At 38.5% G+C, this 121896-nt stretch overlaps 1 protein-coding gene across 5 annotated transcripts; it reads left to right on the top strand.

Moving 5' to 3' along the window:
• Window positions 1-240: 240 nt before the first annotated feature.
• Window positions 241-59436, top strand: DICER1 (dicer 1, ribonuclease III). 5 transcript variants are annotated; one of them, XM_030452252.1, is made up of 29 exons: window positions 241-278; window positions 16780-16845; window positions 17756-17856; window positions 24096-24285; window positions 25128-25290; window positions 25710-25840; window positions 25945-26079; window positions 26876-27036; window positions 28375-28543; window positions 28646-29118; window positions 32722-32854; window positions 33432-33674; window positions 33771-33925; window positions 34783-34915; window positions 35378-35453; window positions 36629-36768; window positions 39200-39379; window positions 40167-40380; window positions 40779-40932; window positions 41587-41769; window positions 42070-42175; window positions 42274-42449; window positions 42720-43503; window positions 45019-45174; window positions 48365-49244; window positions 51173-51441; window positions 53966-54128; window positions 54226-54301; window positions 54599-55438. In XM_030452252.1, exons 4-29 carry the CDS (start codon window positions 24142-24144, stop codon window positions 54759-54761), a joined length of 5760 nt encoding a protein of 1919 aa, XP_030308112.1. In that variant the 5' UTR covers window positions 241-278; window positions 16780-16845; window positions 17756-17856; window positions 24096-24141; the 3' UTR covers window positions 54762-55438. The 5 variants fall into 5 exon arrangements, with proteins under 5 accessions (XP_030308112.1, XP_030308114.1, XP_030308110.1 ...); XM_030452250.1 differs by lacking the exon at window positions 241-278 and adding an exon at window positions 478-563 and having other exon boundaries at window positions 54599-59436; XM_030452251.1 differs by lacking the exon at window positions 241-278 and adding an exon at window positions 478-563 and having other exon boundaries at window positions 24093-24285; window positions 54599-55140.
• Window positions 59437-121896: the final 62460 nt, after the last annotated feature.

Here is a 121896-nt window from a genome sequence, read left to right as displayed (position 1 = left end):
ACTGCCCAAGTTTCTCCTCAGGCTCCCCCCAAGATGGCGGCCGCAGGGCAGTGGGGAAGGAATGTGGGAGCGCGGGGGGAGCCTCGGAGCCCCCCGGCGGGGGGAGGGAATGGAAGGGAGGGGAGGGCGCACACACGTGAGCCCCTGGACCACCCGGTGGCTGCCCGGCGGTCGCTGTATCCCGGGATCTCATTGGCTGCCCGGGGAACCTTTCACCTTTTACCCGCCTTTCGCCGCCAATCGCCCGGCTCCTTTCATAGCGTGGGGATGTGGAGCCCGTAAGCTGCGCAGGGCGGAATTCTCGGAGCGGGCTTGCGTTGCGGGCGTTGGGCGTCCCCCGTTGGTATGGGTGGGAGGGGTGGGGGAGGTGCTCCGTTTGCGTAGGGTCGGAGGCGCAGGGGGAAGGGAGGAGGAGGCTGTCCCGGGCCCAGGTGAATGGAGGAACCTGACAATTTCGGGGAGTGAGGCGGCGGCGGCGGGGAAATGGCGGCGGCGGCGGTAGCGGCACAATGAGACGCGGCCTGTAGTGGAGGGAAGCGCCGGGCTGGGTCCCGTCCGAGCAGGTAGGAGATGGCGGCCCGGGCGCGCCTGCTCCCCGCCCCGGGAGCTGCATGGCGGCCGAACGCGGGTGTCGGAGCCCGCCGCCACCGGCGGCCTCAGCTCTGTAGCCCCAGCGCTGCCGCCGAGCGGCGTGGGATGGCGGCGGTAGCTCCCTCCCCGCCCTCTCGCCCGTGGGGCCTGGTTAGGTCTGCCCCGCCTCCGTACCAGCAGCCGTCCCTGTCTCCGAGAGCCCCCGCCGCTCCTGAGTCCGCCAGCACCGACCTCGGGGCCCTGGGATCGGCCTCGGCAACTTCCCGCGGGCCCCGACGTTGGCAGGGCCCGGGCCCCGCGCCTGTGGCGGCGGAAGGGCCCGCACGGCCGGGGCCGCGCTCTGGCCCCTCTCGGCTTTGTCTGCGCTGGCTCCGCGCCCCACGGGCCGCCGCCTCGGAGCTAGCGCTGAGCTGGGCGCTGGCGGCCTGAGCTCTGCCCCCGGGCAGGGGGGGGTCTCTGGAGCCCTTTCGCCGCGTTGCAGTGGGCTTGAGAAGATGGTACAGGGTAGTGGAAGAGTTTCCACTGTGAAGCGCTGGTGTTCAAAGCGGTGGAAGAAACTCTTGGCTCTTGGCTTTGCTTCCTTTCCGTCTTCTCACAGTTTAAATGAAAGCAGCACATGGAGTGCAAAAACGTAGTGGCAGCGTGGTTCAGGCAGACCTTGCGTTATGTGGCCTTCAGTTGAAAAGGAGAAGGTTAAAAAGACAAATATTTTTGTGTTGGAGTTTCTTGCTGTGTTAGGTAACGTAAAAAAACACCGAGTGAATAGAAAATGGGTTGTGATACTGACATCTCTGATAAACAGGGATATTTTCTGTGTATTATCATTAACCAGAAATTATTATTTCAATAAGGGGAATTTCTTGCTGGTTCCGTTAACTTAAACTACTGATATTCAGGTGGATGTTTGGCACTTTGGATCATAAGTGTATTTTAGATGTTAAAATTTTTAACTTCAAGTTACATCGTGGGCTTAAGTGGTGAAAGTGTGTAGGCTGGGAGGTGGTTACTGCTTTTAGAGAAACAAGACAAAACTGGAAAATCAAAACAGAATTAACTTGGCAAAAAGTTTACACAAAGTTGTATTAAGTTTTATGCGTTTATTCTCTGTAAGCCATTGTGGATGCTGTGTTGAAGTGCAAACTGCAGGTGTATGTTTTGTGGTGGCATTTGCTTTAGCAAGTTGATATAGGCACAAACTGAAATCGTTTTCTATTGTGCCATAATTACTCTCCTGAATCTCTCTCTTAAGAGAGTATTTCACTTGTCTGTGTCTACAAGATAAGCTGAAGTCTTTTTAAAGGCTTTAGAGAATGCTGTTAGAAGCTTTCAGATGGAAAGTGCTTTTACATGTATGATCATTAGATTGCTACCATTATTCATTAATCCATAGGATTAAAATATATATATACATGTGTATTAGAAGTGCAGAATGCTGAAATAGTTGTTGATGCATTGTAGTGATAAGGTACTGTTGAAGTGGCAGCCCGGTACTCAGTGGTCAAAAGGTGAAAAATGCTAGAATTAATTAGTTGAGAAGAATGTGATGTCAATATGCCATTATATAACTTCGTTCTGGTGCCCAATACAAAGGCAGTTAGGGTGTTTTCCCTTTATTGCTCTTCTGCTTCTGAAAGGTTGTATTGGGATAAGAGAAAGGTAGTGTGAAAATTGACTTGGGCTTTTCACCCAGGGAAAGAGATACCAGTGGAGGAATAAGAGACATGAAGAGAGTAGATAAGGAGATGGGGCTTGTTGTTTGTTTGTCTTGGTTTTGAAAGATGCCTGTATTCCACAGATTCAGAACAAATGAATGTATAACACAAATACTTGGTGCAGTAGCATATTTAGGATACCAAAAGTTTACAAGGAAGTAGAAACCATTCATTAGTAGGGAATATCAAAGACTATCAAACACAGGAGTATCCTTTAAGATTCAGCACACATCCAGTGACAGGTATTCCTGCTTGCCCTGCTCTTATACTCCTTTGTACGTGTCCTCCATTGGTTACTAATAAGGGGGGAGCCAACAAGATAGAAGCTTATTTTGTCAGACATATTCTGTTAGCTTTTTTATAGAAGTTAGTTTCTTTTTCAAAAAATACCTGGATCTTTTGTAGTTTAAGAGAAGAAGAAAAGGAAAACTTGCAGTTTGAAAACAACTGTTGTCATGGGTTTTGTGTCCTCCAGATGATTCTTACTTCCCAGGTCAAAAATTTGTGAAGTACTTTCAGAAAAATTAGTGGATTGCACAAAGCTGCTTTAGCACAGCTGATTAGAGTCTGAGTATCACTACTTCACCCATGTTCACTTTCAGGCTGGACTGACTAAATGTGTATTAATATGTAAGTGAATGGAGATAACTGGCAAAAACAAATACAAAAACTTAGTATCCCCCTTAGAAGAGAAAGGAGCCATTTAGTAAAATAGATACAGTAAACCTAGAGTTTAAATACTCCGATTTCTCTTTGTGTAAGCTGCAGAATATAAGTGAAAGCAAGAGTTCAGGAAGATTTTTGAAAAGGATTTTATGCTTTAGAGATGATAAGCATTACAGTTAGTGCTAGAACTGCAGACAGCAGTTTTATTTTTGGGCATAATCTAGTCTATTAGGCAGCAGGTAGAGCATAAAAACATTCTTTGATATGGATTGTTCTATTATTCTGTGCTTCTCTGTGAGGAAATGCATTTTTTTTCCTCTCATGTAGGCGGTACAAACCAAGGAGTATGTTGAGCTTGATAGATTATTGGCAGAACAGTGAGGTGGTTTCTGTACACTGCTTCTCTTCTATCCTAATTCCTAGCTCTGTAGCCACTGACCATCTGTATCCCATCACCTTCGTGTCTTCTAAAGTGATTTCTTCAGCCTGATAGCACAGAAGTTTTTTTGGTTTTTTTCAAATTATTTTTTTCAAGGAAGTGGCTTCCTTTAAATGAAGTGAAAATATAATTATAATACTGTATAGGAGTCTGTGAATAATTGTGTGCAATATGCTTGTAGGATACTACCCTGAAGGCTAAAAACCATTGGAAAGAGAAGAAAGCATGATCTTTCTTGATTATCCATACACCTTTCCACCTTTTTTCATCCTTTAGCCTTTCCCCACTTCCATATGTCTCATGATATTCCAGAAGAGACTTTTTTTTTTCTCTAGCTAAGGTTACTGCAGTCTTTGGGGATGGATAGATGTAGGAATGTTAGTAAAATAACTGGTCTAGAAGACATACTTTACAGGGCAGATCAGTGCCAGATTATGTATGCCAGGATATTAGATTAGGTGGACTTGTGGTTTCAGTAGTACTTGCATGTCTTTACTAGTGGTGTCAGACCTTTTCAAGTTTAATTGTTGAGCATTGTATTTCCAATTCCCTTGTTATTCCTGCTCTGTGTTGGGCACTACATTTGTTAGGTTTCCCGCCATGTGTCTTTCCTTCAGATTCCTGCAGCTTTTGCTGTCATAAGGCATGCAACTGATATTAGTATGAAGGAATTCATCTGCATTGTTGCATTGATAGGGGTGTTGGAATGTTCTTCTCTGGTTGGAGGAAAAAGAGCAATCCTCTCCATCTTCTCCTTGCATAAATATTCCTGAATTCAGGAGACTTCAGCACCTTTTGTCATGGCTTTTACTGAAGTGCAGCACTTGTGAATCTGTTGTGCTTAGGAATCTTTGATCCTTGTTTTGATTGGCACAGGTGTTACTTTTTGGTCCTTTTCTTACCAAGGAAAAAGAACAAAAAATGTTCTCTTTTGATCCTTGCCAATACATGATAGTATTGTAGGAAAAGTTATTTTGCTGTGCTTTTTTTAATTTTTATGTCTGTGACTTGCTATTTATACCATGTAATCTGGCATTATCAGTTTCTGCCCATGTTTTACATCTTCTGTTGCTCTTGGTAAAGCATCACTTCCTTTGGGGTTCCTATAAACAGTAAGTGTGAATTTGTAACCCGGGTGCAGCAGAGGGGATGCTGACTTGAGAGACTGATTGCTGGGAACTGAGGTGGTCGGGTTGGGACTATTATAGCACACATTGTGATTGGTTTTTTTGTTTGTTTGTTTTGTTTCAAATGGTTCATCAAATGCTTGTGTTGTTTTGTTGTTGGGTTTTATTGGGTTACAAAAAAACCCCCCAACAAAAAACAAAAAAACCCCACCTCCACCCCAAATCCTTTACTGTTATTAAAACCTTGTTTGCAGTGCATTTTTCTTTTGGCATATGTTTCCTGATAAATTGTCAAGGTGTGTAGCAGCCTTTCCCTCAGCAGAAATACTAGTATGTAGCTGGGCACTAGTAAAAAAATAGGTGTTCTAGAAAATTTAAGAGTTTAGGATTAAAAAAAAAATCCTTTATTTCTGAAAACTCGTTTGGAGTTTAAAACCTGCCCACCTACTGGAAGCACAGATTTCCTTTCCATATAGGAAGAGGCAACTACAGCCTGCTTTTTAAAGTTGTGTGACTCCAGTGAGATGATCTGGCTCTGCAGGCATGTCTGGGCTGGCTAACTTTGCAATTCATGTTTCTCTTTTGTTTGCAAAGTCTGCTTTGTTTCAGATCTAGATCAGGTTTCTTAAAGCTTTTTGCAACTGCTACTGGCTCTGTATGATGACTTTGGCAACATATTTTTCCAAGAGGACATGAACGAGACTTTCCTACCCAAAACTGAAGCTGCTTTGTAGTTGATAGTAAAAAGTTCTAAAGTTCTAGAGGTGTTCTCTGACCTTTTCTACAAGCAGAAGACCTAACCTGTCTCACAGTTTTGCCAAGTTAATACAAGTGTCTCTCTCTTCATGCCCCTTGAGTTTAGCTTTCCAGTGCTTGAATCAAAGACAGCTTTTAGATATTTATATTCTGGCTTTGTAGATTAAGACATTCAGATACATTCAAGTTGATATATTAATTGTGGCTCTATAAATTAGTAATGATTGTGTTTGATCATCTTTAATGAGAGTGTTAGTGCCTGGGATCAATCTTAAAGTAAGGCTTTTGGTCCAGAACTTAAGCTTTATATTTCTAGGCAGACAAACCTGTCTGTCTTACTGTCTTAATGGTCAATGGCTATTAGGTTTTCCTTTTTGGAAGAGGAAATAAAATGAAAGTAAGTGCTTACAATACAACTAAACACTTTGGCCTTTTATTTTTTCAATAACCCACAGCCTTTTGCCATCTTTCCACTACAGTTTCCATTGTCAGTTTGCTTATTAGGAAGTGATAAGAGAGATGTGGGGAAAAAAAAAAAGTAAACACTCTTCCCCACTCCCTCCCCAGTTACTGAAGATCATTTTAGTTGCTTTTGCTGTGTAACGTAGTGCTTTCTCAATGGTCTGTAAGATTTTATGAACAAAATGATTACTGAAGGTGGATCATGGGCAGAAGGAAGTACACTTTCTAAAAACAAAACCCCATATATTTTATCATTTCTGCTGTATGTAGTGAATGGAATCGGAATGAATGGCAGAGACTGTAACAGGAAAGTGACAGAAATAGACATCAACAGAAAATGTTACTAAGCCATGGGGATATCCTCCTGTCTTTCTCACTAATTCTACAATTATTGTAACATATGTATTTCCTCTTAGCATATGCAGATTACAAAAATCTCAGACTGTTTTATAGTTTTTAACTACCCTTAAAAGCGTAAAAAAAATTTTTTTTTTCCTTTTTTCATTGTTTTCAAAGAACTCTGTCATCGATAGTCTCCTGAGTTGACTTACTTTGACTCGAAATAAACATAACTTTTTCTTGCCCTATCAGTCACATCTTGTGACTGTCTGGATACTTTCAAAGATGATGAATAAAAAATGAAGAAATATATACCTAGATGTTCAAGTCCAAAGGTTTATATTTTGAATAGGCCAGTTGATTTGCTTACTGTGTAATCTGAAACTGATTTAGTAAAGTCTTCCTCTGAAGAAATGTGACTATACCACATACTGAGGGATTTATGTCCTGGGATTTTAGAGTTTGAGCTGTGGCAGGTGACAAAGCTCTGGAGGAGGAAGTGTATCCTTTATGAAGGTAATGGGAAATGTAGGCCTGCATTTTTGTCTTGAATTAGTTGAAAAAGGACCAGGAAAATGATAAAAACATTTATTACGAGTTCCCTAGGTCTTTGAAAGACATACAGTCCACTTCCTGGAGATGAGTAATTTTCCTTATGGTAATATTTGCACAGGCAGTACTGTGTAGTGTAGAAGTTGAAGTGAAACCTTACTTGATTAATACTGGATTGTTTGAAAAATGCTCTTAACACAATGTTACCAAAGCTGAATAAAATGTGAGTTTTCGGGTACAAAACTGATTTGCTAAAACTGTCTCCTGACCAGTTACTACCTTTGTGGTTGGGGTCCCCAAGGAATTAATGGATGATTTTAGGCTATACATAATGGTGGAGCAAATGGTTTCTGGCAAGGTTTTTAATAGCATGCCAATAATGCTGCTGATGTATGCATTGACTGCTGGCTAACACTTGTTAAGATCTTCTGTCAGTTCATCCTGTTCTTGCTGTTAGCCACCACTAGGTTTTCTTCCATGGCATTCACTTAGTTTTGAAATAGACATCAGCAAGTTTTGTTTCTGGAGTTGTTCGATTTGTTGTCACTTGTGTATCACAGTTCAGTGATAGTTGTCAATAGAGAAGAGAAGCTGGTGTTTGATTTTGAGTGACAGTGGAAAAGCTGTTGAACACAATTTGCTTTTTTTCTGTAATGTAGGCAGTTTAGTGGCTGTCAAAATGAATGACGACTGTCTCCTCATGTCAGCTCTAATACTCATTTGATCCCCTTCAACTACTTAATTCGGCTTGCTGAACCAGCAGGTAACTTGCCTAAGACAAGGAATAAAACCCTCACTTGGTTGGTGTGCTGAACTGTTTTTCTTCCTAAGAATCACACAAGTGTCAAAGCTGTTTAGAGCAGGGAAGGAGCACCAGGAGCAGGGCTGCTTCATCTAGTGTTATGTTACCAAGATCAGCAGTCTTGTGAAAACTAATTAATTTCCACTTGATTGTCTTCCTTACCTTATGAATATTGATTTCTTAAGTATTGATTATAATGTTTCATATTTTTTCAACCTTCCACTCATAATGTCATTATATATTCCAGGATATCAATATATTCAAATACAAATAAAAAGCTGATAATGTAACAATTAATGTTTTCTTCTGTCCAGTTTCCCATTCTTCTGAAAGTGGTGAGGTTGGGTTTTTTTGGTAATTGTGTATTCAAGTTCTTAAGCATACTCAGATCAGCTTTAAAAGCTTTTGAAAGCAAATTGCCTAGGCTACAGTTAGGGAAAAGTGAATAATTGTCCCAGTTTAAAAAAACAAACAAATACCATCACCACCACTGTGAAGCCCCTCAAAATGAACCAAAATAAACCTACACAGAAACAAAACTGAAAACAGAAACAAGAAAACAGCTGCCTACTCTGTTTATCATCAACATGGCAGAGATTTGTAATCCTTAATTTGAAATCAAAGCTTTGGAACCCCACTCTTTCCACAACAAAAGTCTTTAAATAACTGTGTGGGAAGTTCAAAAGTAACAAGTTGAACTAGTGGAGAGCAGCGGTTCACAATCAGGAAAAGTTTCTGACTTTCTTTTTTCCTCAACTTAAAGTTCTGTTTCTTTTCAGCCCATGAGTTTGCTTCCAGAGAACAACTGGGAGTGGGGTTAGGCTATAAAAATTTTCCAGACTGTGGTGTTTTTTTCTAAGAGATTGAACTCGATTTTATGGTGAAAATTGTCTGCAGTTTTTGTGATTATTATAGTATTTAAATACATTAAGTCCTTAAGCAAGAACATTGAAAATGTAAATAATATGTCTTTCAATTTTAGGAGGTCACTGAAAGAGTAGGCTAAAACTTTGTATCCTGATGGATTTATGGCATAAACAACATTAATGTGTTTCAGTTTATAGGCATACTTCTAAGAGTGCTTGTTGTTTGTATATATAGTTTTCATAATAAATAGTAGCCAATATTTAACACAGGAGGTTTTGCAGTTGATATTAAACTACCTAGAGGGTTAATTAAAAAGGCAAAAGCAGAAAAGTTTAATATAAAATATTCTTTAAAATTTTGCATTTAGGGGATATATGGTCATGGAGGTACTGCTCAAAACAGTAACTCTCCTCCTGTTAGGCATGGATTTTAGATGGCATTTCTGGAAAGAAAACATCTGTGTCTTCAGCTGTTGGTATTTGTTGTTGATACAAGCATTTTTGAAGTTGTATAGTAAAATAAATTAGGGAGACTAAGAAATAATTTTATTCTGTGTTAGTTCTTTATTCTGCTATGACTTATCTTTGGCTGTGGTAGCAAATGGTTGTGCCCACGTAAAGGGAGGGTTGAAGGCAGCATGTACGTTTAAGAGTAAGAGTTCCTATACTCTTGTAGGTATAGGAGTGCCATATGAAATGCAGATTAAGATGTAATCTGTTTATTGGATAGCATTTTGTTTTGCTGCTTGAAAAGAAAAGTGATTAAATGTGAAGTGACTTTGTATTTTGTCTACACTGTGGAGATACCATATTTTTTCTGTAATTATTTTAGAAAAGTTTGACTGTACAACCAGACACGGGTTTTTATGAGCATATTTGAGAGAGCTAAAATGAAATACCAATCTGGCGAAATTATGGTATGTTAAACCTCTTTAAATGCTCTATGCTTGCTCCTGCTGGAAGAGGAATAAAGTCACTCTTCTCAGTGACAGATTGCCCCTAAGTGCTTAATGCACTTTTACTTTTTGAATGAATTACATTGCTGTAGTTGATTGGCCCCAGTTTCTCTAAGCTCTTTTCCATACAGCAAAGACAAGCCTTTAAAAATAGTATACCTTAATTCCATTTCAACATGGTTTTTATATTGGAAGTCTTTAAGACTAAATTTACAGACTGGAATTTTTTTTTTGTTTGGTTTGATTTCTCCCCGCCTCCCCCTCCCTCCACTAGTAAGTTTTAGTATGTGTTTGAAAGATGCTGAAGTAGTTTGAGTTGTGCTTGGACTATGAAAATGGCCATTTTTAATGAATTATATGTAGTTGTGAAGAACAGGAAAGTGCTGGAATTGTATCCTGTCTTCAGTAACTGTCTATCTGTTCAGTCTTTAAAAGGGGGAAAGCTAACTATGCATTTTTCCAAATAATAGTACTTTTGATTTCTGTTTGCAAGAAAGGTGGTGTAATTAATCTGCTAATTTAAAGAGAAGTTAGAGATTTCCTCTTATTCTGGATTGAGGAAGCAATGCTGAAGAAGAAGGAGGGAATCTTTCAAATCTCTAATGAAAGTTAGGCTTGTAATCTGCTTAAATCATTCTGGAAGTCATACCAGTCAATTATCTGCCTCTTTAGTGCATCTGCTTATGCCTGCTCAAGTAAAGTCAGCTCATTAACTGCAGCAGATAAAAGCAAATGTTTAGTTAATTAAATGGAGAGCCAGTTTTACTTAAGTATTTATTTTGCATAATATAAAGCTTTATTATAATAACTTCAAGATATGTTTGCACTGAATTTTAAATTCTTTCCAAATAGAATGTAGTATGCATAATTGGCAAGGGGAAAAATTGTTCCACATAATGGCATATACCACTTAATAAGATAAGTGAGATAATTGTTTGGATGTTAATAATGTGCAAATCTGTACTTTCTTTTCTCAAATTCAAAAGGGTCGAGATGTATATTCTACTGCTTATCTGATTCTTCAGTCATCTCACAGTCTTTTCTTGTCAGTCATCCGGATATCTGCAGTGAATATATCTGCTAGGCTGTCACTTTTTTTTTTTTTTTTTTTTTTTTTTTTTTTTGAGGTCCTAATATATGCAAAGTAGTTTAGGATGCCAGCAGAAAGGGGAGATAGTCCAGGCTGTGCTGATGTGGCTGTCAGGTAGAACTCACATAATTTGGCTGCATTTTTTCTGAAAATTCAAAACGTACAATGAGTAAAAATTTTGGTCGTGGCTGCTTAATGCTGGCTACTTACTGCTGCTGCTATCAAGCAACCTGTAAAATGTCTGCTAATCTACTGTGTGGTATTGTGCCATTTATTCAGATGCAGTCTGGAACTGAAGAAACCAAAGGAATATATAGGAATTTATTAATCCTGAACTGTGCTCAGCAGAAGACTTAATTGGCAGGTGCAGGACTATATTAATTTAACCGTAATGTGTTGAGAACACAAACTAGTGTGAAAAACCCTCAGCTGCACCATTTAGAGGTTTTAAACTCCTCTAGAGCCTTCTCAGCCCTGAGTGGGTTTAGATAATAAGGGAAAAGTAGAACTGTTTAGCCATATTCAATTATTTTGCCTTCTATATCTCTCTCTATAATCATTAAATGTGATACAGTAGTCAGTAAACCACACAACTGCTTTTATGTCTAGGACCATCCATTCATTTGTGTCGCTGGGAATGCTTTTGCAAAACAGTAAGAATATCCATTGCTATATACGTAATTCACAGAGTTAATGTGGAAAATGGACTAATGCTGCTGCACATGACTGCAAACAAAGGTTCTTAACTGTAATGTAGACTTGCCATTAGGCAGAGATACCTGTTCCTATACATTCAGAGAAATCTCTCAAGGGAAGTTATTTTATCTCCAGTTAATCTCTTTAATCCTGCATTCATTTTGCTGCTGAGGAAGATTTACATGTGGTTGATTCAGGATCGGGTCTGTTTTCTGATTGTTGTGGCTGTGCACTGAAAGTGTTACTAGTTGTATCAGTATTGGAACTAAGGGACCCTTTAAGAACTGATTACTTCACAATTCTAACATGCTGGGATGCTTATCTGTTTTACCTGATGCTACCTTTCATAGTTATTTGAACGTGAAAAGTTTGCAAAGGGAAAAAAAACCCAACTTTAAAATTCAAAGTTTTTCAGCTTGTGCTTAGACACCTATGATCCCACATATTGAGGAAAGGAAGCTTGTGGTATATACAACTTGAATATTTTCATTTTTCAAAGACAATCATGACTCAGTATTTCTTTTTAAGCCTAAGACTTCCATTTAAGGCTTCTGTTCAAAATAAAGGTGTGTTTCCTCAATAAAAACTTAAAAGTTGCACAGCAAAAGATGAAGTCTTCAAATACTTGCAAGCAATTGCAGTTATTCTTGCCTGTAGCTCAGGACTGAGGATAGAGAAAAGCAGCATATGTCATCTTATTGGTTTTTGCTCCTTTACCTCAGATAAGGACTTAAGTTCTTCCATCACTACCTCTTCTTCAAGTAAATTCTTTAATATATCTAAATCACTTTCGGAATCGCATCCCTTGTATTTGAATGTCAACAGTGCTACAAATAAGCTGTGATACCATAACACGACCTCAAGCTTCTGTCTTCAGAGTGTTAAAATGTAATGTTTATGATTCGTGCCAGTTGTAAGCCTTGGTCAGTATGTAAAGCTATTTGCTTTATAGGATTCAAAAGCGAAGACAGATGCATTAATGTTAATTGGTATGACCTGCTAATGTCTGATGTTTGTAATATAAAGGAATGATTGTGTTCTCTTGTAAATGCACATATTTGCATGGGGTGAAATAACAGGATGTTTTTTATATTCAACCTGTTATATATGATCTAAGTAGCTGCCTCTGTGCTGTGGTCTAACACTTCATTAGGATATAAAGGGGTGTGCTTTAAAGATTGCATCTCTTTTTAGTTTGACTCAAATAGGAAGCATTAATTACAACTGCTGAATTAAAGATAATTTTTATAGCTAGAAAATTCAAAATACCTGGATTCTATGTAAAATGGTGTGCAGAGTTTTAGCATTGATCCATTAGTGCTGCAGAGTGTGCTTTGAGATTATCATCACATGGATAATGAGCACTGGTCTGGTGGGTTCTCAACTCTTAAATCATGGCTCAAGATAAAAGGCTTTTCTGGCTGCTTGACACAGTAAGTTGGTTAGCTGGATATGTAAGTTAAGATACTAACAGTTTCCCTTTCTAATGACCTTTTCCATTTTGGAATTAATTGGGATTGTTTTACTTTACAGTCAGGCACACCTTTTCTTGCAGTGGTATCATGGGAAATGCTGGTCTCACATCTTGTGTGAGAGCCCTTGCAGCACTGTATTCCACAGAGCATTTTCATCTATGCTTTTAAACATTCTCACATATTCTGGGAAGAAATTGATGGCTTATGAAAATGTCTTGCTGCCTTATTTTTTTTTCCTCAACAAAATGAAAAAATCAATGAATTGTCATTCCTTCTGGTTTTAGTTTTGTCTATGGTTTTGTGGGGTTTTTGTTTTGGTTTTGGGTTTTTTGTTGGTTTTTCTTATTTCTCTGGAGATTGGATTCTGTGGCATCTGAGCAGCTTTGAATGTGTTCTGAACTGGGGTGCAAAAACATTCTCTTTATGCTTCTCTTTATGCTACATATATTTATGAACTTAATACTGACTTCATACCAGCTTCACATGAAAATTCCAGTTATGTTGCCTGCAAGTTCTTTGCAGGGAAAAGAACATCTGTAGCCATGCAGTGTAACTGGTGAGAAGCCTTTGTTTTTTAGGAAGACGGATTAAAAACTATGAACCTCAAAATGTGGTTGAATCAAATAATGTTCTAACCAGTACATAATACTTCTGCATTTTAAGTTCGCATTAGAATGAGTTAGCTTGCTCTGTAAATAATAAATAGTGGGGGTTCGGTGGGATTTTTTTTTTATTTTTTTTTAAGGTGTGTTGTTTGTTTGTTTTTTTTAAGCTAACTCCTTATAACTCCTTATACAGTAATTTTGAGTGACACATGAATTGATATTATGATGAGCTATAGGAGATTAGAGTTCTCATTTTAGACTTGGTGGAAATTCTGGAGGGTGACTTAAAACCCCCATATCCACAGGTGTTGCATCATACAATTAATGGCTTCAGAGAAAGGGTTTTGTAATGTAAGACTCAGTAATTTTGGATGTTCTGGCACAGACATAACAACTGTCAGAAGCCAGTGTTTTGGAGAGCTTGAGTTTTGGACACATGGAGGGAAATATATGAAGAAATATATATGTTGATGCAAAAATTTGGATCAGAATCCCCTCCTGGGGTCATATTATGGGGGCAGCTGCTGCTTTTACTTATAAGTAAGAATAATCGGTGCTTTGGAACTGCACTTGCCTCATGGCTTGCCCCGGGATTGGATAAGAGAGAAATTCCTGCCCTAATGTCTGCTTAATTGCCTTCCTGTTGAAAGACATAGGTGTCTGAAAGACATGAACCTTTAAATAAACTAAATAATCACAAGTGAGTAAGTTGGTAATCAGGTAAAGGATCAAATGGTAAATAAATTGACAGATAAAGTCAGCTATCCCTTCTTGTGATATTGATATAATAATAGTATAGTTACCTACATAAATTAGTATGTATAAATTTAGCTGTGATTTTTGTGTATTAGTTTCCAAGCAGCAGCCTGTAAACAATTAAATTAAATAATACCTGGAATAATTGAATTATAATTGCTGTTAAATCCTCTAACTATGTTTCAGAGTGTTCTTATAGGTCAGGTATTTTTTTATCCAAAGAACTTTGTCCCGAGTGGAATTTTTTCCTGACTTCCATGGAGAAGACTTAGTTCCTTCAGCGCTAGAAGTATTTTGTTTGTGCTAATCTGAGGCTGTAATTTGTACTTTGGTTTCTGTCCACCGTGTTTATCATTCGTACCAAAGAAAAGTGTTTGAAATGCAAGGTTGCTGGAATAACACATGGAAGAGATGGATGAGTTCGGTTTTATAGTCACCCCTTCCCCCAGTTAGCATCTGCGAGCAGCTGTAAACACAGCGACAGGATGCCCGACCAGACAGACCTTTTCCTCCCAGTCATAAAGGCAGTTTTTACCTTACCCCCTCTGATGCTGCAGGACATCTGTTCTGGAATTCATTTGTGTTTGCATGAAGATAATTCACTTCATTATAGCTCTGTTGTGAGCTTAAGAGTCCAGTTGTATAGATCTTGCAAGATAAGAACTTAATTTTCAGGTTGTTAGTGGTTTGAATAATTGGCTTAGTTAACCGCTAGCATCATTATTGGGGTGCAGGGAGTACTTGTGTAATTTCCAAGTGGATAAGATGTTGAAGAGCAGGAATGCAGATGGCCTTTTTTTTCAAATTCAGCCTGTTGCATCTAGTGTGCCAGTAGAGCTTCTAAAATTTCAGACCTTTTTCTCACAGTCTTGTTTAATATCAACAATTAGGTATCACATTAACACGGTTATTTTCAAATATAAATTACCAAACTAGGGAATAAAAACAAACCTATTGCTACATTCTTTTGGATACTTTTGGATACATTTGGATACTTGTTATTCATTTTGACAGATGCTATAATATATAACATATATAGTTATATAGTAGCAAATAACTGAGATACTTGAAGATGTTGGCTGATACTTGCAGAGGTGACTAATGGTGGCTTGTGGGTTGTTTGAACACAGGAGATTTACAGAAGTGACTTTGTCACTTCCCGGATGCTTCTCTTACAGATTTTATAGGAAATGATATTTTTTACTTCATGTTGCTGCTTTATTCTTTGTATATTTGATGTGTTTGTGGTGTGTCTTGTTAGGCACTCCAAAAGGCTATCTATCTTACCCTCACATTCTGTGTTTAGATAAAATATGTGAATATTGAGCTTTTAGTAGAAATCGTTTTAGAAAAAAAAAATACATGAGGTCATTATTGTTCCATAGGTAGAAGACATTCTAGAAATACAATTGTAATGTAATGTCAGTGTCATTAATTTATTTTTTTTTGTCCCTTTAGCATTCTTTTAACAAGATCCTCAGTCACTAGAATAAAATGAGAGAGAGGAAGAGAGAAAAATTCATTATTTTTAAAAATATGGTGAAAGTCTTGTCAGACTGCACTCCAGTGTTAGAGCTGTGAAACGCTGGAGTGGTTTGGTGTGTGGTAGCCCCTCTGTGTCCATTCTTTGGCTGATAGCATTGGCAAGCTGCAGATGCCTTTGGCCTGCAGAGGGGAAGGATTGGCTGTCTACTGCAACAGGCTTTTGTCTAAGTGGGTGAACCAACACCATTTAGATGCTAATGTGATATAAGCTCTCTGTTTTGTAATAGAACTTGACTGCATCTCAGGAATGTGGCCTGTCTGGTTTTATGTTGACTTCAGCATTAAAAGGGCCTACTGTAATTCACATCTGCCAACGTCTGCCAATCGATTAAAGCTGCAATCTTCTGTTTAGTGGCTTTGATGTGCCAAAGGAAATTGTTAGGGTTGGTGGAGAACTGCAGACTTTTTTTTGGTTCTCCCAGATCTTACATGCTGATCTGTATGCTTTTTGTTTGCCATCCATGATTGGGGGAATAAAGCAAATTTGCTGTGTTAAACTATGTATGACGCTATCTTCTCTGGCTGAGTTGAAATTTCTTTTTTTCTGTTCATGCTTGTTACATGATGGGTTAACTAAATGCTTTCTGCTTTTCTTGCAAATGTGGCGTAAATTTCTTTATATTTACCAGATGTGTGATGGTTTTCTGTTGTTAGGCTATTTTCTGCTTTAGTGGAATATGTGTTCTGGTTCATGTTTTAGAAGCAGTGAATAAATTAATAATGTAGGCATAATCAGGGACTTGTTATAATAAATTTAAGTTCTAGTCACTGTGTCTTAGAATCAATTTGCTGTATTTTGTGCAGAAAAAAAGGCTGTGTGTGTGGTGCAAACACGAATTTAGAAAATAGCCCTGGGAATAAAACTTGTTTGGGTCTGTTTTGTATGTGAACACAGTACTCATCAGATTCTTCTGTGCTGCACTCCATACATAATCTTGTTGTAAAATAATACAATAACTTGAATTTGTTTTCTCAGTACACATATTTTCTCTAATTATTTTTTAAATATGCTGAATGATAAGTTTCTTCAAGATTTCATTGCTGTATTAGGCAGAATGTGTGGAGGGAGCACAGCAGAGGAAAACTGTAAATCTAGTTGAACTCAGCTAGCAGTTACTTTAGTAGATAAAATACGTAAATATCTAGTGAGCACTCAGGCTGGTAGTTTAGATGCTGTATGTATGCTTAGCCACAAGAAGGATATATGATAATTAGATTTTGAAGGACCCTGTGCTCTTGCTACAGACCTAAATATTAAAATGCAAGAAAGCAGACTACCACATGGCACAATTGATTTTTATGGCAGTTCATGTTAAAATGCTCTCTTTTTATATTGCCTTTTAGGTTACCTAGGGTGAAACAAAATTACAGGCTTGGAGACTCTGGAAAAGCTCAGCATCAGCATTTGAGGTAAAAATGAGCATACTGAAGTAATCTTGGGAGTGTCCTTGTTAATTTATGGAATTGATTGGAGAAGAAATTTTCATCAAGGTCCATTTTTGCATTTAAGTTTTCAGTATTGGTTTAAAAAAAATTACTTCAGAGTCTCTTAAGGTCTGGGAAAACTCACTTTAGGTGAATATATCATGGTTTTTTTTATTTTAGAGCTTTGAGAACACTGTAGCTCTACTTAGATATGGTATTTTTGTTTGAAGTTGTAGTTTTATAGGATGTCTGATATATCTATGAAATTCTTTGTGGCTTTCCTAATTTTACTTGTAAAGCTAAATGTATTTTCATGTAAATCACCATCTCAGTTGCAAAATATTTTTACCTGTATTGAAAAACATATGTTTTAGTTTACTAGGGAGGAATGGTTGTTTATTTTTCGTGAGTTTATTTTCATGAGTTTATTTTCATGAGTTAATTGCAGCCTCAAATGGAAATACTTTAAGGAACTTTGAATTCCTTTTTTTTTTTTTTTTACCATGTAACTCAAGTTGAATGAAGATAATATGTGCATTGAAAAAGCAGTAAAATCATACAGAACATAGTAAAGTTATGTCGGACATACTACTGTATTTCTCACATGATCCAGTTATTAATCATACAAACCTGTAAATAGTATTAGGGAAGCATGCTTTCCTTGTACAGTTAAATGACCAAAAATTACCTTGTAAATCACTCTTAAATTTTTATTTCTAATACCAAACTAAAAAAATTCATGTCAGAATGTTGATTTGCTGTCAGCAAGTTATAGTGTAGGGTTAACATATTTAAATGTTTTTAACGAACTGAATTGTCACAATTAACCTGCTATTGTAGTTCTCTTTTTAAGCCATTTTTATAGTTCATTGGTGGTGTTGTTATATTTTTTAAGAGCCGAAGCTTGCAAATTATGTGATTAATCTACAAGCTGATATCATGATGTCAAAATGCAGTTTGGAAAGCATAAACACAGAGACTGCGGAAATTAAAACGGTAAGACTGGACTTTGTAGTATGGGAGAAGCAGGTTTTTATGTACCACTTTACTGTGTTCTCCTATTTTGTATTCATACCTTCTTCAGGACCTTAAAGTAGCTTCCATGTGTGAGACTATAGAAATTACTGTGAATTTATTTGGAAAGAATCATGAAAGTAGCTTTATGTTGTCCCTAGATAGTTAGATACATTAATGACAGATTAAAAAAGGCATTTGTCATGAAACTCATGTTTTTATGTTTATTATGAAGCTGAAATTAGAAATGTATGAATTTTTTTATAAGGGTGTATGTGTTTAATTGTCTTGTGGATTTTGTATTGAAATATGGTTGTGTTGGTGAATTTTATTTTATTTTTTTAACTAGGAAGAGGGGATATATGATGGGCTAGAATTAAAATTTAATCTATATGTAGGTCCATATAGAAAGTAAATGGTGGAGAAAGTAAACGCCAGGTAAATTGTAAAGGCTTTAGTTTCAAGACTATGCTTCAGTTTGAATTATGAGTTCAGAAAAAAACCAGGAAAAGAAGCTATTTGACTAAAGCTATGTAGAAGAAAAAAATGACACATAGTATGGTGCCATAGGGAAGACAAACAGGTCCAGATTCACTGGTCCTCACCTTGCAGTGCACTTTCTGCTACACAGAACCTGCTGCACCTTCTGCATGCTTTCATTTGTCCTCCATGTCAAGGAGGTAAAAGAAGAGGAATCTCTATGGCATCTGTTCTACACTATTGACTAAGCAGCTACACAGTTAGGACTGTTCCACAGGCCCATAATTAAAAAAAATGAAGTAATTTGTCCCAGAATATGGTTAGACTTTTAAAGGAAAAGGTATTTTTTAAAGGAAAAACATTCCTTTTCTAAGCCTTTATTTGGATTGCCCCATGTACTGGTGTGACTACAGATATGGTAGAAAACTGACTTTTGTTTTCATGTTTTTTTCTTTACTGATAAATGCCTATTTGTTATACTGTTATATAGTGGTGTAATATTTTTGCTTTAGAGACTCTTAAAATGTACAACAGCAAAAGTTTTTGGTGTGAACTGTATCTTGCTGGCTCTGTTGACAGAACTAGACAAATTAAAAAAAGTGGTTTTTTGGCTTTTGCTTCAAATCCAGGGCTTAAGGATTGTGCATTTTTGTGAGTCTGTTAAGTGTCATATTGTACTCCATTTCTCTCTCTACATATGGATGTTTAGGAGTCTGCCAGGAATTCCAGCTGTTAACTGTACTGTATTGCTAGTAGAAGTGCTTCAGAAGCAGCTCATTCAAATGTAGAACCACACTGTAATCTCATTTGATAAGCTTTTTAATGAAATTCCCGAACATGAGAAAGCAGCCTTTGCTCCTTATTTTAGACCTGTGCTGAGTGATGTCATTTAGAAACTTTGAATTTTGAATTGGGAGTAGAAATCCAAGTGATTAATGTTCAGTGTCAGCTGCTAAATGAAGGGGGGAACAAAGCTTTTCCCAAGAAAATGAAATTTTTTTCACTTGGTTCTGACGAGTGGGCTTTTTTTCCACAAATGAAAATTTGAATGTTTGTTTTGTTTTTTAAGTTCTCTAACAGAACTGAAATTACAGGAGTAATACTCAAAAAAATTATTTAATGCTTTTGGAGTATTTTGGACTAGAGGCAGGTGCCAGTCTCTTTTCACTGGTCCCCATTAATAGGACAAGGAATAATCGGTGTAAGCTAGAAAATACAAAGTTTCACCTTAACATGAGGAGGAACTTCTTTACTGTGAGGATGATGGAGCACTGGCACAGGCTGCCCAGAGAGGTTGTGGAGTCTTCTGTTCAGGAGACTTTGAAAACCCACCTGAATGCATTCCTGTGTGGCCTGCCCTAGGTGATCCTCCAGAGGTCCCTTCCAACCCCTAACATTGTGATTATATTACAGGAAAAGTAAAATCATTTTTAGAAGTGTGGTTTTGGAGTCAGGTTTAGAAACCAGATGATGTAGGAATCGTTTGTGTTGACCTTAACTTGCACAAAACCAGTTCTTGCATGTGAATTCTCAAAATGTAAGTAAAAGCCACTTTTCTGCAGACTTCTGCAGTAGTTGGGAGAGAACATCCTCTCAATATTTTACATTTTGTAAGTTAAGATCTACCTTCACTTTCTACTCTGCATTTTGGTTTTTTGCAATACTTTACAGTTTTGCTTTTATTTGTTCTTTCATTACCTAAGAAAGAATATTCTTTAGAGCTTTTATCAAGTTAATGTTTCATGTAGGATTTGGACATAAGGAATGTGATATAGACTCCAGGTGTTAATGACAAAATATTCAAACAGCAAGAATCTATTAATATTTTTTTAATAGCTTGTGGGTTTTATTTACTTTGTGTTGTGGGTTTGGGTTTTTGGTTTGTTTTTTTTTTTTGTCCCACCTCTTCGTTGTTTTTTTTTTTTGCCCCCCCTCCTAATACTGAGCATATTTTTAGAGAATAAGATACATATTCCTAGACAAGATGAAAACCTACAGCATTAGAAATAATTTTACATTGTAAGGATTCTATTAGGTACAAATTTGCAAATCAATGTTGGTGATGGAAGCAGATGAAATACATTGCTTATGGCACTAGTAACATTTTGCTGTTAATACAAGATGTAGTTTTACTTTAACTTGATATAAATATAACGCTTACTATGCATGCAAGTGGTGGTAAAAACTTGAAACATCCCCAGACCTCTAGTATTTTCTCTGTTTACTTCAGACTGACATTCTGTAAATGTTTTAAACAGTCTTTGTAGTAGGGCTGGGTTTATGATGTTTTATTCTAGATGAGTGTCTTCCTGGGTTTGGCTTGTTTTCCTTAGTGTTTTCTTGAAGTTTTGTTCCTCACTAAGGGACTGATTCAACTTGGTATAAACCGTGGCTGAAAAGCATACACCACAGTTCCAGAATTACTGTAGACAGAAAAAAATGGCTATTAAGTGTTGCTGGCTCTTCATTCCCAACCTTGTATGCTTCTGAAAGAAAGTTCTTGAATGGTTAAACAAGCAGTTGGTATTAGCTCTGCACTTTGCTGGCTGTTGACATAAATGTGTATTTAAGTAAGGACATAAGGTTGTGTATTTTGCTTTTAAAACTATCAGGAGTGGTGGCCATAAAACTGGACCTTTCAGTATTTTAGTAGAACAGATAACTTAGGGCACTGTGCTGCTTTGTCCAGCTTCTTTAATATAGTCTAAAGCTACAGAAAATAGGACTGGATTCTTGTTTCTCTCTCCAAATCCAGCTTCATCAAGTTCTTAACTTCCTGTTTTAGGAATTTCCCTAAAAATGCAGTGGATAAAGATGGAATATCTTGGCAGTTATTTTTGTTGCTGACAGTGCCTGAACAGGACTAGTTTTTTGGGGTTTTTTCTTCCTTCTAGGTAGCATGTTAGCTAGCTTCAGTTGACTTCTGTCCACAAATTCTGAACACGTGTACTTGCATCTCAAATGTTTTTGATTTAAAATCTGTTCAAGTTGGTGTGTGGTTTCTAGATAGTTCTATACTACTTTTATTGCAGAACTTGATATTTTTCCTTGCTGTTGAAATTACACAATTACTTCATTATTCTGGCTTATTCCCTTAACAACAATGACATTGATCTTGTCAGATCTTACTTACTTCCAATATAAATAATAAAAATGAAGGCCAGGACTAGCAAACTGAGCACAGCAGGAGATAGCACTGATGATTTAGTGAGGCAATTGAGGTTTTTTTTACCTGACTTCGCATACAGCAGGAGGAAATTTAAGCCATTGCAAGTGTGTTCTGCCTCATGCAAACATAACTGTTACTGTGCTAATTAATCTTGAAGTTTATCATTCTCCTTTTTAAAATTTTTTTTTGGGGGGGGGGGTGTTTTTTTGGTCACATTGTGCAGTGTGTTTAACAGTGGCAGTGTTAATTGCAAGGAACCATTTTGCCTGTGCTTACTTTTCAAGTTACAAGTGCACTTTGCACTTCAAAGGGTGTTTTTGAGAATACATCCTTATCCACATGAAATGATTGTACTTTAGGGTTGGTCTTTCATGAAGCTACACAAGGTACACAGAAAACAAAATTGTAGTTTAGAGTATATAGAGTTGTCTCATAGCTCCTCTAGATGAAGCTGGAATCATATGTAAGTATAATCCCCTTGCTTCTTGCAGTGGGGTAACTAACCAAGTGTAACTGTCACAAAGTGTGTTGCAAATGATGTGTGCTTATTGATGAGTATTTGATGCTATGCTTGTTTTTTATTAGCAACCTTCTCAAATAAGGTTGATTTTCATTCTTCAATTCCTTCCTGGTTATGTAATGTAACTATTTCATATGGTCCCAAAGGTTTAGTTATGATCTGGAAACAAAAAAGATGGAATAGTAAACCAAGAGTAGGCACTATTGATCTAAAGTGATTTTGAAGTGGCTGAGTGGGTTTAGGTATAAGAATTACTATGGAACTGACTCCAGCTTTCATTATGCAAAAGGTTTTGGGGCTTTTTCATGGTCCCTTCTAGCCTTGAGCAATTATTATGATCTGTAACCAAGTCTCATTTTATACAAAGCAAACACTGTTTTCACATTAGTTGCTATATGTAAGTAGAGAAATATGCTAGAGACAAAATATTGTAGTCATGATAAAGACTTTCATACTCTTCAAAGGCTTTTTTTGTTCATGTCATCAACTAGCATGGTACTAATTGGGATATAAAAAGAGAAGCTAGTTATGTTAAAGGAAAGCTTTGTCTGTAAGCTTGGGGGAAGGGAGGTTAGGAGTGACACACCTTTCCTGATATCTTCTCCCATTTTCTGGTCTTACAACACCTAAGCTGTCAGTTCATGTAAAAGCAGTGCCCAGAGTTTCCAGATGCTTTCTACCAGTGGCTGGGGAGGTTGTGTATTGTGCTACTGTCCTTGCCACATGACTGATTTAAATTGATTAGTCACACACAGATTAACATCAGCACATTTGATGTGCAAATGCTCAGTAAATCAGGATGTCATGGATGATCATCTTTGCTACATATAACTATAGTGTGTATGCATCTTTCCTGCTAGTTATGTGCTCTGACCCAGACCTGGGGTGTCCCAGTGGAGGAAGAGCCATAAAGCCACTAATTCCAAAGAAGAATTGAACTAATCTAGCTTTGCCAGATACGAACACTCTATGAAGTTACCAGTTGTTGGAACATAACCTGTATGTTGTTGTATGTATTATTTGAAATGTATAAAAATAATTCAGCAATCTAGAGAAGCCTTTTAATATTATAACTGAAATGATCAACAATTCAGTATTGATTCTATGGTGTGTGTAGAAAGTCTTGTTTTCTATTTCAAGCTAAATAAAGCCATATTGTATCAATCCATTTTTATCAGTTTAAATAATGTGAAAGTCTTGGGCTGAAATGGGAGCTTAGGTTACAGGATTGAAAAAGTAAATGAGAAGATTTGCATAAGTATGAAGATTATGAGAAAGGAACTTAAAAAAACCCCAAGCAGTTAAAATGCCAAAGTATTCTTTAGTACATCCTGTGAATATGTTTGTTTGTTCCTTTCTGGGTTTTTTTGTGGGTTTTCTTCTTTGTTTTTGTTTGTCTTTGGTGGTTTGTCTTGTTTGTTTTATTTTGTTTTTTTTTAATGCTTGAATACCTACCTCTTGTCTTTTTGTAGTGTTTGCACACTGACAGCTCAAATTAAAATATCAGAGAAGATTCAAGCAGTATCACCACAGTTCTCTTAGTGAAGAAATACTGCTGTGATGGAGAGGGAAATAAATTGCTGAGCCAAAGACCAAGAAGTTAGGTTCATCTTCTTTCACTAAGAACTGGTCATAGGGACTTTCTGGTTGGAAATACAAAATTGAAATTATGATGCTAATTTATGCCTGTGCTCTAGAAAATCAAAATCAATCTTTTTCTTTTTTGAAGTTAAAACAGCTTTACTTTTTAAGATTGGTCATAAAGGTATTTTAAATGGGGTTCTGTCAGCACATGGGACTTTTTTTTTTTTTTTAAATGTAAGACCATAAATTCAAATGCCTGGAATGAACTTTGCCCTGTAAAGTTCCAGTTTCTTTGGTACTTTGAACACATCTTTAGTGGAAAAATGTCTATGAATTCACAATTTAAAACGGGATTTTCTGCTGAAAATGGTATGAGATTTAGCATATTCTGAAAGTAATTTCCTTTTCTTAGAATAAATTTTCTCTTGTGATTGTATCTAATACTGCTTCTTTTTCATCTCATAGTAGGCTGTGCTGGAACAAAAATGCAATGAAAGAAACACTGGATGAATGAATGAAAAGCCCTGCTTTGCAATCCCTCAGCATGGCAGGACTACAGCTCATGACCCCTGCTTCCTCCCCAATGGGTCCATTTTTTGGATTACCATGGCAACAAGAAGCAATTCATGATAACATTTACACGCCAAGGAAATATCAGGTACTAGAGATAACACCAATACAGTAATATAAGAAAAAATGCAATGAAATCTGTTAATAGCAGAGCTCCACCTGTTGGAAGTTAATTGTGTCTTTCTGTAGCTTGGCTTGCGTTACATTTTTTTATATCCTGTGCCTTCTCTAACAAGCAGAACAGCTTCTTAGCTGAGGATTCTGTTGCTGGCCTCTGCAAAATGCTTGTAGGAACAAATACAGTAAACGTGATGTTCTGTATCTCAATTGAATACATACGTGTCTCCTTCCCCCTCTGATCTTTTGTCTTCTACATGGTAAATCTTTATTTTTGGTCTGTATGAGTCAAAGCAGCTCAGTAATGTCAGAAATCCCATCAGGACACTCTGATTTTCACTTTGTTAGGGAAAGCTATTTCTGCATTCTAGAATTTCAGTTCTCTTTGTGCTGCAGAGGTGCCTGCAAGTTAGCATTTGGTTAGTGTTACTGAAAAGCTAAGATCCCTGTGAGCTAATATACTTTGTTATTTGGCTGAAGTGATGTGTTCAGTTAAAAGCTCAAGCTTCTTTCTTCACACAACATATCCTGCAACATAATCATCTGTTAAAAAGATAGAGAAGCTATATAAAATAGCAGCAAATTGTGATACTAAAGGATTTTAGATTTAGAAACTGGGCTATCTATAGTGTGCATTAATATTTTTTGAAAGATTGTGGCTATACATTTTTATGAAAGACAGGTGACTTCCACTGGAAAGATCTCTAGAGATGCTACTGAATTGTTTCTAGTTTGTGTTGGTTTTTTGTTGGTTTTTGTCCTCTTTTCACTTCATTGCCGCAAGTAAGGGTATTATTATTTTTTTAAACCTAGGTTGAACTGCTTGAAGCAGCTTTGGATCATAATACAATAGTCTGCTTAAACACTGGCTCAGGGAAGACTTTTATTGCAGTACTACTCACTAAAGAGCTGTCCTATCAGATCAGGGGAGATTTCAACAAAAATGGAAAAAGAACTGTGTTCTTGGTTAACTCAGGTAAGGGGGAAAGTGTATGGCATTTCTAAATATGCTGCTATTTCCATGGAATATTCCTTAATGTAAACTGTGAAAGCAAAGTTGCAAGAAACTTTTGCATAAAGTCTTCAACATCAAGGATGCTAAACTGACTAAAGAATGTGATGCCTTTTATCTTTTGCTTATAATCCATTTAATACAAACTGTTCATAATATCTTCGGTTTTCTGGCTTTAAATTGACATTGAATCTGAAGTGCAAAGTAGTTACCAGTCGTGCTTTCTTGCTGTGGTCTTACATGGAAGCAGTTGCCATGTACACCTGATTTAACATCAGTAAGTTTTGTTGTGAAACATGATGTTAGGTAAATATGACACCCCATCTTAACTTTATGGATGAGAAGACCTTTGTCATTGAGATTTTTTAAAATATTTTCTTCAGCAAATCAAGTTGCTCAACAAGTATCAGCTGTCAGGACACATTCTGATCTTAAAGTGGGAGAGTATTCAAGTTTAGAGACAACTGAATCATGGACAAAAGAGAAATGGAGTCAGGAATTCTCTAAGCATCAGGTGATGTATGAAGTATAAACTATAAATATAAGCAGCAACTACAGCAAGTTCAACTTGCTCAGAAGCTTGTACTTATGCTGACACTGTTTTTCCTTTCAATCTAGGTTCTAGTTATGACATGTCATGTTGCTTTGAGTGTTCTGAGAAATGAGTATTTATCTCTGTCAAATATTAATCTTCTGGTGTTTGATGAATGCCATCTTGCAATCCAGAATCACCCATACCGTGAAATTATGAAGGTGGGTTTCCATTTCCTGAACATTTTAATACTCTGTCTAGGAGAAATCAGATTTGAGGACTGAAGAAGGGGTAAATACTAAGGCAGCTTTTGCTTCCACAAAAAAATAGCAGTGGAACCACATTTTAGCATGTTGTGGGACTGTGAAATTACTGTAATGAATTTAGAATTAAGTTGTATTTTGAGATAAAATAGAGTAAATACACTATTTTTCTACAGTTGGGGATTAAAGAAAATTCTGGCATTAACAGAGAAGATGAATTTATGGAATTAAGGAAATTTTGTGAATTCACTGATAAAATGACTTTGGGAATGGGATGTACTAAATAGTTTTTACTATTATAAAATACTAAAGTTGTTTGTAGGGCTCGTTCAGAGTGGTATTTCATGTATACAGTAGGGGAAACCTGTGTAATAGATGTCTTTCCAAATCTTTCCAAGTTTAGCATGAGTGTATGTCTTTTTAGATGATACTTCAGTTTTTATGTGTAGAATTATTATAATGTGCGTGTTGTTACATGTAGCAAGGTTATTCTATTCAATACTCTTAATTTCTTTATATTTTTTCCACATTATTGTTACCTTTAGAAATTATTACTGTTAAATGCTACTTGACTTCTACAGGAAGTTTAACCTTCCAGTCAATAGAACTGAAAATACTCAATGTTTTATTTGCTTTCCAACACCTGTTATTGAAATCCTAGTTTCCAACTAGGTATCTAAATTTGCAGTCTGATAGCTTAGTGGTAGCTTTGCAGGATATCTGTCCTAAGCTATCTCATTATTTTACTTCATAGATCTGTGAGGATTATCCATCGTGTCCTCGAATCTTGGGATTAACAGCATCAATTTTAAATGGGAAATGTGATCCTGCTGACTTAGAAGAGAAGATCCAGAAACTGGAGAAAATTTTAAAGAGCAATGCTGAAACCGCAACTGATTTGGTGGTCTTAGACAGGTATGTTGTACAGCTATGGCTGTTAAATTGATGCCTGTGTTTCCATTTTGGATAGAGGAATAAGCTAGAAGAAATTCTTAAATTTTTAGGAGAGTTTGTATTTATATGATGACTTTTCTTTGCAGAAGGAATGTTAAATTGCTTTTTGACTAGCCAGTATTGAACTCTATCTTTCCTTGAAGCACAAAGGCTGCTCGGCCTTGATATTTGGAGATTTTCTGTATTTTTTTTTATTTTTTTTTTTTTTATTAAGGCAAAAGGAACAAGAACCAACAAAACAACTAAAGAAGCCCCCCCAAAACTAAACAAACAAAAAATTCCAAACAATCAAAAAAGCCCCATGCACCATCAATCTATATAATTTACATTCTGCAACATATCTGAACTTGTAAAATATACCCTTGTATATGGAGAATAACTGGTTCATATTCACTGTATACCATAATGTTGCTGTTTATTTACAAACATGTTGCAACCTTCAGAGTACAAGGTGTTCTTGATGCCAGAAAATTTGCTTTGTTCTTTTTTCAAATGGGTAGCCTGGATTTAAATAAGGTGGCTGAAAGAAGTGAGAGAGTAGTAAACACTAAATAGCAGAGCAAAGAGGGTGTTTTCCTCTGTGTTCTTACAGAATGTAGAATTCCATGAATGTTGTCTAAACTAAAGGTGGTGATAATGTGATAATTTGTTGTAGTGGAAAATGAGTGAAATGATCCATATGCACCATGTTTTCTTGCACCAGACTGTGTTGTCAGAACTGTTTGTTACTGTGTTGTATGAACTGAGTTTCAAAGTCAAAGATTGTTATTTCATGTTCTGGCACTGGTGTTTTATGAATCTGCTTAAATGTATTTTTCTTAACTTAGGTGAACCATTTGCTTTTAAGAATTTCTCCCACATAACCCATAACATTCAAAACCAGTAATTAAATTCTCTTGTGTATGTATATATATAGAGACCTAAATTTATGTAGTGTGGATCATGTTTGGTGCATCAGAAGACTACACTTTGGAAAACCAAAAGTGAATCATGGTCAAGTAAATTCAGTTTTCTTTGCCTTAAGTTTCCCAATATTTGTAATGAAGACACTGCTAGTGTCTTCACTGATTGAGTATTACAAAGAAAAGTATTTTAGAGTAAGTAGTGCAGTATAAGGTGGTGGAGGTTTTTACTATTAAAGTATTAAACTGTGTAACTGTTCATTACTCATGGTGAGGAAAGAAGTGTACTCAAATACAGTTCACATTACTGTTGTTAATTGCTGTATAACCTTAACAAGCTGAAGTAGCTCTTGACTTTCAGAAGCTGTGTTTAACTTTATCTTTGCCCTCAATTAAGATATACTTCTCAGCCATGTGAGATTGTTGTAGACTGTGGACCATATACTGACAAAAGTGGATTGTATGGAAGATTACTGAAGGAATTGGATGAAGCCCTTACTTTTCTAAATGACTGCAACATATCTGTACATTCAAAAGAAAGAGATTCTACGTTAATTTCAAAGCAGGTAAGGACACCAAGCTATGTGAAAAACAGACGAGATCCCAGTCTTAAATGAATGGTTCATTAATGTACTCTTTGGACTGATCTTTGAATTAATTTGTTATAGATACTGTCAGACTGTCGAGCTGTGTTGGTTGTTCTGGGACCGTGGTGTGCAGATAAGGTAGCTGGAATGATGGTGAGAGAGCTGCAGAAGTATATCAAACACGAGCAAGAGGAGCTGCACAGGAAATTTTTATTGTTTACAGACACTTTCCTAAGGAAAATCCATGCACTCTGTGAAGAGCACTTCTCGCCTGCCTCACTTGACCTGAAATTTGTAACCCCAAAAGTAATAAAGCTGCTTGAAATCTTGCGCAAATATAAACCATATGAACGGCAGCAGTTTGAGAGTGTTGAATGGTATAACAATAGGAACCAGGATAATTACGTATCTTGGAGTGATTCTGAAGATGATGATGAGGATGAAGAAATAGAGGAGAAAGAGAAGCCAGAGACTAATTTCCCATCTCCTTTCACTAATATTTTGTGTGGAATCATTTTTGTGGAAAGAAGATACACAGCAGTTGTTCTAAATAGGTAAAACTTTTTATTTAAAAAAAAATTCCTTAAAAAGAAATATTAATGGGTAGACTCAGCACTCAGATGTTAACACTATGAATGTGGAGGGGATTGTCTTGTGTTTTTTGAACTCCTACTTTAAAGCTGGTGTAAGAAATTATAATCTATGTAAAAAAAAAAAGAAATTCAGGCTGTGTGGTTTTGGTATGGGGTAGATGAGAAGAATGTGTATCTTCAAAAGTTGTACTTGTTTTGGCCTTGAGTTTGTAATTTGGTTTCTTGGGAAGGCAACATTTGAAATACTGTGCTTAGCCTCTAAAGAAGTTGTAGAATATTTTGTCTTAATCAGTCTTCAAATTTACATTTCCAGGGAATGCTGGAAACTTTTCTAACCCTACTGAGTGCAATACTTCTGGAAACTTTACCATTACCTTACTAAGTCTCATTGTTACCTGATCCAAGTCTCTGGAAAACCAAATGTGCCCTTGCACAAATACCTCTTAAGGTTTATCAGTACTGCTTCAACACTTTGTGTTTATAAACCACCTATTCAGTCAAACACTTAGCACTTTCTTACAGTCTCCACCAAGAAAAGTATGAACCCTAGAATATTTGCCAAGGTACACTCTAGTTCCTTATCAGTTCTTATTCCTGAATGTGAACAGTGTTAGTTATACATAATAATGCTATTTGCCACAAACCATGAATAATGCCTGATTTATTCACCTATCTTGATTTTGAGGTTTTGGTAGTGTTTTGAGGTTTATGGGTTTTGGTGTTGGTTTTTTTGTTTGTTTGTTTGTTTGTTTGGGTTTTGTTGTTGTTTTGGGGTTTTTGTTGTGTGTTTTGGTTTTTTTAGTGTTCTTGATAAATGCCCTGTGTAATTTAATTGCATTCTATATACCTCTGACATTTCTGTTACTTTTTCTGTGTGAGTCAATAGTTTGAATGTGTAGTATATTCTTTGATCAACAGATTTGCCTATATGATTTTTCTTCATCTTTTTTCTTTAGTTTTTTATTTTAAAACATGCACATAAATACTCAGTAGGAGATAGACTAATTCATTCAATGAATAAACGTGTACTGTTAACTCTATAATAACATTAACAGATTCTCATTTTTTTCCCCTGACCTGAAAGGAGCATTTTGTTATCCTACAGGGAGTAAACAGAATTATTTTTTTCCTTCTTTAAGCTATAAATTGATTTAAAATATGCTTTTTCCACTCTATTCTTGTAGACTGGTTTATGCACTGTAATACATCCTAAATGCTGTTGAACCTGACAGCACACAATGTCTAGATCAAATAGGTAATGAAATTCTGACATCTTTAACATTCAGGAAACTTTGGTACAGGTTATTCACAGCAAAATATACAATAAATGTAACTTTTAATCCACTTATCCACTTCTGAAAGCTAACTAGCAGACTCTCAGAATGTAACACACCTGGTTTCAAAATACAGGGATGATCTGCAGACTGGAGTTGTTGGAATTCAGACAGAAAGCCTTAAGTAGAGGACCTCTCTGTAGGCTCACTTCAGTTGAGTGGATTTAGTGCTGATTGTAGCTATACTTAAGCTGTAGACACAGGTGGAAGGACCATCTCCTAAATAAAGAAGTCATAGGTGTTTTAACTAGTCTATCAAACACTCAAGATTCCAGTAATCCAGCATGGACTCTAACATAGGACTAAGGTACAACAAGTATATTTTTCCTTTAGATACTTAAAATCCCATTTTGTGAAGTCCATGATGAATGATGGAAGGCAAAATTCATGGCATGTGTTGTACTGTGAGAAATGGGTGGGAATTTACTCTGAAGGATAAATTAGAGCTTATTCTTTGTCTTTAACAGCCACTGCACATATTGTAAATACTGCAAATTAAAAAAAAAAAACCAAACTCCAGAACTCAACTTATTCTTGGATTATTATTGCATGCAGATGATGAAGAGGCTTGCTTACTATTTTATTTGGTGTATACAGTTGAGCTTTGGTGCCTGTACGCTTGTTTTCAGAAGAGAAAGCATATTCTAAAGCTCAGTTTCCTTACGTTTTCATTGCAGTGCTTTTCAGCTCCTTTAGAGAGGTGTCTGAAAGCAGAAGTTTTTGTACCTATTTGAAAAACAACATACCTACCAATAGTAATGCCTTTTTAACTTCAAGGTTGAAGTCGTGAATGTTTCTCAAGAGCTTGCTAAAGATGTGCACCATGTTCATTCAAAGGTTTTTAATTGTGCATTTCTGTAGGAAGTGATACAGTAGTAAGAACATTTGAGATGCTTGGTAGGTACTGACATAGAGGCTATATGACTTGACAGAAATGCCATGTGGAAAAAAAATTATATAAAAAATAATTGGACGTTTTGTCCAGTTATTAACCCGTACTTTCTTACTATTCAGGAGCCTAGACTGCATACGGAGATGTGAATCCATTTAGCCTTGACCTAACAAATCATACACATTTTTACTCGAGATTTGACTTTTTCCATCTGCTTGGCAGTAGCTCACAGGGTAGGTGGTAGATGTGTAGATGTGGAGTGCCACAGCACCCATCTTCTAGCAGAACTGCTAGAGGTGTAATTGGAAAGGTTTTAATTACTGTTGGAGGTACACAGGCACAGGCTGGCCTTTAGGGGTGGTGAGCACCTGGTAATGGACATGGTGGAATTGCTATAAGCAAAGGGATACTGGCATGGCTATGATGCCAGAGATGTAATTTTTTGTATATGATCCCTTGATTTTTATTGGATCTGCTGCTTATAATACATTATGGTTGAAAAATCCCAAGTTCTGTTCATGCTGAAAACAGATCAACTAAGAAGGCTACAGAGTACTTGGTTTGGCTGCACAGTGTAATTATGCCTTTACTGATTCAGTGCATTATTTATATGAACAACCTTCTTCTTTGTCTGTAAAATCAGAACACACCAGAAACCAGCCTTTTCTGCTTCTGTAACTGAGGAAGGATGTAGGAGAATAAGCTGAGGCTGTAGATGGAGCTTACCTCCCTGTTCAGTGTTCCTTTTGAAGCAGTGGATTAAATCCTCCCATTGTAGATACATTTGGGTTAATTTCAAAAGTAGTAGTACTTCTCACAGGGTGTAGCCTAAACAGATCAACATTTTGTCATTGATACACCTGAACAGAGTATTTTAATGCCAAGGAGAATGGCAGTTTTATGTTTAAACCTAAAAATTAACACCTTGTATTGAAAAAAGATACCTCACTGAGAGAGCAGTTGTGTCTTCTAAAATCTGTTGTAATATATAGAAAACAAGATTAACTAAAGTGATTGTGAGTAGGGTGCCTTAACAACAGGGAACATTAGAGTAATGGATATGTTTAAAAATACCTGATTTTACCATGATAAGTCTGAAGTGCTTGTCATGCATGCACACTCATGCTGAGTATGTATGCATGCAGTCTGTGTTTTGTTATCCTTACAGAGATTTCTACTTGAACTACTGGTTTTAGAGATGACTACAGTCAATTTATATGTAAGAAGGGCTTAATTGTCATGCTTCCACTTTTGTCTTTTAATGTAGATCTTGCAAACAAAAGATTGTCTTCAGTTTCTGGGTTGTGTGACTTCTAAAAACATATGTAATATTTTTAGGTTGATAAAAGAAGCTGGCAAGCAAGATCCAGAACTGGCTTATATCAGTAGCAATTTTATAACTGGACATGGCATTGGCAAGAACCAGCCTCGTAACAAGCAGATGGAAGTAGAATTCAGAAAACAGGAAGAGGTACATCAATTAAAAATTCTGTTTTTTAATAAAAAGAATAAAATATATTTATAATATATAAACTTATTTAAATATATTTAAAAATATAATAAGTTATATAATAAAAATATAAAATTGTGTGTGTGTATTTATCTTTATAATAAAACAAACCAGTCTGGGGCATGGTGATTGAAAGTTCAAGGAAAGCCCATACCTGTGGTTAAACAAATATGCATACATATTGGATATACAGTGTTCTTAGTTTAAAAAAAAATATAAAAATCCTCAAAATGTTTGAAAATATTGCTTTTTTTTTTTCTTCCCCAGCTGAAAAATTGTGCATGAATAGGTCCTCCCTATTGCTAGTGGCTCTAGTAGCTTATTGGACTTGTAATTCTGCATACTAGATTTGATTCCTAGAAATCTGCCTGTTATAATAAATATTCTTGCTGTGTTTCTGGAAAGTTTTAGTCTTCTATCTGCATATTAAGACAAGTTTTTGGACTTCCTGATCCATTTTTTTTAATTGGCTTTTGACGAATCTTATGAACTCAGATCTGAGACTAATCTGTCAAATTTGTTGTCATTATTTTTGCAGGTTCTTAGGAAATTTCGAGCTCATGAGACCAACCTACTTATTGCTACTAGTATTGTAGAAGAGGGTGTTGACATCCCAAAATGCAACTTGGTGGTGCGTTTTGATTTGCCTACAGAATACCGTTCCTATGTGCAGTCAAAAGGAAGAGCCAGAGCACCAATTTCCAATTACATTATGTTAGCAGATACAGACAAAATCAAAAGCTTTGAAGAAGATCTTAAGACATACAAAGCAATTGAGAAGGTATGTGGGAAAAAGAGTGTGCCTAGTGTTGTTAAATGTGTCCAGTATTTTTTAAGAGAAAAGTATCTAATCATGTTCTGTTCTTGAAATGTTAAGATCCTCAGAAACAAATGCTCAAAATCTGTTGATGCCAATGAAAGTGAAACTGAATCCATTGTTGATGATGATGACATATTTCCACCCTATGTGTTGAGGCCAGAGGAGAACAGCCCAAGAGTTACTATCAACACTGCTATTGGACACATAAATAGGTAAGAGAGACATACTTATTTTTTAATTCCTTTCTTTGAATAAAAAGTTTCTTAGTCTATCCCACATGGAGGCATAGCCTGGAGCATTGCTCACATTACTTTTAAGATTCTTGACAGGATCTTCTCGCATAAAGAAATGGGTCACAGCAATTTGAAGGGATAGTTTTCTTTTTGGATCTTTATGCTACAGTTTCTAGTTTTGATAATAAATTTAGTGATCACAGAATCACAGAATGTCTTTGGTTGTAAGAGGCTTTCAACATCATCCAGTCCAACCTTTTGGCTAACACTCTAAGCTCACCACTATACCATTTCTCTTAAGGACCAGGTGCACCTGACATTTAAATATCTCCAGGGCTGGCGAATCCACCACTGCCCTTGTCAGACTACTCCAGTGTCTGACAACCCTTTCAGAGAAAAAATGTTTCCTAATATCCAGCCTAAACCTCCTCTGGTGTAGGTTGCATCCATTTCCTCTGGTCCCATCACACACCACCAAGGCTTTCACCCTCTGAGGTAGCTGAAGGGAGAAAATATCAAATAGTGTTTAATTCACAATTAAATCATAATTAATTAACATTATTAATTAATCACAAATGCAAAGTCTGGGGCCTGAGAGGGAGTAGTTTTGTACAGCCTTGGAACCATCTTGCTGGAGACCAGCTTTGTAGTGAAGGATCTTAATGTCTTCTCTCAGTAACAGGTTTAATGCAAGTCATCAGTGTACCCTTGAAGTGCTCATTATAAACTCAGATCATCTTCTGTGCTTACACCAGTAATGCATAATTTAATTGAAATGTGTTTAGGTTTCAATTTGTAGTTGCTAATGGTTTGTAAAATCTTCTTTGTTAACTTAGGTACTGTGCTAGATTACCAAGTGATCCATTTACACACCTAGCTCCCAAGTGTAAAACCCGAGAACTACCTGATCACACGTTTTACTCCACTCTCTACCTGCCAATCAACTCACCTCTTCGAGCTTCAATTGTTGTAGGTATTTGGGGAACAAAAGGCATGCAAATCAGTGAATATATTGGTATATATATCTGTGCTGTTACTAGAATTAATTTTATTGTTCCTGAAAATTACTTTTTCCTTTCCTGTTTTGTGTTCTGTAACTGTATTTATATGCCTGTTGTTTTTCTCTTGTAATGCTTTCCAGCAGTTACTGTTTATTCCAAAGACAAAAATATTTAGATATCTTCCCAGTGCCTTGTTTTTTCATGTTTCTGTCACTTGTAAGAAAACATCCTTTTTTGGTTTTGATTGGTAGTATATTGAGTTGTTCTAATTTTGTGATTTTGACATCTGTGGAAAGCCAACATAAGCCTAAATATGTTCTCAAAAATACCATAATTTAAAAAAATTAACTATAATGTTTATGTTAAACTAATTAAACATAATAAATCTTCTAACTGAAATACTTAAGAAATATTTAATATTTATTTATAGGGTCCTCCAATGAGTTGTGCAAGACTGGCTGAGAGAGTTGTGGCTCTTATTTGCTGTGAAAAGCTGCACAAAATTGGTAAGAACTGAAAAACACCTCATCTTTGGTAAAGAATTGAAAAATAATTGAATAATAATTGAATAATTGAAAAATTTAGCATGGTATGGATGTTAAGAATATGCATGCATTTCTGCTTTAGGCATCTTCTAATAGCTTCTGTTCTCTTGTTTTGCGACATGATGGTATACTTATGAATTTAGCTTATACCTTGTAAGCTAAAGTTAAGTTTTCCAGGGGAATCTTGTTGTTTGACATATTTTGTCTTAAGCAGCAAATGCAAATTTAACACAAGACAAGCAGATTCTGACATTGAATATACTTAATAAAGGAAAAAGGTCTTGTTCTCTAGAAGATTTTGTTTATTGTTCAGGGACTGCATCCTGCAGCCAAAAAAAAGAATGTGTTATTGTTGGTTTTGTTTTGGTTTGGTTTTTTTAAGCTCTAAATTTAATGTATTCTATACTGTAGTATGTCATCTTCCAAAAATAGGATATTAGAGGATTATTTCAGCTCTCTTGTCTCTAGTAAATATAATGGAGCATGGTGTTTATTGTGGAATGTTTTATAGAGTTACATGTTACATGAGCTTTGAAGTACAGAAGTATTTATATATCTCTTAAGCAAAAAAAAAAAAAAGTAGGTCTGGAGCTTGTATTTTTTTTTCCCAGTCCAAGTTAAACCTTTGGTGACTGGATAGATGTTTCCAAGAATAACACCATGATGACTCAACTTGGTGTTGATAGTGCATGTTCAACAGTAATTCCCATTTTAGGAAGACGGAAATACAACCTCTTCCTCTTTAATGGCATAACTCCTAGTGAGAGATTTTTAATGAATGTATTTCAGTCACTGGTTGTTCTTCATGGGCAAAAAGATTATTTTCCTTTGATATTTTAGTTATTGAATTCATTTTTTTTATTAAAATTTCAGTGTTTTTGCTATAAATTAGTACTTTTGCCAAAAATTCAACCTTTATAACACCCTTCCCAAAGTTACATTTTTGGAGCCTTGCAGTATTGAGTGTATTTTAAAAATCTTGAGTGAGGTGTTTTCATGATCAATCACAGCTGTTGTATTAGTATCTGAAGTAATCAAGATTTACTTTTACATATGCTTTAAATAGCATAATGTTCATTATGCTATTTCATTGTCAATATGAAATATTTCATAATATATTTTTTCATAATATTCAGGTGAACTGGATGATCATTTGATGCCAGTTGGTAAAGAAACGGTTAAATATGAGGAGGAGCTTGATTTACATGATGAAGAAGAAACTAGTGTACCAGGAAGGCCAGGCTCTACAAAAAGAAGACAGTGCTATCCTAAAGCTGTTAGTATCATTCGCTGCTGTCCACATCTCCATGCACATTTTATGTACTGATAAGACAAAATTGCCAACTCTTTTTAATTTGTAGTGCAAATATTTTGCAGTTTTAACTCTGGAAACTTGCACAATTACCTGAATGAGTTTGTGAGATCATGTGCTTTGGAAGGGTGCCTGTAGTTCAAAGAATGTACACTTACTGTAAAGTTTCTTGTCTATATTTGCCAAGTATGGAAATAACTAGGAGGAAAAATTGTCCTGTATTAGTAAGTTATAAAATCTTTTAAGTTCTATGGTAAAAATACTAGAGCAAAGGAAGAATTACTGGCTTTGTAGGCAAATAATTGAAGGAGATGCCCAGAGGGTCAAAGTTATGTGCCTGGTGCTAAACACTTTTTTTTTTAACCTTTTCTTTTTTCTTTTTTTCCTCTTTTTTTTTTTTGTATGCTTGTTTTAATTTGGTGACCTTATTGATTTAGCACAAAAATTCCTAACTTTTGATTTAAATCTAGAATAACAAATACAGTTTTATTAATTTTTTAACTTTTAACTAGCTCTAAATGTTATACTTAATACTCTGAAGAGGTGACATAATATACTTACTACTCCTCTACATTATTAAGTAACTTAGCCATTAATCTGCTACAGCAGATTTCAGTCACATCTGTTTGTAGAATTGAGCCTCTTATTTACAGGAGAATGTCAAATACTTGAAAAGTAAGAGAAAAAGGAAAAAAGAAGCTTTCTCAGAGTATTTTGCAACTACTCGGCACCAGTTGTTTTTCTCCTGCAGTTATTGCAGTTTCTGGTAGGGTCCTTTGACAAGAAGAGGTAACTCATTCAGAATTGATTCGAATAATGTAGTCATGATCATAAGTGTCAACCCAACACCACCATGCCAACTAAACCATGTCCTAAAGATCTAGATCCACACACTTTTTAAGACCTCCAGGGGAAGGGGACTGTGATTGCACAGTAACTTCTAAAATAATCTTAGTCTTCTTCAGAGAAAGCGATAGAGTTTGGTCATGGGTAGGAATGTCAGCATGTACGCTCATAGTAGTAGGCTTCATGTTGCGTTGTACACCCATGACAGCCTCAGTTATGGTTATAAGACTGAAGTAATTCCATTGCTGAAATCCTTCACATGCCCCCAATTTTATTAGTAGTTTAAATAATTTGTTAGTAGGAAAGCTTGGGAGAGGATACTGTGGTAGCACAGAGTATATTACAGGGAAAGTGACAAATGAGAAGACCTTTTTCTTGCAGAGCACTTTGAATCTTGCAGTTTCTTGGTGCCTCTTATTACAAGTGTCTTTCTCAATCCTTTTGCCTCATTAGTGATTGTTGGAATAGAGGTTACTTGTAAAGTGCATGATTGTTATCTCTCATTCAGAGGAGTTGATTTGTCAAGTGATGAATCATTCTTTCTCAGTTTTGTTTTTTTAATGCAGAATACGAGAACACTTTTCCTTGCTTTTGTCCCAACTTTCACATCTGGAAAAGAAGCTTTGGCAAATGTTGAAGGTCTACAAGATCCTCTTGGGCTTAATATAGTTATTAACCTCACAAGTAATTTTCCATTAGGCCAAGGCCATAGTTGCGCTACAGTACAACTTTAAATTCCAGGACTTTGTGTATTGAAGTTTAGGTTTAGATGAACAGAAGGATCACTTCAGTTCTATAAAGTAATGAACTCCTACCAAACATGAAGCATGGTTTTTAAAGTCTGTGACAGATACAAGCAGCAGAGTTAGGTGCATGTGGCTGTTGTGAGTATTGACATCTGCAAGCTTGAATTGTTGTTAAAAAGACTGTAGTGTAATGCCCAAGCAAACAAGCAGTGTGCTGAATTTTCTGCATTGGTCCCAAATGTATAAAAAAATATTTTTAATACTTTTTAATAGCTGTGCTGGTGAAAGAATCCATGTTAGTGAAGCTATAAGTTCAACCAAGCTTATTTGAAAATTGAATTACTGGGATGCGCAAACATGAAAAAAACAGCACATTTTTCTTTTTTTTTTTTAATTTTTTTTCTTTTTATACTGCTAAGGTCCAAATGCCTTGGAAGTAAAGTGTACTGTAGAGTTACTGGAAACTGGCATCAACACTTCATTTGTATTTATGTTGAAGTGGTGTCTGTGTTCTAGGCTTTAATTTCTAACAGAAGGTAGATACAGAGGAAATTTAGGGATGTAATACACATTTCCTCTTGGCAAATAATAAGATCTGGAGGCATCATGCTCCCTTGATGCAAGTGTTTGGCCAGCTTTCATGGCTGCCAGTCCAGGCTGCTGACCAAACATATTTGCTTAAGAGAAAAAATATTACTTAACTTCCAGAGTGATTCTTTTTTATTTGTTATTTTTAGAATAGTATTGAGATTAATTTTGTTGATTTTATCATGTTAATTTTTTTTCCCATTGTTGATTTTTAGATTCCAGAATGTTTGAGGAATAGTTATCCCAAACCTGATCAGCCCTGTTACCTGTATGTAATAGGGATGGTGTTGACAACTCCTCTGCCTGATGAGCTCAACTTCAGGAGACGAAAGCTGTATCCTCCTGAGGATACAACAAGGTGTTTTGGCATATTGACAGCCAAACCTATACCTCAGGTAATGAATCTACTGCCTTTCCTTATTGTACATTCCTACTGTGGAATTTTCTACTTGTTCCCCACCCCTAGACTAAAAACTTGGAAATTATAATTGTATCAAGTAACTTTGAGAAAATTGACAGTAGTACACATCCAGTCCAGTCACCATTTCATTTTCTTTTTTTAAGTCATGGAACAATATGTTCTATACTTGTCAAACTTTTGTTTTATGATTTTTTTTTTTGTTAGTACATAGCAATGGCAAATTCAAAATGTTCCTCTTTTTTCTGAGGTATGATAGGAGTAGTGTATTAGCTACAAGAGATGGTTTACCTCATCTATATGAAAGCTGTGGTAACAAGTCCTCTCAGCATTTCTAGTCTGCAGCACAAGAAAATGTAGGCTATGCTAATTGAAATTGGCTATGGAAAAAAATTGATAAAATGGGATTCCCCTGAGGAAGATATTTTTCAGCTTATTTTCTACTGCCTGCTGAAGAAAATATTTTAGGAGTATTGCTGAGTTTCTTCCTCCATAATGGAGAGTACTTCCATTTTTTCCTGGTATTATATAAAGAGCTTTAAAATGCAAGGGGCAACCATTAAAAAAAAAATTAAAAATCAGTCATTCTGAAGTCTTGAAATTTTCACATGTACTTGAAGGCCATCAAAGGTCAAAATTTTTATCCATTTTGCTATTAGTTCAGGCAAGCAATACCTCAGTATCTGAGCTAAACAACCAATACTCTGTAGAGGAATGCTATTCTGGATTTTCTCTCTTTATTTCCTCTGGTTTTTCTTACTTAGATTCCTCACTTTCCTGTGTATACTCGCTCTGGAGAGGTTACAATATCTATTGAGCTTAAGAAGTCTGGTTTTACTTTGTCTCTGCAAATGCTTGAGCTGATAACACGACTCCATCAGTACATTTTTTCACATATTCTTCGTCTTGAGAAACCTGCACTAGAGTTCAAACCCACAGAAGCTGATTCAGCCTATTGTGTTCTACCTCTTAATGTTGGTAAGAAACAGCTCTTGTTTTTTAAATACTAACTTTGAATTCCTTTAACAACATGTTTGTTAATCGTTATGTTAAATTTCACATTATCTGTAGAAATAGTACAATATGTGGCAGTATGAAATTTCTCAGTTAAATTTTTATTACTTCACAATTCCAAATTAGTTTTAACCTGGTGATGTAAGTTGATGTGTAGTAGGTTTCAGGTGACTCCATAAGGGTCTAAAATCTTTTTTCTGTCTCATTTTGAAATTTCTGGAAGTAACCAAATATGTGCATAGAAGAAAGAAAAAATAAAACAAAACAAGCCCAACACCCCACACTTATTTACAGCCTCCCAGAAAATTTCAGCCCAAAGACCTCTCCCCTGAATAACTGATTTATGCATTTTCCTTTTTAAGTTGATGACTCCAGCACTTTGGACATTGACTTTAAGTTTATGGAAGACATTGAGAAATCTGAGGCACGTACAGGCATTCCTAGTACACAATATACAAAAGAAATGCCTTTTATCTTCAAGTTAGAAGATTACCAGGATGCGGTTATCATTCCACGGTGAGTGCAGTTATGTGTTCTTCAGGTACATACCTATTGTATTAGTATAAACACTTGTAATAAGCAGATGTGCAACATCATGTGCAGATCTGCAACAGAAGTGCTTGAAAGAAATGCATGATATCAATCTGAAGGTATCTGGTGGTGTCTCAAATAATTTAACTATGTTTTTTTAGTCAGTTGTTAATCGTATGTAGTAAGATTTGGGTGTTTAGGCCTCCCAAGACTACCTTTTATTAAGAATAGTAGAATAAACCACAGAAGTCTGTAGTGTTCTTATAAAACATTGCAGTTCTATCAATAACTGATCTACTGAAACCAATTTTAATTTTGGAAGATTGAATGGTGAGAATCCTCTGGTTACTGCTTATTCACACCAAAGCTCTGCAAAAGGAAGGTATACTGTTGGTAGATGGAAAGATTACCAAGTGAAAAAGGCCATTTAAAAGAATCTTTCTACTGATTGACTTCAATATTTTAATTACCTAAGCAAATGATTTCTACAACTGAAAAAACCACCAACCAAAAACATCACATGAGCTATTTAACTGTTTATTGCCTGACCACATTAGAATGTGAAGAATTAACACAGGCTTTACTCTAAAGCTGCAACATATGCCAAAATATTTAAATTTTAAAATTTTCTTTTTTTAGGTATCGAAATTTCGATCAGCCTCATCGATTCTATGTAGCTGATGTATACACTGATCTTACGCCACTCAGTAAATTCCCTTCCCCTGAATACGAAACTTTTGCTGAGTATTATAAAACCAAGTATAATCTTGATCTGACCAATCTCAACCAGCCACTGCTGGATGTGGACCACACATCTTCAAGGTAATAAGTCATTTTTGCATCTGCTTCTAATTTGACAATAAAGTGTCTTTAAAAAAAAAATTCAGGATAAATCTGAGGACTTGTTTTCCACAATTTTTACTGATTTTTTTTTTCTTGAGGGTATTTAACTTACAACAACTGTAACCTGAGTCCATTTTTTTCCAGGGGTAGCTGTGATGTCACATCACAATGCATTAAGGCTGAATACTAAGAATAAGCTACTACTTTAATACAAGTTCATAATTAATGACCAGAACTTAATAGCCTAAACTTTCTAAAGTATTTTCGCATGACTTTTAGACTTAATCTTTTGACTCCTCGCCATTTGAATCAGAAGGGGAAAGCGCTTCCACTAAGCAGTGCTGAAAAGAGGAAAGCAAAGTGGGAAAGTTTGCAGAATAAGCAGGTAAAATAGAAGTATCTCATTCAAGTTGACTCTCTTTAGCTTTGATCTAATACTGCCTTTATAGGTAAAATTCTTTCCTTCCTCCCTCTTCTCCCCAGATACTGGTTCCAGAGCTCTGTGCTATCCATCCTATTCCAGCGTCATTGTGGAGAAAAGCAGTTTGCCTCCCCAGCATACTGTATCGCTTGCACTGCCTCTTGACAGCAGAGGAACTAAGAGCTCAAACAGCCACTGATGCTGGTGTAGGGGTTAAATCACTTCCTGCCGATTTCAGGCATGTATTTTTAAATTGTTTTTCCCAATATGATATCTGACTTTGTAAGAAATTAACCATTACTGCATGAATTTTGAAACTAATACCCTCTAACTCATATCAGTTTTCAAGGAAATACAGTTAAAAAAGACTGAATTGTGAACGGTAAAGTTAGATGCTGCAGTCACTGTTACTTTTTTCAGAAGAACATGGCTTGTTTTAAACATACATGTGCGTATAGTCATGTTTTAATAATTTTTTTGTTAACAAAGTCAGTATGTATCTTTACAGATATCCTAACTTGGACTTCGGATGGAAAAAGTCTATTGACAGCAAATCCTTCATCTCTATTCCTAACTCCTCTTTAGCAGAGAATGAAAATTACTGTAAGCACAGCACAATTGTAGTCCCTGAAAATGCTGCACATCAAGGTGCTAATAGAACCTCTTCTGCAGAAAACCATGACCAAATGTCTGTGAGTTACAGAACATTGCTCAATGAGTCACCCAGTAAACTACAAATTGATGTCTCGGCAGAACTTGCAGCAATTAATGGTGTTTCTTATAATAAAAATCTTGCCAATGGCAATTGTGATTTAGTTAACAGAGACTTTTGCCAAGGAAATCAGCTGAATTACTGCAGGCAGGAAATACCTGTGCAACCAACTACCTCATATCCCATTCAGAATTTATACAGCAGTGAGAACCAGCCCAAGCCCAGCAATGAATGTACTCTACTGAGTAATAAATACCTTGATGGAAATGCTAACAGATCTACCTCAGATGGATGCCCCAAAATGGCAGTGACCACCAGTACTTCAAAAGCTATTAATCTTTCAAAAGACAAAGCAGATACTGAAAATAACCCTTCCAGTGGGTACTCCTCAAAAACTCTTGGTCCTAATCCTGGTCTCATTCTGCAAGCTTTGACTCTTTCAAATGCTAGTGATGGATTTAATCTGGAGCGACTAGAAATGCTTGGTGATTCATTTTTAAAGCATGCCATCACTACATACTTATTTTGCACTTACCCTGATGCTCATGAGGGACGGCTGTCATATATGAGAAGCAAAAAAGTAAGTAGTAACAATCCAGTGATATTATGTAAAAGGCATGCTGGTTCAAGACATATATACATAAAATCTTAGTAAAAGATAGAATGGCAACAGTTTGGCTCAATTACACAATTTTTCTGATTATGCATTGAGTAGCATACATACTAGGAGTAAAAATACAGGACTACAGGATTAATGTTGCCATAACAACACTGAATGGGTTGATTGGAACTGTTTTCTACTGTTCATTTTGAAATCTAGACAAGCTGATTGCAGTCATGAGAAGGAATGGGACTGAATAAAACTAAAAGTTCTGGTTAGTGTTTGGTGAAGTGAACATTAGAGCTGTATTGAGTTGAAACTAACAGGAACACTTGAATGAAGGTGTGAGTTAGCAAGCAGCACAGAGCCTTAGGTTGTAGATTTATTTGACCTTTTCTTGTGGTGGGGTTTTTGGGGTTATTTGTTTGTATGTTTTTTGGGTTTTGTTTTTTGTTGTTTAATTTTTTGTTTGTTTTTGGTGGGGGTTTTGTTTGTTTTTTATTGTTTTTTGTTTGGGTGGTGGTTTTTTGTTTATTTTTTTCCAAAAAAACCCCACTACTTCCCTTGAAAAACTGTAGCCTTATCTCACAGGGACAGAAAAATGAAACAACAAAAAATCTTACGGAAATGTTACATCAAAACTTTTGAAAGTATTTTAAAGTAAATGTAAACAGTAGTGAGCAGTCCTAGGTTCTGTTTCTGCTGTGTTTAAATTCTGGAATAATTAATCATGGTAAAGTTTCTTTAGTTTTTCTCCACATAATGTGATGATATGAATTAAATGGTAAAGATTCGATTGTCTGCTTATAATAAAATGCATCACTGAGAATTAAATGATTGAGTATTTTAATTTTGGAAAATTAGGAGAGCTAAATAAGTTGCACAGATCAAATAAGGGAAGTGATTGCATATTCAATTTATAATTTGAAGACCTTAAAAAGAAATATGGAAAGTGTGTTTTAAAATGAGGAATGAAGATCAGAAGTGATAGTTGAAAAGGAATTATGTCTGTGTATATGTGTGCTTTTTTCCCTTTTAAAATACTTAAAAGAATTTTAGGGGCTGTGAAAATAACATCAGGATTATGACTTAGAAGAGTTTCATATTACAAATCCTTAGCTATATTAACATTAGTAATAAATTACACTCGTACAGGTTATATTTACTATTACTTTGAGTAGCAATAACTTTATTTTGCAAAGAGAATTTAATATTTCAAATGTCTGTAAATGAGATTGTCATGTCTAACATGCTTGGCCTTTAAAAAATTAAAAAAAAAATCTCTTCCTTGCTGTGAATTGGTTGTACAATGTTTAGCAAGCTGAACTCCCCTTGGAGAACTGGAGAAACTAAAGAGAGAACTAAAAAGAACTAGTACTAGAGAACTGAAGAAAAGGTACAATATCTGGCTTGATGATATTTTGCTCCTTGTGCATTTCAACCTATTTTATGTAAATGTAAGTCCAGAGATTTATCAGAATGTTTTTCTTGAAGGTCAGCAACTGTAACTTGTATCGCCTTGGAAAAAAGAAAGGACTGCCCAGTCGTATGGTGGTATCGATTTTTGATCCCCCTGTCAATTGGCTTCCTCCTGGTTACATAGTAAACCAGGACAAGAGCAACAGTGATAAGTGGGAGAAAGATGAAGTGGTAAGACTTTAACTGTCTTGAGGACAGTTGTTCATATGTCTCTATTCCCTCACCCCTTTCCTCCTCCCAACCCCTGGATACTTGCTATGTCTTCAGAGAAAAAAGTAAACCTGTGTTTTGTAAACTTTCTAAATCCTCACTATCACTTAAAGAGGATAGGAGCCTGATACTTAATAGGAGCCAAAGGAAGGAAATTTACTGATAGTCATCCAGTAATGAGTGTGTGTGTTAGTAGAAAAGCGGAGAAGAAAAACTTCTTTGCTTGTAGTTAGCATACACTCAGGAGTTCTTCTGAAATTTCTCTTTGAAATTTTAAACAGAATTATCGTTGCTGGTGTTGCTGAAATACATATTTTCAGATGATTGTCTGTTTTAATAGCTAATGAGTTCACCTTTTTAGAATATATCAAAAGGAGTTGCTGTCTTTCATAGCGCTGAGGCAGAATGAAGATTAGAACTGGCTTGAGAGAATGTTGTGTTTGTTGCTGTTTGTTAACTACACCTTGGGTGTGACTGAAAGCTACTTGTCATCCAAAATACAATGCTGTCTTAGACACCCTCACTGTCTGTCACTAAAACCTTAAATTATAAAGCTTAATGAGGAACAATTAAAATTATTTTTTTACTAAACTCACTGTATATAGGTAACATCATCTTCAATGTTTTGAGACTGGTTTGGAGGTTGAGGGAAGGGGGTGGAGAGATTCTTTTTTCATTTTCCTACTTCTGAAGACTAGAGATTATAGAACCACCAGAGGGCACATGAGAGGACTGTTAGGTAGATGTACTGTTCAAAGAAATGTTTATTGCAGAATAAAACAACCTTATTGGGGTTATGTATTATGCCAGACTTTTATTTCAACAAGCTTTACTGCTATACCTTTCTAAAAATAAGATAGCACATTAAACAGGAGCTAGTAGTTGGTTTTAAAAGGCTTTTAGTTCTCAAACTTTTCAGTGGTCTCTTCTTTGCTGATCACTGTTTATTTGTAAATAAAACATGCTATTTCTCACCAAAACGCAGATAGCGATACAACTGAGAAGTGACTTTTTTGTGCCAAGTAGATATTTTGCTTTCTTGGATGTAAATGTCCTTTACATCCATGGGCAGGTGGTCTGTGATGGGGGCTAAAAGGCTCGTATCATTATGGCAAATTATTGTTACCAACATTTTCCCTGGGGTGTTATATTTTTTGTGTTATCAAGCTTAATTAAGGGGAAGCATCTTCCTTTGTTCATTTGATCAAATAGCTGATTTGCAAAAAGTGTGAAAAAAAAAAAAACAAAACACTTTTGCATGTATGTATCCTCAGCTTGTAAGTGGCCACAACTTATTCAGAATCAGTCACGTGTGCTTTAAAAAACATCTTTCTTCTGGGGTTCACTGAATTATTTTTGAGATGCTGTCAAATGATGAAAAAAAAAAACAAAACAACAATTAGAATTGCTTCCTAACAGTTCTGTTTAATATCTATTTACCTATCTATCTCACTCTCATTATTTACTACTTTTTATACAAGAAACTATGCAACAACAGGATTAGGGTAGTTCATGTAGCTGTCCTTTTAACTAAAATTAATTGTATTTTAAGAAGCTCGAAATGGTTGTAAAAATGAAATTTATCATTTGTTAAATCTTTTCGCAATGGAATGGTTCATAGAAACAGGTTTCAATCAGAGTGTCAGATAAGACAGGTGGTGTGTAACAAGGAAAACATCGGCACTACTTCTAGTTGCAACTAGTTAAATTACTCATATTACTCATATCAGCATTATTGCTGATAACTATTTCAAACCAGAATTTTTTCAGTGGCTAAATTATGAATTTCTACAGCAACTTTTTTCTCTGCTCTCATTACTGAACCTGACTAAACCTGCTCCATCCTGATGAGGAATGTAATGATCTGGTTGGTCCCTAGGTAGTTTCAGGTGCTGCCCAGTGCACCTTACAGCCACCACCCCTCCGCACCTCCAGAGCTGTGCATTTGGCCCAAAAAGAGAGGTCCCTCAGTGGTACTTCACAGGTTTGCAAGATTAAGTGACAGACTTTCCATGTGACATACGTAGACTGAGGACAGATTGAGGCTGTTCCACGTGATTCAAAGTGGTGTTGGCTTTCAGGACCTGATCCAGAAAAGCACTTTGTGCTCTGTGCTCCTGTCATATTCAGTGACAGAATTCCCACTAACTTCAGTGATGCTCAGCTGAGCCTGTGAATAGTCCTTTTGATGTTAGGAAGATTACTTGTGCATTTAACTAATATGTTTAAGTGCTTTCCTGGATTTGGGCCATGGCAAAGTGTACAGGACTGTATAGCTTGGGCATGTCTGTGTTCAATTTATAATTTACATCCGTGTCAGTTTGCTTAATATGAGCAGAAAAAAGACGAGACACCATTAGTGTTACTGTTGTGTGTACTTATGTCAGTATTACACAACTGGTGACTGATTTTGTTCTATAACACAAGTCACCTATACTGGTTCATTAAACTTTATACTAGTTTGCCAGGAAGACTTAAATAATTTGCAGTTATGTTTGCAAGCATAGATAAGTGTATTTTGCTGCTTCAAGTGATGATAATTGAAGGACCAGGCTAGAGAAGTTCTTTCAGTTCTTTCACCTGAATGCGTTTTCTGTTTGTATGTCCCAGAAGTGAGATCATTGCAATTGTGACTAGTGTAAGCCCTGCAAGCCCCTTACTATTTGCTATAGAAGGATTATAGAAAGAATCTTCAAAATGACATTGATTAAATATTTGTAATAGCCTTACTTAGCAGCCAGAGAGAAGGATGCACCCAAAACTGTTTCTTGTACTTCTCTAAATTTGCTAATATAGAATTCTTTGGTTTATGGTGACATGCAAGTATGTAATTTTTAGTAGTTTTAAAATTGTGTGTGCATCACATTCAAGTTTAAACATGAGTTCCTACAAAATGCGTTGTTTGTTGTATGTAGAACGTATTCTGTTACAGTTTAGTAATACAGATTTGTATTCCAAGTCAATTATTCTACTCTTAGAATGCTAGTGATAATTGAGGGTGGATTATGCATCTGATCAGACAATGTAATTAGGAACATTAATTTAAAAACTAGTTTTCTTTTTAGCAGACACCACTCACTCTCTTAACAGTTCTGTAACAAAAGCTTCTTGTTTCCCTCTTCGGTACCATATGTTTTGTGTTCTTTCATAGACGAAGGAGAACTTGTTGGCTAATGGTAAACTTGATAATTATGATGTTGAAGAGGATGAAGACCTAATGTGGAGGTTACCCAAGGAAGAAACAGACTTTGAAGATGATTTTCTGGAGTATGATCAGGAACATATCAAATTCATTGATAACATGTTAATGGGATCAGGGGCTTTTGTGAAGAAAATTTCTCTCTCACACTTTTCAACCACTGATTCAAACTATGAGTGGAAAGCACCCAAAAAGTCATCCCTGGGTAATGTTCAGTTTTCATCAGATTTTGATGATTTTGACTATAGCTCTTGGGATGCCATGTGCTATCTGGATCCTAGCAAGGCTGTTGAAGAGGATGATTTTGTAGTGGGCTTCTGGAATCCATCTGAAGAAAACTGTGGTGTTGATGCAGGAAAACAGTCTATCTCATATGACTTGCATACAGAGCAGTGTATTGCTGACAAAAGCATTGCAGACTGTGTGGAAGCCCTGTTGGGCTGCTATCTGACCAGCTGTGGTGAAAGAGCTGCTCAGCTTTTCCTGTGTTCATTGGGGCTGAAGGTGCTCCCTGTAATTAAAAAGACTGATTGGGAAGGTACTTTGTGTGCTACCAGAGAGAATTGTAACAGGGAGCAGCAAGATCTTTCACCAAACTCTGTTTCTGCTTCTGTAGCTAATTCAGAGCCTTGTCAGTATAAAGACCTGGAGTATGGCTGTTTGAAGATTCCACCGAGGTGTATGTTTGATCACCCAGATGCTGAAAAAACCCTAAATCATCTTATTTCTGGTTTTGAAAACTTTGAGAAGAAAATAAACTACAGTTTTAAAAACAAGGCTTATCTTCTTCAGGCATTTACTCATGCCTCATACCATTATAATACCATTACTGGTAAGTTGACTAAAAGAAACAAGGTATTTTTTTTCTATATTGTAAATGTAAGAGAAGTAGTTTATGTTGTGTTCCCATATGTACACTTTTCCAAGACATCACCTGGTACTTTAAGAAGTCAGTAGCTTCTGAATACAGAATTTTACAAGGTAATACTTATTTAGAGGTGGATTCTTGTCAAAGCTGTATCGCTATGATTATTCATATTTTGACTTGATACAGAGAGCAGGTTTACTGAAACAGCATTTCTCATCTCTAATGTTGTATCACTGGTTGTAAATGACTGACGCAGATCCTTACTTAGCTAAAGTAAGTTATTGTAAAACTCTGGAAAATTGCAGTGTACTACTTGCAGTAGTGATCATGTTTTGCAAATGTATTTAGCAAATTTGTCCCATAATTTAGTCCCAAGAGTATTACCCTTTGACTGTACTTCTGGAGATTAAATGTGGACTTTATAATTTTTATTAACTGAATAAGGGTAGCAAAATATGGAGACTTCTGTTAGAAGTTGTGAATTGGAAGGCTTAAGTCTAGGCATTTTATTATGTAAATATTAAGTCAAAATTTGAAGTGATTGACTAATCCAGACTGTATATTAATTTCAGGTTAACTGCTTAATGCTTCTGTACATGATATCATAAAATATTTTACAGAAATAGAAATTTGTATTTCTGTAATGCTCTTGAATTAGTTTTGCTTATACTAATTAATTTAATATTTGTTCATTTTGAAACTTACTTTCCTATTATAAAATGCAATTGAAAACAATCCATGGTAAAATTCCAACCCTTTTTGAAGTAAATGGCAAATTCCTTTGCAGTCAGTAGTTTAAATTTTTACCCAGTGAATTGGTTTGTTATTCCAAGGAGTAAGAATGCTCTGCTCTAATTAAGTCATTCTGAAATGTTAGTACATTGAGAAACAGTTGTGAAAAAACATAGAAGACTCCTGGATTATCATTCTGGCTGATATACTGTAAATACTACATCTATATGTATTTACTTTTGCAACTATTCCACAATACATATAGAAGGTAGACGAATCCTTTCTATATCTGTACTGACACAGAAGCCTTGAGCTGTAGTGTCTAGATGAAATTATATTGTTGGTGGCAGAAAAATTCTATTCCATTTCTGTTTACCAAGTAAGACAATTGTGAATTGCTGCTACCTGTAACTTTTAAGGAGTGGTGAGCAGTTGAGACACAGCAGCATGTTAGATTCGGCTGTCCTGAAAGCAATTTAGGACCAGCCATTCACTCTCATATTACTTTTCTAGCAATTTTGTTTTCTTCCCTCTCTACCCACCTATTCCTATTGGCTTGTAGGAGGGTTTTTTGCTGTAGTTTATATTCTAAAAATAGATCTCCAAAGGTCTCCACTTAGATGCTCTGTTAATTTTCCAGACAGCAAAGGCTTGGCAAATTTAGCTTCCATTTTTAAAAGACCCATTCTGAATGGGAATCTGCTCAGTGCTTTTTTAGAAATCTAAATGTGTGGCAGATTTGATTAAAAATATTAGATTGTGTATTCCTGCTGCTTTAATACATCAATTTTATTTATTTATTTTGGAGGTATGATTGTTTTCAAATTAGTCTGCTTGGTGGAGTATCTTCATTTTACTTTTTTGATGTTTCTCAACACAGTATGAAGACATTGAGTAAAAGTGTTAATTGGTAATAAACAGTGTTCTGCTAGCCTGCCAAATTAACATTAGGTTCAAAAGTGGCTTTATTATACATATAATTTGTTTTCTCTGATACTTCTTTCCAACAACAGTCTCTAAACCTGAAGATAACCATTCTAAAAATCAGATTGTCTTCTCTGAGCATTGGTTAGTTTGTGAACTTGACAACCAAACCTCCTGTGGATAAAGGCCTATTAATTTCATTGTGTTGTACATTCTTCTATTCCCAACACTTTAAGATTGTTACCAGCGCTTAGAATTCCTGGGGGATGCAATTTTGGACTACCTCATAACCAAGCACCTTTATGAAGACCCACGGCAACACTCTCCAGGAGTTCTTACTGACCTACGATCTGCTCTAGTCAATAATACCATTTTTGCATCATTAGCTGTAAAGTATGACTACCACAAGTACTTCAAAGCTGTCTCTCCTGAACTGTTTCATGTTATTGATGACTTTGTGCAGTTTCAAATGGAAAAGAATGAAATGCAAGGAATGGATTCTGAGGTTAGTGGAAGTAGAAGAAATGTGTTCAGTATTTGATTTGAAGTATTTCACTATTTCTTAGCATGATGAGCATTTGTGTAATGTTTTATTTTTACACACACAGCAGCCATAGAAGCAGAGTCCCAGTAATAAAGCGTACAATACAGAAGTAAAATAAAATCTTCGGAAATTATAAAGTCATTAAGAGCATTCAGAAAATAATTAGGTTGAAATTAGTTTGTCTCTAGATTTGTCAAAGACTCTTGATATTAGTCACTGCTTTTGCAGTAGTGGGGGTGAAAAACTTAGCTTGCTTTCTTCACTGACAGATAAGCTCTACTCCTATATGGTGAGATTGTGATGCAGAGTTACTGAGTTGCATAATGCTGGCTGAGGGTAGGATATCCATGCAGCATGAGCAATGCTACCCTGGCACAATGCTGGAATTATTTAATGTAGTGCAGTGATAGAGGTTTCCTCTGTTTTTCATCTGATTGCTGCTAAAGCAGGTGTCATTGCACTGTACTCAAGGGTGTTTAACATACTCCTGAAGGCTTCATCTTTGCTAGCTAGGGAAGCATTTTATGCATCTTTCAAACAAGTGTCTTGAAAAATAGTTTAATTGAAGATTTGCAAACACAGATCATATCTTTTCTGTACAGGAAAGGTAATGATAATGAGCTGTTTGCTGGAGAATGAACTAAAATTAACTCATTTAGATAAGCTGTTGAGAAAATGTCTGAGAGTAAGGACCTTGTGAATGAAATGAGATTCTGAGAGACAGACTTTCTCATTATCCTTTCTTTAAAAGTCTTATTCAGTAAAATGAGACTTAAACCCTAATAGTCTGGCTTCTTAAAAAATTACCAATCTCTTGGAATAGTCCAGGAGTAAAAAAGCACATTATTTTTGTCTTTAGTAAATTCTTATTTCAGTTATACAATTTAAAAGCTTAGGAATCAAAATATTTCAGTTTATAGTCCTTGTACTGTTGCAGAGTGAAATCCTTATGTTTTATAAGGAAAACACCAAGAAATTTATCACTGAAATTTAGATAGTATAAATTATTTGACATCAGAGGATCAAACTCTGTTATCTGTCTTGTTCACAACATAAGTGAAAAGGCAAAAAACTTCTCTTAAAAGCTCCTCATAGTGTAATAACTTTTGCTTTGTTCATTTTTTGCTGGGAAGCAAAAAAATAGCTTAGAAACTTCCACTGAAGTTGCAACCAAATTGTGTGCTAGCTGTTTCAAATAAAATTCTTGTTTTACTCTCCCTGCGCCTGCTCCCTATCTTGGTCTGGCACTGAATTACTGGAACTCTTATTTCATCAGAGTTAATGCAAGAGTCTTTGTTTCTGCAGTTCATGCCAGCTAGACTGGTTTCCATGTGTGTCTCCACATCATCTGCTTTTCTTTTTTTCAAATCTCACTCCTGCAACATCTGTTGTCCTTTGCCTTATAGCTCTTAGTTTCACTCTCCTGTTATTTCAGTATAACTCAAAAGTGCTTCAGTTTGCACTTGGTATGAAATATGGTATTCAAAGCAGTTGAATTTGTTTTTTAACATCAAAATTCCTATTTGGAGTGTGTACACATCAGCTCTCACTTGTATGATTTTATTTTTTTTATTGAGTGGGACTAGTTTATGTAGTATTACAGTGACTCTTTAGAGCACTGAATTGGATTGTAAACCCAGGCAGGGGCCAAAAGGAGTGAGGTGAGTGGATGCTGGGGGAAGCTTATTTCTCTTTAAGCAGAGGAGACTCATGCTGAAAACATTTGTTTTCATGTTACTTTTTTTGGACTTAGGTGAATGTATACTATCTGTATTCGAAGTGCTTTTAGTAAAGAATAATATTAGCTCAATCTTTAAGACATGTACTGAATGTTTAATTTTCATAACAAGAATAGACTGTTGTCTGAAATTAGTAGTATAGATTTTATACCCTGCCTGCAACCTTTCAAAAATACCTGAGTGCCTGTTATTTCAGTCTGATTAGAAGTTTATTTTACTGGTGCTTGTTTCATGTTTGTCTTTTGGGGTGAGTGAAGTAAGGAAAGGTACATCTGACTTTCATCCAGGGACTGGATTTACAGATTTTAAAGTCTCCTTCTAGGAGATGTTTAATGTATAAAGTCTTCCTTTGTTATGAGTAGCTTTCTAGTATTAACTGATAGAGCCAAGTCTGTTTCATATTGGAAAAAAGACACCCATGGTAAAATACTACAAAATTATTACAGGAGGAATTCACAAAGCATGTAAGGTCTCTGTACACAATGGTGTTTGGGATTTTTTTTTTTCCCACATTTGAAAAATGATATCTCCAGCAACTTGATTTCATTGGGGAATAAAAAAAGAACAATTTCACTGTGGAAAGTTGTCAATGAAAAACTTAAAAGAAGCAGCTCAGGATGGGATGTAAGGGAGCTTAAATTTCTGAAGATATTTGTTTTATTTTAAAAGAAGCAATTGTTTCTCTCTTTTCTCTTCCCCTTCTCTCTCCCCTATGTCCCCTTTGGTTTTTTTTTAATTACAAACAGCTCAGAAGATCTGAAGAAGATGAAGAAAAAGAGGAAGACATTGAAGTACCAAAGGCCATGGGGGATATATTTGAGTCCCTTGCTGGTGCCATTTATATGGATAGTGGAATGTCTTTGGAAATGGTTTGGCAAGTGTACTATCCAATGATGAGGCCATTAATAGGTATTGTCAGCTTTCAGAAAAAAAATTCTTAATTAAATACCATCTGCTATGAAGAGAAAGAGAAGCTAATTCTTTTTGGTTTATTTTTTTCAAACAGAAAAATTTTCTGCTAATGTGCCCCGTTCCCCAGTGCGAGAGCTACTGGAGATGGAGCCAGAGACAGCCAAATTTAGGTAAGAATACAGTTCCTTTGGTACTTGTTGCCATAAAATGTTTCAAAATTGTGCTTCATAAACTACTGAGGATTTTTAAATGTCTCAAATTACTTTTTAAATTTCATTTGCACTAAGCACCTAGCATGATCATTATGTTCACTGATTTTTGTGTTTTTTCCTTGCATGACTTTCTGAGAAAAGTAATGATTTCTGTTTAACTGTACTGCCTTAGCTTCTGTAGAAAAGATATTGTAGGTATCTTATGTCACATTACCTTGCTTAAGTAGTGAGTAATTCTTGTGTATATTTTTGCAGCCCTGCAGAAAGAACTTACGATGGAAAGGTCAGAGTAACAGTGGAAGTTGTAGGAAAGGGAAAGTTTAAAGGCGTCGGCAGAAGCTACAGGATTGCCAAATCTGCAGCTGCAAGAAGAGCACTACGAAGCCTCAAAGCAAATCAACCTCAGGTCCCAAGCTGAGACTCCTCTTAAAAATAAATAAAACGGGGGGGAAAAAACCCACATACAAATAAAGCAAATTTTAAAAAATGCTGATGTTGAGAGGAACAAATTGGAAGACAGAATTTAAAGTTTGTTTGATAACAGAGTAGATAACAAAACATTTAACATGTATAAAATTTTGGAACTAATTGTAGTTATAGTTTTTTGCGCAAACACAATCTTGTCTTCTTTCCTCACTTCTGCTTTGTTTAATCACAAGAGTGCTTTAATGATGACATTTAGCAAGTGTTCAGAATAACTGTTGTCAGGTCTTTTTGGTTTACTTTTATTGGCAGTACAGCTTTGCTTAGTGTTAGAAGGCCAGGGAGCTTATGCCTAATGCAGTTGCTAGATTTATATATAGTAATCTTGAAATTCTTCAATCTGTGCACTAGTGCCAGTCATAAAGCAGTTGATAAACTGTACTGGATGATTTGGTATAAGAAAGAATTAAGTGTGCCAGTATTCTTCTTTTTGTGGTTTGTTTCTTTGGTTTTTTCTATTTTTTTTTTTCTCTCCATGTCATCTTTTTACATTGAGATGGCATTCCCAATCATTATTGCACTTATTTGTTAGGGACAGATTTTAATTGAAATGGCTGGCATACTGGTAGAATGAAAATTCAGTTTCCTTATGCCACACAGTCTTGCATAAAAAAAAAAAAGGTTCTTGCCTTAAAATTAAATAAACCCTCATTAATAATTTTTAATTTATGATCTCTTTTGGAACAAACTGTTTTACATTCCCTTCATTTTGTTATGCATTTTACAGTGATACAGCTCTATATTTACAGTACAACTCATTACTATAGTTGTGACTTATTACAGGATTATAATAGAAATTGTATTCATATATATGTGATTAGGTTATTTTTAACAATTCTGAGGAGTTGGTTAGTCTACAGTTTTTTTTATACCATAAAAAATGTGGTCTTTGGCTGAAATTCCAATTTTACACAAACCTGCAAGCTAGATAGCTCCAATACTGGAAACAGTAATGAATTGCACAGTGCAAACTGTCACTCTGACAAAATAACCTTAGACATATCACACCTAAAATATGCTGCAGATTTTATAGTCAATTGGTTACATATTTAACAAACAGAGCACCTTTACACTTAGATATTTCCACGTAAATTTCTTACTGTACTTTTCAGAGTTGCATGCATATTTCATCTACCAAAGCTGTGCTGTTGAATAACATGGAAGATGATGTTTGAGATATAACTGCCGTACTTTTGATACATCTGTGATTTAGGTCCTTAATTTAGAGAAACTAGCTCATTGGTGTTTTGGTCTACTAGGGTTGGGGGGAAAATCATACTTTTATTTTTTAGGCTTTGCCTATACTTCTTTAATTAGATTTTTGTAGGCACTCTTCACTTAAATACCTCAGTTCTTTTTTTCTTTTCTTTTCCTTCTTGTTTTTTTTGTTTGTTTTTTGGGTTTTTTGTTTGTGGGTTGGTTTGTTTTTTTTTTTTTTTTTTTTTTTTTGCATGCATTGTTTTTCTGTTTTGGTGCTATGTTTATATATTATGCTTGAAATTTTAATTTTTTGCACTGTAACTATAATACCTCTTAATTTACCTTTTAAAAAAGCTGTGGGTCTCGTATTCCCACCAATATCAGTAGAGGTTTGCTGCAATTATGCCCTGTTAATTATGCTTGAAGTTTGAGAAAGCAGAGCAAGGTGTTTTAACGTTTTCCAGCACAGTAGTTTGAACTTGATGCTGTGTCTTATGTATTAAATTACAAATAAATACTGTATTTCCTGCTTTTAAACCCCATTCCTTTCATCACAGATGCTCATTAAAACAAAATAAAAACTGTCAGCTCTTGCTTTCTTAACAAAAAATTAAATAAATGCCTTAGTGACAAGGGGTAGTCATTAAGCTTTTCTGAAATACAGTTTTTAAAAGTTCATGTATTTTCTATCTCAGTCATTTTTCATTCTGCACAAAGGACCATTCTTGTATTTGAAAGCAGCATTGTTATTATAGTCAGATGGAGACTTAAAATACTAACTTATTAAAAATTCTAGCATCTGCTTATTGCTTCAGTACTGGAAATGTAACAGGGAAGTGTAAGATATGAAAGTTTTGATGTGAATAAAACAAAATGTAAATGAGATGGAACAGTAAAACCATGCAGACTAAATTTTCAAAAGTAAATAGCTTTGAGTTTGCTGTTTAAAAAAGGAAAATATTCACCAATTTAAGTTACAGCATTTCCTTTGTGGTAGACATGAAAAAATTAGAAAAAATGCATGGTCACTAATATTAATGATTCTGTGTTTCTGCATTACGAAAAACTAAATTTTGTTGGTCTTTGCCTAAAATTTCTTACTGGTTGTTACAAGGTTATAGATTCTCAGGGGTTTCAGGTGATTCTTCACAGTAAAGTGCTATGGAGTGCTTCAGTGCAAAGAAAATTAACTGAACTTGCTCTGTGTTTCAGAATAATTTAATGATCACTTTGTTACTAGTTGAAGCCTATTAATTGGAAATCTGAAATGTGTAGTGGCTGACTATAAAGTAGTTTCTGCTGCTGAAGCATTTTTAAATGCGTTTTAAATACCGTAATGTTTTCCAGTGTGACCTCATTGAAATATTTTTTATCCTTTGAGATGAAAATTCGTATTAGTTTCCATGTTATACATCTGTGTGTTTTACCCTGCAGTTGATGCGATTTTGATATTGAACAATGTATGCTATTAAAGACCTAAATCTGATCATTTGAAGGTTGGGATAGAAATCACTTGACATGCTATAAGCACAAGTGGAAGTGGACTGTTGGAACCCATCTTCAAAAGCAACCACACAAGCTCATCATTAATAGTGTGGGGGTTAGTTGGCATGAACCTTGTTTTGTTTTGTTTTTTTAATCTAAGTCCTGTTATACTGTACTTTAAACAGTCCTCCTAACTATGCTGCGTTTTTATTTTTATGGCTTTTTTTGCGCTGTTCTGTTCATGTAGCACAAATAAGCATTGCACTTGGTACCATGCTTTACCTCATTTCAAGGAAAAAATGCTTAACAGAGAGGAAAAATGTGGTTTGGCCTTGCTGCTGTTCTGATTTACTGAATTTGAAAAAGATAATTATAATGCCTGCAATGTGTCATTTACTTGCACAACTTAAATAGGTCATTTGTAGTGTCTGTGGCATTTTTACTGTATGTGGAAAAATACAACAAAGATGTGTAAAAACTCTTGATTGTATTTTAAAGCTATTGTTTTTCTACTACATCATTTTACTGTTATGTGAAGTAGTTTGAATTAGAATGACCTCTGACACTCCAATCTCTGAACAAACCAACATATTATGCACATGATGTAGTTTTTGCAAGAAGACAGCCCCTAGTAATTTGGTCAACCTCAACTAAATCTCTGCTCACTCTAGAATATTGAGTGCTCAATAGTGGCTTCTGAAGTGTTTGTTCAGCTTGATGCTGCTAAAGTCCATACAGAAGAAAAGCCTACTATTTTTAAATCTTATTACAAGATAGTATGTTGTGACTGCAGAGTACAGAACTTGGGCAGGAAGCAGTTTCAGTGCTGGGAAGGAATTCAGTGGTGGCCCAGGGATGAGGTGCCAGATCCTCAGCAGGTGCAAATTGATGTGGTATTTTAATCAATTGAACTGCATTATTTTACATACCTGAAGATCTTGTGCTTATACGTATGTTGCAGAGTTTGGGTTTTCTTCCTAGCAAGCAAATAAAGACCATAAACTGAAAATGTGGTTTTTATGTTGCTGCATACGACATAACCATGCTCCATGCATTTTATCTGTATAGAAGGTGAAATGTTCACATCCCAGTCACAGCAGCACATGTAATCCAAAATTGACAATTAGCACCATGGTCTGCTGTGATTCTACACTTGCCTCTGTCTGACAGTATTCTGGGTTTCTGTGTTTTGGGTGGGGTTCCCTCCAAAAAACCCCCATCGCCTTGGAAATCTCTGTGTTTGTTACATCAGTGAAGGGAGAAGGAGTTTTATTTTTGGTACTTAATTACTGATATTAATCCTTTTCTAATTGCTCTAATTTTCAAAAAGTTAATTTCTTTACTTTCACATTAGGTTTAAAATTTAAAACGCTACAGTTCATGACCATGAAATGTAATCTAAATGTCAACTGTAACTCTATCTGAATTATGTTTGCAAGTATCTAGAGGTCATTGTAGTATACTCCACTAGCAGTTAAAATTAACTTCTGTCAAAGCTTACTACATTTCTTAAAAATAAATTTTATCCAATGAAATCCATGGGGTTTTTACCTCTTTTATTTGAATGGCAACCACAGACTAATTGCTTTGTAGATGCACTCAGAATTTACTGCAGCAGCAAGTTGGAGAGAAAAATGTTTGTGAACAAGAATTGGAAATTGCAGGCATTTTTATTGTATATAGTTTGACTGAAAAGGTGGTTAAAATCAAGTAGAATGAATAACATATAATTTGATGGACAATAAAATATTTACCATCACATGCTGCAGCTGTCTTTAAGGGACATAAAATGTAATTCATTCATACTGTAATCATGCTGCAGAAGTTTGCAATCTGCACCTTATGGATCACAATTACCTTTAATAGTTTTTTGTAATAATTGTAGCTGAGTATATCTCCAATAAAGTTATGGTCTGTTCATCTTGTATTGTCTTCTTGCTTTTGCTTTTAGTTCCTTCTCATCTTTCCATAAATCTTCTAGAGTTTACAAAAAAGTACTTTTCAGTCTGAGTAAAAAAAATAATTTGTGAAGGCATTATTTCTTGACCTTGTTTAAAGACAAGTCTGCTTGTCTCCTTTTGATGAATGAACTGTCTTCATAGCTATGTGAAGACCCTTAAGGGACACTCATGTAAAAAATGATGATGTACATGCTATGATTTGATCTCTGTGTTGACCATTATACCTGCAACATTTCTGTTGGAGCTGGGAGGCCCCAGGGCACAAGGGTTCAGGAACACAAGTTTGCACTATTTGGCACATGTTTTAAGAATAACACGTTAATATCTGCTAATAGTCTCAACATTAATAACGTTGATTTTTAAATCTTTTTCCCATTTGTTTTCTGTTAGTGTTTCACATATCCTGCATATTGAAAGAATGGGTTTAGAGTGTTCTGCCTGGCATACTGGTGTCATGTCCCTGTTTCAGAGATGAGACAGACCTGCCAAAGAGCAGAAGTCTTCCTGTTTGAAAACTTCCCAATGTAGCTGACAGTTTCTTGGCATCTGTAAATGCAACATTTATTACTTGTTCTTTCTTAGGTTATACAGCTAAGCCTGCTGAACCTATAGGCATGGTGGTACCTTTTTCTGGGACTTGGAGGAAGTCTCTTAAGACTTTCAGCAGTGTTAGTTTATTCCTTGTCTCAGCTGTAATGAAGCAAACAGTTCTCAGCAGAGAATCTTGAGGAACCTTAAGAATTTTAGTGGGTTTCTAGCTCTTTTTTTCACTGGGTTTCACCCTGACACTGGAGGCTCTGGTAGGAGAGGCCATTTAAGCTCTTATGTGTAGACTAGTAAGCTGTAGTAGGGGATGACAACACAGCCCCCACCCCCCAAGTTCTAGCAAGTGGGTCAAATCTGAAAAATTTCTATCCCCAAGTTTTCTACAGGAAAATAAGCCTGAAAATAATAATTTAAAAATAAACAGTTAAAGATGCTATTATCTTCTTGTTCCTTGTGGAGGAATAAGGTGAGAAATGGCTGTCTAAACTTGAGTCTCAAAGGAAGTTGTCCATCCCTTGCTGAGTAGTAATGCGAAGCATCCGGAGTTCTCCAGAAAGTCAAAGTGTAAAATCAGTAAAGATTGTGTTTCAAAGGCAAGTGACTGCATGCTTTGCCAGTATGGCATCACTTGCTCTTTGTAGATTTTTAGTACAGCTTATTACCAATGATGCTCAAACTGCTCAGTGAAATTAGGATCCTTTATTTTTTTAAATTTAGGATGCTCAGAATGCGGCATCTACTGGATTCTTCCTGCCTTTTGAAGGTAGGTCAGGCTTGACTTAAAAGGACTTAATTTTAGTAAAGCTTTAAAACTAAGACTTAAATTTTCAGGAGGGTTATCCTCTGTTACCTTGACAAACCTCGGTGGCCACTGTAGGAACTGGAAAGGGAATACCTCTATATGTCTGAGGAAGAGCTTACAGGTACTGTTTTCTCATCTCCTTACAGAATGTGTTTCATAATTGTATCAATAGAGCTGACATATGTGGCTGCTGTTCTTAAGTAAAACCATACAGTAAAAGCAATTTGAGTGAAAACTGGGGGGAATAAGTTTTTTAATATGATTGCTCTGTGTAGAAGTAATAACAAAGCTACTCATAACTTCAAGTCCCAAAGACAGAGGAGCAGATTTGGTGCTTGGCTGTACTTCCCATCACACTTCTGCGTGAGTCTAGGGACAGGATCTGCTCCTTAAAAGGAAATCTCCATGTCAGGGGACACAGGCAGTACTGACTTGTAAGTGGGTTTTATTTTTCTCATAGCTGTGCTTATCCTTCCTTATGGTAAAATCTGAACAATACTTTCATTTTGATGAGTAAAATAACAAATGACCTTCCATATGTTACAAATACTTTGCAGCTTAATCACCTCTGCTTACCTGGCTTTTTTTTTTTTTTTTTTTAAATACTTTGTATATAATACTTTGTATATGTGTTTTATTGGAAGACTTACGCTCTCTTAAATTTAACTAATTTTTTTCTGTTTAACTTGTAAATTTCCTGTAGTTTTGGGCTCCTGTCCATCTCCCACTGGAGTCACTGGGAAGACATCCACCTAAGCTCTGTAAATTCCTTCAGATGTAGTAATTGTAAATTCCAGATATCAGTAGAAATTGAGAAACAAAGTGACGTGCAAAGGGAGCCTCTGCTTCTATTCTTGAGGCTCTCAAGTAAAAGGGTGGCATGTTGGCCAACAATTTGCTTTTGGGATAATCGACCTACTGTTGTGAATAGTCAACTGCTTCCTCTATTTTCATTTGCCAGGTGGGCAAGATTTAGAGAGGAGAAATGGGGGCAATCTTCCTCACTTTTATGAACATTGAGGAAAATTAAGCTAACTTCAGGTGTGTGCTCTGACAGCAGCTACATCTGGGCTATAACTCCAACCCATTTCTCCAGCTGTCAGTGGAGCCATGTCAGGAGCTGTAGGGCACCATTGGGTTTTTCTGCACATGAGGTGAGCTGAATGAGGGAGAGGCCCCTTCTTCCCCACCCCGGGCTGTCACTTAGCTGATGAGGTGGATCCCACACTGTAGCTTGAGGCTGGAAATGTTCTTTCAGGGAAAATGCCAGGGTGAGGAGAAGTTTTCGTCCAGCTGCAGCAGGGCCAGGGAGTCACAAGGTACTGCAGGGTCATGCTCATCTCTCACCAAGGTGGGGATGAATGCCTCTTTGCTGCCACTTGGTCTGGCACAGTATGCATGGAAGAGTGTGTATGAACTATTGCAGCTGTTCCAGCTTTTGTAATAAAATGATGCCAAGTTTGCAGATTTCACTCACCCAACTGAAGTAGTGAGCTCTGGAAGGGGACTGCAGGATCACCAGTCTGGTCTTCAATTATATATTCCTTTGAGAAAGTAGTTTTCATAGAAGTTCTTGAGTGGCTCTTTACCACCAGTTTTAGGGAAAGGTTTTTAACTTTGTCTTATAAATAAGGATTAAAGTAACACAGAAGTGCAGCTATGGTTGTGCAAATTGCCTATTATACCACTACTAGCATTAGCACAAGTCAGTGAACTCAGATATCATTAAGTATAGACTTCCTTGTTCTTATACCATGACTTTCTACACCAGCCATGCTTTTGCATATTTACTCTCCGTTCACCTGAGTTTAGCCAAGACCCCAGTTTTGGAATTAAACCCTCTCTGCATTAGTCAAGCCTCAGTATCTTCATAGTTCAGATCTGCCCTTTTCTCACACTTCTATAGTAATTAGTGGTATTTTGCAGCACCAACATTAAGAAGCCACTGCTTTCTGGTTGATTCTAGCTGAAATAGCAGGGCATTATGTTCCTGCCAGCAACACTCATCACCTTCCTCCTTGCTTTACATAGTACATGTGCTCTGGGCAAATGAGATCCCATTATACAAACAAGCATTGCACAGGCAGCTGTACTTCTTGTCTGGCCAACCAGCTGCTTTGCAGGGCTGTGCCAGTGCCTTTGCCAGCACCAGAACCCAGCAGTGCCTGCTGTGGAGGGCTGAATTCCCTGGGAGAGCTGGTGGCACCGGCATGGCTAGTAAGGCAAAGGGAAGGGCACTTCAGACCTTCCAGACTCACCTTGCCTGATCAGCTAGCTGGGTCAGGCACACATCTTTGTGCCTGTGCATTGCAAGGGTACTCCTTATTTTATGTAATGTTTCATTGCAAGTCACTAGATTAGTGTAAAATAACCATACAGCAACCTCTGTTGCTGAGGGTTTCTTAAAAAGTAGTGTTGGTTTATACACAGCTCAGCTAAGGCAAAGAGCTACTTAATACAATTGCTAAGTTGCAACAGAACCAATGATACACACTGCAGCAACTAAGCTAAACATGAGTATATAATCCATGCTACATACATAGCAGCTGCTTTTTGTGTTAGATATGGTGTGTTGTATGTCAGAAAGTCCCAGAGACAGCAGTGAGAGAAGGAGTGATAGGGGACCTGCATGAACACCTGAGTCATATCAACAAATAGAGAAAGTTGTAGGATGGAAATGCTCCAGAGCAAATGTCAAGATTCAAGAGACACCTCAAATGTAGAGAGGGAAGGGAACAGACTTGGGAAACTCTGCTCATAAATCAGTTTCCCAGAAAGGGGTGAACATGATGGAGGAGGGGTGGGCAGTGGTGAAAGAAGGCAGAGTCAAAGTTTGCTTATTCCAGCACCAAATTTGAAGGTGACAGAGGGACGTGCGGGAGGGAATGGGAAGAAGAGGCCATCTGAAGCAGAACTTTGCAATAAGCAGGGCTTGGGCTTGGCCACTGGATACAGAATTCAGTTACCATTTTTTGCCCCTTCCAACTAACTATAAACCTCAATAATCATTGAACTTAGTCCTCTGTGGTCCAAAAAAGTCCTGTGGAGTTTGTGATTCTCTGGATGTCACCCTGTGATGACTCCAGGTCTTAAGTGTGAAAGTGAAAGCTGTGCCTTTCATCCAAAGCAGACTTGTGCTGAGGAGAGCTGTGGTCTGACCAGTAAAGGTTCAGTTTCTGTGCCAGCCATGTTACAGATGGTGGGCATAGTTGACTTGTATTTGATGGGTGAGAAACTGTTTTTGCTGTTAGAGATAAGACTGTAGTTACGGCCTTCACGCATCACTCAGCTTAAAATCCCCTGCTGATTTTCACCTTTCAGTAACTGCTTACAATGAGAGCTACATTTGCTCATCCCCCATATTGACAGTCATCTGTATTTTTTGAAAAAGCATCTGTGCCCTGAACCTTCATCAGAATAATATGTCTCTAAAGACAGCCAATTGCAGCTTAATGTTTTGGTTCTCTGGTTGAAGCCTAATAGGCAAGAGTAGGTGGTGATTTTCAGGGATAGCTTTAAGCTTTTGACTGATTTTTTGTAAAGCTAAATCTAACCTCATGTCCAGAAGTTGATTCCTCACCCTGATCAAACAGGTTCTGAGAAGGTTCTGAGTGATACCAGGCTGGAGAGATTTGGAGTCACTGGAGACTACTTTGGCAACTTCAACAAGTATGAAGAAGAAGACAAAGCTGTGATTGCAGTCAGCTGGGGAAGACAAACATTTTTCGGAGGTGTAGGTATCAGCAGTCCTTGACAGACAAGTCCTAACAAGGTCAATGTTCTAGCCATAAAGCCATGCATCTGCCTGATTTTTTTCCTAATATTGCATTATTTTTGGATAATTTTAGCTAACTGCCCACTTGCAGAGTTCCATGGTCAGTGGGCTCCTATTGGTTTCCTGAAAGCACAGCTGGTGTTATCTTTGGGGAATCTGGGCAATGGGATGTGGCAATACTGGAGATGGAGCCTTCAAGCCTTTGTTTTGACTGGCTCAGCAGCCTCATGGGGAGGCTCATCTCTTGTCCTGTCCCACTGCATGAAAGTTGGAGATAAAGGCTGCAGCTTAGCCCTACAGTCAGGACTGCTCACCAGTGATGGTTATTGCAACAACACCCTGAATAAGCACGTGTGCTGCTAGGGCTGCCTATGCACCTCCCTCACCTGCAGCTGGGGTTATGCCTTTTATATGATGCCCCTGAGACACTGATAGAATTCTCTCCACTCTCCATCCCCAACCATCTCTCTCAAGTGTCACTGTTTATAACCACTCTGCACAATTCTCCCCTTGCCCCTGCTCACCCCCAGAGGCAGCTGTATTTCCACAGTGAATGAAGCAATTCCTGTCTGTATGATTTTAAAGTGCTTTGGAACCCTTTGGGAGAGAAGGTGCTATTGTACAAGTACAAGATATTATTAAAACAGGAATCTGTGTAATGAGTGATAAATTTTGATACTGTACGTTTAATATAATACGACGGTTGTAAATCCAGTGAATTACCATAGGTATTTGCCGTGCAGTGTGTTTATGAATTGTTTGGGCAGGTGTTTTTCAAGTCCTAGTTTTTCACACAAAAATGTGAATAATAGGACAGTTTAATAATATTTCTTACTACACTCCAAAATGCCACAATTAGCTGCAGAAATACTATCACTTGATGGCAGAGCTTAGTTGCTGATTAAATTCATCTACAAGAAGGTAAATGAAAAAATCACCATGGAGAAAAGAGCTCTGCAGAGGTAAAATTTAAGATCTGTCTTTGATCTCTTACAAGCAAATATCTTTTAAAGCTGCAGAAATCAATAGCTTTGGTATTGTCCAACTGTATTCTACATGTGCTTCCATATAGGTTAGAAGTAGTTTATTTTGATTGCAACCATGAAATAGTTCTCTAAAAGTTTATATTCAATAGTTATACTTTTAATATTTATTGATGTGTAGGGATATCTGTACTGCACATGTTATTTGAATCAGACTTTGTTGGATAGTTTTAAAATCAGATCCAAAATAATGTAATTCAGGATTACATAGAGTTGGAATTTCTTATTTTTATTTTTTACTGACTTCTACATAAAAAAGACTTATAAGACCCTGAAAAAAATGTTTCCCTTCTCTGAAGAAGAGTGAAGTGCTCTATTTCACTCTTCCATCTGCTTTTGTGCTATGAGCTCAATCTCATCCTGAGCTGACATTACACCGAGCAGCACAATAGGAAACTACCTAGAATTAGGGCTGGGTAGAGATTTTACAACTTAGTAATTGAAGAACAGATCTTCTCCAACACTACAGGATTTTGTGAGTGTAAATTTGTCATTAGTTTTAATATAACCTATTGCCAGTGTTCTTTGAGGTGTGGAACTCTTTGCTTTGCACATAGGTGTGTGCAGATCCTGGGGAGCTGCTGAGACTTAGGCACCTCTGTGGCCATTGGTGACACCTTCTGGATGAGTGGGGTTCAAGGACAGGCTTCAGAGGTGCTGTTCTTTCACTGCTCCATCTGATGTCCAGGGTGGCTGAAGGTGCTGGGCATCACCACCAGCCTCTCCGAGCTGCATCCCATTATGGTTCATGCCTTCCTGAGTGCCAAGGAGCTCAGCACTGCTAGGCTATGGGATCAGGCCCACAGTGGGGTGTAGCTGGATCTCACCAGGGTGACATTACAAACTGGTAGCTCAGATGCAGGTTTATTTAAATGTTTTCTTTCCACTTGGCTGGTGTAAGGAAGGCATTTGCAGCCCACCTCCTCCCCATGCCATGCCCTGTGTATGTGTAAAAGCTGGCCTTGGCCTCAGATGATATATTTGCCTTTCATAATTAATGCTGAACTCGGCTTGAGGCAGATACCAAAGGACGATTTTTTAAACAGATGTTGCGGGTCACTTGTAAGTTATTTGTCAAATAAGTTTGAGAGTGCAAGCCACTGCTTTTGCTATTGTAACCAAAGGCGTATGCTGTTCAGCAGCAGTAATTACAAAGCCAGGGCATCGCAGGGAAAATTCATCTTATTTAAACGTGTTTTAGTGTCACCAAACAGCTTGCTATGCCATTAGGTGAGGTTTGCTAGACACATTCAAGTTGAGGGTTTTAATTTGTTTGAAGTATTCTCTAAAACAGAATTATGTTGGAGTTTACATAAAATGAGAGAATGACATGAAAAGTTTTAACTTAAGCAGCAAAATATAAGGGCTAATCTTATTTAAAAGTAATATGTGTGTCTTGATTGAGTGCCCAGATACACTCAACTGGGACATTTTAGTGGAATCGGTTCTAAGCTGTTACACTGAGTTATACAGAGTAGGTTTTCCTGAGCTCACATTGCCAGACCTGAAATACTCTTGTGGCTGCATTTAATAAAGAAACGAAAGTCTTGGGTAAGGGGATATGATTTTTTATGACAGAAGGAATGCAAATAACTTTTAGTCTCATTGCCTAGACTGGGTTTGGTCTGATTTGATGGAGTTTAATAATGACTTATAACCTGTGCTGACAATGTGCAGACCCACACAACGTCATTTAACTCATTTATTCTGCTTGCTGTAAAAACAAAGAGATGGCAAATAAATATATGGAAAGTTCATTGTTTGTCAGAGGGCCCAAGCCAAAAGTTTTCAGTGACCTTTTAAAATATGGTCCCAGGCTAGTACTAAAATGTCTGTCACTCAGCGCACACACTTGCACAATTTGGCCTTTTAACCCATGCATCTTGTTTTTCTCTCTTTCAACTGGTTGTATGAATTTCAAATCAGCTGCAGCTATTTAAGTTTTTGCATTGGAGGATTACTGTAAATTGCAGTCTGACAATTACAATGTACAGCGCACAGGAGAGTTATTAATGGATAGGCCTACTGATGGCCTTTCAGCGCTGACGAGGGCCTGGTGTTCCTCACCCGTAATTAGATCCAGTGGTCAGGGTCTGCGTGGATGAGGCAGGGGAGGGGGGCGGCCGAGCAGCCTCGCTTTATCAGAGGAAGATATCAATTGATCAGAGATAGTTACTATCGGCAATGTCTAAATCTCTAATTCACCTTCTCCTTAATGACTTGTATTGGCTTAAGAAGCTAAGTTACTTGACAGCACGGAGCTCGGCTGACAAAGCTGCGCAGGTGGTTTTAATAGAGGATTTCTGTTGCTTGAGATTTCACTAAAGACAGAGCAACAGTTCAACAGACACAACAGAGGCCAGTAAAAAACCCTGTCTGCTGCTCTGCTCTGCTCTGCTCACTGAGGAGACCAGCGGGCCTGGGGCTGCAGTAACCACCGCTCCCATTTACGCGGCACTTTTTTCCTCTGCATGCTCCGCACAAAGGTTTTCTCTGAGGTTTCTGTATTTATTTTAAGAAATCAATCTTAAGCAGGCATAAATTATCTTTGACAAATGAAAAACCTTCGAAAGGGATTTTTTTTTCCCCTTTTTCTTTACTGGCCTTTGAAAAACATTTTACAGACCATAATTTTTCTGAAAAATTAAGTATGCTTTTTAGGATGAAGAGAGGGTCCAATGCCCAGGAAGACCCAGTAAGCTTAGTGAAAGCTGAAGACAGTGGTCATTCACCATTGATAAACCCAGAAAATAAACTGAGTGGAAGCCAAGCACTTGAATTAGACATGGTATCAGGAACCAAAAGTTCAGCTTTTTAATGAAGTAACCCAAGAAGCAACAGTTTTGTGCTCAGATTATTATGGTGTAAAGCCAATAAGAGATGGGCACCTAGCTCCCCAAGGTGCTGCTGATCCAGTGCTGATCCTTCTAGAAGGATTACAACCACCTGCTGGGAAGTTTTCCACACAGTAAAGCTTGTAGCCAATCTGATATATCCCAGAGGGTTTATTATTATTATTATTATTCAGATTATGTATACCCATGGTGAATATAGGTTTGAGTCTGTTAAGGCTTTTTTTCGGGGTAAACATTTGTTTAAAATCTTGTTCCAATCTCTTAACACATAGTGAAGTAAAATCTAATTGAGTAGATCACTGGCATAGACAGAACTTTCTGTTGTTATTCTTGAGGGAGAGCTCAACAGAGAAGCAGGTCTGTGATACTTTACATTTAGCTTTGAGTGGAAACATATTTATCAGTACAAACCATGCTTTTTTAGGGCCGTTCTGGAACTAGCAAAACTGATGGAGCTGTCTTCTGGTTTCACTAGCAGGTTTGTGACCTCACTCCCAATACCATGGCTGGGTTTGTGTCACCATTTCTACTTGTCAGCACTAGTTTGTAATTTCTGCTTTTGCTGAACTTGCAGCCCATCTCTGTAAGCTGCAGCTTTGCAGCTCCTGGGTCATGGACCACTGGCCTAAAGTGTGAACAATAAATACACTGTGCACCTGTATCATGTTATCTCAAGATCTCACGGTGCCTTCAAAATTTGCTAATTATTGTTTATAAACCTCTGAGTGTTAGCCCTGTTAGAGGAGAGAACAAAGACAGAGGGAAATAAGTAACTATCCCCAAAGCAGTAAGTTGTTAAATGGTTCATTAAATGATTTACCCAGCCTGGGATACTGACTGAGCTGGAGCATAAATTGATATCCCAATCCTTTGATGCTTGATGGTGACAGTCCCATTGACTTCAATGTTGTCAGGAGCATGCTGGCACATTTTTTTGCTTTGCATTAGGAAAGCACACAGGAGCTCAAGACATGGATGAGTTACCACATAATTATAAAATTTCCTCATTAAAATGAAAGCTGTCATTTTGGAGCTGACTGAGCTAGCTAGCCAGGGTGTCACTGTCATCCTGAATTTAACATGGCTGTACCAGTAGAAAGCTAACTGGAGAATGGTGCTGAGGTAGAGGGCTGCTTCTCTGTACCATGAAGCAAAGTAAAAGCATGCTGCTTTTGTTGAGTCATCCTCAACCCAAAATGTCCCTGTTCTCCCATAGAAAATGAGGGATGTCCATTTTGGGCAGTCCTTTTTGGACAGGTGTGTAGGTCAGCTCTTTGCTATAAAACATGTTTTTATTTTACAGTTGCACATGTTTATGCCCCCAAACTTCTACTTTTTGTTTTGGAAGTTATGTTGTACAGGGGAGGTTTCTGACTTTCTAGAGTACTGTTTCTAGAGTTTCTGTACTGTGAAAAGCAGTATCTTTCTGATACTGACATCAGTATCAGACATCTTCTGATGCTGTTATCTATTCACAAATGATTAGCAGCGGTGGGGGCAATAAGCAGTGTGTCTCTAAATAATCCCAGTGTGCCCCAGGAAGGTAATTTCCTCCTATCCCATTCTTTGTGTGAGCTGCCAGGTACTGGTGTTAGGGCAGGTCTGTCTCCACCACACTGCAACTGCATGCCAAACAAGCAAAAGTTAAACTTCTCATTGAGGAAGATTTGGCACCAAGAACCATGCACAATCCTTTCTCTTGCTGTAAGTCTCTTTTTTATCATCTAATTTTCTTTTAAGTATGGGTTGGAATGTTTCAATTACTTTATTTTACTTTACCTATGTTCAAGGACTTGCTGAAAGAATCATTTTGGATGAAAAGGACAAACCTTGACTACTCAGCCCTTGAAGGTGAGAGTTTTGGCACATTTGGAGAGTTCAAAGCAGGGGGGGCACATTCTTTGCTCTTGTTAAAAAGGGAACCTCTGCTGACTCAGTCAAACTCTGTTCATTTACACAGAATAGATAGGGCCCAACGGTTTACTCTGTAATGGTTTCCATAAGAGACGTTTCAGCTCAACCCCTGTAATAGCCTGTGTGGTGTGAATAATCACCAAGCTGTTAGCAATTTTGAGCAGGCCTGTTAGCACCATGATCTGATCAACTGGGTTTTGCAGAGAGACTCCTCTGAGCCATGGCATCCCTCACAGCCACATCACTCCCGCAGTTTGCCTCTCCCTGTGGGGAGCTGCTGGTGTTAGATCCCATTTGCTGGCCAGTGATGACTGTGTACTATTTAATTTCAAACATGGTTATGCAGACCAAAATATAATTTTTTTCTCCACTGGAATATGTATCTGTATCTCATTCTTCTTCCTCAAGTAAAAAAAAGTTTACTAATTCAGTCAGAGGATATATATCTATACACACACACCAAATAGGTGCCTATGACTTGCTCATACATGACTTGTAAGTGAAGCCATCTAATGACAAAGCAAAAAAAACCAAACCCAAAACAGCCAGCTTCACAGATTCTGATGCAAAGCACTGCTGCAAAAAGCATTATAATACATAACTGACCTCTATCATAGGAGTGCTTTCAGCATTTTATTCCTTCTTAAAACAAACCTGGTTTTGACTGCTTTGCTATACTGTTAACAGACAGATACACTCAGAATGTTGGCAGTTACGTTCAAAGCTGGATTAATATAGGTTTGTTATTTTACTAGCATATCCAAAGGCAAATACTCCTACTGGACTCCACCCTTCAGCTGTGAAGCAGGTTGTAAATCAGTCCCTTCTCTGTTGTTTTTAAAGCAGTTTAGGGGCTTTAAAATGGTATTTAACATTATTACAGTCTGCTTGAATATTGTATGATTTCTAACTATTTTTTTCTTTTATATTCACTTTTCTACCACTCAGAAGCTTCTAAAGAAAACAATGCAGTCACTACCAATGCCAAGGTGTAGCAGAAGTGCTTATAATGTTCTTAATGACTGTTCTCCCTCAAGTAATTAGGTGCCATAATTTTTAGCTTGCTAAAAAAACCCCTAACATTTACAGAGGAAAAAATGAAGGCCAGGCTTTCAGACTTTGTCCCTTTATCTGTGAGGCTGGAATGAGTAAATACATTCTTGCTCCTTCCCCTAGGAAAGCTCCTAGGAACGAACACAGCTGGTTGTCCTTGTCCTTATGCAGCCCTCCTAAATGTAGTACTAAGACTATGGAAAAAATATTCTGTGTCTGGAAATATGGAAGGAAATGGCTACTGGGTCAGGAGCCAGCAAAGTTCTGATGCTCGCACATGTTCAACCACATCCATCAAGCATTCCATGAGCTGTGAAAATTCTGTCCTAAAATATTCCCGTTCATTTGTTTCTATTTTGAAATTGTAGTCTCTGGGCTTATTCACTTTCCTCAAAGTCAGAACAATGTAATCTGAATGCTGGAGGAAAATGTTCTTTGAGTTGATCTGTTCAGATTCTCAACTGATTCTAAAAATAGGGCCCTCCCATGCATTAAGATAAGACTGAGACACTTGGTGACATTAAGCACAGCTAATAGCCTTGGTCGTTTGGTCTGTAAAAAAATATCCATCCTGTCTAGCAGTGACATTGTGTCCGTCTGGTCTCTCAGACATGGGTGAGAGGCTCCAGTCTATCAAGAGTCACCTTCCTCCATGTCCTAGAAGCCACTGTCCCCAGAGGGAGGGACTTGGGGAACATTTGACATTCCAGAGCTCTTGTAATAAAGCTTGAATACCCTGGATGACAAATCTGCTTCTACCTCACCTTGTCCTCTTCTGATTTCATATCCCTGAGACCCTCTGTGCTGTTTGTTTTCATTTTCCTTGCAAGGCTCCCTTCATCTGGACTTCTGCTGGGTCTCACCTTCCCCCTCCCATCCTGCCCCTGCTCTGGGGGGATGTGAGTAATACAGCGGGTGCTGGGGACCGCTCAGTGGTGCCAATGGGCTGGCATCTGTCTGCAATGCACTGTGCAAACCCAAGCCTGCTGGCCATGGCAGAAGCATGTTTAGAGCTTCCCAAATGTAAGGACTAAAAGGTGAAAAAATAAATGGTTTTCAGTCCCTGTAAGCTAACCACCGTGTAGACTGACAGCCAGCCTTGCTTTCCTGCCCTCCCCTGCCCTGCCAGTACTGCACACTGGGCTGGGCAAGGGAACTGTCCCCATCACTGTGTATCTTTGGGTATTTTTCTGTTTTATGGTCACATTAGCTTTCATTTGTATCGAGTTCCTCATCTGACCCAATGTGTAACTCACAGGAGCACAGGTATCAACAAGAAGCAGAAGGCAGGGCTGGTGAGGGCAGGGGAAGCATGGGGCGACACAGCCTCTGCTTCCCTCAGTTCTGAGCCTCTATGAGACCACTGGCCATGTGCTCCTACCCTGTGTCTTCTGTCACACCAACCATGGGAGTGTGAGCAGCACTTGATCCTGAACTGATGCTCAGGTTACTCAATGAGCCCATGTGCCTGTGTACAGCCACATGGTCTCAACACAAAGAAGGCTTTGGAAATGGATGAGGAGAGAAGGAGACCCAGGCTACTGCTCTCAGGAGCAGTCAGTGGCTGGGTCAGATGAGGTGTGGTGTGAAACCGAACCTGCGCAGAGGCACGGATCAAAGCACCATCTCAGCGTGCTCATGTCAGGCACAGCAAGCATTTAGCAATTTGCTTCAGTGGTGAGATAGAAGAAGTTTACTTAATACTTCTGGAAGATATCAGTCTGTGTGCTGTGGCTCAGTCCCGCCCACCTCCTTCCCCATCCACTCTGCGTGCACACACACACACACAATGGCTTCTTTGTTGGTGTGGAAAAATGCTCCGCAGGGAGCTGCACATCCCAGAATGCAGCTCTGTTTGCATCTCAAGTCATGATGGATCACTGTGGGGAACCTGAAATCTCTGCAGCTCTCAGATCTCTATCAAAAATGGGGGTAGCTGGAGAATGCTCCATTTAACGCAAACTACGTGCATAGCTGGATTCCTTACCACCTTGTCAATGCCACCCCCAACTGCCAAGGCCTGAGAGCCCCTGAGTCTACTGAAACCAAAGGGAGGTGAGCATTTTCTTTGACTTGGATGCAGGTTTTTAAAGGGAACTTGGGAAATAATTAACACATAATTAACCTGTGGAACTTTCTGCCAGGAAGTATTACTGAGGCCAGCCACTCTGCGGGGTTAGGAATTTATATGGATAATAAGAGGTACAAAGTGGAAAAGGTATCAGCCTTCAAAGTAGCAAGGACGTCATTAACCAAAATGAGTAAAGGAGATGGTTTTCTTAAGGATAAATTATTTCCTATTGGTGTATTATGGGATGTCTTGTGCCTTCCTGTGAATTCTCTGGGAATAGCTACTGAGGAAGACAGTGGAGTAGTGGTCTAATCCACTCTGGCAAACATGTTTCCTACTAAATATTCAGTACTGAAGATATACTCTAGAGCTAATGAAGTGGTGCTTACTCTGATTCCTACCGTGCTCTTGAAAATAATTACTTGTTCAACTGATTTAAAAATAACAACATGTTTGATCCCAGATCTATCACTATTGAAGACTGCCATGACTTGCACGTTTCGTTGCCACTTCATCTCACTGGCAAGTTGTTCATTCAAACTGACAAAATGCATATGCCGATCTTTCTAGGAAGTAAACTACATAAATCTGTGGCATAAAACTGAAAGGCCACCAAAAGGTGAGATGCATCTCTGCAGTGGTCTGTAGGTGTCTGAGGAAAGAATATAAGCAATCAAGTAAGTGTAGAATTTTCCTTCCTGGTAGACCATTTTTATTATGATACTCCATTGTTTGTGGATTCCTGGAGCTTCAGGCTGCATCTCCTCCACAGAGCTTAATAGACACAGAATGTAGTGGAACAGAGCGACCAGGTGCCTCTGATCATCAAGAAGTGGGTGTGAGCCGCTATCAACTCCACCTGTGCCCAGCCAGGGCAGGGCCACTATGGAGCATGTGCAAGACCATGGGGCCAATAAATAGTGAGGCTCACACCCACTGAGGCAGCTCATTCTAGAGCTAGCTGAGAGAGTGGCTGGTTGCTTCCATAGCAGCAGACCATCTTTGCTAGTTCCACACTGTGGGCAATAGACTCAGATCACACCCTACGAGTCTATATCACCGTATCAACGTGTCGATCCCGGACAAGAGACTCCTTTCCGGCTACATCTGGTGGAGAATGCGGGCATAGACCTTGGTCTAGCCCAAATTTCTGTCGGATCAAGAAAAAACAGGACCTGACCCAGGGCAAACGACAACCGGCATTTGGGTAAGAAGATCCATTATCTTTTGATTATCACTAAAAATGGGACTCTCTTCCAGCATGCCTTCTGCACAGGTGGAGTTGATAGTGGCTCACACCCACTTCTTGATGATCAGAGACACCTGGTCGCTCTGTTCCACTACAACAGAACTTTTAAATTCCTCATTGAACCATCTTTGTATTTAACCCTCCTTCACATACTGGGGCAGTGACCTCCAATCTTGTAATTACAGCCTGGGTGAGATGGTGGAAAAGAGCAAACAGTCATTCCCACATGGTGTTACTGCTTCAGGGTCATCTCATACCCTCTGCCTCCTCCTAACTCATCATCCAGCACATCTTGAGACATCTCAGGCTCTGGTTGCTCCCTTACTCCTCTCTTCCAAAGAAGACCTGAAGCACCTCTTCCCAGATGGGTTCACCAAGAGACACTGGGGTTTAGAAACTTAGAAACTTCTACTCCCAAAGCAGTAGGTTTGATGACGTCTTCTTGTTCTTGCAACAGATCTAAGCTTTAATGATCTACCTTCTCTGGAGCTTTTGTAATTTTATACACTTTATACACTGCATTTCCCTACCCTCTCCACCCCCAACATGCGTAGTATTTCTTTTCAGCCAAAGAACTTTTTCCACTGACCTCTGTGTGAAAGTTCAGTGCATCCTTGTCTTTTTTGTTCCTTATTGAAGAAAGGTCCTTGATGGATGTTTCTCCAATATTCTTGTTGCCTCTCCCTTTTGCTGCTCTGCTGCATCCCGCTAGAGACTGGTCAGCAAAACCAGCAACAAGATTCACAGCATGGGAGCACCATCCATTTGACAGAGGCTGCCAGCTTTGTGGTTGTGTTCTCCTAACTCTAAGGTAATGTTTGCTCTTTAGATCACTGTGACTCTCAGAGCTGATACTTTCAGAGGACAAACAACAGAAAGACGCAGATCTTCCTAAATTGTTTTTAGCTTAAGGAGCACAGCTCCAGGAAAAACTACAGCTAACTCATTGTGGGTATTTTCTTTCCACTGAGGCAGTGTAAAGTGGTTCTTCCTGGTTTTTTCAGAAGAATGAAACTATGGTCATACTGAAGCAGACCAGAAATGCATCTCTCAAACCTGTCTCTCTGATAGTAGCCTGTGGATTCTTCAGGAAAGAACTAGGTGTTACACTGATGTTTCCCATAAGATCTTTTATATTATGCCGTTCTTTGACTTGGAAACTTATTGGCCAGGGGTCTTCATTTGTTTTGGTTTTCATAGTCCTTGGGGAACCTTTCCTTTGTTCATTTGCACACAAATTTTTAAATTCCTTTTATTCCAGCAATTTAACCTGCAAGAGGAACTTGCCCTTAGTCTCAAAGAGCCTAGGTGGATAAAAGTGGTGAGAGCACTTGGTTTCTGACCATTTTTTGAAACTCCAGACACATTCATTTGGCAATCATAATAGCCACTGGCACAATTTCTTTGAAGAGTATATTTTCCTGATATGGTCTTCTTGTCCATTTGTCTAGCCATATCAGAAACCCAAGGAGGCTGCAGCTGATGAAAGCCCTTCAACTGAGTTTGAAACCAGCAGCCTCAGGGTGCTCAGAGACCATGAGCAGGTACCTGGTTCTCTGTGGGTTCATCAGCCTTCTGCTGCCATGACTCCACTGATACCAGTACCCAGCAAGCCAGATTAGAACTTGCTCTGCTGTCTGCTCAAGTTGCAGTCTCACCTCCAGGCTGCAGTGTAGACACCCCCTCTGTCTGGGAGTGTTACACTACATGAGTTCTTCCAGCTATAATAAACTTACAGTGAAATATTAAACACTGACATATACAATTTTTTTGGCAAAAAGAAGCAAAAGTTGGAACCTGAATTTAAAACTGTAATATGACAAGTGAACATGCAGATTTATGGGTTTAACAAACACATACAACTTTTGAGACATGCCTAGCAGACATCATGCTTTTAAAATGTCACAGTTCATGTAGCTGTCACTTCAAACACTAAGGAAACTGGCAGTCCCAAAGTGCTAGCAAGCTCTGGCTGGACAGTAACAAGGCTCAAAGATCTAAAATTAAAAACTGTCCAAGAAAACGTATAACTTCTTAATGACCTCATTCTGAATGCTTTATACCACACTCTAGTCTGCAAAGAAATGGTTGTCTGATTAGCTAAATAGAAATGAGATGTTTCCACCTCACCTTTGGTAGAGGAAATGGAGCTGCTTGTAATGCAGCAGCTTCCATAGGGTGCGTTGTGAGCCCCGATGATTGAAGAACATCTTCTCCTCTGACGTTTGCTTGCCTTTGGCAGATGTCTAATCAGTGATGCTGATGTGTTTTACACAGTGGGCCATCTGAATGTCACTGATGAATAGGATGGATTCTAGTTCTGCAGTTATCAAAAGCCTCATTTCAGTTCACAAGTCAGATTTTTTTTTTTCTGTTACAGTATTTTAGTAATGTCAGCTTGGAAATCTCACTGCAACCTGTTTTGGCAAAAGAGGTACACTAACCTAATTGAGACCTCTAGTATAAACAGGCAAAACTCCCTGTGTTTTGAGACTTGCTGCCCTTCTCTTAGCAGCAGCAGACAGAGACCCCTATGGAAGCAGCTTTCTCCTGTTGAAATGCACCAAATCATTTGATAAATGAACATTTTTCTTCTGGTACTCCAGAAAGTTAAAATAAATATCAGAACCCAGAATACAAGAACACATATTATAAATTCCAAGCAGACTTCACCCTTTGAAGAAACATGTTTGTGTTTAAATTTGGGAACTTAAAGATACATTTTTTCTGGTGAACTGAGACAGGGGAACTCTGGAGTGAATTTATTCTCTGCTAACAGGATATTCTGCCTATGCACAGCATTAAATAATCATGGATCAGATGTTTAATATGTTATTTTCCATATACCTGGGTTTAGTTTTAGAACCAGCCATCACCTCCTTGTTGCCCCAGAGACATGCTCCTTGTATTGATTTTCTTGTATTGGATTTTCTTGTCCTCTCCCTTAGTGTTAGTTGTCAGATAGATCAAATCCCACAACCCAATTGACCTCACTCCTTTAAGTCCCATTGTGAACACAGTTAGGGATGGGTACCTAGGGCTGAGCACGAAGGGGAGAACTTCTCACATCCTTTCAGCTGCAGGCTCAATATTCCCTCTTTTGAACCTCTGATGCTGGCTCTTGAGCTGTTGGACACTAATTAGCACACTGCCTGCCTCATTCCACCAAATCCCCTGTTTCCTCTGAGGGCTGCAGTCATGCTTCCAAGCCAAAGGTTTCTATTGGATATGGTGGGACTTCTCGCTCTGGCTTAATTAAAGAACATAAGAGAAATGCACTTAAGACTCATCTATAAATGTGGAACGATGCTTAACATCAACACTGGGAAGAACAGTTGTAGTTTCCTCTTCTATGAAGGGTTCCTTTTGTGAGGCAAATAGAAATAAAAAGGAAAGGAAAAGAAATAGACTTCTCTATGGGGGATGAAGAAAAATAGGGAAGCCCATTAAAACTCTAGGACTGAAAAAAAGAAATGACAAGAAAAGAAACAATTCCTGCATTGCCACCAGGGACACAATAAAAATGAGTGTTGTGTCTCACCACTGGCCAGCTTCCTTCTTTTGTCTCCCCTTAAAGAATTAAAGACAGCAGCATGAACTGCCATGCCATTGCACTTCCCAGTTTTGGTCATCTCCCTTCCTTTCTTCACCAAACTGCCAGGCTACTCGGAAAAGCCTTGGAGTTACTGAAAAGCTCAGGGATCGCTAGCTTGTACATAGAGGGACTGAAATAAGACATTTTAATTAAATTCCACACTTCTTATTGAGTTAGGGTATTGTCACAACAGACTACTTTGTTTTGGAGATTTTTTTTTTTTTAAACATGCAGCACAAAACAAAGTAGAGCAAAAAGAAACTTCTTCAAGAAACTCAGCAAAAGAGGAATCTCCAGTCTCTGGCTTATCAGATATCTGGCTCAGAGCTTGCGACAGGCACGCTGTGGGATACAAATTGGTTGAATACTTTTTGAACAGTATTAGACAAATACTTGCAAAAAAAGTAGTTCTTGCTTTCATGGATGATTTCATCTCATTAAGGTGAGCAAAACTCCCTACTTATGGCTGCAGCTGGAGGATTACTGCCCAAAACACAGTAGCAGTTTTATCAGTTGAGTTTTATCAGTTTGTACACAAACCCAGATGAATTCAAGGATTTGCCTTTCCTGCAGCAGCTACCAGGAGATCCCATCACAGGCTTTTTAACATCTTTCTAATATTTAGGACCCATTTTCCCAGAATGAGTCCCACAGTCAGATCCTTGGGAACACAGCTGCCAAAACTATAAATTCTCTATACATGACCACATGCCCTTCATGTCCTTTCCCTTCCCTCTGCATATGTATTGCAAGCCTCCTGCTTGCAGCCGTGCTGATTAGGTGTGTAGCTAGAGTTGACCAGCTAGTTGGGATGATTTCTTTAATTACTCCACTGGGAAGATTAAACTATTTCTTAGCTGTGTCCAATGAGCTGGCCATGTATTTGACACTCTCTATTTACAAGGAGATGACAAGGCAAAACATTTGGTATCGGGTGCAACGGATGGATGGATTATGCAGAGGAGGCATAGAAGCAAGATATTTAAGAGGTAAAAAATGTGTAGATTGGAACCCTTACATTAAAAGCCTATGAAAAATTTGAATACTTTTATTTTTGTGCTGCCTTAGATACTAGCACAACAATGAAAGAGAGGCTCATCAAGAGTGCTTTAGGTTCCTTCAGTACCTTCTAACAGAACAAAGGAGTTTTGGACATGTGCTGAAGTGAGAAGGGAGACTTGTGAGGGGCAGGAGGCCCTTGGCATGCCAGTGGCCATTGTGGTATTACAGGCAGTTTATGGAGGATCTGAAGTCTGTTTTGACAGCCATGAGGATCTTTGGTGGCTTGGCTGCTGGGTAAGTCAGGGTAGGTATTTATACCAGCATCTAGAGCATGAAGACAGGCTAAAGAAGTTGGGGTTGTTCACCCCGGAGAAGAGGAGGCTCCAAGGTGATCTTATAGAAACTTTCCAATATCTGAAGGGGGCCTAGAAGATAGCTGGGGTAGGGCTTGTTACATGGATGTGTAGTGAGAGGACAAGGGGAAATGGTTTCAAACTTGAAGAGGGGGGATTTAGGTTAGACATTAGGAAGAAATTCTTTCCTGTGAGGCTGGTGAGGCACTGGAACAGATTGCCCAAGGAAGTTGTGGTTGCCCCCTCCCTGTAAGTGTTCAAGGCCAGGTTGGATGGGACCTTGAACAACCTGGTCTAGTGGAAGGCACTCCTGTCCCTGCAGGGGCTTGGAACTAGATGATCTTTAAGGTCTCTTCCAACCCAAATTATTCTATTCTATGATCTCCCAGTGTTGAGGCCTGTGCTCACAAAAAGGTTTACAAAATAAACTGCTTTTTGCCAAAGCTTTTGTCTTTGGCTGCAAGAATTGATAAATGAACCACAGAGAAGAAGGCCATCTGCCCAGTGGAACAGAATGGTGTGGGCAAGCTGTGTGATGACAACTCCTCCCCTGGGAGGCCACATGTTTTTGGGCAGATCTAGCAGGGAACATGGCCCCCATTACCCTCTGCTCAGCAATGTACATTTTTTGCCACATGGCATTACATTTTTAATATGTCCCAAGACTTGTATGACTTCCAAGGCCCATAGGTCATGAATGAGATGAAATCTATTATAAAAGTGTAAAAACATGTTTTAATTCTAGGAATAGCAGCTCTGGATTTTTATATTGCTTCTATCATACATTTCTCCTGAGCCCAGAAGTCAGTGGTTTCTCTGGTTTGTCCACTGAGCTCTTCCACGACCCCCTTAGCATCACACAAGATGTCTAAGAAACCTTGGTCCTTCCATCCTTCCTCACTGGATGGAGAGGCTGCAGGTTCTGCTAGATGTGCCTACTGAAATTAATGCAGAAAGCCACCCTCACAGTACTGCATTGTAAAGCTATCCTATGAATAAAACCCAGATTTCTGGAGAGAAGAAGCTTGTGGTGTATTGGTAATAGCTTTCTCCTAACAGAAATATATATTCAAAAAGATGTAGAAGTGTGGAGCTGTCAAAAAAGTGATTGAAGCAGCTACCTATTATCTTTTAGGGAAAAAAATATTCACTTGTCACTGACCATCTTCTCTTGCTATGGTTATCCCCAATTAGGCTAAAAGTGACAGAATTACAATATAGTGTCTGCCAATTTGGCTTCACAATGGCTTGATAATTATAGAGCAGGAAAATAGTACGCCTGAAAGGGTGTTAACTGAAGAGCAAGGGGCCATGTAAATAAACTTGACAATGATATAGAAAGGCAAGAAAAAGACACTACTAGATAATAGCTTTATGGTGTGTAGGAGTTATTTACATGCAACCAGAGCTTGTCTCAAATAATGAGAATTAGAGGAAGGTTCTGGCCCTTACATGCCAGGCTTGGCATGGAACCTCTTTGCCTCAAAAATGCAAACATGGGAGTTTAATTTGCTTTCCATGTTCCACAATGCAGAGAATTAAAACTATGTCTTTCGAGTGGCCCTAAAATATGGCCATGATATCATCCTTAACTTACCAGTTCTCTGGACCAGTTCCTCTTCAGAGGTAAATCATCTCCAGAGAAGACTGGGAAGGGGAATATGGTGTATAGGGAAGTGTGTTTCTGTGGCAAACATGAACTTTGTTTTGTGAGTGAAGTCCAAAGAGCTGTAAGGCTTCATGGTAAAAACCACAAGAATTATCAGGGCTAGATACTACTCTGGCTTTGCTTTCATTATCAAATAGTGCTTACAGAAATGTTAGACAAAGCTTCTGTTGACTTCTATGGCTTTGTTACCAGAGGTCCCCTGTCCCTTAGATGTGCAAAAAATATTGCAGAAAAAAATCCTGCTGCCTCTGCCTACTTAAATTAATGGCCTCTGAAAGTCACTTGTAGAGTTTGCCTGCATATGGGCCTCATTTTTCCATTTTCTAAAGTAGCTTAACCTTGCTCTGTACAAATGCAAGCTTCCTTTGCCATGGCCTATCGAGTTATGGGTAATGCAGTTCTATTATTATTAGACAAGGAGATGAGCATAGATACAACACTGCCAACATGACCCCATTGCTTTTAGTCTGCTCTGAGCATGTGCAGAGTGAGCTGATGTTTGCCTAGAGAACACTGTGTAAATGTTCTTTTCTATAAACTACAAGGAAGGCTTGTAGAGCATCCAGCAGAAGGTCCTGCTCTGTGACAAGGTCTTTTATCTGCACTGAAAAATAAACAAGGATCTTATCCATAGCTAATAAATATCTTCAGGATTTGGCCCATAGAAATGATAAATGGGATAGGTCTGTCAGATTATGAGGTGTACATACGATTTCTCAATTTTTTTCCAGCTGTGGCTGTACTTTAATGGAGACACCATGCCAAAAACTACCTAGTATCTTGATATACAGTATATTTCATAATGCCCCACTTTGTTGGTAGGAAAGAAAATAAAACAAACCTAAACAAACAATATTCCTTCTCCTCTGAATGAAGAAATGTAAACTTTTAGATGTCATGGTGACATGGAAAACTTACAAACTGGAAGCAAGCTCACTATTCATCATTGAAGAGCAGGAGAGCAGGCTGCAGTTGCCCTGCATTTTTCAGTGAATGAATCACATGGATTATTTTAAAGTTACTGTCTTGATTTTATGGGGCTGCACTGCTGTTCTTACACAGGGAGGGTGCATCCCACTGCCTGTTGGCCCCCTCTCTAGAATCACATTGCCTCCCTGTGGTTTTCCAGCAAACACTTTGGCATGGGGAAAGTAATGTGTAGAGTTTCATATTTATTTTATTTCTTTTAATGAAGTGCAGCAGTGGGGACTAAAGGGATAAACAAGCCTGGATTCCCCCTGGGTTGCTGATTGCCAGCAAAATACAACCAGCTTGGGTTCTCACCTACAGATGCTGCAGTAATGACCCATGTAGCATCCCGGGGTGATAAATAAGCTCTGTGAGATAAGATCTGCCACTCTCCTTAAAAGCTATTTCCCTGCTGACTAAGTCTCATACTAGCAGGTTTCAGGAAAATTACAGTTATCCAATTCACCCCATTAAAAACTTTTGCATCAACATGGTCCACGTTCAGTTAAGGTTCTTGCTTGTACTGCTGGTGAAACACTGCCTGGGAGTGTATACAGTAAAGCTGGGAGAGAACAGCTGACCATATCTCTGAAGCTCAGCCCATCATTCAACATCCTGCCTGCTCTCTTATTCATCTTCCCACTTAACTGCCCTTAACTATGGGGCCAAGGCTGCCCATATGGCTGCTTTGGGCTCGAACAGAGTTAACTGGTATGGATAAGAGCAAATCTTGAACTTTAGTTTTCACCTGGGGAGTGTAGAAATACCACAGCTGTGCTACAATGAGTGTCTTCCAATCTTCCCCTCTACTCAGGTTTCATATGTCTGTCTAAGGATGCATAAATATTTCCAAATCTGGCTTAAAGTTTGGAAAGTGCCTCAATACCATCTATTTTTGCAGAAATGGGCCATATTCTTCCTGATTTCTTCATGCTGAGGTAACACAGCTGATCACCCTGCTGTCCCACAAAGGCACCTCTCATCTATGCTCATCTCAATCCTTCTCATATGTGCTCCCCCCTGTCCCTGCTGTGTTGCTCTGTGTGTCAGTCCTGCCAGCAGGGAATGGAACCCTCCAGACCCACACCAGACACCTCTCTGGGTAGATGCCTAAACCTCACAGAAAGCAAGACCTCTCTTCCATGGGGCCATCTCCTCTCACTCTCCTTGGCTGTTGCCCCTTTGTCTCTCACCTGCTCATAGCTGTGGCCAAGGCCACCTTCCTGTGTCCTGGGCAGCCTGGTGTCAAGGTGACACTTCTGTTCATGGAGATCTGAAGCCCTGCACACCAATGCCTACTGTTCCTAGTGGTTTCATGCAATTTCAAACTGCATAGGAAAAGAGGAATGTCCAGGGCTGGAAAACATGGATTAAAGTAACTGCAGGCCTGGGACAAGCCAAGGTCTCAGAGATTACAAAATTTCACATTAAGACCTCCTGGTGATCCACCCGGCAACTGAGAAGTTTTTTTCAGGTCCTGTGCTTCAAGAAAGGAGGTTGGAGCCAGGGGGGGGTCGGTCTCTTCTCCCAAGTAGCTACCAGTAAAACAAGAGGGCATGGACTTAAGCTCTGTAAGGGGAGGCTTAGGTTAGATATTAGGAAAAAATTCTTTACAGAGGGTGATTAGGCATTGGAATGGGCTGCCCAGGGAGGTGGTGGTTTCTCTGTCCCTGGATGTTTTTAAAAAGAGACTGAATGTGGCACTCAGTGCCATTGTCTGGTAACCACACTGGTGGTGGAGGATAAAGGGTTGGACTTGATGATCTCAGAGGTCCTTCCCAACCTGGATGAAAAAAAAAAGAAAGAAAAAAATAAAAATAAAAACTTGCATCCCTGATTTAAATCCTTCAAAAACTGTCTATATTATGCATTAAAATGGCAAAAATGAGTAGGCTCTCAGCTGTTGAATCTTCCTGGCCTGGCATCTTACTGAGAGGTTTGAGCTTTTAGCTCCCCCCTCACTTGCGCGCCCATGACTTGGAGCAGTCAGGCCCATGGGCACTTCTAAAAAGCCCCTGAGGAATCTGTCTGCTTCTCCAGGCATTTAAATACTAACAAGCCTCCAGCCTGTTGGCACTCTAACAAGTTTAATCTTTACATATTTCATCTGTTTCCAGGAGCACCCAGAGTTTGGGAGCACTGAAGCTGGTGGCATCCCTGAAAATTTTCCAACCAAACAAGCTGGTTAGCAAACATACTGAATAACTAAAAGAAAATTAACAACCTAATAGCACAGCTACTTTATGACCTTTTAATGGTTTCCTTTCATTTCCATTCACTTGGAAAGAACTTTACTAAATGGCAAAAAACCCAAAAAAACCCCCCCAAAAAACCCCCAACCCAAACCAACATACAGAGTTACTGGGCCAAACACATTCCTGATGTAAGGCCAATGAAGTTACATTTGGGACAAATTTAGCTCAGTGGGTTTAGGTATGCCTCTACTTTCCATGTCAGAGGACTCACAGCTGATAGAAAGCACGTCTCAGCACATGCACACAGGCTGTTAAAAGAACCTGTGTTTCATGTTGTTTGAATGTAAAGACATACAATGGTTCATATTTCACACCAAATAACCCGTACAAAGCTATTGCAGCCAATTTCTTTCTGGAGTGAAGCAATCACCCAAGAAAGTGGGTGTAGCTGGCCTTTTAGAGGTTTTTGCCCCTTCATGCATGCCCAAGTGGATGGAGCAGAGCCAGGGCAGGGGTATAAATGCCCTTTCCTTCTCCAGCGCAGAGAGGTAGAACATAGAGGGTTGTGAAAATGGATTCAAAACCAAAGCATCCAAGCTTCCATCCTGTGCTTCCCTGTGAAAAGGGGCCACAAAAATGGGGGGACCCACTAGAGCAGAACTGATGTGGTTTCCCTTCGGGACAAGCACATGACACAAAAGCAGTTTGCAGTCACCTTTCTGTTCCCTCCTTATCTCACCCCTCCTCTGCTGTGGTGAGCCCAGTGTGTCAGCTCCCAGGGATCAATCCCAAAATATTTAGCTCATTTTGTACATATTACCTTCAAGTAATCATACACCACTGAGTCATACATCATGGGATTAACAATCCTACACATGGTATAAACAGAACCTAAATAAAATCCCAGAAAAAGGATATTGCCTTTTAAATAAGTCCTGACAGCTGTGGAAAATATTATGCCTCAATACAACCCTCCCATACGACATACATTAATATGAAGAGAACCCCAAACCGTTCCTCTGGATATTTCGTAAGGTTTTATTTTATTATGGATTGGACATATTGAAGTAAGACTATAATCTTATTGTGCTCTGACCTGTGCTTTTACTGTGCTGTATAAACAGCAGTTACTATGTTAGACGGAGAAATGTTTACAGAAAGAAGAAATAAAAACAAACGCATTTATTGTGTATCAGAAATTCGAAACAGGGCTGAAAGGCTGCACATGGGTTTTGTGCTCATAAGACCTTCCCTTGATGGAAAGAGACAGCTCAGACATGACAGAAGCACAGAGGTCCTATGCTATCAAAAATAAAATATAATATCTGCACAGCACTGACTCTCTCCAGCCAGCCTCACCAACAGTCTGAGCCCTCCATACAGGGCTCTTGCTGCTGTCTGTTTTCATACAGCAGATTTGGAATCCAATTTTTAAAATAGATTTTGAAATTGCTTTTAAGTGCCAGTGAAAAGTGGCAGATTGACAGCTCTGGAGTCTCTTTCTAACTGCAGAAAGAGTACGTCACTGGAAATGGCAAAGCAAAGTTCCTTCCCCAGCCCTTCTGCACAGCTCTGCCAGTGCCAGGAAGGAGGGCAGCATGGGGAGTCACCCTTCCCTCCTGGCTGCTCTGCCAAAAATTCCCAGTCACCAACCTTCATGGGCTTTGGGGTGAGAAGTCACCTGGGGCACCCATAAACTGGTTTAAGTACACAAAGCAGATCTCTGTTTTGGGAAAGCCTTTCTCTCCTCTCTTAGAAAAGCTGATTTTTTTCTGAAGACAAGTATCATTAGAGAAAACTGGAATTTTTCACATTTCATTATTTGTTTTTTGTTGTTGGTGGTAGGTTTTTTGTTTGTGATTTTTGGTAGATTTGTTTGTTGATTTTGTTGACAATTTCACAGACAAGCATTATCAAGATCAAAGCCAGCAGGATCGTTCAGATTTTCCATTTTTCCAGATTCTGTGTCTGGAGTAGAACAAAAAATGTAAATAAACTTTTCAGTGATATTCTTGATAAGAATACTAAAAACACCATAGGCAAAATGCTAAGCTCCAAAGCACAGAAATTAAAAAGTAGCCTGTTTTCAACTCCACAAAATGAAAACAATTTTGAAATATCATATGATTTTTCTATTTTACATTTCAACTAGCTTTGTGATCCTCCAAGTCAAATTTCCACAGGCTGCTCAAAAGGAAGGAAATAAAAAAATGAAATCCTGGCCCCACTGAAGTAATCTGCAAAGCTCCAGTAGAATTCAGCCTAGCTAGAATTTCACCCCTTATTTGTATATTGAGCAAATCTGATCTGGAGTTGGTAACACATAATAAACATGGGACCTTAGGATGCCATTTTTAGTCACTTTTCAGGGGAGAGCTGTGCTTTAATTTATTTTGTCAACTGTTTCCACTTAGGGTTTTTCCTATTAATGCTTCTGTTACCCACTGCACTGTAAGGTTATACCTTATATAAGTTCTTCTTCTCCCTTAATAGTTGTGGTACTTTTGAAAATGTTTAATATGTGATTTCAGAATAATGAATGCTTGTCAAACTGATTTCTTTCCTGTCTTAAAATGGGTGGATGTGTTAGGCAATTTGCGCTAAGAAACAGGCATGATATGACTTAAAAATGACAGTGGAACCACAGAATGGGATGAATTATCAAGACCATCTTCCCAATAATCAGATGTCAGCTATTTGGCTGTTGAAATAGCTGAAATGTTTCAGAATTTGTGATATTCCAGATAAATTCTGTCTCTTTCAACCCTGACACTGTACACTGTCTTTGTATACATGAAAATTGCATTTCTGAAATTAACTGTGTATCAGATAAAACTAAAATATTCTGATGGCCAACAAGTAGGATAAGGAAGGTGTCATACATCCTTTCACTTTCATAGAAGAGGAAATCATAGTCCAGGTTCTATTCTTAGTAACAGCAATCATAGCTTATAGAATTGAATAAACCAGGGATGTGAGGGGATTATCCTGAAATAAGAATTAGTCAGAAAACAGAAAAAAAGATCATGAAGAAGGTTCCTGATTTTTTTTTTCTCTTTCACCAGTGAACAGTACAAATATTTCCCTTATGATGAGCTCTCTGAGAAGCTAAAGGCTTGATGTTCTGAGAAAAGCTTGTTGACAAATACTTCTGTTGGGGTGGAAAATTCCACTAAGTAATAAACAAACAACTGTATCAAAATGAGCTTTTTTGAAAACTAAAACCATTCAGATTTTACTGTCTAATACTATGGTTGGTCCCAGAGCTGAGACAAGTCCTGGGTGACCCTGCCATGCTCCAGGTCCATCCATCCTTCCAGCAGTACAGAGCTCCAGCATCTCACCCTGCAGGCTGTGAGCTTTCAGCCTTTCAATTTATGGGAATTTTGCATATTTTGTCACTAAATCACATTAAATGCTGAAAAGATTGATCAAGATACAATCCTGTTGGTATAGAATCTTGGAGGAAAGAAAGAGAAGATTTAAAAATATATATACACATTCCTAATGGATGTTTGAAGTTGCTTAGAGACTAGGAAAGCTTTAGGGACATGCCTAACTCACTGAATGCAGGTCAGAGTAGGTAAACATTAATGAAACAGTCTTGTGGATTTTATGTGTTTTAGACTTATGGAAAACAGGGATGGAAAGAAACTCAAGAACAATTCCAACTTTCTCTGCTGAGGCAGGATCAACACCTAATCTGCATCTTTCTGGCTAGGGGAAGGGTTTGAAGTGATCAAAAGAGTGTGATCTATGCAGTTTGCCATCTGCCCTTGCTTTCAGACAGCAGAGCTCATGTGTTACTGTAACACAGCCAGAAATTAAGTGACTGACCTTGATGCTGGAAAACCTTCCACAACCCAACATTAATAGTGCTTGCAACATTATTTCTTACTGATCTGTTAGAGGGACTATGACGAGAACTCTTCAGAAACTTATGTAGAAAAAAAAAAACAACCAACCAAACCCAAAAACCCAAACACAACCCCCCCCCCAAAAAAAAACCCCAAACAAACAAACAACAAAACACAAAACAAAACAAACAAACAAAAACAACAACAAAAAAAAAACCCAAACCCCAACAACCCAACCCTGTTTAGTGGTAAAAATTGACGGAAATATAAAGCACTTCTTCTTTAAGACAGAAACTGGAGCATGGTTCCAGGTGCCAAAGGAACAATTTGAACAGCTCACTGCTGTTACAAGGGATGGCTCAGATGCATGCCCTCTGCTCTGGAGGCCCCTTGCATGCACAATATCCCTTGTGGGGAGTTTTTGGCTATCACAAAGGTCTCAGTTTTATAAGTGCAAAGGGAATACAAATCAGTGGCTGAAAAAAGAAGCTTTACAAGGCTGTGGTGTTTTCTTCACAAAAAGTGGTCAGTTGCCTCTGACTGCTGGAACAACTTCTCCAAGGCTGCAGTGGATTGACCAGGCTGAAATTCTCAGTTAACATTCCCCAGCTCAACCAGAAGGTACTGGTTTGGCTCAGGAATTGCTTCACGGACTTTGTTGTTTTATGGCTTTCTTTATATCAGAAGTCAGACGAGAAGATCATAACAGCCCCTCTCAGCCATCGGATCTTGGGATCTATTATACAATTTTAGCCATGCCCTGGCTCCAATGAGTTACATGTGGTATCAGTGAAAGCCAGTGGAGAATATTGCCTGTTGTGGTATGTGTGCTCTCACTGTACAAATAGGTACTGTGTACAAAGAGAAAGATAGGTGAGCGTTTGTGCAAGCATGTAAATGAAACAAGATGATGCACTACAGATCTCAATAAAATGGATCTCTATGTAAAACCAGCCACCTAATAGAAAAAGAGAGAACAGATGGTGAAATAACTCTCTAACCAAGCTGCTGCTTTAGACTCTGGCCTTCCACAAACAAGTTGCAAGTATTTCTGATCCATGGTCCAGTGATTAAAGAGATGAAATTCAAAGGAAAAAGTGGGGGAAATCAAAAGGGGGGGAAAAGAATGCATAAAACCCCAACTCAGTTTAAGTTTCATAGTGGAATATCAAAGCAATATTGAAATATAAGAATATCAAATACCAATACTTTATTTTTATGTTTTGCATTTACTGAATCAGTTTCAATTGTATGAAGCCCTTCTGCCCTTAAGCCCTATGATATAAATTTTATTGGATTTAAAGGAAACAGATTGGGAATCTGGGACAGAAATACATATATATCTTACCAGTATAGATTTTATGGTTTTGCCAGAGGAAGCTTCAAAACCGTTTGAAGTGCTGGTTACTTAGTACTGCTCACATATTCAGGAGTTGAGGATGGGAAGAAAGAGAGATGTAAGGGAAGACACAGAGATCTGTGCAAAGTAATGGTCACCCCCTGGAAGCAATAAAGCGTTCAGAGACAGCAAGTGTGCCTGGAGACCTGGGAAAGGGAGGTGGTGGTGGTAGAGAGAAGGGGTTCTGGGTGCTAGCAAGGCCAAATAATGTTGCCATCTAATTTTTCTTTGTCAGTCTGAGGGTGAATGCTCTCACCTCATCATTGTCATCTGAGACGACAATGGCCATTAACACCCCATTGCTGAACTCCTCTTAGCAGAAGGGCAGCCAGAGGCCACTTTGTGGGTGTTGGCCAGGAGGCTTCATCCCTCACACTCAGGACAGGAACTGTCTGACACCTTCCCTGTGACCATCTCACAGGTGCCTTGCCCAGGACCTACCAAACACAATGGCACTTAAGGGAGTGGTAGCCAACACTTAGGTTGTTTATTGCTGTCTGACAGTTGGTAATGTTGCAGGAAACTCTCACATTTTCCTTGGGCAAAGGTTCTGCGTGGCAGTTTGGGCCTCAAGCCACCCTAAAATGATTCCAGGAGAGGTTCTGGGCACAGAAAGAGGGAAGATCATCCGCTTTCCCTCCCAAACATTACCTGAGTCCCTGAAGAAGAGGTGCCCAAGGCACCTCTGTAGTTTTCAGGAAAAATATGATCCTTAAATATAAATCTCCTACCATGAGCAAATCTGACAGCCACCAATCTGGTCATCCATTAACAGCCTGTGTTACCCTGGGTAGTGGTGGTCATAAGTTCATGTTCTCTAAAGACTGGCTGTCTGCTTGGCCAACTGCATTTCTGCCTCTTACCAAGCCCTTCTGGCCAGGGATGGAAGACGTAGGCTGCAACTTCTTCAGGTTTAAAAAAGTAAAATGTGATTCTCTATAGAAAGCTGCTGTTTGGCTAATGATATCCTAGATTTCTGAGCCATTCCATAATTAATATTTAGGATATTAACAAGAAGAAATTAATTCCTACTTTACTTTTTCAACTCTTCTGTGTCAGAAGATAGGGGAGATAAAACCTGAAGAGTATAAGAAACAGTAGAAGGACGTGCAGAAGGCAGCAACAGCTCTAATATCTCTCAGAATTTGGATTATGTTGATGCCTCCTGGCCATATGAAAGCTGAGGAAGCTATTTCTGTAGGTGAGGTAAGTATGGGCAAGAAGATGGTGGTGTCACCTGTTGATCTTGGACCCTGAGGGACCAAAATGGACCAACCTACAGTAGGGAAGGAGAAATTAATTTCTCCCTAAAGGAAAGTACTTGTAGGTATCTGAAAATTATTGCAGAATGGGTGTCAAACTGCCTTTCTTGAAACATGTGGTGTTGGGCATTTTGTTCTGGTGGTCAGTTGCTGGTGTCCAAACATAACAAGCTCTGTGCTTTCTGAGTATTTTCAGAGTTGCTCCAGGCACAGAGGGAAGACGGGAAAGCAGAATAGATGGTGGAGGAAAAAAAAAAAAAGGAGTCTCATTTGTGGCCTCCACTTACATTACTCAAAAATATTCCAGAAGCTCTGCCAGGAGAGGTAAGACCAGGCAGTTAAATGATCCAAGGATGGGAGTTCATGAAATGTAATGTTCCTTTCTGAAGTGTCTGACATTCACCAAAACAATTATTTGTATAAACATATATACTGTGGAGTACTCTGATTTATATGGTCACTGGACATTGCAAGTGTTTACTAATGTCTGTTTATGTTGCCATCACTAGGTACTGTTTTAAGTCACTCTATCCTCAGAGTTTACACTCACCCTTACACTAATGTGTCACCACTTACTTGTCACATTTTATATATGTAACATTTTTAATAAGAGATGGTCCCAGTAAATGCTTTCTGGAAAAATCTTTTTAAGTCAAATTCTGAGTTCACCTCAGCTGTGTTTGTCTTCTGTGAATATTGTAGGGAGCAGCTTGGCTAACAGTGATATTTTCAGGAAAAATGAGTGCTCATTAGATACTAGAGAATATAATTAAGAAGTAAACTAAAATTTCCTAAGAGAGTGCATTAACACCTATTAACACTCTGTTTGGTACTCCAAACAGAGGCAGTAACATGCAATATATTAAATAAATTTAATGTTGAATATTTCTATTTGCTCACTAGAAACGTTTTTTGCACTGAAAAGTTATTTTTCTTCAAGAGAAAGTACACTTAGATTTAAAAATATCTATCTTCTTCTTCTGGAGGATCCTATATTAACCAAGATAAAATTATCTATTCAGGCTTTTCTTCCCTATTTGAACAACAAATTTTTTGTATTAGGTTCTTAAAAATCTGAAAGACATCTCATTAGGTTCTGTGTAGGACCTGATAAAGAGTTACAATAATTAATCTAAATACACATATTAAGTAAATAAGAAAATTATTTGCCAGTTACCTAGTTTGAGAACTAAAAATGTTTTGTGGGGCCAAAAATGAAAGGACAATCTAGTTGTAAGAGGGATTTCTCAAAATCACACTGAATGTCCCCCACAGGTTCAATGTAGATGTGGAGCTAGAATTAAAAGATCGCATTTTCCAGTGATAAAATATTTCTTCATTTTGACCTCAAGGAAAATTTAGGTTGAATTCACTGGGCTGTAGTATGTAAGTGCTCTGAAAGAAGGTTATTGCTATCCAATGTGGAAAGTGTCAAGGTGTGAGAGAGAAGAGATAACCATAATACCAGAAATAATGGACAAAAAATCATCTGTGAGGCTGCTGAAGAAGGACACCTACAGCACTGTAAAAAAAATTCTACTATTAAATTACAATGTGTACTAAAACTTACACTTTGAAATAGACTTTCTTGTGCATAATCCTGGTTAATAAAATGGTTGAAGGGTTTGAATTTATTTTAGCTGATGGTTCTGACAAGTTAAGAGTAAATATACATTGCAGCAACCACCATCGTATATATGTTTTGATCAGAAATGGGGAAAATAACATGTTGACTGTAATTTCATAAGACCAGAGGGATCAGTCTCAGATTTGTATCTGTGGATAAAATGGTGCAATTACCATTGCAGTCCATCTTTCTGGAATATCTTCAGTCAAAGAAAAGTCAACCATAATTGTGGATTTCAGTGGAATATAGATGTAGCAAAAATGTTTCAGACCACTGTGATTACATCATCCGCATCTTGAAGATCCTGGGCTGTTTGCTCCCAAGCCCAGCACAGCCACAGCTTTCTGAGTGCATTGTGAAGATCAATGACACTGTACAGATGCAGAGAAAACAAAATCCGATCAGGGTTTATAGGGATTAGTGTGGCAATAGGTGCAGGTTTGCCAGGGTGCCAGGGAGCAGAGGGTGAGGCTCAGTGGTATTGGCCACAGTCCCACCCTGCAAGCTTTGCTCACCCCATGGTGGGAGGTAGAGGAACCCGAGCTGGTGCCATTGCCTATTAGTGGTCCCTCTAATGAGACCATCAGGCCAGAGGACACTGCTTTTCTCTGTCAATAGTGACCTTAGTTAGGGACACCTGAAAGTCTGAGAATGATCAACTTCTTGTCCTTGGGAAGTGGAGTAAATGAAAACAGACCTGATAAATAAATCCTTGTATAAGCAGGGCAGGGCTTCGACCTGCATCTTCTTTCTCTTGCAAAGTGTAGGGACATCGCTGGGATGCTCTTTTTCTGGCATCTCCTGCTGAAAATTTCTGCCTGCTCTGGGGCACAGACAGTTGGACTCCTCATCCGCAGGACTGTCAGGTCCATGATGAATGGAAGGGGGACAAAAGGCAAGAAAATGGTGGGGAGCAAGGGAGAGGGCCAGAAGAATCCCCTAACACCATTACTACCCTGAGCTTCTGCTTTCCTTTCTGTCCCACAAAGCACTGTGTATACATTGTGTATCCTGCTTCTCAGCCATAATAGACCAATGTGACATGCCACATATGGTGCCATGGACCCCTTTTATTTAATCCAGGTTTGACAAAAAAAGCAGTGCCACTGCCATCTCACAGACTTACACAAGTTATAATAATCACAATTTTAATTTTTCCCACAACTTTGAGGCTTAATAGCTTTAAAATCTTACAAGTTGTAAAAACAATTAAAGCAATAATTTTAAAAATAAGCAGAATGAGACCTTCAAAAGAATGTGAACCCTTAACACTTCACGGTTAAATAAGGGCCTTGTAATACAGTCACTTGAAGGCCGGCCCTGAGAAAACGCAGAAGCATCCTGTGAATTTGTTGATGCTAGTTCAGACAGACTGTTTATTTTCATGATTTCATGGAAGAATTTTAATTTAATGAGTGTTTTATACACTAATGTAAAGCATAGTTTCAACCCTGTAATTATAGTGTCAAAATATTTCTGCTTAAACAGCAGCAGCTGACTACAGAAATGTGATTTACATCTGAATTGTATCAGGGGGACACTGCTAAAAATAATCATCATGTGTCTCTTAATTGAATAAAAAAATTAACAAAGAATATCAATGTATCTCTCAGTCTAAATCTTTCTGCCTTTCATTTAAACACTCTGTTTATTTGCTTATTGCTTTTTTAAGGTTAGGGCTTCCAGAAAAAAAGCATAGGCACAGAATGGCCGTGTGTCATTTTGCCCACCCGTTTCTCCCTCTTGCATACACAGCGATGGGAAATTGCATGAGCAAATTGTCGGTTCCTGTCATTGGGAGCCTACATTTTTTGAAAATCTCACCATTAATCTTTCAGCTCAGTTTTAAAATAACTAACTGCCATCATGAAACAGGTTTCTCATGCTGCTTAAGGCTGTCAGCAGGTTTTGACCAGTTCAGGCCATATTTTGCTCTTGGAATGGGCTTAGAAAACTTTGTTGTTGTTGTTGGAGAATTCATCTCTTGAGGTAATGCCTAGGGCAGCTTCAGATGGGAGAAATCTTAGTTGTGTGCTCCTGATCTGTTCTCATGGCCACATGGCCTGTGAGGAGAGGCAGAAGGCATCTGGGCTGCATTTGTCCTCCTCTTGGTCTATCCCTTGTCCATCTGTAAGCCTGTGTTCTTCTGTCTGTCTTACAGTACCTTCTAGAGGTCCCAGATGAAACAGCATGCTGTTGCACTGGGTGTTTCATGCTCTTCCCAGGGAGGGATGGAATCTTCCTCTAAGAAACTACAATCTACAAGCCAAAGAACACAGAGGAAGGACCTTTCTCCTTATTTAGATAGTGAGGATTGATGTTGATCATCATCTCCCACACCTATGGTAGGTGGAAGGAGTTGGGATCCTTCTGAACATATGCCTCCACCACGTGCTGACTCCCTACAAGAGGAGGCCCACAACTCCCCTCTAAAATTTCATGCAGTTGCAGTGCCCATCCCAAGAGAGGGAGAGACAGAGAGGCAAGGCACCAAGAGCCTTAGGATAGCTGGGGAAAACAAGCCCAGGAGCTCATTGTAATGTACACCTTCCTTCCAGACTAGAAAACTTCCAGGATTTTGTTAACTTTTAGAGTCAGCTGGGAAATCCATGGTGAAGCAACAGCTTTTTACCTAAGATGTTTTGTTTCAGTCATACAAGAGAATTTGGGAGGGAGAGGAGCCTATGATTCCGTGTCATGTACACAAGAATGCCCATGTTTGTCTTCAATGGATGCAATAGCCTGTACCTCCTCTTCTGCTCTGCCTAATCGTTTGTGGATTTAGGATAAGCAACCCTGTCTGGTTTCTTCAGAGGGTTCAAGCTAGTTAGCTGGTCTGCCAGAGATCCTCACTCTTTTCTCTCAGCTTTCAGCTTTGGGGCAACTCCTTTGCACACAACAGTGCTTACAACCAGCACTTAAAACTTTCCAGCCAGGAGAGCCTCAGCAGACCACCCCGGCAATCACACACTGAGTGTCAGCAGCCCAGGGCTTAGCAAGGAGCAGCACTAGGCAGCCCCAGTGACTTCCTGAGATCTCCACAGCATGGGATGATAGACAGACACTGTCTAAATCTGTTTTGTGCTTCTTGGTTGCTATTCTCTAGCCAAAGGGTGTATGATTATGGCCTTGCACAACCGGTACGTGATTATGAATCTATCTGCAAGTCAGAAATGTGGCTAAACTGTATCAATATCATACCCATGCACTATATGTGGGTATAGAGGCATATGCACATACACACGTGTATAAATATTATGCTTACCTGATTTGATGAAGGAAATCTGGGGTCCCCTAGAACTGAAGGCCTGATCCTGAATCTCATACGTGTATTTAGTTCATTGCATTCCTGCAGCACCAGATGGTCTCCGATGCCAAAAATGTGAACTGAAACCCTTTTCACAGGGCAAGATCCTGAAGTTTTGCTATGGCCTTTCATGACACTAGGATCAACTTGTATGGATGAATCTGGTATTTGTATAGATTTCAATGTCTCTGTGGGAACTGCATATGCTCCTTTTATTTTATACTTAGATTCCACTAAATTGTCCCCTGGATTTATTTCAAAGAAGGAAAAGGGGGGGAAAAGGCAGTAAAGATTGCTCTTCTTATGCTTTAGTTGTTTTTTTAACTCAATTATATTTTGACAATTCCGTATGAAACTTTGTAGTATGTCTTTGTTTAAGCAGTATACCTTCCATAGGAATAGTCAGTTAAATGTATATGGCTAGTTTCAGGCATAACAAGCTTTGACAAGGGCATTTAGCGGTTGTAATTCAAATCTAATTCAGAACATCTTAGCGCTGGACCTGTCAAGCACTTGAAATGCACTGTAGCTGCAAAACCAAGGGATACGGTCCCAGTCGTGCTCTGTGTGGCATCAAGCTGATGTGTCAACAAGAGCAGTTACAATTACAGGTTCTTTCAAGCATACTAAACTAATTTACAGTACTCTGAAAATGTGGGAAAAGACCTTGCTAGCATAAAGGTGTACGGCTCTTTTAGACTGGAAAGGCAAGGGAAGTGGCATGGACATTTCATTCAGGAGTTTAAATGTTCTGTAGTTCCAGTACCACCTTTGGCAAAGGGGTTAGATTTGTAACTAGATATTTTGTAGATAATAATAGATTTGCCTTGCAACCATCAAATACCCTTGTCAAATCCCATTAGAATCACATTGCACATTTATTTGAAACCTCAATCTAAAATGCACGCATTTGCTAAGTGAAGATGGGGTCCTAATTGGACTGGCACTGACTGGTCCTTTCTCATTTGTCTCTTGTTTACCTGATAAACATGGCTCACACTGGCTGCAAAATGCTTAGGCTGCTTCTGCTTACATGGATTAGGAAACTTGGTGCAAAGGGAGAGGTCTTTCCAGAAGCAGATCTGTTCCAAAGATGTCCCACAAAAAACAAGACAGAATTACAGTAACCAACATGTAATTTTAACATCAAGATATAAAAAGACTTGATTTTAAAGTGCACCAGTGATTTAAAGCAGCTGCCCACATTTAGAGGGCATTGCTTTAATGTGAACACAAAGGCTAATGGAAGCTTTTACAAAAGAAAAAAAAAACAGGTTTTATGATTTATCTACTTTTTATGCACAACATTATAGACCCTCCCTCGAGGGACTCATAAATGTGATTTTTACTTCCCAAATTACAAAGCTAGTCAATTATTTGGGAATGAGTCATTCATTCAAAAGTGTCTGTAACGGGATGTGTTAACCATCAAGAAATTTTACACCAATTGGAATTATAAACACCAGCATAAAAAAAAAAAAAAGCAAAACTCTTGGCCAACCAGCTATATCTATTTGTGAAACCTTGAGTATGGAGTGCTGTGTAATGCAGGCTGGAGAAGCCTTAAGAAGCTGATTTGAAGCGGAGGAAGGGGTGGCAATTTTTTTTTTTCTATTCCTCTCGTTTGTATAAAATGTGTTTATTTTATTTTGAAATAATGTAGTTAGCAAGTCTGCAGCAACTTGCAGTCAAGGCTCCTAAAGCACCTTATAAACCTGTGTCTATTAAGCCTTGCAGCCGTGTACAGGGTGAGGGACTATTAGCCCCGCTTTATGGAACAAGAAGCCAAGGACCAGAGGTAGCTGCTGGTGTGCAGACACACAAGCATTTCTTTTGGTGGCCAGAGCCTCTCCTTCCCCTCCAGTAGCTCCAACAAGGCTAAAAAGAACCAAAGGAAATGCTTTTGTTTGAATTTGCTTCTCTCTGTCACTGGCTGTTGGCCCCCAAGGACTTGCACTGATCCACCCAGAAGTTGCCCCTGGGGTTAATGGTGAGCCCAGAGCACCTATGTGCCTGATGACTTCTGCCTAAACTGGCTGACAGAAGATGTAATCACTGAAACATTAAATGGTTCTTTTTGTCTCTGAAACCTCTAGCTATATGCTAGGACAAAATCAGAAATCTCTGAGGCTCTTCATTATACACCAGTCCTCCAAAGAGGACACTGGTCTAATAGAGGAAAGAGAAGTTTGTATGAATAGATAGATACATGTCTGCTGACATTTCCTCAGCTACAGCATGGTTCCATTCACCCCTCCTTGATGTCAGTGCATGACTTTTCTGGAGAAGACATTCTTTGTTCTAAAAAAAAAACTATTCATACATGTACTTGGAAGTAGCTGAATGAAAAGCGAAGGCTGTAAAAGAAGGGATAGTTTATTTATATTACTACTATTTTTTAAAGTAACAGCAGGACCTAAAATGTTATTTTTCTTTTTCCTATAGGAATCTGAATACTTTAACTTCAGTGATAGAAATGTTTGCCATGGTTATGTACAGGAATCATAGCCAAAACCTGTCACCCTGCTTGTGTTGCATCCTGGCTGTTCCAGAACAACTTCTGAATTATTTTTTAGTACAAAGCAGCCTCTTAATTACTATAAGTAATCTTCAGGCTCCTAGGTAATATAACTTCTGAAATTTAAATCTCAGCTCCTCATACCCACATGAGCCACTGGTTCTTCATGCAGAATACCTGAATGACAACGTGAGGGCAGATGTTCAGTCATGGAAATCTTAGAAAGAAGAGGAGTCATCACATAGCAGCATCCTGATGAGGTCATCACACAGCAGGTTCTTCCGAGGAAAAGCAATAAAAAAGGTAATCCAGGCTTGAAGAAATGGCACACAGGGCCTTGGCTAAATATTGTCAAGGATGTGGAGAGCTTCAAGTACAAGAGCAACTGTCACAGATCTCATATGGAGGCAGATACAGAGCAGTGGTAGCTGTCCTGAGACCTGCAGCAGAAAGGGGCATAGCAAGGGCTGAACTGCCCACAGCTTCATGAGCTAGAGAAAAGAGAGGTCTCAACCCTTACCCCCACCTAGAGCACTTCCATAAGACTTTTTATTTCCTGAGGCTTTGTGCAACACTTTGTTTCCTTTTATTGTACTTAAATCTAGATCATTGGAGTGCAGAACCAGGTACTTTGCATCGGGTATGTCCTTGCAGCTGCATTTCTGCGGGCTGGGCAGCAAACACTGCCAACACGTGGCTTCCTTGGTGAGCTTTGTTTTCTTTTTTCTGGACATGGAATAAAAACAAAGCAGTATCTCATGAATCCTCTAAAAACTGGGTGTTCAGGATCTGTGTCCAGATTGGAATTATGTGGTGTAAATCCATCAAAATGACTGAGGAATGTAGGTTATTTTAAAATAGTAATAGAGCCAAAGCACACTTCTAAATAATCAAGTCCATTCCATATCCTGTTTGCAGGTAATACTGTTATCCAAGCAAAGGCTGGATCCTACAGGAACTTAAAAATTTAGTAACCATTAAGTGTGTGAGTAGATACATCGCCTTCAGCAAAGTTATACTTATAATTAATTATATTTTTAGTTGTTTGCAGAGCTGTTTCCTAATAAAGCCAGTTAAGGGGTTGCTGAATCAGGCCCTGAATAGTTTGTCAGTGCATGATGAAAGCTTTCCTTCTGTAGATTACTTTCTGTAGAAACACTTTAACTGAGTTCCAGACAAGTGGGAAGATTAAAGAAAAGGTGACAAATTTCAGAGAAAAATAGATTTCCTGGAGTCTTAGATAATACTGCAATGACCTATCTGCTACAGAGGGCTAAGGGGTAGGTTGTTAAATTTTTAAATATTTCCCCGACATGTTTTTCCAGAGAAATCTAAAAAATGTTAAGTAGCTTGGGTTCAGATATTATTTACAGTACAAATCAAGAATTCTTTTCTTTCCACCAGATTTACATGCCAGGAATCTGACATAGGATCTGAACCACAACGACTGAAAATTAAGGAAAGTAAAGGCTATTCTCTTTGTCATCACACTTCCACTTATAGTGATACACTTTTTTGTTATTAAACAGGCCTAATCAAAACAAAAGGGATACTGTTTCTTTTATGAGTAATGCACTCACCCACCAGCAGAAAAAAGTTCACGAAAAAGGTATGAGTTCGGACAGCATAAGATTTATTACGATGCCTACAAAATTATTCCTTCTTAACAGCACTTAAATTGTCTAATTATTCACAGCTGTTTTCAATTTCTTTCAGGTTCTTAATTAGAGGGTAGGGTCCTCTGCCCAAGTCCTAAACTAGCTCTGCAAAAAGCTTAAGAATTGCTTCATGCTGAACCAGCCCAGCCCTGGGGCTGATTAGTGGAATCCACTGCAAGATAATTTGTTATTCATACTTATCCATCTGCCTCCCGCTGGGCTGAGATAAAGATTAGGGAGAGACACAATTTCCTTCTTGTTTGTGTAATTATTTTGATCCATCAAGGCAATCAGGGTCTCAAGGGGGGGGGGGGAAGGAAAAGTGGTGTTTGCTGTTCTTTTAGAGGGGCAGTGCAGGGTAAACAGATAAATTTGGGAGCCAACACCTGATAATCTTAATTAATCTCTGTATTTGAGGTTAGGAGATCCTTGTTAAAATTTAGCATAGCAGCAGGAGGCTGCCTGCCTGAGGGGTTCTTGAGGAGCAACAGATGCACAGCTTGCAGGTAGGAGTAACTCCTGGGGGGGTTTAGACTTCCCAGCAAAAGCATCTTTCTTGAAGGATGTTACAGCAGGGCACAGCTGGCCTTTGCTGAGTTTGGACAGGGAACTAACAGTTTATTGCTGAAAAGGATAATCCACTGCTCTCTCTATATATATGGGACCATAAAAGTGGGGAATTAGGTCATATTTAAAAATATGAGAACTCAATTGCTATTTTTAGGTTGCCCTAGACATTTCCTTTCCTTTGAATAGTCTCCACACTACAAGTGTTACAGTTTTGAGAACGCAAAAGCCAGAACTCCTTGTTCTCCCTTTACCCGTGAACTGGTTGTGCACTTTGCATCAGCAGCACATATGTAGGTGCAATTCCTTCCCAGGCACGTGGGAATTTACACTTGGGTTGGATGGCTGACTGGGCACATGCAGTAAAATGAACTCGAGCCAGTTCCAGAGGAAGTCTTATTGGTTAAAATGGGAGTGAGAGCAGGACCTGAATAAATCTTTCAGGTCACCAGCTGCACTTAGCTGGCCTCATTAAAATTCACGTCCATAATATCTGTGGGTGAGTGTATGAAAGGGAGTTACAGGGTGAATTGGTCAACAGATTTGAGGTTTGTTTGTGTTCCCAGTGGACTCCCCTACTGAAAAAGTCCTAAGGAGTTTAAGAGGAAAAAAACCCCTATGTTATTCTGGTATTAACTATCCTATAGTATTTAGTAGGGAATTACATCCTGACTATGGACATTTTTTTATGGTTCAGATAACTGTAGCCAAGACTGATTTGTGCATTAATGCATTTTTCTAGTGTCTCTCAATTATAGAAACATCTGCTCTAAGTGAACTTGAAACCTCTTTGATTCCCTGTGCAAATTCTCACTGTTCAAAAGCCCTTATATTTTCCTAGGTTTTGCCTTTAGCTTAGGAGTTTCAGAATGGATTCCAATGGTACATAACTGTGTAGCTTACAAAGGAGAGAGGTATTTTGTAATAAAATGACTTAAATCCTTCAGAGAGTGTGTTTGAAAAAGGTACCTGGCTTGGTACTGATTGATCTCCTGGAGGTTATTAGCAGCATGTTATCTCTGCTAGGGACAAAGATTTCCAGCCTGAATAACAGTACTTACTCTGTTTAGGACATTGTTCTGCTGGGGAAGTTGCATGACTGCCTCTTACAGTCTGAGTTATTTAATGTATGAGTGGGGTGTTGTCTGGGGTTCAGCCTGGTACACAGTGCCATTGGCTGTTCCTCTGCTATCTTCTAGACCAGTGCAAAATCAGGGTAAGCTGCTCCCTCCCAGATTTTAGGTTATCAGCATCATGGTCCCTCTGGTGGGATGGCATGAGTCCACTTTAGTATGTCTCAGAGTGGAGCCCAGGGGCAGTGTTGGGTTTCCAAGCCATTCCTCTGCAACAAAAATTCCACCACCAACAGCCCCTGGGGGGTTTCCCCCTGATTGTTGCTCACCTCAGGAGGTTCAGAGCCCCTTTCTTCCAGATGGCTGTGGGCTGCAAGGGAAGGGTCTTTGCTGCCACCTTACTTGGTAAAAGGCAGCCCAGTTCCTGGAATGTTTTCTGTCCAAACAAGCAGACACAGAGAGTTAACAAATAATTCAAGAAACAAAGACACTGAAGTCAATTACTGTTATTAATATAATCAAGACTCTTGCTGGGTCCTCCTTTGGAAGAAGCAAAGGTAGCTTTTCCTATGATAAAGAATCTGGGGATAGACTAAGTAGGTTGTCCAGTATCACCAAGGAGTCTGATAGGCTTCAAGATTGAACTAGAAGTTCATATCTCATGTAAAACTTTTCTTGGCTTTTTTGGTCGTTTGAGATTTTTTTGTTTGGTTTGAGGTTTGGGGTTTTTGGGTTTTTTGTTTGTTGTGCTTTTTTGTTTTTGTTTTTTGTTTTGTTTGTTTGTTTTTTAGAGTTTTTTTAAATTATTATTTACCACCAGATTTCACATGTTTACACAGCTTTCTTAGTGTGGCACAAACCTCGGCTGGGTCAATGTATGTTGTTTATCAGAGTTACCTGGATATATGCTGATATATACACTTCTTTTCTTTGTATGTAAGGGCCAATTCCCACTGAAATAGACTGGAAGTCTATTATTAATCTCACTGACCTTTGCCTACAGTAAAAGTGCACAGATATTTGAAAACTTGCATTGTACTGTGCACATTGCTCTCATTGGATTTCAGTGGAAAAAAAATGACACTGGCAGTTTTGAGATGGCTGATATCTGAGCCTTGAAAAAGTTCAGTCTGCTTTTGGACTCCTGTGATAGCAGCCTGAAATTTGTCCAGTAAACTCAAACCATTCTGGAGAGACTTCAGAAAAGTTTTGTCCAATATAATTTTATGCTTGTATGAATCATCCCAGTGTTTTTTTAAGTCTTAACTTAGTTTACATTTTAGTTGTTCACTGGGACACCAATAAGAAAGAAATATCCTTAAAGAAAAAACAGCTGGTGACTCAAAATCAAATCCTGCTAATATTTCTCTCCCAATAAAATTGGTATCACTGATATGAAGGAAAATTCTTCACATTATATATAACATGATATACTATAATACATAATAGAAGATAAATGCACACATAAACCCCTAATGCTTTAAGAGCTAGGATTTAGAAAATATATAGGGAAACAAAATAGCATTCACTGCTGTACTCCCTGTTACCAAAAAGGATCTAGATAAACTGGAAGGACTTCAAAGAGGAGATGTTAAAATGACTGGCAGTCCAGGGGAATTGAATTATGAGGGAAGATTAAAGCACCTAAAACCTGTATATGGGAATTAACGAGGAGGTGACTCAGGGCTCTGACTTGCATCAGAACTGGCACCATTTTTGGCTTGTGTATGAAGGCAAACTGAAGCTGCTTCTGGTTTACACCGTGCTGTGAACTGCCATGGCTCTGATACAGCTTCACAGGGAGATGAGTTGTAGATGCAGAGGGGTTGGGAATCTTAAACATGGGGCTAGGAGGGGCAGCTGGGGGCTGGCATGCCATGGAAAGGCTGTTCCATCCCCAGAAGGTGACCAGTGACTCCCAGGCAAACTCTGGCACCCGGGTTAGAAAACCTTTTAAGAGCTTTACTTTTTGAGGCTACTGGTAACTGCAAGGTTGGACCCCAAAGGATTGCTGTGTTTTTAATTACTGACCAGGTCTAGGTGCCACCTCCTAGATGCTGTTGTCCAGCATGTGACTGTGCTGTTACTCCAGGGACTGTGTTCCAGCTGGGAAGAGGAGAGATGCAACAGGAAAATACAAAAATTCTGCAAATGACAAACTGAGACATGGGAGGAATGGACTTATTGGACACACAGCCTGTTTACAACAGAGGCAGAGATCCATCCCAAGACTCTGAGGTCCAGGCATGTAACCAAACCAAAATGTTCCATTCCCTTGTAGTACAGCCAGGTTAGAGGGAATACCAGGAACATGAAATCAGAAAAACAGGAATCGCATAAAGAAAAATTCTTAATGGGAAGACGTGACCTTGTGCATGGACCACTTTTTCTTTAACCCATTTTAATTTATTTATTTATTCTTTTAAACAGATGTTTTTTACAATAACACCTTTATAAATTTTCTCCATGCCCCTCGGGAAGGTTCTTTTCATGGGACCCAAAGGATTTGGTTCCTGTTATGTGAGATTTTTATATTTAGATGCAGCAAAATCATGTTACAGGAAATAACACTGATCACTATGTTTATCTTTGTCCTCTCAGATAAGTTGGTTGATTTAACACAACTTTTTCACTCCCAACAAGAATGATTTTCTTTCTGACATTGTCTGGCAAACCAGGGTATATTTTCATAATGAAAACCTACCCTTTATTTTAATTAGTGACAGGATGAGATCTATTTCTGTAAGAACATAAGAAAAATGACTTAAATGTCAAGATATTGATACTATATTGTCATCTGAGGCATCAGAAGATCCAGTTCATGACTGAAGCTCTATCAATAAGGAACTCTGACTTACATATCCAGTAACATAAGTCACAGTACATCAGATGCTGATACCACTTCACCCCAGTGTGGCTTTTATGGGGACTGACTGACAAACTTTTGAAAAAATAATGGACTCTGTGTAGAAATTCTTAGTGAATCAGATCACTAATTACTTCTATTTCCCCCATATTTGGAACTTCCTCTTCTTATTTGGTTTAGAAAAAAGTGTACTTATCCAACTTAAAACCATTTCCTTTTTCCTCTTCAGAAAGTGAAAAAGCAGAGATGTGAATTAGTAAGACTAAAGAGCCATACATCTGCTGCAACAACTTATTGCTCGAAATCTTGAATCCTAATTAAGGGAAAGAAGAGAAGCTGACCTTTGGAAAGTGATAATGCTGTAATATTTTGTGTATAGGAGCATTTGGAGAATGTTTGAATGTATATGTGAAAGGTAAAATATTATTAATGTAAGTGAAACATGCTTCAAGCAAAGAACAAAGCAATGAATCATGTTAAATGAATTTTTAAAGAACGTGCAAAGGTTGTGTTCCTATTCCTGAATGGCTAGTTCCTTGCAAACAGGCTGTTAGGTTGAAACTGTATCTGTGGTTTGCTGTTTAATGAAAGAGCAAGATAAACTGGGGAGACTACAACAATAATGAAAAAACAGAAATCCATGAGACAGGTTCTGTAGAGTGCTTCCTCAGGGAGAGGAAAGGCAGGAGGGATGGATTGCTAATGACTAGAAGTAGAAGATTTGATGGCATTACCAGGCAATGTAAATACAGGCTAATGGCTTCATCCTGCAACACCTCTTCTGAGGTGCTGAGTGAGCAGCCTCAATGCTGACCACAGCCACAAGAAGCTTTGACTTTTTTAGGATGAGACCCGAATTTACTGGGAGCATAGAATTGGATTTTAGCCCCAACCAGCACTGCTGTTGGGAATACAGCTGCTGGTCCCCAGAGCCACAAATTCAAGGAGTAATTGTCCCCTTCACATTTCGGTCTCGGACAATCTGAATTTCATGGGCTTCTCTACTATTTTCTGCTTTGAAAACTCCCATCCTTACTGTTACTTTGAGAGATGTTCAGGTCCCTAAAGACAGGTGGCTTCTAGCCACCACTGCCTAAAGACATGGGTGTCCTGTAGGGTCCTCTGTCACCTCTGCTGGTTTTGTGCTCATGTCCCACGTACCCGCAGAGGTCCAGGGAATCACTCAGTGCCCACAGCTGGGTGCTGTTCCCTTAGTTTCAACAGGAATATCTGGATGGAAGAGGTCGGTCAATTCATTTCACTAATTTCTCTCATGTTCTCTCTGCATTTGTGTAGGTGAAATTTTCCTGGCTTACTCCTCTAGAGGCTGGAGGTCTCCCTAGAAAAGAATCAGTTTGACTGTAGCAGCTTTTTACCCAAATATAATTATCTCAGATGTTGCAAGTCTGTGAAGGGAAAAGCACCCATGGTTACTGTGGTTGTCTAGAAAACCAAAACTGCCAATGTGCATCAGAAACGATAAGCAGCAGTTGTGGCACTGGAGCAATATTATGTAAAAGTGTTCTTTATGGGTTTCGAGCCAAATTCAGGTATTGTTTATATGCATGCACTCCTTTTAGGCAGCTGGTGCTCTTCCCGTGGACATGAGAACACATTCCCTCTTGCCATTTTTCCTTCAGCAGCACAACTGCTTCTTCAGGTATGGCAGCTTTAAAACAACAAAAAAGTCCTCTTTAACCCCACTGACCTTTAAGCACATGACCTGTGAAAACATCGTCTTCTTTATATCTACCATACTCTGTATATCCAAGCACACGTTTGACATTTATGTTTTCCTGAGGCAGTAAATTTTCCTTCTGCTGACACTGAAGTAAATGCTTTAATCAGAGTAAATCTGACTCTTTAAATCAGCTAACTACATCTATAGCAAATTAATTACTAAAAATGGCTGTGCTTAAGGAGGCTGTTGTTTCTAGTATTTATTAAGAGCATGAGTCTTTTTTCCAGTAGTTTCTCAAGAGATTCAATCTCTGCACAAGTGAATGATTCCAGTTCATTTCAGTGGGACTGCTATGGGGGTTAGGTATTGCTAGTTTGAGCCTTAAAATCAATGTAAAAATCCACTGCAGGCAGCAAACGTCTGTGCTCCCAAGGAAAATACAGGACTGAACAAGGATGAAGGGGGTTGTATTTAACCCTCATTATATGTAAAATGGAAGCTCCTTGTAGAAAGGGCCCTGGGCTTTGTGGTCAGCCTGGGATGGAGGTGGGGTATCTGTGCCAAGCATGGAGCTCGAGGCATGGGCTGTGCTGGAACATCTCTCCCTGCTACCAGACTCACACCAGCCTTGGCAGGCAGTGGAACTCAGTCCCACATCTGAACTACTGCTAAAATAGTTTGTGGGTACAGACATTGAGCCCAAGCAGAAACATCTGAAAGATTTTCCTGCAATTTTTAACAGGAAATGTGTCCGGACTCCATAACAACAATAACTGTCATAATTAAAGACACTCTTTAACATTTCATTTTGTTGAGAAAGGAAGCTTTGGCTGCTCAGAGGAAATGCCAGTCCAAACCCTTTTTGTGAAAGAAGCTTTTAATGACTTTCAAAACCTGCTGTAACTGTCTAGGATAACTTAGAAATTCAAGCTTCTGAAGATCTCTTTTTTTCCCATGCAGATGATCAAAGTAAACTCCCTCTTTTTCATGTCTTTCACAAATTTCTGTCAATTACTTTGAAACCCAGGCAAGATCTTTAGTTCATACTCTGTTATGTAAGAATGTATTTTTCAATTTCTCCAGAGTTTTCACAATATCTTTTCCCTAAGTATGATTGCTGCTGCTCAGAAAGAAGCGAGCTTGTCTAAACCTCTTTCACAGATGAAAACTATAATGGGAAATAAAAATAAGACCTTCCCCTACCCTGAAGGACTCCCATCATTTAGCCCTTTTTTTCCCCAAAATACTTTAAGAGCAGAATGGGCTGTATTCAAAACCATCCTCCTGGCATCAGGCTCTTTCCCAAGACACTCTTGAACAGCCAGTTTGTGTCAGAAGCATCTTCCTATCAGATCTCCCACTTGGGAGATCTGGTTAAAATGCTGATTTTCATGGTTGTGGGTGTGGGGATTCCTGTGTGGCTTCCTTGATGCCCTGAAGCTCTGCAAGGGTGTGAGGGACAGGCATGGTGTGCCAGAGGTGACTGTGAGGAACACAGGGAGGAGAGTGGGATTCCACCAACCTAATGTCACACAAAGACTGGAAGAGGCTTTTCTGGTTTTCCCAACTGGCATGCATGACAAGAGGCAGTTTTGACCAAAATTTTAGGGCATTCACCAGAAAGCTGGCATTTACTATGTGGGAAAATACACATTGTTTTTCAAACTGCTGCATGTGTGGTGGAAAGATAGCAGCATGAGGCCTTTCTCTGAGACAGATTTTATATGGCAAAAGGGAGGTGTGTCTGAATCCTTGCCAAGGTGTCCCATGCTTGCTTCTGATTAAATCTGAGAGGTTTGGGCCAGCAGAAAAGCCCAGCATCACTGGAGGAGCAATATCCACAGGAACTCCAGGGGCTCACTTCTCTGTCCAAACACATACAAATAAGAAATCTTTATGCTAGAGTCAGTAATGTAATGTGTATTTCAAATGGACATCACCCATCTGAAAGCACTGGCTCTGGGGATTTCACCTCCTGTGAATTCTGTCTGAGTCTGTTCTTCTGGGGTGCAAGTACTATTCTCTCAGAATTCACAGGGACCCTAAACAATTCATACAATTCCTCATTTCACTCACAAAAAACCAAAACAAAAACCCAAAACAATGGCAAAAAAAACCCCAACACAACAAAAAAAACAAGCAACCAAACCAAATCAAATCAAACCAAACCAAACCAAATCAGAAACTAATTAGGTAAAGGTCAGAAATTAACTCAATAAAACCAACAGCAAATTCAGACTTCTAATAAGTCTCATGAATGAATGATTGATGCTTGCAAAATCCTGCAAAATTATTGAGGTTTTCCTCTGACTGATACAATGAAAATCAAGTTAGAGATTAAGCTGCTGATACACTAAAGAGTTCAAACTCTGCTGAAGAGTGGAAACCAACAGAGCTGCCAGATTTGTGAGGTCATGTTCAGAGTGAGATAACTCTGTCCAAATCTCATTCTTTGTTTTCTGGTATGCATGTGAAACTTTTTAGTTTCTCCACTGAATTTAATTTTTGGTTTTTCTAGGTTGATGACTCGGACAAATATGTTAAATAAATAAATAAATTAATAGATGAATAAGAGAGAGCTTTTGGTATATAGATAGTTGTCTGAATTTCTCTGCTCAGACAAAATCCACTAAAAAAATCTCATACTGAACCAACCAATATTACAATGTGATTAGAAACAGAGCAAATACTAATCATAGCTACTAATGGGATGATAATTAATACACTCAAATATTTTTTCCGTGGTGTGCAGTGGCAGTGATTCCAGCTTGGTCTTTTCACCTGAGGATGTCACACTATGTAGTGAAAGAATACATTTCTCCATTCCCTCAGAGGTGATGAGGTTGAGGCCCTGAGGGTGATCACTAAAAAAAGCCATCCAGAAACCCAAGTGATCCAAGACATGTCCCTGTGCTGGGTCAGGGGGGGGGCTCTGGCTGCATCTGGCTTTCCCTGCAGGTGATCCAGATGCCAGGAGAGGGGCAGGGTGCTCGGTCACAGCATGGACATTCCCACTCAGCCCTACCCCATGCATATCCAGGTGGATTGTTGCTTTTCTGAAGAGTAGGATTTTGTGTGTGGTCTGTGACAAAGCTCCTGGACAGGCCACCACCCCAACACCATCCTCAGGGACTGTGCTGGGGGTCCCTGAGCAAAGGAGAAGAGAAAAGTGTAAAATGTGGTAACAGAGGCATGGAAATAGGTGTAGGGCATCTGAGTAATAGCTTAGGTGGTGGCTTCTTTTAACTCTTAATTGACTGGATATCAGTCAACCTCTTAGGGCAGAGGCAGGCTGTTCTCTGTAAATAATTCAAGGCATTTGCATTCTCCAGCAGGCTGCAATAGCACAGATATGAACCCTGACTATGCAAGTGACCTCTGCCAAGGCAGAGTACACAGCAAGTATGCAGCAAGTCCCTTCTGCTGCATTAAAGCAGAGTAAAAGTCCTGCAACTATAGATACAGTGTGGCTGCGCTGGTCTAAAGCATTTCCAATTTAAAGATTCACTGAGTAATCCTGAGGGCACCTCTTGGCATATTTAATCTTGAAAAGTACTGAGGTACTGTAGCACACAGCTCTAGTTTCTATACCAGTAAGACCCAGACCTAGGTATTCAAGTACCAAAGTTCTACTGAAAACATGTAAATCTGGCATTTAAATATAGTAGGATGTCTTAACCTGAATCCTGAAGTTGCAGTTGGACCAAAGACCTTCCATCTTCTTGTCAGAGTAAAGATTGAAGGGTTTAGTCTCAAAATAGAAGGTAAGTAGTTCTAAAACCACTGGTAGCTGGATGAAACTGCTTGTTTGGGAAAATCAGAACCATTTCTGTGTAGTGGTGGCAGAAATAATAATGCCATTTTTCTTGCAGATCAGCAACAGCAGAAAGAGAAATATTAAAAAGCAGGTTTTTAATAAGTTCTCTATGACATTAGTATCTCAGTATAGATTTGTGGACATGCTGAATTTACTTGTCTGTGATCACTATTAGATTTAAAAAAAAAAACCCTTTAAGGTTAAAATGATAACTTTCCAGTGATCATCTGCACCCTGTCATTTTGACTTCTTAAGCCTGAAGTTTGCAGTGCCTCAGGCAAAAACATTACTGTTACTGTACCTCAGATAAGATGTGGGCTGGTTTTTTACATATAATATTTATTGTATATTGGGCATTGCTAAAGGGGATCTTATTTTAACTGAAGCCAGATTTTCTGTAGTTAATAGAGTTAGGAACGGTGTATTATTTTCCAACTTGGACAGGTTATTAATACTTATAAGTTGTGAACATGGAAAGAATTCCCATAAATCTGTGCAGTGCACTGCCGTTTACAGCAGAAGAGATAAAGATGTATGAAAAGCTGCTGAGTGTCTGCATGTTACACTCAGCTCCTGGTAAAGGACCCCAATCTGCTCTCTGACTCTGGAGGAAAGGATGCCTGTGTGCGACTGCCAGCAGATCCCAGGGCTGGCTGGACGCAGGGTCAGTTCTCCTCCTCCCCAAATGCTGCTCTCCAGCTCTGTGTGTTTTCCACATGCATCAGGACAGTCCTCTCCCTCCCCAAAGGGTGTGGTTCAGCCAGAAGTGGTAGGATTCATCAGAAAAATACAGAAATGTTAAAGGATTGATGACTATTTCTCCTCCTCTATTTTAACAGGCAACAGTGAGCAATGTATTTCTTCTGTGGTACTTAGAGGGACAAGCATCATTCTCAAGTTGAAAGGCCTCACTCCAGCTAATGAGAGATATCATGTCCTATCAGCTTTTGGATCTAAAGAAAGTTATACACTTGCATGTGTAAAGCTGGCCTTTCCCCTTACTGCACCATATGTCATTAGGGGTCATTTTTATTCAGATTCCTCATTTTTTTCATCCATGCACATGCCTCCCTTGCATGCACAAGCCTGGCATTCATGCACACATATTAGGTGTGTGCAGAATAGAATTTTGCTCTGGATCTGTGTTTAGGCAGCAGTGACTAAGCTCTCCAAAAAATTTTCCTGACATGCGCATTGTGTAAAACCCAGGACACATTCTCACTCATACCTTTAATTTCTTGGTTGTCTTGTTCAGGATTCCAGAGGATATATTCCCACTACACATGCTCTATTGCATGACAGGGAGTTCAGTGTCCTACCAGTTGCTGAAGGACTCTGGCCCCTTTTCCAAGAAAACATTTTAAGTGTGTTATTGAAATCAAAGGGAAGACTCATTGGTTTCATTGTAAAGTGTGTTTTCCTTGAGCAGGGATGGAGCATTCAGTACCTTATTGGATCCAGTCCTTGATGGTTTTGCTCCAGCTCTCTTTCCACCACTGTCTGTAAAAAATCAGATAATGGCACTCAACTTGCAAGGATTTTGTGAGGCCACATTTTGCATAAAAGAAAAACTCAGGAAAGTGGATTATAAATGTCAGTGTATTATTCTGGAGAAGTGTTAGTGAGAAAATTAATGTAATTTTTCAGTCTAGTTGCACAACAGCAGTTACCATGATTGTTTTACATCCTCTGTGGATTTATCCTCACTGCACTAGGCAAGTTTGCACTGGCATCCACTGGATGCACAACTAAGGGAAACTCAGTAACTTCCATAGGCCACAAAAAAAAAAAAAAAAAAGGCCATGCAAAGCTCAGGTATTTATGTTGTAAATTCTGAATTACCTTATTACCTCTGAATTACCTCATTGCTGCTGACCTATAAATAGCCTGAGTCCCAATTTTGCCAATTCCAGGCTGCCTGGTATTCCCACTTTCATGTACATACTATGAAATTTGTATATAGCCCAGTCAGACAAGGAGCAGAAACTCCTCTATCCATCACAACTGGAACTGGCAAAACTTGTGAAGCACAAATTGCTCCTCCTCTTCCTGAAGTATATCTCATCCACTAGGTGTAATGGAGGGAGTTCTGACTGTCTGCAAGAACATTGTGAAATTACACTTGAAAGAAAGCATTGTGGTGGAGTGTTCTTTGCTTAAGGGAAGTCCTTATGAGAGGTTTTCAAAAGATTTGGATGGAAGCTTCATTGTCTGAGTCACAAACCAGACTACTCTAAAGGACTGTCCACATGCAGGTCTCTGGAAACTTGCTTTCTATGCACATTTTTTATGGGGTGGATTTGCCTTCATTACTGTATGTGTTTTTCTTCTGGAGAATTCTTGGCTATGTGTTCTGGGTGTGGGGTTAATGACTTTGACAAGGTGGGTGTTAAAAGCTGGTCAACAACACATGTAGCAGGGTACCTGTCTGTACACTGCAGAAAGCACAGCAAGCTGCAGAGGCATGCTTTGAACCACTGGGAATAAAAGCACAATCTGAGCTTGCCAAAAATGTTTTAATATCTCACCAGTACTAACAAAAATGAAATACTGAGAAGATTTTTATGAGGATGAATCACTCACTGCAAGCACTGAGATGGTAGGTTAGCATTTTCAAGAGCACCTGAATGACTCTAGAGCTTATAATGTATCATACGGTTGTAATTGCCATTGCTTTCTTCTGGATTTGGAGTAAATTTTAAAGGTGTTGAGCATCAATCTATATAAGAAAATCTTAAGGGTCTACTCACACATGGCAACAGCTTAATATCCAACTTCTGCATGGGATTGCTACCACCAGTGCTTACTGCACAGCACTAAAGGGGGTTGCTGCAATTGTCTGAAGAGCTGGTAGAAGGCTCATGAAAAGTCTTGTGAATCCTCTCCCTTTTTGTTCTGGTGTAGGATGGTGTGCTAAGCACCTTTCCAAAAGGAAAGTGGAAGGACATCTTTTATGCACCTGAAGCAATATAATTTACCCAACACAATGGACTTCATAGCAAATCCTGATCAGAACCTGATAAGGCTTTCCTTGACTGCAAACACAGAATCTATAATCCTGCTTTTGGGAAAGCAAGTCAGAGAGAATTTCAAGTGAGAAGGCAGAGAAGGGAAAGACAGCAGAAAGCAAGTGAAGCTGCATCCCTGAGGAGAATGATACTGAGGCAAGTTTGTAAATTGTGAGTAAGGATAGAGCATGCTGTGTGACTCTCCATTGTTCACAGAAATGGAAATTTATGTACAGTCACGTAAATGAACTAGAGTATAGCAAGAAATATCCCTGAATTTATCTTCCTTTTTTTTTTTCTTTTATAATTGCTTCAGGATTTCTAACCCCAGCAGATAAATATATGGTTACCCTTTTGTTCCCAGTGGTTAGATAGTTTTTAAAGGATGATACTAAATATTGAAAGACTTTTGTGTCTACACGTGCATGCTGTCTTGGAAATCTTGTGTCTGTATATGCGTATTCCAAGCCCATTCCCAGAGAGAACAGTGCTACTCCACAAGCTGTGCAATGATTTAGTTATTGGGAAAGGCAATCCCATTGTGATTTGAACTGTGCTTGGAGTTATTAAAAAAAATATCAAACATGGTTTTAATTGCTACGGAGGTTTTAGTTGCTTATAGCCAGGAATTTAGCTCAAAATGTCTGCACTCCTGAGTTTAATTTGTGCAAAATTTAATATCTTCATGCAACAAACCACTGAGGTATTTCTGTTTTTAGAACAATATACTAAACCATTCTGACTTCTCCAGGCAGGATCAGTTTAAAGCTTTGATTACCTAAGCTTTAAATCCTTAATCTGCACTTGGAAGAGGCAGGGGAGGGCAGTTAGTGGAGAGGGGCTCTTACAACCAAAATAGATTTTCTGTGGCACAGATACACATAAGACTGGCCACGACAAAAAACACACCAGTGTGCTAATTTGGAGGGTGCACACACGTGTGGCACAAACAGGGTCTATAAAGCTTGGGACAAGTGCCTGTGCTCAGCAGTCCTTGCCCCTTTTACCCCTCGCAGCCATCTGCGAGTAAATCACGGCTGTCAGTATAGTAGCAGCTTGATTAAAGTTCAGGGGTTTAATAGATCATTTTAAAAACCCCAAATTACTCCCACTCCCCAGTCGATCCACCTGGACCCTTGCCCTAGGTGCATGGCAGTTTTCAACCAGTGCTGGAGAAGCCAAGTCTGGGCTTGAGGTTCCTGCTTATTCCCCGAGGATCCTCGCTGCAGACCTAGACCAACATTCTCAGCTGTATTTAATCTGCTCTGAGACAAGCTGGCTATGAGAAAATGCAAAGGAAAAGGCACATAAGCAAAGACATGGAAAAACTTGGACAGTTGGCCTGCTTTGTTCACTTGGTAAACTGGAGGCCGGCCAGTAACAGCGGAGCTCCCTTGGCAATACAAGTCTGTTCCAATTAATCGTGTTTAACCATTCTAATCACACTTTAGCACATTAATCCTATTTTCAATCCAAAACACATCTGAAAGAGCGGCATGTGGGCCTTTTTATAGCAACCGCAAATCAGATGTAACTGAGAGACATAGGGCCCTAGTTTACTCTGCACTTTCACTGAACTTAAACTTAATAAAATATGTGACTGAGTTGTGGTTGGATTTACTGCATGATGTTGATGCTTCCACATATAAATAGATCCCTTAAGCAACTTAAAAACCTGTCAGAAAGGGCAGTGAAAATTTGATTATAAGGTAACCAGTGCGTGTGTTTTCTAACAATGACATTGCTCCTCTGGTCAGTGGTATTGAGAGAACTTTTAAAATGTAATCTGCTTATGGATATATATGATTCTACACTTGGAATTGCAGGGTTATGTTTTGAGTCTCAGCCACTGAGTTACAAAGAATTTTACGGTTTGCTTTGACCATGAAAACAAGATAAAGCTGTTATCTGTTCTCCAGCAGCATGCTTCCTTCTGGCATTTAAAATAAGTTTAAAAACAGCAAAAAATTTCAAAGAAATTAGGTTTATTTTATTCTCCATGCACAAAGTTAAAGAATATTTTTTATTTGTACTCCTTATAAGTTTTAACTGCTTTGCACTGCTTCTGTGTTAAAAACCTTTCAGTGAGAAATGATCTTATTAAGGCATAGATACATGATACTGCTTTTTACTCTACTCCGGAATTGTTTTAAACTGAGAAAAGCAACAAGCAAAAAAATTGCATCCAATTATGTCCACCAGCACCCTCCTCCTTCATCGTCCCACCCCAAAACTTCCTGATGTCTTAAGTGCCTGAACCCATGTTATATGGAGACTCAAAAGAGGGGCATTGAACTGTAAATTATGGGTATGTGTTTGAGCCCTGAAGTTAGCGGGGAAGTGAGAATGAAGTAATCAATTAATGTTAAATTAAATACTTAGCAATTCAGAATACGGGAAGAAGAGGTATGTAAGAAAGTTCAATCTTACAATGGAAAATCTTGAAAAATTATCAGGATTATGCTCAGTGTTTGGTTTTCTAAGTAAACACTTCTAGCTTTTTATGTTACAAATAATAATCTGGAAAGATGCATCAGGGGAACGTAAATGCAAACTAGATATGAGTTTATCCAGGTATGAAGGTTTTATTAAACAATTTAATTCATTCCAGTTCTTTTGCAAGAAATTGCAGGTTATGGTTAATGTAGTGTATCAGACAGGAACAGCATTCACAGAACCACCTGCATTTAATATACAACTGTCAGAAATCTCTACTCACTACCACTTACCCAGAAAGAAACATGCAATAGTTTGATAAACCCAAGACTTTTTAATATTAAAAAAAAAATAGTATTTTTTCTGAATACAATGAAAATAGGCTCAATTTATGGGATTTTGCTCCTTAGTAGAATAGATGTGGCTTTTTGAGCTTATTGAATTATCTGTCATTTTGGCTCCTTCTGTATGCTTTAGTAGACACTGGTAAATGTTAGCCACTGGGACTGTAACCAAACAGAGAATTAAGACAATACATTCAATGCAAGTCTTATAAATAAGCTTTCCCAAATATAATGAAATCAGGTCTGAAAACCTGAGTCAACACTAGTGATGCCAAAGCCTGAAAATCCTTGGGTTAAATATACCAACTGATGCATGCAATATTACAAAATTCCATGACCTTCTAATGGAAACAGCTTATCTAGCAAGTAAATGATTCAAAAAGGAATTTGTTACTGGTGAAAGAAAGCTATTGGATAATCATGGAATCATAGAATCATAAAATGGTCTGGATTGGAAGAGACCTTAAAGATCATCTAGTTCCAAGCCCCCTGAATGGGCAGGGACATCTTCTACTAGACCAGGTTGCTCAAGGTCCCATTCAACCTGGCCTTGAACACTTCCAGGGAGGGGGCAGCCACAACTTCCTTGGGCAACCTGTGCCAGTGCCTCACCACCCTCACAGGAAAGAAATTTTTCCTAATGTCGAACATAAATCTCCCCTCTTCAAGTTTTAAACCATCTCTCTTTTGACTCTCACTACACCCCCTGTAAAAAGCCCTACCCCAGCTATCTTGTGGGCCCCCTTCAGATATTGGAAGGTTGGCTATAAGGTCCCTTTGGAGCCTTCTTTTCTCCAAGCTGAACAACCCCAACTTCTGTAGCCTGTCTTCATAGGGGAGGCTCTTCAGCCCTCTGATCATTTTAGAGACTGTTGTCTGGACACCTTCCAGGAGCTCTATGTCCTTCTTATGCTGGGGACTCCAGAACTGCACATGGTATTCCAGGTGGGGTCTCACCTCCCTCGCCCATCTCTCTCTGATTCTTTTGGTGCAACCCATGACAAAGTTGGCTTTCTGGGCTGCAAGCACACATTCACGACTCATGTTAAAGCTTCTAACCTGGTATCTGTGGCGGTAGAGCACAAAATGATGAGCTGACATTTTTGGTTTCTCTCCCCCTCACTGATAAACAACACGAAGTGAAAAAATCTCAGTCACTTATGATCCCTCTTGTCCTGCAAACTGGTGACAACAGTAGGGAGGCTGTGAAGGTTGGTTTGACCAAGGCAGGGGCTTTGATAAGCCTCCTAAAGGAGGCTGCCATCACAAAGAGATGGAGAGGAAAGACTGGTCTCATGGGAAGTTAGGAACAGTGTAAATTATGTATTTTTCCCTATCTGTGCTGTTTCTTCCAAAAACTTGGCAGAATCAAGTAAGAGAGTTAACTTTAGATTTTACAGGGGAGCAAGGATGCAAATGGACCCAGTGGCAAGGACTTCTATGTTCTACTTCTGCTAGAGCCATCAAGAGTTTGTTCACCTATCTTTCTGGAAAGCAGTCTTCTGCAAAGAAGAACCACTAAGGGGCATGGGGTTTAATGTATTAATCTTTCCCTTCCTGAAATTCAGTGAGTTTTTTGCAGTAAGGCCAAAATTAAACCTATCTATGCTCCAATATCATCTGCAAACTTTAACAAGTGCCATGGGACTATTATGAACCAGGTAGAATAGAGGTTGATTGGTTTATTCCCTTTCCTTTGCATAACTAATGCATATTCTGCACTAATTCATCTGATGTGAAGCTCTGCAGAAGATAGGGAGTTGTCTGGCACATGCTAGCCAGGTAGAAGCAGGGAAGCCCTGTGGCTTTATGCCCCACAGCTGAACTCCTGGCACCCCTCTTCACCACTCACCTGCCAACATACCACATCTATCCACAGCAGCCTGGAAAACCTCTGAGGTCAAGAAAATAATTTATGTATCAAGAGTGGGTATCCATTCATCCCTTAAATTAGAGCAACCTTACTGTATCAGTGCCTTCTTCTAGCTGGCCCCCAAAAGTAAATCCTCCATGGGCTGATTACAGGACTGTTGCTTCTAGCAGATGCTAAACAATACTTTGAATTTCAGTATAAAAATATTTGCTTCCTTTAGGCTAGGTTTTGTCGTTGTACTAGAGTACAGCAACTCCTCACATGTTCCCAAAGACTTGGTGTGTTCAACAGGGAAAGGAGGCAGTACAGGTAAGGGTATTGGGTACTGTTTGTTATGTGTTTAAGCATTTTGTGATCACAACAAAAATATTTCCCAGAACAGGTTAAGAAATTAGAATTTGTCCAGCTTTTTAGAGAGGATATTCCAGTTGCTTTAAATTGCATTTGGTTTTAACCATCTTTTCAGATATTAGTAGGATCAGAATATAGGCAAAGTAACTATGAAAACAGAAGTGATAAGTTAGAAAGAAAGGTTTAAATGTAGTTAATTGGCCCCTCCTGGAAAATACAATGCCATGAATTCCTTAGGCTCAGCATTACAGTCCTGGTCTCCATGGGGGATCAGAATAGGAAGGCGGAGACTAATTACTTAGTTTCATTTGTATGACACAGGAGTAACTCCAGTAGTTCATATTTGGATCCCAATTACAATTGTTTAAAACCTGTAGTTACATTATGATCCTCTAGGCAGCCTCTGAAGTTTATCCTGATTAATAACCTTGTAAATATGATCCCGCTCTGACTCCCAGAGTCAGTCTGGAAATATTTCATAATGCTAATTTTAATTCAGATTTAGTTGCTCTCTCATCTCCTCCAGCCTCCTGTCTTAGCAGTAGGTGCAGACACAGCCAGTGGTGTAAAAGCTTCTGTGGAAACTGCTTAATCCCCCTTCAGGAAGAGCATAATCCCTTTGTATTTGATTCTTCAAGAAGAAACTCCCTTTAAAAGGGATGCTTTTATCTTTGCATGCGGTAAGACTTTTGTACCCAAGCCAGTTCTATTCTCTGGAACATAAGAAAAAAACAAACCAAAACACCAAACCAAAAACCTGAATGACTATCTAACCTCTTGCAATGGCTTGGAAAGTCCTCTTTCAGATGCAGTCATGTATTCCATGAATGAATGAAGGGGATACCATATCATGGTCCTGTTGACTACATGGCAAGTTTTTTCTGTGAAGATTTTGAGTTGAATGCACCCACATCACTCAGCTTTCTGCTATTTCTGTTCTTTTTTGCTGAAGAAGTAGCCAAGGATCAGCCTGTTGTGTTGGGCACACCAGAGACTTAGAGTGAGAAGATGGCCCCAGTTGCCCCAGGGGTTGTATCTTGATCATAAGGAATGGTTGCTCCATCTTTCCAAAACTTGGATCATTATTAATTCGAAGCACTTTTGACATCCTGTATTCACAGTAAAACTTTTAATCTGAAATGTGACTAAATCCACTACTTGGTGCAACCATGGCCTCATGTTCCTCTAGTGGACCAAGAAAAATGATGATATTTGTGACTAGCACTTCAAGAGGAAGAACAGATGAAGATTCCATTCAAAGTGCTCATGGTTTTCCTACCACTTCCTTAAAAAAACACTCATATATACCATTTGTTTTTGACTAAGGAATATAAACTTGAGATGACCTACAGGCCAGTTTATATGATGGATAATGACCATTGGCTTGGACTGAGATGAGTATGTAGTATTTGTTAAACATTATCAAGAGTGCACAGAACACCTACAAAAAATGGTGTAGCCTTTTTATCAAGAGGAAATAGTACACAACCTGCATGTATGGAAGCACGTACAGGTACCACTTGATGTCAACACACCACTTCTTAAGAAATGGGACTGAATTTGTCAAGTGTGGAAATGCATGAGACCTCAGCCCAGGAAAATTCTCAGTTTGTCTAGAATATTTTAAGCTTAGCAAGGAGGCTCACTTTCTGACACAATAATTACTCTGCATGATAGCTGAAGCCCCAGAGAGTAAAGGGGATGAGGCAGGTAGATTTCAGGCATGAGAACTTCAAATCAGTCAGACAGCAGCTGTAGGGAGAGTTCAGTGCTGTATTAAAGGAGACTTAACCGAGTTTCAGGATTTTGCTTATGGCAGTGCTTTGCATTCAATCAGATTACTTATTTTAGCTGTAGCAGAGTCACACAGTTTTGCTGGGTGGGTGATGCTAATACACTTTTCAAACAAAGTTTGTATTGGTCAGAAACAGTAATGTAATTCAGACATTCAATATTGTGCAGTAACAACACTACAGAGCTTAGGCATCCCAGGCATGGACAAGAACTACAAGGTACTGAATAAATACAGAACAAAGATATATCCTTAAAGCTACTGTTCTAGAAGATGAGAGATGACAGATATGAAAAAATGCAGATCAGTCAGACAATACTAGTCTTAGTGGTTATTGGTCAGGTTGCTAGTAAATTAATTTTACATTTACTTAATGTTGAGCTGTATAGAAATGGATCATATTTCTTATCAGGAAAGGAAGGTTTTTTTAATAATAATTTAAGTCATTTTATAAATTGCTGGGAAGTGTCCTAGCAAAGTCTCAGCAAATATGGACAGGACAACATGAGAAACATAGAATTCTTTATAATTCTTGTGTATGTCAATTTTTAAAATGCACACATGTGCATTAGAAGAAGAAAATAAGGTAAATATTGTCTGGTTACAGATTTGTATCCAGACCAAATCAGAGACAAGATTTTTAATCAGCCAATGACTATATGTGCAGGCTTGAAACCCTAGGGGTTTGGGATAGGAAGAACTATCATAATCCCACCCCAAGAATTTTGTGATACCCTTAAGGAACTCCTGCCGCCCTGGGTGCTCCTCTCTGATCAGACTTTGGCAGAATGTTAGCCTGAAGAGAAATGCAACAGGCTGTTGGACTGCCAGCCCTCTGTCAAAGTCACCGTGTCACTGAAACGTCACACAGTGTTTTCATTTTGAGTGAGAATTTCAGCCAGCTGCATTTGGCCTTTTCACCCATGTCTGCAGAGACATAAATACACTGCTGTGCCTGCACATTAACTCAAATGTGGCTGAGGCTGTCTGTGGAGCTGAGAGCCCTGCTATTTTAGAAAAGAGAAAACAAACCCTAAACATTGTTAAGGTTGCAGTTAAAATTAGAAATAGAACCAAGTAGAACTATGAGGGATTAATCCAAGCTGAAATACAGAGTCAGAACCTATATTTTCACACTGCTTATATCTGCAACTTTCAAAAGAGAGTCTGGGGTGTGTTTGAAATGCACACAGGAGGTCTGGGGCAGGCACATCCCTTACTGCAGTTTGGAATTGTTCCCACAGATCAAAATGCAGACTTGAAACTGAGATCTATGTTTTCAGCCTTCTAGAGTCTGAGTTGTTTGGTTTAGGTATTATCAAAAGGTAGGATGCAGTGCAGTTGATGGCAGGGCCATCTGTTTGAGATTTTGAGATTAAAAAAGAGAAGACTCTGTGCCCTACTGTATGGATATAAAGATGTGGCCTCCAGCTCTGTACCTCAGTCCTTGTTCTCACCTGGCTGTGAACCAGCAGGGTGTTTGCAGCAGATTTAGTGCTATGCAGACTTCATCCAACATTGCTGCACTTCCCACAAGCGCTGCATCCCAAGAGGGCTGTAAGGGCAGCCACATGCCCTCTCCTAAACTGCTTCCAAAGTACATTTTTAACAAAGCTGCAGAAAGCTTTTTTTTTTTGCTTTTTTTTTTCTTGGCTTCTTTTTTTTTTTTTTTTTTTTCAGTCCAGTTATGCCTGATGAACAAGAATGAGAAACCAAGGTCAAACTCGCTGTTGATTTACAGAGTTCAGGAGAGTGTAGATACCCACAAAAGCTCCTTTCCATCCCATCCAGTCTCCATGTAAGCAAGCACTTGGATAACAGGACTAGTCTGCATTTTCAGATGGACATGAAGAACTTCTTGAAGGTAGGGGATGGACTCAGAGCTTACTGCTGAAGT

This window comes from Calypte anna, chromosome 5A, assembly GCF_003957555.1.
Source record: "Calypte anna isolate BGI_N300 chromosome 5A, bCalAnn1_v1.p, whole genome shotgun sequence".
Taxonomy (NCBI): domain Eukaryota; kingdom Metazoa; phylum Chordata; class Aves; order Apodiformes; family Trochilidae; genus Calypte; species Calypte anna.
Note: the sequence above shows the minus strand (reverse complement) of the source record. Positions and strands in the feature narration are given on the sequence as shown.

What these genes read in the sequence shown, in the direction of transcription:
- DICER1 (XM_030452250.1), top strand. Translation starts at nt 24,142, where the DNA reads ATGAAAAGCCCTGCTTTGCAATCCCTCAGCATGGCAGGACTACAGCTC. An exon ending in ACACGCCAAGGAAATATCAG is followed by an intron (nt 24,286 to 25,127) that starts GTACTAGAGATA and finishes TTTTAAACCTAG; the next exon opens with GTTGAACTGCTTGAAGCAGC. An exon ending in AAAGTTTGCAGAATAAGCAG is followed by an intron (nt 42,176 to 42,273) that starts GTAAAATAGAAG and finishes TCTTCTCCCCAG; the next exon opens with ATACTGGTTCCAGAGCTCTG.